This window comes from Pleurodeles waltl, chromosome 3_1 (genome assembly GCF_031143425.1).
Source record: "Pleurodeles waltl isolate 20211129_DDA chromosome 3_1, aPleWal1.hap1.20221129, whole genome shotgun sequence".
In the NCBI taxonomy this organism is placed as follows: domain Eukaryota; kingdom Metazoa; phylum Chordata; class Amphibia; order Caudata; family Salamandridae; genus Pleurodeles; species Pleurodeles waltl.
The window spans coordinates 1,768,351,096-1,768,495,274 of NC_090440.1; positions in this window are offsets into that span (position 1 = coordinate 1,768,351,096).

Sequence of the window (144,179 nt, forward strand, 5' to 3'; positions counted from 1 at the left end):
GTGTTCTGGGAGTGTATGTAGTTAATAAATGGTTTTTATACGGTATATAAGATTGTGCGCCACAAAGTAAAGTGGCAGTCTCCTGAGAACATACCTTGTGTACTTCTTGGACAACTGTACTAGCTGCAGCTAATAAAATCTGATCTTTTACGCCTGACAGAGTGTCCCGTGTCTCTGTTAGTTGAGGCAGGTGAATCCAAGGAGATTTCAGGCGTACCCTGCGCCGCCAGGCCCATAAGGTTCTGGTTCTTCAACTGGCGCCCAACGTGGGGCGGCTTCAGCGGTACCGGTTCTGCCTGAAGGTCGTGAGGAACCCCGCAAGAAAATTCTGGAGGAATCGCGAGCCACGTCAAGCGACCCCTGTATGTCGAAGTGGTCCGAAGGTCTTTTTCAGCGCGGTTACTCCTTCCTGACGGCTACTGACGACTGCTGCCCTGACTGCCGCCCTGCCTTGGCCCTTTCTTTGATGATGTATGGTAAAGCGAGACGATAGACGGGCCTCTATTGGTGTAAGAAGACATCCTTAGTTAAGTATTTGGTGGGTCGCGCCCACAAATTTTGGTCTTTGTTTTGTCCTTAGGTCCTTAGATTTGGCCATTGCAGTGGCCAAAGCCGAGGGGTAAGTGCATTTGTGCTGTGTAAACTGAAAGTTTTACCCCCTTGATGTTTGTGAACAGCCAGTAAAAATCGTGAGATGTCTGGTCTGACTAAGTTTGGAAAACTTTGTTGCTTTGGTTGTAATAGGGACTCCCAGCTTGAGGACTCCTGTCCGATTCCTTCGGTTGGAACTCCCACATATGAGCTCTATTCTAAACATGGTGTTGGTCCTATTGCCTTTAATAAGACATGGACCCGATATACAAAGAAAGATGGTGTTTTAAAATGGCCAGAAAATGGTAGTTTCGAAACTGATGTGCTAGATAATTTAGAAGCAACGTTATTTAAAAGAAAAGCCCGGCCGGCAATGTTTGACTCTTTTCGCCTTTGGCGTAAGGAAGCCAAACAGAGAGAAATTAAACAAGCGAAACGAGATAGGAAAACACAGGGAATGACGATTATACAGGCTGCTCAGCAATTCAAAGATGATGAAATAGATAATGCAATGGAAATTTCAGACAGACAGCATCGAATGGCAATAGATAAATGCTATCCGACGTTGCCTATCTCTTCCCTTGATAAGAGAAAAGATTTTGAGGAAGATTCCTTAATGTCCCACTTATTGAAATTGCCTCCGCCCTATGTACAAGGTGCTAATGCACCCCCGATGTTACAGCCTGTTCAGCCGCCAGTTGTGCTTCCGCCTGCTCCAGCTTTTCCACATTTGCCTCCTCAAGTATTGCCTATGCCAGCTTTGCCTTTAACTCCTTTGCCTTCTGCTCCTTTGGCAATTCCTAATGCTCCTTTAGTTAATTCACCTAATACCTTGTCCCCTATCCTTATGTCAAATTCTCCATCTATGCGTAAGCGATTTGCAGATACTGTCTCTGGTCTCTTATCACCTTTCTTTGAAGCTTTAAATGTGTCTCCAGCTTTTTCTCGAAGACAGTCTCGTAGTCAATTCCCAGACTCCGAAGAGCGAGAAAAATTGGACTCACTTGCTTGTAGATGGATCAAGAAGGGTCCCCAATATAGTACGTCTGATATTATGTCCACCTTTCTGCAATGGAATGCACCTACGCAGAGATATGTTTTTAAAGTTATGTGCGATACTCTCGCTAAAGAATGGGAGGATATGAATTTGGGTTCGGTCCCACAGGATCTGTTAGATGTTCAGGCTGACTTTGACAAAGGACTTATTGTGGGTCCTAAGGTTGAAAACGCTGTCAGAACACTTATTTCTTTCAGATCCCTATTGTTCTCACAGACTTTTCCTGATTCTGATCCTTCAGATAGGACAGCACTGAAAAACTATCCCATGAGAGAGGTTTCTCCAATATGGAAGGAAGAAGTTGCAGCAGCAGGTGCTAATCCAGCTATTCCTGCGCATTTTCAGCGCATATGGATACATGTCCCCTGGAAAAGGTCTGAAGTTTTAGCACTTAAACAGTCACTACCAGATCCACGCAAAAATCCTGCTGGTTACTATAAAGAGTTGTCGCAAACAGTTGATGCATGTACTATGAATCTAGCAGATATTGACATGTTGATGGGAAATGTAGTTCCACAGACAATATGGGCTAAAATTCGTAGAGAGGATCACGCTCAAGAATTAGGCGGCGATTGGAACGCTATTATTGCCGCAGATAGAGGTCAAGTAGGTGGTGCAAAGCCCGACGCTTTGATCTCAGAACTCCCTGGTAGGATTATTACATTAATGAAAACAATGATGCCTGCTTTGAGAGTTAATTGGGATAAGCTAGCAGTATGTAAACAAAAGAAAGATGAAAGTGTTTCCGATTTCTTTACCCGATTCGAGGAGACATTCATTGATCACAGTGGTCAAGATATGGCTACAGAAGGGGGACAGCGATTATTTGTGGATAAGTTCGTATATAACTTGCTTCCTGAACTATCACACAAGCTAAAAGACTCCGAGAGTTCATGGGCAGTTTCTTCTTCCGCCCAGATATTGGCTACTGCACAATATTATGAGAATAGAGACAAAGAAGAAAGGGAAAAACAAGAGAAAAAGACGAAAGAATTAAAAACTAAAGTTCTCTTGCAACAGGCTTATCCTCCTCGTTATGTTCAGCCTCAGTTTCAACAGCCTCCGCAGTTTCAGAGGTTGTATCAAAAGCCTGAACCATTCATTCCAAGACCTTTGCTAGGTCCCAATCAATGTGCTTATTGTAGGGAGGAAGGTCATTTTAAGAACAATTGTCCGGCATTGTTGCAGGTCGTGGTGGTCTTCAGTCAGCAAATAGAGGTAGAGGTAGAGGTAATAGAGGTAGAGGTCGAGGTGTGTTAACCCAAGGGCAGCGTTCTTTTGTTCCTCCAAATTCCGGAAATTACTTTGACCAGCAAAATGTTAGGTCTACACAGTATTACAGTGAGGATCAGTATATTGAAGGAGGGAATGAAAGTCTTCATTTTGAATAGGACATCCATGGACAAAGTAAGGGGGTTACGTCAATTCCAGTGGATCAGAATGGACCTTATGTTAATGTCACTACAATGGGTGTTTCAGAGCCATTTCTTTTAGATACTGGTGCCATGAGAAGCTCTATCATTCATTCTAAACTCCCTGGCGCACCTTTGTCTGGCTTAACGAATGTATCTGTAGGATTTTCTGGCGCCCCTGTTCGCAATCCAGTTTCTTGCCCTTTGCCTGTTTCAATAGGCCCTTATGATTTAGAAGCTCCGCTTCTTCTGACGAATGGTTGTGGTGAAAATCTGTTGGGTTTAGATCTATTAAAAAGAATGCATGCTACGATATATTGTTCACCTTCTGGTGTATACCTCACTCTAGGACAGAAAATGACTAGTCCAATGTACTTATCAAAAGATCAATTCCCACCTGAATTGCTTTCTCTTCCCGAAACGCTTTGGGCTACGGGTCCGAATGACGTTGGTTGTCTTGAGATCCCACCTTATGTTGTTACTCTTAAGCCCAATGCTGAAATGCCACGTATTCCGCAATACAGAATCTCTACTGAAGGTGAGAAAGCACTTCTGGAAATTATCCATGATTTGATTCAGAAGGGTGTGGTTGAGGAAACGAGAGGAAATACATGTAACAGTCCTGTTCTTCCTGTTCTTAAACGCACTGATCCTTCTCAGCCTCCTGTTTATCGTTTTGTAATTGATCTTCGGGAGGTAAACAAGATTGTCGTACCGCAGTTTCCTGTAGTCCCAGATATCACTGCTCTGTTGACGATGATACCTTCTACAGCGACTTGGTTTTCAGTTATTGATCTAAAGAATGCTTTCTTTAGTATTCCCATCGCCGAAGAGAGTAGAGATATTTTTGTTTTTTCCCTCGGAGGCCGAAGCTTCCGGTTTAAACGCGCACCTCAAGGTTATTGTGAAAGTCCCTCTATTTACAGTCAAGCTCTAAAATGTCATCTTGATGCCTTTTCCTTACCGTCTGGTGCCGCTCTCATTCAGTACATGGATGACTTATTAGTTGCAGCTGATTCAGAGGAGATTTGCAAAAACGTGACCGTTGCACTGTTGCGTCATTTGTTTGATCTAAATCACAAGGTTTCTCCTTCTAAATTACAATATGTCTGTCGCGAGGTGACTTATTTGGGTCATCTCTTGTCAAAGGAGGGACGACGATTGACCCCCGAACGAATTCAGGCAATTGCACAAATGTCAGTGCCATCCACACAAAGAGAGGTACGTGCCTTTTTGGGCATTACTTCTTATTGTAGACAGTGGATTCCGAGTTTCTCTTTATTGGCTAAACCGCTGTTGGCGCTAACTTTAAAAGATACGCCTCAGCCTCTTCCGTGGACTGACGAGTGTCAGAAGAGTTTTACTGATTTGCGTATTGCTTTGTGTTCTGCTCCTGTATTGGGTACTCCTGATTACAGTAAGCCCTTTACGCTCTATGTCCACGAAAGAGAGGGTTGTGCATTGTCAGTCTTAACGCAGCGTTTTGGAGATCAACAGCGACCATGCGCATATTTCTCAGCTACGTTAGATCCAGTAGCTAAAGCATTGCCTAGTTGTCTTAAGGCGACAGCGGCAGCAGCAATTTCTATTTGACAGTCTGCTGGAGTAGTGCTAGATAATACTCTCATTGTTATGGTGCCACATGCAGTGGATACTTTACTAAATAGGACAAAAACGCAGCATCTTACGAGTGCTCGGTTGTCCAGATATGAGCTGACGCTTTTGGCTAGTCACATACACATCAAACGATGTAATACCCTGAATCCAGCTACTTTGTTGCCTCTTCCAGAAGAGAGAGATGTCTCTGAACAGCATGATTGTTTTCTCCGTACTGAAGAAGAGACTAAGGGTAGAATTGACCTAAAAGACACGCCATTAGTGAATCCAGATGGAACACTATGGGTAGATGGTTCTTGTTTCAAGCTCCCGAATGGAGATACAGTTTCAGCCTACGCTATTACTACTTTGCATACGATTGTGGAGACAGCACGCATTAGACATAATTCAGCTCAGGCAGCTGAATTGATAGCCTTAACTAGAGCGTGTGTGTTATCCAAAGGAAAAAGAGTAAACGTGTACACTGATAGCCAATACGCTTTTGGTGTAGCGTTTAACTTTGGGCGCTTATGGAAGGAAAGAGGATTCTTTACTTCCCATGGTGCTAAGATACAACATGGTCCATTAGTGACTGAACTTCTTGAGTCACTTACAATGCCTACTCAGATAGCGATCGTGAAGTGTAGTGCACACAAAAAGATTGTGGACGATGTTGGTCGAGGAAATGCATTTGCAGATGAGGTAGCGAAAAAGACAGCCAGAGACAACACAAGTCGAATGTATGTTGCAGGTCCCGCAAACTGCGTAAGAGAAAAGGGAATGTGTGAAGATACAGTAGAGAGTGTGAAATCAATTCAAGGAGAGGCTACGGAGAATGAGTTGAGAAAGTGGAAGGAAAGTACAGGAATGTTAGATGAGATGGGATGTTGGGTTGAATTATCAGAACATCAACGTTGGCTGTTACCAGATGCTTATGTACTACCTGTAGTTACTATGGCACATGGTCCAGCTCACCTAAGTGCAAAAGGAATATGTAAACTTCTGGCTCCAGTGTGGCAAAATGAGGGGATCCCAAAGTGTGCAAATAATGTAGTAAAACATTGTATTGTTTGCTTGATGTACAATCCGGGAAAGGGAACCCCAACTCCAGCAGGTCATTTTGCTCCTCCAACATATCCATTTGAGGTGTTGCAGATCGATTATATTCACATGGAACGATGCAACAACCTCAAATATGTTCTGGTGGTAGTATGTGCTTTTTCTAGATGGGTAGAAGCCTACCCTCTGAAGGACAATACTGCTTTATCAACTGCCAAAATACTTTTGAAAGAATTCTTCCCTAGGTTTGGTTTGCCGCGCATTGTCTGGAGTGACAATGGGAGCGAATTTGTGGGTCAAGTCATGCAAAAAGTTTGTGCAGGTCTTGGCATAAAACAGAAGTTCCACGCGGCGAATCACCCACAGTCGGCTGGTTTAGTAGAATGCTACAATGGAACCTTGAAGCTTAAAATTGCTAAGGTGCAAGCTAGCACAGGACTTAATTGGCCTGATGCTTTACCATTGGCTCTTCTGTCCACCAGAACAGCAGTACACTCTCGTTTGGGGCTTAGCCCTTACGAAGTGATATTTGGTCGCCCAGCTAATGTATGGGGAGTTCCTCGCCCTAAGAAATACTCAGACTTGCCATACCCGATGTTGATTGACTACTTGCATGACCTTACAACTAAATTGCGTGTTCTTCATCAACAGGTTCAGAGTGCTCTACCAGAGGCTTCCACAGACCCAGGTCATTCCATCCGACCAGGTGACTGGGTCTGCACGAAAAATTTCCAACGACAGAGAAATTTGGAGCCCAGATGGAGAGAGCCACGCCTGGTTCTTTTGACCACAAGAACAGCAGTTAAAGTCGAAGGAAAGAAAAACTGGGTGCATGCCGTGCACTGCAAGAAAGTGCCTTTGCCCTTGCCTTTCGATCAGTGGGTCCGTAGAGGCATCAGTGACTCTGAAAGTGAGAAAGTTCCGCAATTTGTACCATTCAGTGATGCGCGTCTAATTGGAACACTTTCTGAGAAAGAGGACGACGACATCCTTCAAGAAGCAATACCATCGCATCGTCGCTTGAACACGACAAATCCAGGAACATTGTTTCAAAACCAGACTGCCTCTGGACAGGAACGCTATAATTTGAGACCAAGACCAAAGAACTTGTAAATTTCTCTCCTATGTAGTACTCTATCCCGGTTGCAGGGTCACGGTAGGAGTCTTAGTTACGACCTGAGTAAGTGGCAATAGGCCTGCAGGACCTCACAGTGTCATAGGACGGTAGATAATCGTGACTACAGGGATTGAGGAAGATTGCCGTGAGCATCCACTTAGAAAGATGGAGGCTACATTAGATAAAAGAGAAAGTAAAAATGTAAAGAATAATTGTAAAGAAATATGTAGTCGTTGTAGTATTGCTCTATGCGTCATTATATTGTCGTGTATTCTTTTGGCATCTGTAAACTGGATCATTATTACTCTGCAGCAAAAAGTTGTCTCTTCTCCTACCTCTACATCTTCTTCTACTATCTCTCCGCACCTATTTCACACTCTTCCCCAGCATGAACTCATCAGAAGAACTGAATACTTTAACAATTCCTTCGTCCAGTTGTTACATCAACATCAGTTAGTGATCAATACAACTGACTGTTGGGTGTGTGGACTCATACCACATACGGTAGAAAAAGGAATGCCATATTTAGTTCTTCCATTCTCCTATGAAGGTTCCGCTTGGGCTTATTTTGTCATTTTCAATAATGCATATCAAAGTAAAATTAAACAACCTGTCAGTTCACATAGTGTTGGTTCAGATTTCAGTCATAGTTTATTGATAAAGGGAATGGTAGCTATGGCTAAAATCATGGAAAAAAGTGAAGCTTCCATAGATGAAAGAAAAGCATATACCAATTGGAACATAACTAATTACATTTCCAGCCTCAATGATAAGATTGAGCAAGGAAAATCTCCTCCGATACGGGTCATACCCCAACAAGGAAATTTCTGTCTGCAAATAAATGGTAGAACTCCAAACACCGGACAAAGAGAAAGTTTATGTTCCCATACATATGTTTATTCAGCCCTGAATTCACCGCCGTTAGTACCATCTCAAGGTACATACTTCGTTTGCCACGATAGGGCTTATACATGGTTGCCAGCTGATTTCTCTGGTACTTGTTATATAGCCTTTCTTCTTCCCCCTACATACACCGCTCCTGCGAACCATCATAAAAATAGATATGGCAGAGGGATTGTGGATTCGAAAGACACAGCAGGACAAGAGGGAGGAGATTTCCTCAAAGGATTTCTTCCCTTCTGGGGTCCAATGGCCAACAGCAGAAATATAAGGCAATTGGTTCGTGTCGTAGAAACCACCATAGACATCACTGTAGGAGCTTTAAGTAACCTTACAGCTGAACTACAGGCTGATCGTCTTATGACCTTGCAGAACCGTGTTGCCTTAGACTTTGTTCTTGCGGACCGTGGTGGAGTATGCAAATTGATCGGATCAAGTTGCTGTATTTTCATACCTAATGACGCTCCGACAGTATACCAAGCTATCTCTAAGTTACACATAATCTCCGAATCGATTCATCAGGACGAAGGAGATTGGTCCTTTTCAGAGTGGTTTTGGGGATTACTGTCCAAATGGGGTTGGAAGGTATTGACATTCTTTGGAGTAATTTTAGCTTTTATATTCTCTTGTTGTCTTTGTATGCACTGCGGTCCTGCCATCTGCAACCTATGTGCTACTGCATGTATTCCCAAACCCAAGTCACAAAGAGCAGAGAATATCAAAATGATGGTACAGCAACAGCTTGATGACCTCATGGCCATAGACATCGACTCAGATTAACATGAGTTTGTGTATCTTGCCTGAGTTCTGGCAAAAGGAGGGTCTGAGGAAATTCGATTTTTAATACGATCGTATCGACCCGCCATTTTGTGGCCCGCCGCCATTTTATGTTGCCTTCACTCAGGCAGCACAGCGAACGAAGTCCATTCTGCCTTTTCTGCTTATTCTGCAACATGATGTTCAAAACAGCCTTCTGCCTCTATCTTTACAAGGCTGGTATTAAGGTCTGACCGAGTACACTAATCCCTGTCTGGTTTTCTAATCCGTGTTTCAACTATCTGTAGGCTCACACTATTCTCCGCCGATCTTATCTTATCGTCTGGCCTTCGCTGTCCTTTGCTAGTATTCTCTCATTTCACAACTGTCCTCCAAACGCACACAAACTTATCACACCACATGCAACTTCGTTGTGGATCGGTTAATGAATTAGTTCAAGGGAGGGGTGACAAACACAGCTGGAGGGGAGGCAACCTTAAGTCACTTGATACTTTGTTTTCCAATTCCTTCTATTGGTGCTGTCTTGTTTTCCGACATTTCTATTGGCTCTGTTCTATCTTTACATTATTCTTACTGGCTCCTTTCTATGTGTTCTGGGAGTGTATGTAGTTAATAAATGGTTTTTATACGGTATATAAGATTGTGCGCCACAAAGTAAAGTGGCAGTCTCCTGAGAACATACCTTGTGTACTTCTTGGACAACTGTACTAGCTGCAGCTAATAAAATCTGATCTTTTACGCCTGACAGAGTGTCCCGTGTCTCTGTTAGTTGAGGCAGGTGAATCCAAGGAGATTTCAGGCGTACCCTGCGCCGCCAGGCCCATAAGGTTCTGGTTCTTCACATTCTGCTATGGTGGCAGCAGGGTACCGAATGTCACCTCTTGGTTAATGGCGAGGCGGCCAACGTTCCAGCTGATGGTGCGCAGGGCCTCTCACTGTCCCACTACTGCTACGAACTCCTGCCAGGCCCGGCAGTCTCTCCTAGGGCCACCCTTGTCATCTGGCACAGCCCCCGGGGGTCTACGGCCCTATACCTCTGGTACTTCGTGCACTGGCTTCACCGCCACTCTCTCGCTGTCCGCCTTCTACCTCACTCCTCCTTCCTGAGGCCTTCGTCGTCCCCTGCAGCCTGGCCTCTCAGCCATGCCCAACTGCTTCTCCACAGATGTAAGCAGTCCAGTGGGCATCTGTTGTGGCGATCTCTCCCCTGTCCACGTTGCACTAATGAGGGGGGACGTGCAGCATCTGCTCTTTCACATTTTTGTGACCTAGTCACTGTGCGCCGCCATCTTGCAGCCTTTGAGCTGGGTGCTCACAGCCACCGCCTTGCTGCAATTTTTCCCAATAAAATATCATGTTGCTGCAGATCTTAGGGGTGATATGTCACAGCACATTCATCTGCATCTTGCTCGCTCCTTTGCATGGTTGGATGACTACCTGTAGTCAGCATTTTGGTCAGATAGTGGGTCCCAGCTAGCAGAGCAGCACTAAAGTGCGGCCAATTTGCCTCAGGCTCTCTGGTGCCCCCCGGTAAATCCGATGTTAACTAGTTTGGAAACGTCTCAACATACACATGATTTCCATTAAGGGAGTATTCATTCCAAATCATTAACTTGCATCCATTTTGATCATCTTTGTTGTTAAAACATAATGTTAGCCCGTCACGAGACAGGCCCAATAGTTTTTGACTACCCAGCAACAGCGCGACTGTACTGGCTGATAGGCCCACACCCCCCTACTGTTTTCCTGAGGTGAAGAGTATCTGTCAGGCTGAACAAAAGTAATTATTTGGAGTTTTGCAATTTCTGATCAAGGTATCCAAATGGGTCTGAACAAATTAAGCATAACGAAATTGAGAGTTTCTGTTGTCTGGCAAGTTCTATAGACAGATTGTCAACAAATTTTCACACATGAAAAAAAACCTTAACTGCATTAACAAAGAAGGTTTACCAGTTAAGTTGTGGTACTGAATAAGAAGAGGCCTTTTAGATTTTGAAGGAAGCCTATACAATGTTACAAGCTACAGCATCCAGATTGTACCTGAGTATTTTTTGTAGAAACCGGAGCCTTCATGGCAATCAATGCCATTTTACCACTGAAACACCCTGAAACAGAAGCAGAGCTGTTTATTTCTTCTTATCTTCCTCACCCCCATTTTACCCGGAAGAGATAAACTGCTTCAGAGTACATTCAAAGGTCTTGGGTGAATGGCTGTCTTGTATGGGGGACTGGAGATTGGCATTGGTATCCTACTCCTTGTCCCCACAACTACTTTGGAGTCTTAACACTCTCAGGATAAAAAGACACATACCAGAGTTTAATGGGCTGATATCTTGGTACAGCTTGATAGATTTGCATTTGGTTACTTTTTTCTGATTCATTACTGCGTGATCTAGGTGCTCTCTTACTTTCTTATACCGGAGGATGGCAGCAAGGAGGTCTTGAGGTTCCAAGCAGAGGGTAGAAACTCAAACTGTTTTACCTGCGGTGCTGGCATGGTCCAGGTCAAAGTAGGTTCACCAATCATGATGCATGGGGCAGCTCTTCCTCTGGACCCTGGGTTAGGCAGACAGGTATTGTAAGCTTGTCCTCCTGCACAGCAGCTGGTGGAGACAGTTGTTTTTTTTTGTCTTCTTATTACAGACAGGATCTCTTCTGTGGGGCAAATTCCAGGATCTTCTTTCACAGGCAACAGATCAAAATCACTTCCAGCAGGATTATTAGCTGATACTTCACCCTAATATAAAAGGGGGGCTGCAGTCAGACAGACTATGGGGGTCATTCTGACTCCCGCCGGGCGCGGTCACTGCGCGCCCGGCGGGAGCCGCCAAAATACCGTACCGCGGTCGGAAGACCGTGGTGGGTATTTTGAGGTTTCCCCTGGGCTGGCGGGCGGCCTCCAAAAGGCCGCCCGCCAGCCCAGGGGAAACCGTCCTTCCCACGATGAAGCCGGCTCGTAATCGAGCCGGCGGAGTGGGAAGGTGCGACGGGTGCTATTGCACCCGTCGCGTATTTCACTGTCTGCCAAGCAGACAGTGAAATACTCGTAGGGGCCCTCTTACGGGGGCCCCTGCAGTGCCCATGCCAGTGGCATGGGCACTGCAGGGGCCCCCAGGGGCCCCGCGACCCCCCCTACCGCCATCCGGTTCCCGGCGGGCGGACCGCCGGGAACTGGATGGTGGTAGGGGGGGTCGGAATCCCCTCGGCGGCGCAGCTAGCTGCGCCGCCTTGGAGGATTCAAACGGGCGGCGGTACACTGGCGGGAGACCGCCAGTGTTGCCGGTCTGACCGCGGCTTTACCGCCGCGGTCAGAATGCCCTGCGGGGCACCGCCGGCCTGTCGGCGGTGCTCCCGCCGACCCTGGCCCCGGCGGTCTAAGACCGCCGGGGTCAGAATGACCCCCTACATCCCTGGAACTCCGTTTTCCCCAGCTCTATTGAAGCTTAGCTCTGTTCTTGGGTTTGAAGGATTCAAGAGTAATGTGATGGCAAGTATTTATGATCATGGCAAAGGTGTTAGCTGACATAGTTTATATTCCGTGTGGATCCTCCAATCAAACATTACATGCATTGGGGGAAGGGACAGGGGCAAGCAACACCTCTTTTAGGCAGGTTCCAACTGGTTCAGATACAGATATTTATTAGGGTCAGGCAGCAGGTCACATCTCACTAAAAATGGAGACCAGGCAAGAAGAGAGGCAGAAGGTGGGAATTTTATGACAGAGGCGTGGTGGGAAGCATGGCACCCCCACCTACAGGAACAATGTAAACCACTATCACCTAATCCAGGAGTCAAAGAAATGCACAAAGAGCAAACTCCCAAGTTACACAAAGCATCCATCATTTCATTTGACTTCCTTCAGGTGAAATACAAAACTGTGCTTGCCATGCACACTTACCAACTCACACACAGTTCTCATACTCAACTCGGGTCACATATGATGTGTACAGGCTTGCTATCTACACATATACACACATGCAAGTAAAATATCTGGTTATGGGAGACTGGAAGAAAATTCCTACACAGGAAGGCCTTTGGGCAGCTCACCAGGAAAGGCATTGAGATATTGTAAGTATTCCGGTACCTTCACAGGTCTCTTCTACCATTCCTAATAACCCAAGAGGGCAATGGCCTCTCACTAGACCTCAGCAAGCTCAGATGATTGTCCAGCTCAATGGGCGAAATAACAAAAAGCAAAGGACACATGCAGGAACTTTCCATCCCAAAAGCTACCCCTCACATAACAGACTGGTTACACTCTTTGTGGAGAGTCCTGATTTGGTAAACGGATGGGAAGACCACTTAAGTTCCTATGCAGCCATTTTGATTTATGCTTTTCAGCAAAGTCCTATCATTCAAAGGAAATGGACCACCAGGGAAACTTTGGGGTTTTACCTTTCATTGCTGTTAGCCAAGTGAGGGGTTTCTGATCTCTCTTTAACACAAATGCCACCCCAAACAAGTAAAGTCTCAATCTCTGAAAGCCCAAAGAATCATGAAGTATTATTTTTCAATGGCAGACTATTACTGCTCCATAGGTAGTAGTCTGAAGCTAATAAAAGCCACTGGATGCCCCATCCCTTTCTCATTGAGCTGGATGAGAACTGCTCCAACTTTGTGGTCAGACACTCAATGTTGCTTTCCCCACCCTCTCTAATGAAGGGCAGGGGACTCAAAAAGGACTGTAAAGGGGCTAAACTCCCTACCTTCTTTAGATGACCCATATTGGCCAGTGGAAGGTGTTAGAAATGGGGTCTTTGGTTGACAGTCAGGTTACCCCCTATCCAAGCAAGGACCCTCACTCTAGTCAGGGTAAAAGAGAATCACCCTCAGCTAACCCCTGCTTACCCCCTTGGTAGCTTGGCAGAGCAGTGGGCTTAACTTCAGAGTGCTAGGTGTAAAGTATTTGTATCAACACACACAGTAACTTAATGAAAACACTACAAAATGCCACCTATGAAGCCCTGTAAACATGTCTCAGACCTGCCACTGCAGTGTCTGTGTGTGCAGTTTTGAACTGCCAGTTTGATCTGTCAAATGCACCCACTTGTCAGGTCCAAACCTTCCCTTTCACAACATGTAAGTCACCCCTAAGGTAAGCCTAAAGCAGTCCCCTGGGCGGGATGTAGTATATTTAAAAGGAGGACATGTACTGGTGTGGTTTACATGTCCTGGTAGTGAACTATTGCAAAATTGTTTTTCACTATTGCAAGGACTATCAACCCAATAAGGTAACATGTGGAATGCCTTGAAATATCTTTTAAATGTAATTTCCCATTGGGATCACATAGAGGAATGGAGGTTGGGGTTGCTAAACTCACAATTTAAAAATACATGTTTTGGTGAAGTTGTTTTTTAAATTGTAAGTTTCAAAATACCACTTTTAGAAAGTGGGCTTTTTCTTGCTTAACCATTCTGTGCCTCTGCCTGGCTGTGGAATACACGTCTGGGTCAGGATGACAGTTGGGCTGTTTGTGAATTCACTCCAGATAGTCACACAAAGGGAGCTGAGGTATGCCCTCCATATCTTGATGGGTCTTCCTGGGCTAGAGTGTGGGAGGAGCTGACACATGCATCTGAATAGGGCTTTCCCTCTCCTTACACAAAGCAGTCTCCAAACCCCTGGAGTGTGTCTGTGACCAGGGCAGGAAAGGCAGGGTCTTGTGCACTACAAAGACTTTTCTTTGAAGCTTACCTTCTTCAAAGGCAGAAATGTGTATACATACTGGACCTCAGACCCCACAAAGTTAGAACACTTCTGGCCTGAGAACATTCTGCCAGGAAGAAGAGCTGGATGCCATAGTAGGGACTGCCACTCTGCCTGTTACTTCATATTCTGGACTGTTGTTGTTTCTGTCCTGGAAGGGAATGGACTGGACTTTGCTTTTCACATCCTACTTTCCAAGGTTCTCCAAAGGTTTGAACTGAGCTTGCCTCCTGTTAGAAGTCTCAGGGACATCAAAGACTTCATCTACCAGCACCAGGATTCTCTTGCTGAGAGCCCTGACTTGCCAATGGTGCCAAATCCAGTTCCTGGGCCCTTCAGAGTGAGCTCTGGTGTAATTAAGAAGAAACAAGCACATTGACTCGAGAGTTATTTCGGAACCAATGCCACTGTCTGGCTCAGCGCTGGTGTCTGCACCAGGAGCCGTGGTCCCCACTGAGTACAACACCACAGGCCCAATGCTGTCGCAGTGCCCCCAAAGTCCCAACAGAGTGTGGGTCCCGAGTGCCTTGTCACCGACATCGGAGACACCTGACTCTGCCACAGCAGCTGTGGCCAAGTGGTGTGATTGCAACACCCCAAAGTTGATGTCTAGCATCTTGACCTGCTGGATTCACCAATCCCGCCAGATCATGAGGAGCCAACGCCTCGCCACCGACACCGCATTACCCCCTCTGAAACTGGAAGAAACCAACGCCTCACCTCCCATGCCTAGCAGTGAGGAACCGACGCCTCACCTTTCTGGTAGCAGTAAGGAACTTATACTTTGCTGGCTCCAGCGACACCTCCTCTCCCCAACTCTGTGCAACATCTTTGTTTCCTTGATTACCAAGGCACTGTACCTGGGGTCCGTGCGATTCCGTGACCAGCCCGCCCTTCCTTGCGTCAGATGTTGGTAATGACTCCGTCAAGATGTCATAATAGCCCCAGTTGGAGCTATTGTGTTTCTAAGCGCTATACTCAGATCTAGGCCTTCATTTCACGTCTAGCAGTCCTTAGATCGCCAGACTCACGGTGGCAGCCTTACTGCAGCCGGGCTGGCGGTAAAGATTGCCATATTACAACTTTGGCAGTTTGGCTGAAGCCAAACCTCCAAAACGCAGCCCATACCGCCAGGGTGGTCGGACCGCCGGGCCAGAGGTGGGCACATCCGGCCCGGCGGTAGCCGTCATGCCGCCATCTGTATTACAACTCTGCAAACTGCCAGCATTTACGTGGCGGTTGCACCACTACAAAAATTCTGCCGGCCATGCACCCAGCAACAGGAATCTCCATTACTGTCGCTAGCAGACAAACCCCACATGACCAAACACCTACATTCATGCACCCCCACTCACCCACGCATTCGCTAACATACACCCCCACACACTTGCACCCAAACATGCACTCAGATACACCTATTCACTCTCACACACACACAAACAAACCCTTTCACATGCACACACGAACACACCCATTCACTCGCGCGCACACACACGAACACCCCCATTTACGCTCACACACGCAATCAAACTGCCACATACACTCGCATGCACTCATTCAAACAGAGCCATACACTCACATGCATGCACTGAAACAGACACATACATTCGTATGCATGCACACAAACTGGCACCCACTTCCCCCTCTGCATTCACACAAACATACACACACTCACACACACAACACCCCACTCCCCCCTTCGGCATACACGCACTCTCAAACGCACACACACGATCCACACATTCGTATACACACGCAGATACCACACACATTCACAAAACACCCTCCCCCCACTTTTTGGACAATCAACTTACCTGCTTCGGCGAGGTGGCTGTCCAGGAGGGGATGAGTCCAGGCGCATTCCTCCACCGGCATGGCACTGCCGTGCCATATTACGGATCATAATTTGGCGGGTGGTGTCCTGTTGGCGTGGCAGTGCCGGTGGTGGAAATCGCCTCTATTACGACATCAGTCAGGCTGACAGTGTCGGATTGGCATGACGTTGTAATATGGCGGTCTTCATACCGTCAGCACTGGCAGTCTTTTGGCACCCGGGGCTTTGACGGTCTTTCGCAAAGACCACCGAAGTCAAAATGAGCACCTTAATCTTTGAAAATTTGTATCTTTGCTTGTGTATGTTGGGTTTTTGTCATTTTGGTCTTGTTGTACTCAGCTAAATATTGGCTATGTTTCAAAACTGGTACTTTACACATTGCTTCTGAGATAAGTCTGACTTCTCATAGCAAGCTACCAAGGGGGTGAGAAGGAGTTATCTTAGCTGTCTGACTTCCTTACCCTGACTAAAGTAAGGGTCCCTCCTTGGACAGGGTGCAAACCGCTGCCAACTAGAGACCCCATTTCTAACAAGATTTTGTCTTGGACTACCTTTTTGAGGATCCAAAAGTAGAGTTTATTCCCTGTGCCTTGCAAAATTCCAAAGGTAACACTGCCTATGCCATTAGTAGGGACTCCTACTCCAACACACAGTCCACAGTGCTTGTCCTCCTCTCCCTCTGGAGAGTGACTCTTTCTCTGAGTCTCCCCATTGACTTTCACTTTAGCTTCCTCTTCTTCAGTTTCTCCTTCTCTAGAGGAATATGTGCTCAAAAAGAGTAGGTGTGCACCTTGTGCCATAGTAAGGTACAGCTGACATTATGCAGAATATACATGCCTTAAGCCTCCTGGGACTGGATTAGATAAGTTTAAGGCAATAGCAAACACCTTGCTCATCTCACACCCCAACATTGACTTTAACTCTTCTCATTTACCTGAGTTATACTATAGCAAGTAGGAAGTCCATGGTTATGACAGGCCAGTGAAGAACAGTCCTTGGACTCAGTGAAATATAATTACTTTCTTTGAGATGAGCTCAATTGACCATAGTTTTGTGGATAGCAGAACCTCTCAGGTCAGGGATGTACTTCCCATTGAAAGCCAGCTCCTGTACACAACCAAATTCCAGTGAATGTAGTTAAGATCATCTGGATCTTACTCCTCAGTCTATAATGCCAATATTGAGCTCCAAGGAAACCTTAGTGATGCTCATCCCTGTAAAAAGTACATTAGTTGTGAGTGGAGCAAGTGGCATCAGATCCTTGTCCAGGATGTGCCTCTCGAGTGGCACCAGAAGCATTTCACTGCACGTGGAGGGGCAGAAGAACAATTTCCTCTACTCTCTCAGTTGTGCTGACCAGAGGACCCATTACCCTTTGACTGTGACCCCACTGGGAACCATAGGAATCATGTCATAATTTTTTCATCAGTTTTCGGGCCATTTTGATTATAATTCTCCTTTGGCTTAGATCTTAGCTCATCTGGCCCCTCGCTTCTCCTCATAACATAATTCTCAAAATGATCTGTTGCTTGGGATAAGTCTTTGCTCGGACAAAGTTGTTCTTGAGACTCCTTCTCCTCATTCAAGGATTGAGCACTTTTCACAATCATTCCTTTCTCCCATTCATTTCATGTCCTCTGAATTCATGTATCAGATCTCATATGAGACCAGCCGTGGCCACCGCAAATCTCAAGGGGAGGTGCGGGGGGCACAGGAGGGGAAGGGGATGGAAATGGAGAAGGTAAAATAAATGTAAAAAACCCAACTTACCACCGTCTCCGTCTTCTACTGCCTCGCTATCCTTCCATGTGGTGTCTCAGCATTCACTGGGACAACAGCACAGGCTTATCAGCAATCCTGGTGCTGCTTACATGCTTAACATAGCATGTAAGCAGTGGCAGGATTGGTCTGAGTGGCAGTCACTGCCGCTCAGACACAAGCCTGGGATCTGTGCTGTTTCTCCAGCCCGGCTGTGTATACAGCCAGGTTGGAGAAACCTAAATGCGCATGTGTGTTTGGCCAGCCTCAGACAGCCAGCCAAACACACATGTGCACTTAGTGCACTCTCCCCTCATCCCCCCTCCTTTGGCCCAGCCTCACCCTTGCACTGCTGGCTGAGACGGCAGATGAATAAGTAAACAATAGAAAACTATTGTTTCATTTTTCATCTTCTGGCTCTTGGCCAGTGGGGTGATGCTCCTTTGCCATAGGGAAGGAGCCGCCCCTGTACAAGACCCCGTCAATCTTCCTAGCATCATTGAAATTTGCTCAGTATTGTGCAGGAGACAACACAAACTTTCTAATTAAAGCTTGTTTTGTCCCCTCCGAATTCTACTTTTTAACTCTAGAGAGGTAAACCTTGTTTGCGATTTTGGCACTCTGGCCACTTTCTTAGCTTTGTATAATAGCTTAGAAATAACCAACCAAGCTAGGACACATAAATGTACTTGGGGATGAGTTAGTAACTTTTTCAGAACCCTTAGCAGTGGAAGACTCTCTGGGCTTCTGGAAAGCAGAATTTATTTCTTCTGTGTCCAGAGCTGCTTTCTTCAGTTCATTTTCTGCCTTCAATTTATCTACTGCTAAGTTCTTTGCCTGATGGCTCAATTCTTCTCTTTGTCTTGCTGTCAAACGTCTACTACTTGTCCTTGCAGACGCATTCCTGTGCTCTATCCCTTTATTTGTCTGCCTCTTTCTGGTGCTCCCGCTTAAGCTTCACCTATTCAGAAACTCAAAGCTGTAGTCTATGAACATTGTTATTAAAGATACAACTTTCACAGTGATTGTGTCCGCAGTCTATGTATACAGCCTAAAGTCTCAACAGTCTGAAACACAAACATGAGCTTAGCCTTTTGCTTGTTAAAACAAAGATGCCACCAGGGCTGGCTTTAGGACACTGGGTGCTGACCTGGATTGGGGGGCGCTGACCTCAGGGGGGTGCTAGACCTCAGGGGGGCCCTGAGTTTACCAAAGACTTACTAAACTTGCAATTTAAAAGCACCTGCTGAAAAGTTCCTTGTGCGTCCAACATTCAGGAACCAATTAAAATGTCAAGATACCACTTAATTAATGCTCTAGCTAGGGAGAGAGATGGGAGTTTTGTCTAGCGGCAGCTTTGACTTGCCATAAAGGGTTAATATGCCTGCTTCAAATAACAGAGCTATATTTTATGTGGATAGCTGAGTGGACTATTAAAGCCAGCCCTTACATGTGCTTTAAAACATATGAATGTATGTGAAAGGTGGGCTATGGATAGAAGAAGGGCGCATTTGCTGGGTGGTAGTGAGTGAATCCAAGGAGGTAATCATGGGGTGGGGGAGCCAAAAAAGACTGTCGCACAGGGCACCACCAGTGCTAAAGCCAGCCCTGGATGCCACGAGCTCATTTTACTATACTTCCAAGGCACTAGCTATCTTTTTGCCTGTACAGACTGTAGTGAGTGCTACTCTTGGAATCTTTAAGAGTTTTACAAGGTTTCACTAGATTTCCTATGAAACCTCTCCAGACCCACAAAATGTCATTCAGACCTCTGCCTTCCAATCGCTCAGGTTATATTCAATGCTCAAGTAACCTCTTCACTGCTGTATTTCTTTCGCAAACTCTTACTCTAATAGCGTATCTCAGACGTTGCCAGTTTTTGAACCAATTCAATAGCTTTTAACAGGAAACAATTAAAAATGTGTTGGTGTTATAAGTACTCTCTGGTCAGGGCAAAATACAAGCTAAAAAAGATGGTCTTTAATGCTTGTGCCTAACTAATGACTAACCAACCTTTTGTGCTAAGGACTGTGATAAGGAAGAGGAGACTATGCAATGAAAAATATCAGTAATTAATCAAAAAATGCACGGAAATTAGATGATATACTGTTCAATTACCCCAAAAGGACCATGGAAAATGTGTTCAAATATTATAAATTAAGGCTAAGTATTGCTGTAGAAACTGGCTATTGGTCATAACTGACTGACCAGAAGTGACTAGGAGGAAGCAGCACATTGTGAACTGACATAAGCCAACAGGGTCCCCACAGTGGGAAGAATGGTGGCAGCAGTGTGCCTTCCTGTGTAAGCTGCCATTGTGACAATAGCTGGCGCTGCAAGCCTGTGAGCAGGGTTAGGAAGGCTCTTCTCTGACTAGTCTTCCATTTACTCAGCTGGAACAAACCCTGTTTACAGTGAAAGTGCAGAAAATAGGATAATGGAAAAATAAAGTAGGGGCTTAGGTGTGAGCTACAGAAAGGCAGCTTGATATGAGTGAGGATATAAATGGAAGACTGGAATGTTAGCAAGTTGAATGGTGGGTGTTCCATTCCAGGATTTGCCTGCATTACTCTTCTCCTCTTGTATAGCCTCATTATTGCATTATTCCGTATCTGACACACGGTTCATACAACCTCCCATGAGAGAAACTTTGGGCCAGATTTACAAGGCCCTTGTGCCACACTAGCGTTATTTTTTTTTACACTATTGTGGCATTAAGGAGGCCATTTCCCTGCATCATATTTAGAAAGTGGAACAATGCTTGCATTGCGCCACATTGTAACCCCTTCTGCCACATTATGCCTGCGACAGGCATGATGTGTGCAAAGGGACGTTCCCACACAGGTAAGCGGCAAAAAATGGTGCAGTAAAATCTACAAGATTTCACTGTGCCATTTTTCTGTCATTTTTAACACCTACTCGGGGCAGGCCTTAAAGTTGTGGGCCCATAGTAACCTTTGGGCCTCCCTAGTGCTTTTCTGCACTAGCGCCATTATTTATGGTGCTAACCCAGCAAAGCACCACAATAGTATCATGAATTATGATGCTATTGTGGAAACGACCGCCATGGTGACGTTAGGTGGGGCAGGAGCGACGTAAGAAAAGTGGCGCATTGTGACCGATGTGCCACTTTCTTGTAAATCTGGCCCTTTGAGCGCTTGACTGAAATATGCAGAGCAGTGAAGGAGCTCGAAATTCCAAATTTCTACTGAAATTTGCATAGAATCAAAAACAAATTCTCAGCAATTTCTGGCAGTGGCTCGGGGACAGCGTCAGGTGGCGGCGGCAGTGAGACCAGGGTTGCGGTGCGACATGGGGCACAGCACCATGTGGCATCGTCAGGTCACGGTGCAGTCAGCAGCGTCCTTGACAGCATCACAGTGGTTTTTCTTCTATTGCAGCATAAAACACACAGTTCCCGGTGAGGTAGGCAGATGAAGCTGAACTCTTTGATGTCCCTGAGACTTCCAACAGGAGGCAAGCTCTTCGATATCCCTGGGACTTCCAAGCCCTGGGAGAAACTTCACAAGCAGGATACACAGCAAAGTCCAGTCTTTCCCCTCTTTAAGGCAGAAGCAGCAACTGGAGACCAGCCCATCAAAGCGCACACAGCAAAGGGGCACTACTACTCCTCTAGCTCTCCAGCTCTTCTCCTTGGCAGAGGTTCCTCGTGATCCAGAAATGTTCAAAAAGTCTGGGATTTTGGGACCACTACTTATACCCCTTTCTGCCTGTGAAGTAGGAAAAAGTCAAAGGAAAGTCTCTGTTGTTGACAAGATCCAGACTTGCCCAAGTCTGGCCCCAGACACACAAGGGGGTCGGAGACTACATTGTGTGAGGACAGGGTCAGCCCTTTCAGGTGTAAGTGACTACTCCTCCCTCCACTCTTGCCCTGATGGCCCATCCGGATATGCAGGCTACACCCCAGCTCCTTTTGTGTCACTGTCTAGTAGGGATTCACAAACAGCCCAACTGTCAGTCTGACCCAGACGTGGAATACACAGGTAGGCAGAGGCACAGAATGGTTTAACAAGAAAATGCCTACTTTCTAAAAGTGGCATTTTCAAACTGACAATCTAAAAAACAACTTTACCAAAAGATTTATTTTTAAATTGTTAGTTCAGAGACCCCAAACTCCAGACCTCTATTTGCTCCTAATGGGAAACTACACTTACAATATATCTAGAGGCAGTCCCCATTTTAACCTATTAGAGGGATTGGCCTTGCAACAGTGAAAACTGAATTTGGCAGTATTTTACTGTCAGGACATGTAAAGCACATCTGTTCATGTCCCACCTTTAAAATACACTGCGCCGTGCTGATGGGGCTACCTAGGGCCTACCGTAGGGGTGCCTTACATGTACAAAAAGGGAAGGTTTGGGCCTGGCAAGTGGGTACACTTGCCAGGTCAAATTGGCAGTTTAAAACTGCACACACAGACACAGCAGTGGCAGGTTGGACACATCTTCACAGGGCTACTCATGAGGGTGGCACAATCAGCTCTGCAGGCCCGCTAGTAGCATTTGATTTACAGGCCCTGGGCACAGATAGTGCACTTTACTGGGAACTTATGAGTAAATCAAATATGCCAATCATGGATAAGCCAATCACCAATGCAATTTACATAGGCAGCACTTGCACTTTAGCACTGATCTGCAGTGGTAAAGTGCGCAGAGCAATAAACCAGCAAAAACAAATAAGAAAAAATTGGAGGAAGAAAGCTAAATGTTTGGGGATTACCCTGCAAAAAGGGCCATTCCCAACACGTATTAACATTTAAAAGCATGGTTTCATGTCTGTCAAAAATTTTTATTTTGACAGTTGTAAGAGGAGGCTTTTAGGCTGCTGAAGTAAGGCTACATATGGTTAGTCTGAAACCATATTTTCCAGGCCCACTCTGCAAATGCCACAGCTGGTGCTTCCAGGCCCTGGGTGCATTTCCTACACCATATACTAGGGACTAACAGGCAAGGTCAATGCGTCAATCAGGAATGTGCCAATGTATTCATATCTAAAGGGACATATACACACTTTACTCCTGTTTAGCAGGAGTAATATTGCAGAGATTATAAGTTTAGTAAAAATAAGGTCCAGAAAAAGGTGACAATTTGAAGTTACCATGCAGAGGAGGTGGATTTCCTACATACTTCAAATAAAAATGAAGAAAATTATTCTTACTTTCAGTGGGAGATAGGTATATGCACAAGATGGTCCTTGTTGAACATGGACCCAAACCTAGCAATGGAAACCTATAAGATATCCTGAGAGAGAACTCTGATGCTAGCCGTTGACACTGTCATCCATATCTAAGGCTGGATATATAATGGTTTTAGGCCATAAACCCTAGGTCATTTTGAGGGTGAATGGTGAAGGTGGATGTCAAAAACAGCCTTTCTATCCTTCTAAAGAAGGTCCTCAAAGGTTTCATCAATCCTTCTCTTCCTCCACCATGTCTGCCATTTCCCCCACTTTGAGCATTAACCATTTCAAATATTTTTGACTAGTAAAGTTTATGCCTCTGTCTTGAGAGCTTGGAAAAGAAAAGTGTTTACAGCACTTTCAGTTAGCTTTACTAAGATATGGGAAGCAACATATACAGCCAATGTGCCCCTCATCTAAAATGAGATCCACCCACACTGAAATGGAGTGAGGATCAGTGCGCCTTACACACACACTCTTGTACAAAGTGGTGGAGTGGGCATTCTGCTGTAGTGTACATTAGTTTTAGTGCCCGGTAAAGAACAGAGTGACATAGTCCTAGTGCAGCGAGACTGTACTTTATGTTCTGGGAACACTGCTAAAGATGAAATGGATAAATAGGACTCATACTCTTGAATTTTCGTCAAGGGAAATGTTTTCTTAATTTTGTCTTCTCCTTCAAAATACTAAGCTTAGCCTGCATAGGGCTGAATTTGCACATTTGTGCAGTCAGGTAACTGGACAAAGGCTAACATTTCCTACCCAGAGACAAAGTCTGCAATAAGCAGATGATTTAGCTGGAGAAGCAACTGATTGCACCCATCCAAAGTGTTTCAGACCTTGACTGCGATGACCAAGAGAGACAAGTGTTCTAGATGTTTGGCTCTCTTATACATGAAGTCCTCTTGTAACAACTCCATAGAAGGAAGCTTAATTCATCATCGAACCAGCGTGTTGTTTGGAAACTTGCAATTGGTCCTTGCCTCCTAGACTGGCTTTAATAGTTGCCTTTTCTTTTCTCATATAAAACAGGTGGCTCATGCACCTCTGCAGGAACATTATCAAATGAACTCAACTCACAACCGTACATTCCTTATCAGACAGTTTCATAAAGGACTTATAAATGCTTAGAAGTTATACAATAACATATGTCTGACTTATGGAGGTAATTCGTCAGACTTAGCGTCTAGTTTAACCGTTAATATGTCACAGCTCTCTTGCAGGATAGGAGGCCAAATACCTTTCTGTTGCAACATGATCGTTGCACTGTCAGGTCGAGTCATGCATCTATACTTGGAGAACTTCCTGCTTCCAAGTTGTCAACCCATCAATATCTTATGTTTAACCAGAATCAATGCTAAATCTCTACATTTCCAGATCTGTTTATTCTCCCCAGTTCTAAGAAATGTACCCAGTTCAGGAGTCACAGAAAGCCCCTTACCTACCAGTTAATTAAGTAGTGAGGGGACCTGTGACCAAAACTACACTTTTACCTCACAGTCTCAAACCATGTGGTAAAAGCAGCTTGACGGCTCCTCAACATGGACAAAGATCATTAGCCCCTGGGTATATCCTAGCAATTCTGGCCAGAGCTAAATAAGTTTGATGTGAATAATTAACTTGTGTGTATTTGAGTCTGTGGTTCCTACTAACTGTCTTCACATACTGTAACATATGTGCCCTAGCCAAGGTTGCTATTTCTTTAAGGCAATGCTTTACCCAGAAAGAATATTTTTGCAATGCTAATTCGCTCTGTGCACCCAGAAGGAGGGAGAAGGTCCTATCAATGTCATAGCTTACCACCATATTGTAATCCCCCCAATACCTCTGAAGTCACAAAATCAAACCAATAATGGTGTCAGAGGTTCCAAGAACTGGCCCTATGTCACGTTACAGGCATATCCACTGACAATGTTCAATGGTACCACCTCTGGACTTCCATGCAATGTATATTGACCCTCTGGGTCTATTTGTACGTGTATATTGTTGAATGGGACCCTTGGACTCACCCACAAAAAATATTTTGTGGCCAATGGGGAGTAGCTAGTACCAGCTACCTGCAACACCCCCATCTGCAGCGTCGCACCTTTAAATCAACACCCTGAAGGTGGAGATACACTACGTGTTCTCCCCATCTCTTCAAGCAGGAATATATCTTATGTCTTTTCAATGGTGCAGCCATGTTCCTCACATTCCAGATCACACATCTATACGTAGGATATATGTCAATGAGGTGGGGCACGTATATCATTCTGGCTAGATTTCCATCCCCCATCCCCCCATAGGATGATATTCTCCAGCGGGGGCAACACAGCTTCTCTTGTATGCAAGCTTTCCAACAGAGACCAACTCTCTCCCGTACTCAGACACAAACGTACACATAACATAGTACACTATCACCATAAAACACAACATAACAACACATGCTTGCAATTCCCAGATGGACTAAAACCAAATTTACTTGACTAAGAGTGGAGGGCTTCAGGCATCACTGATCCATTTCAGAATCTCAGACACATCCAGGACGCCTCAAAATCCTCCTTCCCAGCCCCTCCAAACCATCCCCCTCCCTTGCATCAATCTTTAACAACAAATCTAAGGCCTCTGGATCCAGAAAGTTTGCACCAGTCATACCATACTGTGGGCAGACATAGGTATGATATCAGGCCCTCACACAAAATGCTTAGAGTTTTGTCGGCTTCGGAGTCTGTTTGCTCCTGCCGGCACAGGACTCGTGAATGATCTAAACCCTTGGGACTGTCTATACTTCCACCACTCTAGCACAGTCCTCTATACCTGGTTGCTTGGTTGGCCTGCCTAAGGCTCTGCTTCTCTTCCGTGTCCCTGATTATTGCCATTCTTCCCTGTCTGTTGGAGATACTCCACTGAGCTCTGACCAGCTTCCCACATCTGTAATAGTCTCATAAAATGAGCCAAGGTTTCTTACATCACTTTGAGTCTCGATGGAAACAGCAAAGATTAGCTGATTTCGGTCTGCCTCAGCTTAGCCTTGACTTTCAGAAAGGAGGTCATCAGCTATATTATCCAGAAACAAATACAGTTTACCTCCTTCTACCGTCCAAGTAACATGCTGACAGGCCACCAGTAAGATAAGATCGATGTCCCTATAATTTATCAGTCTATTCACTAGTAGCCATGGAGGTGCTCCAGGGACAGAGAGAAGCCTTGGAACTCGATTTCTACCACAAAAAGGCAGAGATACCACCTCAATTGCTTCTTCACAGAGCTATATTTTCACAAATTGCTCAACATTTTGCCTCTGAACTGTGGTGCGGACAGTATTCTTGTGGGGCCCACTCTCTGGGTACTCAGCCCTGCTTTGTTGGGGAGAGACCAACGTCATTAGTGACTTCAACTGTGATTGCAGCTCATGGACTGAAGGTCCCAGGGAAGACAGCATTAGCTCATTTTCCGTCATTATAAATGCCAATTTCTTGTGATGTGCACAAAGAGGGCACTTGTGAATCTTTACTTAATCTGTTTTCACTTCTAGTGTTCCCTTCAGGTAAGAAATGACTACAAGATTTTTTCAAATTGTTCTGTACGCCCTTGCAGCAATGACACCTTTTCAGAGAGTAAGGCCCTCATCACCGTGACTCAGTTGCAGAGCCTCCAGAGAGAATGCAGCATACATAGAAGAAGGAAAAACGAGGAGAAATAAAGGTATTTCTTCTCATTGTGCCTTCCTTACACCTCGACTGAGGAGGCGTAGGCTTTTGACGCAGTCCCAGCTTTACGAAATCTCATAAATCTGGGAATGTGTCAAATGCCATGGGTGTTATGTGTGAACATCCACCGTAACGTCCATGGCACACTTCCCTGTTGGAGGGTAAGGCAATGCAGCCACTTGCCCTGCATCACCTCAGTCCATATTTACAAGGCCATGAAAAGCCACACAGGGTGGCTTTATGTGGCCTGTAAATATGGCCCTGCAGTGTGCGCTGCTGGACTGTCACTAAAAGTGCCGTTTCGGCAGCAAAGAGGGTCTTGTAAATAAGCCCCCTAATCTTTATTTGGACTTACAAAATCATCTTTTTTAAATACAAAAGTATATTGTTAAAACATAAACATATATTCACTCATGTGGTGACTAAAGCAATGAGTAAATATACATTATGAAATTTCTGAAATTCCTACACTATGTATATCAACACAAAAAAGCATTGGCAAAGCCAAAAGGTCTCATCAATGTGAGCTATGGTCTTTGTCAACATTTTTAAGCATATTGTACAGCAGCAGCAGTTTAGCTGCTGTGCAGCATGGCTGAAAGTTAATAAAAAATGCTATGACCTATGACGCAGCCATAGAATGGGAGGGGGCAAGCCGCAACACAGAGAGGGAAAGTGGGGAGAAGAGGGCAAGCCACAACCCAGAGTGGGAGAGCAGGAGGACAAGCCACAACACAGAGAGGTAGAGTGGGAGGGGAAGCCACAACACAAAGAGGGAGAGTGGGAGGGGAAGCCACAACACAGAGAGAGAGAACTGTGGGCAGGTCACAACACAGAGAGGGAGAGCTGGGTCAAGCCATAACACAGAAAGGGACAGAGGGGACAAGCAACAACTTGGAGAGGGGTGGGAAGGGGAAAGCAGCAACGCGGGGCAGGCGTAAGCAGTATTACTGAGAGGGAAAGCAACATGGAGAGAGATAGGATAGCAATAACGTGGAGCAGGGTAGAAGGAGGCAAGCAACATCTCAGAGATGAAAACGAAGCATAATGGAGTGGGGTGGGAGGTGGCAAGCAACACAGAGGACAAACAACAGCATGGAAAGAGGTGGAAGGGCAAACAACAACATAGAAAAGGACAGGGTAGACGCACACAAGGGAGACTGCCTGCAAACACATCACTCCTATGGAGTGCTTTAACTAAAAGAAAAAAAAGGTGCCCCGAAAACACGAGCAGTGGAAGGGCACAAGGACTTGGGGCATGCTGCAGGGGAGAAACAAACAGAGGAATACAAACTGAAACCAGCACCCATTAACCAAACAAAAGCAAAGAAAAGAGTGATAATGAAGTTAACCAATGGTAGGGAATGGGTAGGCTCTAAGCCCACTGTAAGCTAACAAAATGTCCTGCAAGCGACAGCACATGCTCTGTCTCAGGCAAGGCCTAAAAATGGAATTTGTTTTTATAATTTTGCAATATCCTTAACAGCAAAAAAGTCAAATATATGGAAGTATTGGATGTATGGAAACATCTGGAGTTAAGACCCTTAATAGACAGTGCAAATGGGCAAGCACTAACAGAAGGAAATGCTTTGGAGAAACAATAATGATACAAGTGGAAAAAAGTTTACAAAAATAAATTACAAATACATACATTTGGAAGAAGAAGGAACGTTTTGATTGCCCACATATACAACCAAATAAATGTCATACTGGCTTCTTAATGCAAGTTTTGAACTGGCAGCCAGCATCTGTTTTTCGAAGGTCATAAACTTACAAAGGAAGCAGCTAACTAATGTTTAACACCACAAACCTACAATAGATGTGGAGCCAATAGGATACTTTTCAAATTCCATGTGCCAGCCCCCCACCCAAACATCTGTGTGAAAATCACAAGTTGCAGCGTCAAATAATAGGTTGTCACTTAAATCAAACCATCAGCCAAAGCACTCCCCTCACACAAGCTTATTCAGAAGGTGAACTAAAACTTGGCTGGTACCTCTGGAAATCACCCAGTGATCTTGGCTTGAGGCAACAAAAATAAGTTACATTTAATAAGCAGCAACGCTGCACAAGCTTTCTGGTTGGTTGGTTATTCCTACTTCCTTTTCTGCCTGACTTCAGTAACAGCTAAGAAGCAAAAAGGGAACATTGTGTATTTTTCGATCAGACTGCTAACTGGGAGTAACTCTAAACACCCCTCTGGCAAGACATGATAAGGCTTCTGATGGGCCACTATTGAAACAAAATGTGAGCAGGCAATCATCATAAAAATCCAATATTAACTGGATGAGAATGGGAGAATGACAATATTATTAGGATAGTTGACTAACCTAATCAAGTAATGCAGATCACCAAATCTGTTTTTCCCATAACAAATACATTTGGGACCCATCAGAGCACGCTACCTGCATCTCCAATTTGCAAAGACTACAAAGAACTACCCAAAGTGGCATTCTTCGAGAGAGCTATGAAGATGCACCAAGTCAAGATGACATTCAACACACAAAGCTGACAATCGAAGGAGCACAACTCTTCTCCCCTAAACTTTGATATGACCTCACCTAACACTAGTTGTTAGAAGATTGAATGCCAAAAGCTTATTTGTTGATCACCTGAATTACGACTTTCCTGACTTAACTTCTGACAAAGAGCCCCTACCAAAAGAGTAAGAAGTGCCTTAAAGTGGTCAAACGGAGAATAAATTGTGAATTAAGCAAAAACTAAGTATATTCTTGACAGTGATTTCATACCCCAAAGGGTTCCACCATTCTAGGTCTCTTGATGACTGGCATTATTTAAGTCACAGCTACTGGCTGGTACATACACAAAAGCAGCTGCATGTGTCCTGTATGTAGAAGAGATTAAGAGGTTGCCCTTCAAGTAGTTTCTTTTTACTATTGCATGCATGTACATAAACTTCTGGGTCATACCACAATGCCCCTCCCTATCTGAAATGAGGCTCAGACAATGGAAACCATTGAAACATTAGTTTGTAGAAGAGGGTGCAGTCTCTTCTTGGACCTTGGGGTGCAGGGCGAGAGCTAAGGGTAAAGAAAGACCTGTACAAGTAATGAATGGGGAGATTATGAGATTCTTGCATCGCCATGGCAGTCGGTACAGCTCTATTCCAAGGTAGAACGCACATTTGTGAACAGGGTCTCAAATCTTCATACAAAAAGTGTAACAAGCATTTAGCAAAGGTTGAGTAAAATCGCACCACAGGATATTAGGGGCCAGATGTATCATTCTTCACAATAGCGATTACCTAATTGCGTTTTTTAGTGAATCGCAATTAAGTAGTCGCTATTGGAATGTATGAAACTCCAGGACAGGGCAACAGGAATGTATTTTTTGTGTACATATTTCTTTTTTCTCCAGGTTCTACTCCCTAACTCTGTTTAAAACAGCAGTTTTTTGACCAATTATTTATGTCTTGGTCCCCAAACCTTACAGAAGCCTTAAAAGCTTACCAAAAAAACTTTCTTTAGCACTACCACTCAATTGTACTGTTCAGGTGCAGTGAACACTGAGAACCTAAATAATTGAATGTCTATGGAACTCAATTCATTGAATATCAGTAATTTTACAACCTATTTGAACCATATTACCAAGACAAAAAGGTCTACCGGAACCTGTCTCTCCCTTTAAGTACTTGTACCGAATAAAGGCGTTGTCATGTAATCCAGAAACCTAAAGAAGCCCCCCAAACACAACAGTCAACAAAACTTCCCATACCATCAAAGCCACAACACAGTTGCAAAACCATACAGTTGGCAAAGTATTGCTCCTCAAGAGTGCATTAGTCAAATCTGAACAATCCTTTACGAAAACAACAGAACAAATTACAATACTTCAGTCACACAGGAAATATAGCACCAAATCCATATGATTGGCAAAAGAAAGCTATGCAGAACAACCTCCTTCATTAGCACACCTACTATGCTCACTGATGATCATGGCACACAATATACTATAAGTTTCACTTTACTTCCACAGCACAGATCTGCACCCATTTGCAAGCTCGCTTCACAAAATACAACACATACCTCAGACAATCCAGTGCTTGCAGTTAGAACAGCACACCGGGCAGCCATCCCACACAACATAGCAGAGAAGTCATTAGAACAGCACACCGGGCAGCCCTCCCACACAACATAGCAGAGAAGTCATTAGAACAGCACACCGGGCAGCCCTCCCACACAACGTAGCAGAGAAGACATTTGGATGAGGCACCTTGTAACACATCCCAGCACAACTCACTGGGCAACAACTGTTCACATTTGTTAAAAAATAGAACTAACAATATCCTACTTTCTAATCACTTACACTCATACAGTAGAGCCGAACAGTAAATCAAATGGAACTACCATCAAACACTACACAGATTATTCAAAGTGCAGACACTAAGATATTCGATTAACTCGATTTTGATCAACTTGAAAGCTGAAAAAACTATGAAAAAGTAACCTCTGGCTGACTCAGAATGTTACAAGACCACATTAGTGTCAGACATTTGTAATAAAAATGCTAACAATAACATCAAAGTCATTGGGGACAATTCACAAAAGAGCAGTAAATCTATACTGAGATTTGATATCTACGCCTCAGTGTAGCTTGACTACTTTTTAGAATGAAAAAGAATCCAGAAATCTGCATGGAAAGCTGCTCTAGGTTTCCGTTTCCATGTGGAGTCCTGGAAAGTTATGTGCGTATTCAATTGGGATCCCATTCCATCTGGTCAGATATCCTTGCAGGGGACAATTCCACACATGGGGGGATTGGATGTCCCCTGCACAAATACACGTGTTTTTTTTTATCACAGGGAAATATTTGTATCTGTGGAGGAACCTCTTCCCGCATACCCCCTTCAAATCTGAGGGTGCCTCATTCCCCTTCCCACCCTGGAAAGAGTAAAAATATGACCTTTTCTAGGGTAGAAGGGGAAATGATAGAAGTTTGTAAATGCCCATAGGCATGAGTCTGGGACTTCACAACCTTCCAAGACTGACCATACCTCGGAATGCCCAGGAATGGACAAATTCCCACCCCTTGAATGGGTGCGAGACTTTCACATTCGTAATTTGACTTACCCGTGGCAGGAACCCCTTTATGAACTCAAGGTAAGCAAAGTAAATTCAATAATATATGTAACTTTACAAAAACATTCACCTTTGTGAATAGGCCCCATTGTTCCTACTCAAAAAGTGAAATGTAGAATTGATCTCTAGCATTGGACATTTGTGAGTGCGCTTTTAAAAGGCATTGCCGCATCATAAGGGATTAATAGAAATAGTACCCAGACTGCATTTTTGAGGGCCACAGAGGGGATTTACCCTTTGCATGAGGAGTGCGAGTCAAGACTGATTTCGAACAAAACGACATTGGCATTCTAGCACAAAGATTTAATCTACCTCATTTCAAAAGAGTCACGGAAATTGATTAGTCAGCGTTCTATTTTTTATTATTAAATGTCCTAATCAAATGTAACTTGAGATCCCACTTACTGAATCAATGGCTACATTTAGAAGACTGTTCTGATTTCCAGCTGCATTGACAGGCCACTCGTGTCTTGTTTATATGAAGTCTGTAGTAGACAGGCAGAGAGGGGGGCGCTAGGATTTAGTAGTCCTGTGCAGTTAGTTTAAAATAAAATCTTGGGGAAGGAGGGCTTGGCCTTGCAAAATTATATCCCAGCTATTATTTTTCAAATGTTTTTTTTCACTGACCCGGGGTGGTCTCTGTTACTTACTATAATAAATGGGTTTTGAAATCTATACGGTAAATGTTTGTCTTTAGTGGGAGCACGCAAGGGAAATGGCTGTGGTATTGAGAATTGTCGTTATGGAGGGCTGGGGTCAGAGGTTAATGTAACAGGAGTTGGTCTAGCCAGCAAGGTCGTGGAAAGGTTGGGCCTCTAAGCAAAGACCCCCTTGATGACTTTACTTTTCTTGCCAAGAAAAACACAGTGCGCCGCTGCATTAAAGAGGAGAGGCGCAAAGGTCATTGTAGCCAGGGAAATGTCCTTTAACATACCTCTGACAAATATGGTTTAAGGCTGTATTTTTGGGTATATCTTAGTTTCATAGTCGGTCATTTCAATTTCGTCTTTTTCTCTAATAGAAAGATGCTTCCATGAAGGGTCATCCTGACATGCTAGAAGAATCACTGTATTGTAAGCCTAAGACTGTTTATGTATTTGAAATGGTCCATTTCACAGTACTTACAAATGTAATCCAAATTCGCCTTCTAGCGTCATCAGTCCCGTTAATAATTAATTTTCTTATGATCCATACTTCACTTTACCGGCATTCTATTTTTGATGACTGTTCCAACTAAGACATCAAATTCAACTTTTGAAACAAATGCATGCTGTAGAAGACACAGTTGTATTATTTTAAACCCAGTGCCTTTCATGCCGCATTGGGTACTTCATCAGGAGAAAACCCCTATCCATTTAATTTAATATTACCCTCCCAACAATTCAAATCTCCCCCACATCAACCATGTGGCCCAAAGTCTGTTTTGAATGTTTATTGAAGTTCATTCAGGTAAAATAGGCTAATTCCAACCTTCCTTTAAGCCCCTTTGGCTGTAGCAAATCCAGATGGGCAATGTACTACATGTCACATTGCAGGAACTTATTTACTCTATTAACTTCTTGCTGTCTCCTTGATAGCCCAGAGTTGCCTCACATTGTGATTTACATCTTGAAATTGGCATGCCACATGTGTTTTCTTTACTGGACACTCATAGTTTACTTTTACATTCATTTTCTTTTTGAGTGAGCTTAAAACCTGCTCACATCATACTTTTAGTTGCTTTTTTTTCACTCTTATTTGCAATGTTTCGATTGGTTAGCTCCTGTAGGCTTCCCTTCCTTTCTTGTGTTAGCTCCTCCCTGGAGCATGGACCAAGCACATGTGTTCTTCCTTGTCTTTTTGCAACACGCTATTTTTGTTCCAGAAGCTTTTCAATATAATTCCTGGAGGTGCAATGTGCCGCCCTACATCTTTTAGTATACAGACAGAGAGCATCATATTTATGTTGCTTTCATCCTATGTGCCATCTCTATTTATGCTTTTTCTACTTACACCCAAAACTGTACTACTGTATGTCGTTCAACACTACTCCACTCTACACTACTCTAATTCACTCCACTCTGCATCCCTGCTCTCTACGCCACACAACTCTATGCCACACCCTCACCACTATACCCCACAACACTCTATGCCACTGTACTTCATGCCACTCTATGCCACTTTACTCCACACCACTCTACTCCACTCCAATCTACTGTACCCCACTCCACTCTACACCACTCTATGCCACTCCACTCTACTTTGCTCTAATGTATGGTACTCCACTCTATTCTATGGTGCTCCACTCTACAACACTCCACTACACACAATGCCACTCTACAGCACTCTACACCCCTCTACTCTAGGCCACTCCACTCTAATCTCCAGTATTCTACTCTATGCCACTCCACTATACTCATAGCCACTCCACGCCACTTCAGTCTACATTCTCCACTCCATCACGCTCCATTCCACTCCACTCTACTCCACGGCACTCTACTCTACTCCACTTTTCTCTATGCCACTCCACTCTACAGCAATCCACTCTGCTCCATGCCACTCCACTGTATACCACTCTACTCTATGTTACTCTATGTTACTCTATGCCACTCTACTCTTAGTCTCTGTACTCTATGCCACTCTACTGTATGGCACTCTATGCCACTCTACACCACTCTACTCCACTCCATGCCACTCTATTGTATGCCACTCTACTCTTCACCACTCTACTCCACTCTCCTCTAGGTGACTCCACTCTACACCACTCCACTCTATGCCACTCTACTCTAACCACTCTACTCTATGCCACTCTAAGCAACTCCCCTCTACACCACTCTTCACCCCACCACTCTACTCTATGCCACTTTACTCTATGTCACTCTACTCTACATCACTCTACTCAACACCACTCCATTCCACTCTCTGCCACCGTACTCTATGTCAGTCTGCTATATGTCACTCCACTCCACACCACTCTACTTCACACAATGCCACTATATGGCACTGTATGCCACTCCACTTTATGCCATGCTACTCTATGCCATTCTACTCTGAGCCATTCTTCTCTATATCACTCTGTGCCATTCTACTCTATGCCACTCCAATCCACTCTATGACAATATACACTACTCCACCCTACACCACTCCATAACTCCCTATGTCACTCTAATCTATGCCACTCTATGACAATCAGCTCAACTCTATGCCACTCTATGCCACTTCACTCTACTCTATGCTACTCTACTGTACACCAATCCACTCTACTCTACACAACTCATCTCTAAGTCACTCCACTGTGTGCCACCTCACTCTACTGTATGCCATGCCACTCTATGCCACTCTATGCCACTCAACTCTCTGTCACTCTAATCTTCGCCACGCTACTCCATGCCAGTTTATTCCACTCCATTCCATGATACTCTCCACCACAACATGCCACTCCACCCCACACATGCCACACTACAACTCTTTCTGCTACTTTACCCTATGCCACTCTACTCCACCCCACTCTACACTAATTCACACCAAATGTAGGTGTGTTTGTTTCTAACTTATTTTGATCTCGGCTGGACAAAATTGCAGCCCCTTAATCAACTTGTGAGACTGTGTGCAAGGAAAGCTGTGGAGCACAGGAAATACCTAACAGTGAGTGGTTAGAACTTAAATGGAGTCCCTATAGGCTGCCTAAACTTTGAGAAGGAGAAGCTACAGCCCACACATCTAAAGGAAGTTAAAATAAATCTACAGTAAATGGTTGTTTTGCAATTTAATGCATGTTTGCTGTCTTGTGGCCTCATAGCTCTCTTGTGGTGTCAGCAGTATTTAAATATCCCATGTAGAAGTAAAAACCCTACTGAAACTACTAAGAATACAGATTCAGGCTGTTTTTGGTGCTCTTGTGCCCCTCTTTCCAATCTTGCTGTACTGAAGTCCTGATGCTCCCGTGGGAACAAAACACCATACCCCAAAATTAAAACACCCCAAAATGTCCCTGAGTCAGATCTCCCAAAATAAATTGGATTGGAGATGGTGTTAAACCACAGTTTCATGAGGCAATGTGTCCTGGCATTAAGGTACCTCCCACGCATCAGAATCAATAAAATACAATATCATTGAATAATTCCAACTGAAGAATAATTTGGGCCCACTCAATAACTGAGTTTCATACCAATGGAAAGTTGAAAGGTTTCATTACAATTCAAAATAAGTTGTTCAGAGTCAATACCAGAAGGCTTTCAAATGCAGAGTTAAAAGAGTATGTAAAAATCAGGAAATATTCTAGGTCCCAATGGCAGCCATGTCAGAAAAGTAATGGGCAGCATCTCCCAAAATCAAAGAGTTTTTATAAACACTCTTTGCATATAAAATGCAAATGTTTGCAGAATCATAGTCATGTGAAGAAATGTATAATTTCTTGAGCATATGGCAAAATAAATGCCATTACCTTAACACTTACGGTCTATCCCATTTGGTAACTAATAATTCAGCACCCTCCATGCTAATGTCACTCGAAGATGTTTGAACAAACAAGTTAGATTTATAGTGTCACACTATTTGAATTAATATATTTCATTGAAGCAGTGGAAGATGTAGTTACAAGTTGCCAGTTCTAACCATGTTAGAGAAATTCACCATGAGCAGAGCAATAACAACAATGAAAAATGTTGTAGTACTTTGCAACTTGACTGTGTTCAGTGGAGCTTGTGGGAAGAAAGTGTGTGCAGGGGAAAGCACTAAATGAGTGACTAAGCCAGCTTCTATCTTAGTTAAAAAGGTGATTGCATAGAAATGTGGCCTAAATAAAATACATCAGAAAGTACAGTTCTAGACATTACGAGAAATGTGTTTCAAATGTAAATCTACTAAATCAATTTATATGGATGTGAAATTGTGTATGTTAATGCATACTATACATTGTTAATGATGCACAGTAATATAAATCCGTTAAAATATTTGGAAATCCACCCCCTAAATGATTATTCTACACTCACAAAAAAATTTATGAAAAATTATAGACCAGGAAACTATAAGACAGTCTGCATCACTTTCTGCTTTTTTCTGGTATTATCCTCCATCATTTTCATGGTTGTAAACATGATCTTTAACATTCTCCATCTTAAATTCTTCCTCATGTGTCCTTTTTCTCTTTGATGATCTTTTTTTCCCTTACCCCCACAATTTTTAAACAGACACCCAGAACACTTTAATACATGTAAGAGGACATCTGCACAAGTCATTATAATAATTACAGGGTTTAAGATTCGTTTTAAAGTCCCCCTTCCTGGACTATCAATCCTTTCACCAACCTTGCTAAAATCCTTCCCTATTTCATTAACTCGGCAACCTACAATCTCCCACAAGCCATGCTCTTCTAAAGGTTGAAGTTCACAAGACGTTAGTTTCATTATTTACATAAGCGTTAATATCCCCACTATTATCAGGTATGAAAGTGCAGTATCTTTCAACCTTCAGTACCTTGAAAACACCGCCTACCCTTGCAAGAAGGATATCTAGCACTAAACGGTTTTCCATCATGTAAGAAATTGGGTTACTGGTCGAGGGGGTGAAACGGACTCAAGCAGGAACAACATCCTTGTCTGGGAGAAGTCACAAGCATTCCCTAAATTAACTTGTACTCAGCCCTCAAGTATCTTGGCATGGAGTAGTCAAGCTTCACTCAGAGGCAATGTGTAGAGTATTTGTGCAACACTTCAAATAGTAACATAGTGAAAACACACCACAAAAGGATTCCACACCAATTAGAAATATAGAGTGTTTTTTTGTAAATAAAACAAGAACAAACCTACAAAAATCCAATCAGCAGAACTGGGGATGTACAAGTTTACTTTGGGGTTCCGTGGTTCAGCAGATCCAGGTGCAATCCTTTCCATCCAAGCAAGAGAGCAGCAGGTCAGCAGAGCAGGGTAGAATTCCTTCAGAGCAGCAGTTCAGCAGAGTGGCAGTCCTTTCAGCAGCACAGCAGTCCTTCTTCCTGGCAGAGTTTCCCCAGGACCGGAAGTGGTGGAGGGGAGGGTCCCAAAGAGACACCCTGTGGCCCAATTTTTTTTTATCAGTGCCATGGATGCTCGGAGGATGCACAGGTCTGCTGTGCTGATAAAAAAAAATAGGCCTCCATTTTAAAAATAAGCCTATATAAGGATATTGCAGTTGCTTTTTTGTTAGGGAAGGTGGAGTGCAGCGGAGAATTTGTAAAGGCCCCAAAGACTCCACCGCCTGAGCCGAATAAATAATTATGGGGAAGGAGCATACACTCTCATCCCTGAGCCTTTTTGGCCCCATTCCCCAGGCGCTAAAGTATTTTTTACAATGGGGAGGGGGAATTCAGGTCCCTCCTACCCATGTCATGAAAAGTTGATGTGTACCCCATCCTCGAGGCCAGTTTTTGAATTTAGGGTAGGGCGCATGTGAGCCCCTTCTAAAAGCCTCACATGGCCCATAAGGGCCTCATCCCCCCGGGCCTTTTTTGTGGGTGTTGCCCACCCCCTCTGAGCAATAGACCGGCTCCGGGGACCTCATGTCCTGGAGTCCAGTCCAAGCAATGTCCCAAGACCCGATCCCCTGGGACATTGCTGTTTCCTGCCTTTGGAGAAGTGAGGCATTACCCAGCCTGCAATTTCAGAGGCATAAAGGCCCCAGGCAGGGAATACAATTTTGTTCTCACTCTGAAAAGAGCACAGAAAGAGCTACTCCTGCTTGGATGGAAGCAAAGAAATGGAGATGACTCCCACCGGCACCCAGGATGGGTGCTGACTGTGGAGCCTGCAGAAGCCACCACGGCCTTTGGGCCTGCCCACAGTCCCCAACAATGGGGGTTTTCTGAGTTCACTGGGTAGGAACTGGGGCACCCACAGTAAAGTAATAGCTGACTCTTGCCAGCACCCATAATGGGTACCGACTGTGAAGCCGACTAGAGCTGCAGCGCCTAAGACTTCCCCCAACTACTCATAATGAACAAAACCACTGAATTCACCAGTTATAATTATCTCAAGTACCTATAACTCATGACCTAAAGCAGCTATGTCTCACACTCTCACCTTATACTGTTAAATGCCTCAGATATTACATCACTCATGACGTGTTTTATGACACAACTGATAACAGCAATGGAATATTTGGAATGCATCATTAATAGTTACTTTAGGGCATGACTTATAGTTATTTGTGATTACTATTACTAGTGAACTTCAGTGGTTTTGTTCATTTAAAACTGTATTTTTAAACTGACATTTTCTAACTAATACCATCCCTTTGACCCTTGTGTTTTTTTATTGGATTTCTAAAGTGTTTTTTAATGTAAATTAAGGTATTATTAGAATTGAATTCCTATATTAATAAGTTTAACATCACTTTAACATTTGCTTTTCAGTGAATGTGTGTGTTTGATGTGTGTGTGTGTTTGATGTGTGTGTGTGTTTGATGTGTGTGTGTGTAGATGTGTGGGTGTGTTTGTGTGTGTGTATATTAATTTAGGGTATGTAGTTGTTAGACTAAAGATACAACTATGCTACATATGCTTAAGTAGCAACATCTGGTTGCTGAGGAAAAAGGACAAGGCAGCAGGCTGCAATGCGCAATTGCGCACCCCAGCACAGGTTTGATTAGAAGTAAATATATCTGTGTAGGCTTCTTTACAATAAATCAGGGACTTCTGTGCTTCAAGCTGACATGAGTATGGGCATCTACCAGTGCAACAGAATTTTTCTCATACAATGGACCAATGAGGCTTCCCTTGTAAAATTTGTGGTGTGAGGAAGATTCATAAGTGTCTGTGCTGTTAACTTACTGGCCCAAACAGACCCTGAAGATGAAGAACATCTGCCAGACCTGCTAGCTTGCAGGTTATTGAGTATATCAGGAGTACAGATAAAACTATCACTTCCATTAGTGTTGGTACTATTTTATAAGGGTAGAAAATAACCTTTCGCGAACTTGCATATACTTGTTTTTGTAGACCATACAAGGAATCCTGAGGCAATGGCTCTTATGACTAGGTGGAACCGATGTAATGATCACTTAAAAGAAAGACAAGGTGGGATGATCTGCTAGTACTTCATCTCTTACCAGGCCCAAATTAAGGGATTTCTTAGCTAATTTAATAAACTAAAACACTGGCGGGGAGGGAGAGACCGCTGTTGAAGGAGTGTGACATTATCATCCCATTATTATTTCTACAGAGAGAATTCCCCGCCCCTTCAAACCCCTTTTGACTTACTGGTTTTAGCCTATTTTGCCTTACTGATGGAGTAGCAGGAAGGAAAAAACTAAATGATGATGACACTTGTGATGCAGTCAACTATAGGCAAGGCCTCAGGAAGGGAAAAGTCCAATTCATGTAACAATCTCCCTGCAAGTAACTGACCAAGAAATGCTGTATTCAGAAGATCACATCTAACAAGTCCCACCATGGCCAGGAGTTGCTGATCATGGACTCAACCAAGCTGCGAGTAATGGAAGGCAAATGGAGGAACTGAAAGACAGTCTGGAAACAAACTAGTACAAGCAATTACTTAAATGACAAAGAGGGTCCCAATCAATCTCATTTTTAGCCTCTTTATGAGTTACTCCAAATTAATCCTGTTAAATGTTCCCATCCAGTTACTGATAGGAAAGGTATGAGTAACTTCTGGAAGGGGACCTAAGGCAGCGGGCACTATAAGCTGAATCAAAGGGTTCAGCTAAGAAAAGAGAAATTACTTTTGGAATGTGCAGTTCTGTGTCTCGCTCACCAAATTATTCCTTATTCTCTCCTTTGATATGTCTTTTCAATCTGAGATTTCAACTGCGTTCAGCAGACCCTTGGGTGAAATCCACCTAGACTATGGATTTACAGCAGACCTTGTAACACTGATGGTGCTGAAGCAGCATCACAGTCAAGGTCTGACAAAAAGAACATACTATCCCCATCCACACCTCAGTGTGGCAATCAAACTATTTAATGTATCTCAGGTGATGGACATGGCCAAGGAGGAGCCTCCCATGGCTTCACCACTAGTAAAGCTAATGTCCTGAGTTAACTCTGTCGTACTAGGCGGCATATGAACCAACCAGTGTAGATTGACTGGTCTACCTCCTCGTCTTGGTGAGTTAGCTATATGAACGACCACAATAAAAAAGCTAGTGAATTTTTATTGAAGCATCAGTATGCCACATGTTGTGGTAACATTATGTGAGGGAGCCCGAAAATATGGGCACCGAGATAACCAATTCTAGTTCCACATTCCAAGTGCCTACAATTGATGGCAGACATTCACCCAGCAATTTTGCCATTGGTAGATTCTCCCCGGGGTTTATTTTTCCCAGGGAGATGTTTCTTGTGGGGTATGGAAACTGTCTGTTGCCCTTGAGAAACCTTAAATATAGCAGATTGCCGACTTCTCTGTTTGCAGGGCAGTAATTAGGTAAGATCGGTGGATAGAAATGCTCTAAATAAACTGTATGCCAGGAAAATAAATAAGACAGAGAAGGATTGTGGGGTTGTCCATTCAGCTAGTTTTCTAACTTTGTTAAAACTGTCTAAAATCAGTGCTTTGATTACTTCAATCATAGTGATTAGAGAGTAGGTAGGGGGTCACAGTAAATTAGATGTATTCTGTAGCTGTGAGGATATAGCAACTTAGAACAAGTCTAGTGCTATGCCTAGGCTTCAAAGAGCTAAGTATCAGGAGATGCCGAATCCTTTAGGACAAACAGAAATAGTTGAATCCTTTCGGACAAACAGAAATAGTTCACTAAGGGCCAGATGTAAGAAGGCATTTTCTGATTGCAAACGCTGTGATTCAGCAAATCATAGGGTTTGCAACAAGAGAATGTGTTTTTCCAATGTACTAAAGTCATTTAGCAAGTTGGTGATGTTACTGTACTGTTGTCCCATTAGGAGACAACACCATGGGATGACCCCAGGCAGGCCAGGCGAAGTCTTTCCCCCTTAGTCACACATCATTTGGTACATCTGGCGTTCACAGAAGATAGGTTAAAAATATCAATCCAGGGAACCAGCAGGGTCCTTGGCCCGTAATAAAAGATCTGCATCACACACACTTTGTGTCTGTCTATTCTCTGGCCTACTGTACACTAGTGATGAGGAAACCATGCACCCTGCCCTGCATGGCTCCGATCACCTCAACTGTGAGTCCCTGCAGCATCCTGCAATCCATGCACAGCTGCTTGCTTCAGGCTGTCACGCCTGACTGCAGCCTTTCCTGTCTGACACAAGGCTGTCTGTCTTGTATGTATGACATGAGGTGGCCCCCAGCCTACCACCAGTGACTCTGCTTAGGCCCTTGAAGTCTGCCCTTCATTAGTGCATGGGTTGCCACCTGCATCTTGCTGCCAGCAGTGCCCACAAGTCCCGACGCAGCCAAACTTGTCAGCAGCATAGCTGCACTGTCCCAATTAGCTTTGGCGGCCTACCACGTCTGCTCCTGTCTACTCCTAAACACGCATGACCTCCCACGTTCTCTTCAGGCTGCCACACGCCGCTCTCACCGGCAATGCCTACCTGCCTCTTGCTGCCTCCTGGTGTTCGGAAGCCTTTGCCATCTTGCCACTCAGTTACAGCCTCAACTCATCCCCAGAGAGGCCTTCTTCTGCTAGCCCTGATGCCCAGTTGATGCCCTGCCCCTGCCAGAAAACCAGCTTTTATCCTGGGGCTCTGGCCTACCGAGTGTTCATCGGAACAGGAGTTGCCCACCTGGCCTAACAACTGTCTACGTGCTCAGCCCACAGCCAACAAGGTAGGCCTTTCCCAAACCTACATTGGATCCCCAGGCCTGCTACTGTCGCTACACCCCGCTAAGACTATACTGATGGACTATTGGCATCACCCTTGAACTCTGCAGATGTCTCATAAAGCCTGCCATCCCTACTCTTGAACCCTTCATAGTCAAAGGGGCCCACCCTCTCAAACTGCCGACAGGATTGCATGGGTCAAGCGCCTAGAGACCTACTTCGAAGCATTGACACCAGATAATGAGAAGAAACACCCTTTACTTTTACATCTGGTAGGAGTCAACATCCACAACATTTCTAAGATAATCATCGAGGTGGGTCCTCCACATAGATATACTAGGCTATAAAATGCCATCACTGCACTCTTTAAGCTGTACACCAACCCAGATTATGAACCCTTTTTGCTGTCACATGTGCGTCAGAAGCCCAATGAATCAGTTGAGGTCTTTTATAGCCACCTGAAGGAACTTCCCAGTACCTCCATGCTCCTGAACGAAGAAGATAAAATACGGGTGCAGTTCATACAGGGGTGCGCATCCTACAAACTCCATAAACGCATCCTTCAGGAACTAAACATGGCCATGAGGGACATTCTTTCCCTCAGGTGATCCAAAGGCCTGTCCAAAGTGTGAAGTGCATGCATTGACCTGGCACAACCTTCCTCTGTCACTGCCATTCGCAGAGAGGCCACCAAATCCAAGACTGAACGCCCACACCGAAAACAGGAAAGAAGCCATGCAGGTGGCACGTGCCACCCTTCCCCATGCAGGTGACTGCCCACCAAAAGACTTCCAGCACGCACAGCAAATTTAACCATTTCTCTAATGTGTGTCAATCCAAACCAAGACCATTGTTGGCGAACTCCAAAAAGTCAGTCAAAGATGTTATCGCCCTCCCAACAATGTCAATGGACAGTGACATGGATGATGATGACCAAGAGGTAGTCCATGTAGTCAGAACAATCAACCCACATGGCAACACTCACTGCAGGCTCCCCACATGACAAGTGACAGTGCAAAGACAAATCTGTCTCATCCCTAATAGACACTAGAGCCTCCATTAACCTCATACCCACTGAGGTCTATCACAACCTGGGAAGCCCACCGACCCTCGGAGAGACCTGAGTCCAAGTCTACACCTTCGACAACCATCTGCCCTTACAGCTGGTAGGTTGTTTACAGCAGACATTACCCTGACTCCTCAAGCCTAACTTCCAAAGTATACATCTTTCAAGAAGGGTCTGGTTTCCTCCTCAGCTGCCAAACCACCCAAAACCTCAACCTGGTACAATTTGCGTTTAGCATTCATGCCTCTGATCTCAATGAGCTAGTACACAAATTTGCACCTCTCTTTGAAGGCATAGTGTGTCTATAAGGCCTACCTATTCGCCTACACATTGATGATTATGTCACCTCTCTGGCACTCTGACACCAACGAATCTCCTTCCACCTAAGCCCCAAAGTTGAATGCTAACTGCAACTCCTTGAACAGTCTAGCATCACTGAGAAGGCAACTGGCCCTACCCCCTCGGGTTCCCCATTGTGCTCGCAAATAAGTAAAAACAACCAGATAGTGTGCGCATCTGTGTGAACATCAGGCTACCAAACATGGCCCTTAAGCGAGAGCAGCATTCAACGCCAACAGCAGATGACATCATAGGCGAACTTTCAGGCTCAAAGTGTTTCTCGAAGATGTGTCTCCCCTATTGTGGTCGCAAAGAAGCCAAAACAACCAGATGATGTGTGCATCTGTGTAAATATCAGGCTACCAATCCTGGCCCTAAAGCGAGATCTGCATTTAACTCCAACAATAGTTGACATCAAAGACGAACTTTCTGGCTCTAAGTGGTTCTCGAAGACAGACCTCTGATCTGGCTATCACCACCCCCCGGCTTCTGGAGGAACGCTCAGCTGAACATTGGCATCTCCAGTGCCACTCCCTTTCCAAGTCTCCCTATCTGGAAATTGGCAACCATTCCAGTGCCCAACACCGCTGAAACCAAGTCAACGTTGCAATCATTCCACTGCATTTGCCATGGGCTGTCACAGAAGAACGCTGTCTCATGCGGGCCCATGCCTACTCCTCCCTGACAGCCTAAGACAAAGAGCAGTCCTCCAAGCACAGAGTGCCCACTAAGTCGAGGTAAATTCTAAGAACCGGCTCAGGAACAAACTGTGGTTCCCAGGTCTCGTTGAAGTAAGTGGAGGGAGTCATCCAGATCTGCTTTGCTTGTATAGTTAGTGAGCAGCCAGATCTGACAGTGCCAGTCATCACTCCATGGGCTCCTGGTAATGGGCCAGTGCTGATTTCCCAAGTCTTCCTGATGGCTCCCATAAGCAGATCTTTGTCAACAATGTCTCCCAATACCCAGAAGTGGAGATTACCCCGACCAACTCAGCTTCAGAAGTCATCCTGAAAGCGGAAAAAATGATGGCAACCCATGGCCTATTTGGGGAAATACACACAGACAATAGAACCCCTTTAACAGCCATGAATGGGCCGAATACCTTAGTTTTCAGAACATAATACATCGCTGCATCTGACGTATACATCAGATAGGATACAAACATCAAGCCAGGGAACCAGGAGGGGTTTCAGCCAATGGAGAGGTTAAGCATTTCGTGATAGCTCTAACAAAGGTAATCTACATCGCAGAAGCACCCAGTGTAGAAAGGAAGTTTCAGCTACCTTTTGAAGCCAACCTATGGACAGCCGTCGCCGTGAAAGACACTATGGTGACCACAGAATGAGGGGCAGAGACTGTCACCAGGAATGTGTCCTAATTCAAAAGAGGGCCCATCCTGCAATCTGTCTACCCGACAACAGAAGATCTGGTAGATGATAACGTTTGTAACCGTCCTCAAGGTGGCAAAACCTCACAAGGTCACACCGCGCCAGACACCCCAGAACCTGCAGCAGAGTATCTCCTCAACTTTAGAGTCTTGCCACTCCACTCTACACCTGTGTCTGAAGAATCAAGTGCAACAACTAAAGAATCATCAGGTATGAACAGATTCACAGCGGAACCCTCAGTGAGAAGCGAACCAGGGCGGTAACACCTCAGATTTAACTCCAGCCCATCCAAGCGTTATGCTAACTTCCTGATTGACTAAACGAGGGCTACCCAAGGAAGGTGCTAGCTACGCAGCCCTCTCAAGACTTGACTCACACAGTTAGCATGGTATTTTCACCAAAGCTGGCTGCTCTTAGGTTGGCTGTCATTGTTCTTGTTATGTTTTGCTTTTTCAACTGTAGGGTAAAGGAGGAATGTAGTATTGTCCCGTAAGGGGAGGATAGCATGGGAGGGGGCAAATTGTTTCCCCTTTAGTCACACACCATTTGGTACATCTGATGTATGCGTCAGATAGGATACAAATATCAAGGCGGGAAACCGGAAGGGGACTTTAGCCAGAAATAAAAGTTCTGCATCACAAAAGTTTTGTGTCTGCCTGCTCTCTGGCCTACCCTCCAGTTCCACCTTTTTGCTAATCCTGCCTCAGTACAGCTTGCCCTAAATAAAATACGTTCTTAAAAGCTTTTCGAGGAATCACTGATCTTGGAAATATTGCACTACTGTGACCCGAATTTCTAAAGCATTGAGTCGCTCTACAGTACAAATACACTCCTCCTTCGCCATTAAGGAAGGGGCTCCATTGAAGCCGCCTTCCATACCGCCTGCCCTCGCGCACTCATATTTCAATGCATCGATTAATGCGTAAACAGCGCTTTTCAGAAACGTTTCTACCTGTGCATAATCAAGCCATTGCGGCGCCAGTAATTGCAAATGTCACGGATTTCAATGGTCTCTTTGGGACTTTTACTCTGTTTGCTTTTTACAAACGAGGTGATTTTATTTTTGCATTAAGGAAGCATTAGCGTCATTAAACGGTCGCCCGCTTTACGATAACGGCAAATGTCACATTGATCTCCGGCAAGATAAGAAGGGGTGCTCATCCTTGGGAACAATGTCCAAGAACGGAGAGGGGTGCTCCCTCCCCTCCCCCCGCACTCTTTCCATTAAAGAAACAAACGATACCATCTGCTCTTGTCCTTCACTCTGCTGTGTTAAGATATTTTTTATGGAATGGTTATGTTTATTATTTTGAATATGGGCCATGGGTTTACAAGAAAAAAATAAGTTTATTAGACTGTAATAAAACTTCTAGGCACATGGTTTATTTTACTCCCAGTATTCAACGACGCAATTAAATGAAAGTGTCCGCTGTCGGCTGAACAGCTCCCCCTTCCTCAGCAGGTTTATGGGTAGGCTCCAAGCTAGGGCCAACAAGGGGTGGCGGAACAGCTATGTAACTGACATACTTTAGAGGGGGAATATTGAGGGGGCGGGTAAGAGGGAGGAGAAACGAATATCCGAGATCACTCAGTCGCAGGTAAGTACCGGGCCCAGCCTCCACTCCTACGGTCATGTAGAGGCCAGGTGACGGCTTCTAATGTTTACCCCAAGATTGTAATTTCCCTCTAATTCTGATTTTTTAGAAACTTCAAAGGAACCAGCTACAACGGATGGATGGATGTGCGTAAACACCGAACTGTGCAGAAGGTCTTTTGGTCAAATCTGCCATATTGTCCTTGTTAGGGCAGTTTGGTGATATTTTTCACCCCTTTCTTCCTGCGTAAAAAAGCAAACACACTGTGTCACGTGATAGTGATTGAATGTGTGGATCTCGAGGAATTTGTACAGTTGGAACCTGTTTTGGGAAAATTAACCCTCCTCAAGGCCAGAGGGCAAGGTTATTACGTTTCACAATAGTTTGCAGAGTGGATGGGAGAGGGTCGCTGAGCTCAGTATAGGGAAGCTGGGCTTTTAAAGCGAATGACATGTCTTCATTATGCAAGTGGGATTGCTGAACTTTTCAAGACAACGAATATTATCAAATGATAGTAATTAGGTTTACCTTCTAGGAATACGTATTCAGTGCAAGTATAGAGAAAATGCATGAGCAATGTTTTTACAGGAATTAAAAGCAGGTCATATTTGCAGTGTATTATGTCAGTATATTGAGGACTACAATGCTCAATTATAAAAATCACACCTTTTGCAATTTCGCCCACCACTATATAGTCAAGTTAAGATCCTATAAATAGGCAGGGACACTGCAATTATGCGATTTTACGACAGCAGCGTTTTCTGCATAATCCTGATTTTTCCACATATGCCACATAATTCATTCATTATCTGCTGCATAATCTGCGGAACTAGATATATATATACATATATATATATATATATTTGTATCTCAAATGGACCAGAGATACTAAATACACAGTGAAACAGTGATACGCAGTGATACGTTTTGCCGTTCAGAGTGGAAGACCCTTCTCAAAGGCTGCCTGGTCATCGTTCTACTGTTTTTTCTGTATTTGTGTGTCATGAGGTGAAACCTTTCCCACTTAGTGCTAAAATCTTTAAAAAATCCAAAATAGTGAGGTAATACTATCACTAAACGTGCCGTATTACACTGCATAATTTGCATTTTCTAGCTTCGTAATTTAGTCAATTCTGCAATATGATTTGGTCTTCCCTGCCGCATAATTCCAGCGGCCCTTAGCTCCATATCTGTTTAACTTGCCATTAAAGAAGTAGTTGATATACTAGATGTGATAGTTTTTCCTGCAATATATCACATGAGATACACATCCAATGGTTGCTGTTGAACAGTCATTCTTGAAAAGTTCCCTGACTCTTGTATTAATTTAACTAAAAATTAAAATAAAAAACTGTAGGACTTGTGTTAAAAATGCACCTTTTCATCTGAATGGGACTCAACTGACTAGTCTCCAGAGAGGGCAAAACTTCCTTGTAAACACGCAATTGGAGCACAAGTAAAAGACTATGCACTGTCTGAGACTGATGCATCCCTCTTCTTGTCCGAATCCTAGATAATTCTCAGACTCCAGATACCACAAAGCCAAAATGATGACCCAAAATGAACATGCAGGCTATAAACCCATCAATATAATGGCAATTTATGGCACTAACTCTGTCAACTCCTCCTTGACCCCAAAAAGCAGGCAACGCAACTTGAGGGTTAACTCAAGATCAACATGTAGCCTGCTCAAGCGTCAATCTTCTCTTCCTGAAAGCCATGGAAGTTGCACAGTGTTTAGTTTCTAAAAGAACATACTTGTAAACATACAGATTAACTTTAGAGCTAGAAAGCATTTCCTTAAATCAAGAAGATAATGTCCAGTGCAACGCAACTCTGCGCTTTGACTGTTCTTGTTGATTTCACGTTAACAGCTGGTTGTTATTGCAGTCCGCACATTGTCCAGAAGATGCAGCATGTGAGCAATGTACACACATGATGTGATCACGCAAGTAAACACCCTTATGAAAGATCATCTTTATCAACAATAGTCTCCTCAGTCTACACCGCGTGGAAAAGTAAGAGTACAGCCCAACAAAGGCACAACCCACTCTCCATGTGATGTCCAAATCTGTATGCATTGTAGCCCAACCCGTCAGTTTTAGGCAGGTTTAAGCTTACTTGCTCCAACCAGGGTTGGACTAGGACATAAAAGAGACAAGGGCACGAAAATATAAGCGGCCCCCATCTGTGAATGAAATAGCTAAAAACGTGGCTCATGTTTGCGATTAGGGACAGTACGAGTTTTGAACTTGTAAAGCCATGATGTATAACTGATTTGCCAGAAGTCTGCATGGATTTGTGCTTGTTGCAGGTAATGTTTGTTTTAATACCGGCGACATTAACAGTAAACACAGTCCCATCAAACCATAAAAGAGGCCCACAAACAGTCAAAACACTGGCCCATACACAGTGGTGTAACAAAGGCTCCCGCAGCCCCAGTGGTGCGGGGGGCTCCAGCGGTCAGCCTCAGGATAGTGCCCTGACCTGAGAGCTACTGAGTGACTTCAGAGGGGGTGGGGGTGGAGGGGCAGGTGGTTTGCAAGCCCCCCCCTCAAGTTTAATTCCGCCACTGCCCACACACTGACCAGTCAGAGCAGCCCTTCAGTCACTGTCTCATTTCCCTGTAAGCAAGTCTGAACTTGGCTCCAATCCCATTTTCACAGTTACTACAGCGTGAAAAGCTTACCTTGTCTCTGCAAGAGATTGCGACATTCGTAATACGATGTAAATAGTGCTGGATTTTGAGCACTCAAGCGCAGATGTGTTGGGAAAGGCAGACACACAGGTGCTGAAGGTCAGCCAGAAGTACACGTATTGCTCTGGCTTTCCTGTTGACTTTGACAGCAGCCCTTCGCTTTGGACACTCTTACCAGGGCGCAACATAGGCCACCTAAACCCCTGCAGGTCAGGGTGGGGGGGCGAGCTTAAGGGGCCGCCTCAGCACACTGATCTGTCCTGAGAACTCCGGAGTGAGTCGGAAAGGGGGCTCCGCCATGTACTTTGCGGGGGAGGGGGTGTGGGTTGGGGTGAGGGGGGCATCACATTTTGTTACCCCACTGACTCTTTATTACTTATGCAATGCAATTTTTTAAAGAATGATTAATCACACAGTGAAATGATCGCTGCTGTGAAAAATAGAGATTATTGATTCCTCTGTTCGTGGCTCTTCATGTATGCCAGATAATACCTACCTGGTGATTCTGAGACAATACAAAGAGGTCTGTATCATGATGTCCTATTTTTTTAAAATCCATAACTGCACACATATATGAAACTTCCATTTAAAAGCCAAAGGCTATATTTGTTTGTTGTGCAAATGTATTCATTTTAATCGGTGTGTAGTACAGATCAATTATTTTCAAAGTAGTATTTTTTGTCATGTTCAGTTTCTAATATAATTGTTAATCAAACCAGTAGATTTGTATCTTTCTTGTTCATCAGTTGCTTGCTGTAGCTGAAGTCCAATTTCTCCAACCTGTATTGGTGCATAGCCTTCGTCCTGTTTCACATTATGTTGAATTAAGTTCTATTACAAGTCACAATATATATTGCACAATATGTCATTCATTATTTCAAGGTACAGCTACCTAGCACTGGTGAGATTATTCAGACTTGAAATGCCAACTCTTATGCGTGGCATTCCTCAAATTTTTCACCTTCACTACCTTATTTTTCCTGAACCTGTTTTTGTTGTCATTAGTACTCTGCACACTTTACTCCTGCTAGCCAATGGTGAAGCTCTTGTGCTCTCCCTTCCAAACATGGGAAAATTGGTATGCACCTAATTGGCACATTTAATTTACTTTTAAATCCCTAGTGAATGGCACTACATGTATCCAGGCTCTATAACAGTACTCGTGCCATCCACTAAAGAGGCTCTGAAAACATGTCTCAGGCCTACGACTGCAGTCTGTAGAGCTTTTTTAAAACTGCTATTTGAACCTAGCAAAATACACTTTTCGCCAGGCCCACCTCTTCCTTTTTAGTACTTATAAATCACCCCACATACAGGTAGTCTTAAAGGCTTATAGAGCAAGGTGCATAGTATTTATAAAGTAGAGTATTAAGTTTTAAATGTCTTGGCCATGAATACCCCCCACCCGCCAAAATCATTTTTCACCAAAGCAAGGCTAGCTCTCCCATAGACTAACTCTGGGTTGCCTTATTACACTTAATAAGTGATAACTTCAGTTTGGTAACTGCTAGAGCCATACTTCTTCTCCTACTCTGAATTATAATTTAAAATCTCCTTTAATGGTAAAGTTGGATTTTAAATTACTATTCTGAAAATGCCAGTTTTAGAAAGTTAGCATTTGTCTGCCTAAACCAAGTGTTCCTTTCTGCCAATGTTCCAGGTCACATGGTTGTTAATGACTCTGATGTGGTGGGATGTGTATTCCTTCCAGAAAGGGGATAAATGGCCTCTGTGTAAGGAATTATATTCCTCTCATGAGCAGAATGGCTTGGGAGGTTGTTCCTATCCCTTCCTAAGTCTTAAAGGGTAGCCTGAGGGCTGCACCCAACCCATTCCTAAATTCAGAAGATTCCTGCCTTGTTCTGTCACTGGCGAATGCAGCCCACACCTGGCCTTGCCTGTTTGTTGTTTTACTAAACTGACAGGAGTTAAACCCTAAGGAAGGGGAAGAACTGACCACAACCAGTGGTCAAGGCCAAGGGTGCGTCCCCTACACGCAGGCTGGCACTGTTTATAATAGTGGCACTATCAGAACCTCTCATCAGAACACTCCTGGACCTGTGAAAACTCAGAAGAAGGACTGCCTTAAAGAAGCCTGGACCAGCTTGCCTTGAATCCAGGACTCCAGAAATGAGTGCTATGATCAGTTGTCTGGCCTAATGTATGAGCTACAGGGGCACCCAACTTTTCCAGAGGCCTTCCCTATATCTGCTCGGTTGACCAGTACCAACTGGACCTGCCTGAACCTTGTTTCTGGCCTCTGTTGGAGTGAGCCCTAACTCCTAAGAGGTAGACTCAAGGTCCTGGACCCTTGCCTGATGTTAGAGTGTACTCCTCCAACCCTAAGACTGCAAGAACTGGACTCGAAGTGAAAAATCAAAGGTTCTGAACTGTTTGCACTGAATGAACCATCCCTTATCCCCTTGCAAATAGAAGCCGACTTCACAGAGGTCAAAGTGGGACCTGAACCCAACTGCCAACAACACCTTCCCAGATACAGACTCTGGATTCAGGCTGTTCACTTTGCCAACAACTGCCTGCTATTTCTGCCAACACAAAGATCCAATCATGCCAACGACTACTTCACCGCTAACATGATGTTCTGATTGAGGCCTGGGACTTTTAGGAGCCCAGCGTCAATGAGTCCCCCTAGATGGCTTTGTTGACAAGTGGTTCATGCATGAAACTAGATTAAGTTAGAAGGTAAACCTTCTATCGGGACAAACCTGGTCCCTGTATCTGGCTCACTTTCTATTGTGGTCAGCCTTAACTTTTGACTTTGACCTATTCCAGCACTACCAGATAACTATAATTGGAGATTTGTGCTTTCTGGCACTATTTCTACTGAAAACATTAAAAATTCATATCTCCAGTTCTACCTATTGGATTTTTGTCCGTTTGGTATCTGTTTATTCATAAAAATATATTTTTATCAAATTGGCTTGGGGATTTTATTGTGTTGTGATTCCACTTTATCACAGTTTGAGTGCTGCATAAATACTTTACATATTGCCTATAAGTTAAGCCTGACTGTTTGTGCCAAGCTACCATAGGGTTAAGCAAGCATTAATTTAGTAACTTTTGTGGTTCACCCTGACAAGGATGTACCCCTCACAACTCATAACCCAATTTCCAACACTTTGGGCCTCATTACAACCCTGGCGGTCAAAGACCGCCAGGGCTGTTTCGGCGATTGTACCGCCAACAGGCTGGCGATACAATTTTGACGATTACGACAGCGGCTGAAGCGCCGTGGTCGCACTACCGGGACCGGTGGTTTCCCGACACGGTCCTCCCGGTGGTTTTAATCCGCCAGGGCAGCGCTGCCCAGGGGATTATGAGTCCCCTTCCCGCCAGCCTGTTCATTGTGGTAGGAACTGCCATGGAAAGGCTGGCGGGAAGGGGAGTCGCGGGGCCCCTGGGCAGCGCTGCCGTGGCGGATTAAAACCAGGGCATGGGCATTGCAGGGGCCCTCAGGCACAGCCCCACACTAGCGACGGATTCAACTGCACCCGTCGCACGGCCGCAAAACCGCCGGCTCCATTAGGAGCCGGCTCCCATGTTGCGGCCCAGCAGGGATGTCAAAATGGGCACAGAGGGAGTGCGGCCGCATTGGCGGCCGTACGGCGGTTACACCTTGGCGGGCAGCAACTTGTAATGAGGCCCATTGTCTTCAGTGAAGAATGAGGATAACAAATTTGTCCCCATGGAGTCAAAGGGTTCAATGCAGCAAATGTAACACTGAGCAAACAAATACCAACTGACACCGGAAAAGAAGAGAGAGAGAGAGAGAGAGAGAGAGAGTTCACACAGACAATACCTCGTTCCTGACCTATGCTGCCTAAGTCTCTATGAGTTCATGACTGGTGTGTGAGTTGTGGCTTAGAGGTCTAGTAAATAATGGTTTCCATTACAAAATGATATGACCATACGTATAAATTCCTATGGGAATTTCTGTGAAGCTTCCCCACATGAAAACACTGGACATAAACCAACATGGGAAAGACAAACAACAAACAAGCTATTCAGGGCAGTGTTTTACATCCCTGTACTTTAGACTTATTTCCTCTGACCAAATTCAGTTACAGATATCTGTGGGTTTTACGCTTGGCAGCACAAACAAAAACATTCAGTTTTAGAACAGCCTTCCACTGGTCTTGAAGCCACTGTTCAAAAAACATGGAAAGGTCCCAAAAGTACAGTTATTAATGCACATTTACCTTGGTTCATCTATGTCACACAGCAGAAACAGACACAAACAGCAAGCAAGCAGTGAATAACTGGCTATTTAGTCTCTCTTTCTACTCTTGGTGGTAAGGGCTGTTTCAGTGGTTATTCAGTGTCATCATTCTACCAGACAGATGTACTGCGTTGTCTCCATCACCTTGCACTCTATCATCAACATGATCTCATTGTAAAATATATTTTTTTAATTGTGTTTTTTGGCATTTTATAAATAGAACATAAAACACAGACCACCAGGAACATAGCATACTCAACCCAGATCACCATCCAAAAGGATACAGTTTGCATCTGTACAGATCCACTTGACAGAATCCCATCTCTATACACTCAGGCAAGCATGATGCTGAGGGTGGGGGGGTGACTATAGTTTTCACAAGCATCTCTTCCCAAACAGCTAGATCTTCCATAACGCTCTCATCCCTTCGGGTTAATTTCTGTGTAGTTCATCTACAATCACCCCATTCCAGCAAGTCTTCTTTCAATACCATGACCTTTCGGAGCCCAGGATGTCATCTAATGTATGGCTATCTGGTGCTATGCAAGCACCATTTCCAGTGCCACCATACAGGTTTGTATATTTTTGAAGCATTTGCTTTATCAGCATACCAAATAAGCATAGTTTCACAAACCCTTCTAGTTTAAGGCTGAGATGCTCAACAGTGTCTACACTGCCTCCTCCTAGAAACCTGCTGTCTGTGGACAAGCTCAAGTCATGTGTAGGAATTCAGCTGAAGGCAGCCTGCATCTCCCACACACTATTGGCTTAACCAAGTAAATCATTATCAACCTATGAGGTATGTTCCATGTAGAAAATGAACCAACTTGAACTTTGCACTGGGGGACATCTGTTTGACTTGTTTGTATGTCTCACCTATTCCACTGTTGTCAATATATCTGGGCAAGCTGCATTGCAGTGGGCCGTTATTCTGTCTGTCTTGCCTCCCTTATCTATCACTAAGGCCACATGGAAGTGAGTTATTGAACAAATTTAACAATTGCTGCATGACCTCATGTTTTTGCGGTCTCTCAGGGAATGTGTTTGAGAGTGAGCAGGCATTATGCACCAGTCTCACATATTGCAGAAACTGTCCTGTTCTCTCCTCAAATTGATCCTGGACTTCCCAAAATGTTATTGTTAGAAATGGGGTCTTTGGCTGGCAGTCAGGTTACCCCCTGTCCAAGCAAGGACCCTCACTCTAGTCAGGATAAAAGATAATCACCCTCTGCTAACCCCTGCTTACCCCCTTGGTACCTTGGCACAAGCAGTACGCTTAACTTCAGAGTGCTAGGTGTAAAGTATTTGTACCAACAGACACAGTAACTTAATGAAAACACTACAAAATGACACAACACAGGTTTAGAAAAATAGTGAATATTTATCTAAACAAAACAAGACCAAAGCAACAAAAATCTACAATACACAAGTAAAGTTATAAAAAAAAATGCAAAAAGAGTCTTCATGTAATTTTAAATACACACTAACACTGTTAGCATGAAAATGTACCTTGGATGCGTCAAAAATAACCTGCACGGGCGAGTAAGAGTCAAAAAGGGTTGCGATGCGTCAACATCATTCACGAGTGAGGCCTTGCGTCGTTTCTCCTTTAGTCGGGTTGGCGTGCGTTGCTTCTTCTCTACGCAGGAGAGCGATGCGTCAATCCGGTCAGCACTCTCGGGTCCGGGCAGGCGTGGTGTTATTTTTACACACTCAGCGGTGTTTGCATCAGAAATCCAGCCACACGATGATCTGAAAACCACGCAGCGCAGCTTACGATCTCACCAGCCTCCATCAGCGATACTGTGCGTCGTTTCTCCAGCCCTTGGCATTGATCTTCGGGTTGCGTTACAGGCGAGCATTGCTCTTCAGCCGCGAAGCCGGCGGCGTGTCGATTTTTCAGCCACAGATTGGAGTCACGTCGATCTTTTCCCCGCAGCCTTCTGTGCGTGGATTTCTCACTCTTGGGCTGCCAGCTTCTCCTTTCAGGGCCCCAGGAACTGGATGGGACCACTTGGCAGAGTAGGAGTCTCTCCTGAGACTCCAGGTGCTGGCAGAGAGAAGTCTTTGCTGTTCCTGAGACTTCAAATAATAGGAGGCAAGCTCTAAATCAAGCCCTTGGAGATCTTCACAAAAAGGAAGGCAACACAAAGTCCAGTCTTTGTCCTCTTCCCCTGGCAGAAGCAGCAAAACAAAGTGCAGTCACAGGCTGGGCAGCTCTTCTTCCTCAGCTCTTCAGCTCTTCTCCAGGCAGACGTTCCTCTTGGTTTCCAGAAGTGTTCTAAAGTCTGTGGTTTTGGGTGCCCTTCTTATACCCACTTTGCCCTTTGAAGTAGGCCAACTTCAAAGGAAAGTCTCTCTTGATTGTGAAATCCTACCTTGCCCAGGCCAGGCCCCAGACACTCTCCATGGGGTTGGAGACTGCATTGTGTGAGGGAAAGCATAGCCCTTTTAGGTGTGAGTGACCACTCCTTCCCTCCCTCCTAGCACAGATGGTTCATCAGGGAATGCAGACTACACCTCAGCTCCCTTTTAACACTGTCTAGTGTGAGGTGCAACCAGCCCAACTGTCAAATTGACCCAGACAGGGAATCCACAAACAGGCAGAGTCACAGAAATGGTATAAGCAATAAAATGCTCACTTTCTAAAAGTGGCATTTTAAAATGGAGTCTACACTTTAATCATACTTAAAGGTAGACCCCATGTTAACCTATAAGAGAGACAGGCCTTGCAACAGTGAAAAACGAATTTAGCAGTATTTCACTGTCAGGACATATAAAACACATTACTGTATGTCCTACCTTAACCATACACTGCACCCTGCCCTTGGGACTACCTAGGGCCTAACTTAGGGGTGCCTTACTTGTAAGAAAAGGGAAGGTTTAGGCCTGGAAAGAGGGTACACTTGCCAAGTCGAATTTACAGTTTAAAACTCACACACAGACTCTGCAGTGGCAGGTCTGAGACATGATTACAGGGATACTAATGTGGGTGGCACAACCAGTGCTGCAGGCCCACTAGTAGCATTTGATTTACAGGCCCTGGCACCTCTAGTACACCTTACTAGGGACTTACTAGTAAATAAAATATGGTAATCACGGATAAACCACTCAACAGTACAATTAACACAGAATGCATATGCACTTTACTACTGGTTAGCAGTGGTAAAGTGCTCAGAGTTCAAAAGACAACAGCAACAGGTCAGAACAAATAGGAGGCAGGAGGCAAAAAGATTGGGGATGAACCTGCAATAGGTCAAAAGTCCAACAGTTATGAACCTTTTATTGTAGTATAAGTCTCCTATGTGTTTGCTTCAAACCAGATGGTGAAGGACATGTCCTTTTGCACGGCTAAAAACTGCTGCAAAACCCAAAGTGGACTGTCCTCTGTAGAGGGTAATCTCAGTAGTCTGCTAATCACATTGTGCCACACGCAGTCTACTCAAATATGCAGAGACTGGTGGACTCCCTTGCCATAACGAGCTCTTGGAGGAAGAAGGATTCCTTCACTTCCACCAGCAGGAAATCTTCCCAGTTAAGGCCCTCTTCATACCAGCTGACAACATGGTGCAGTTGCATTGCCACACAACAGGGGAAGAAGTCTGGTCATTCCAACCCCCGCTCCAACAAGGGGAGCTTTAGGGTGTCTAGTGTAACTGGCCAACTAGTTTAGTAATCTATCAAGCGGAAGTAATGTTGGTATTGGATACTTCACATTCTGCAAGACATATAGGTACCAGGAGAGAAATATCTTCTTACCTACCAATAAGTTTCTCATTATGGAAAGTGGCAATGTTTTCCAAAAATCAACTGAGCGGTTCAAGCCCTCCCATAGTTCATTCACATTGAGGTCATACTATGCTGACAAACGAGTCACCCAAATCCCTAAATGATAGAATCTGTCCCTTTCTCACCTATCTCATGGGGGACACGACCTCCAGCATGGTCCAACCTGCCCAGAGGGAATTACTGGGTCTTAGTTTTGTTGGTATGAAGCCCTGACATATGGGGTTTTTACGTAAGTCTCATTCACAAGGTAAATAAACATATTGTGGCTAATACCATGTGCTTAATTTGTAGAATAATGAGAACTGATGAACAAACCTTTCTCCAAAGCCCACGGCCAATGCTGATGAATGTTAGAGTTACTGAATACCAGGGCTATCTATTTTCAATTTCCCCTCATGCCTCTTTCAACCACTATAATACACTCCCTACCACACTACCTCACTCTTACAGGTTCTTCTTGATCATGCTTTCTCACTTTGCACTGTTTTCTGTCTTTCTTTTCATCTTTCTTCCCCCTATTCTGGCTTTTTCTCTTTTGCTTTGGGTCAAAAGTCTAATATTAAAAAATAAGTTCCAGTCCCCAAAAAAGAATGCCAGTGGGCCTCACCATCAACTATCATCTCAAAATATGCACTGACAATACTGTAAAGGCAGCAATGTTCAGTTCTGGGAAGGTGGCTTGGCATGGGCAGTGCAGCAAACAGGGTCCATTTATGAACCCATTTTCAGATTTAATGCAACACACCACATTAGCTGATTCTCCATAGTAGACATCATGTATAAGTAATACCCTATGCTCAGTGAACATTCATACCATTGCTATTTGAAATCAAACAAAAGAGAAGAATAATGAAAGATGAACACAAGTTTTAGCTTTTCTCAGAAAACGTAAAGCAGCTTGGTGGGTGTTGACTAGGACAAGTGTAGCTTTACTCACTTATTCATTATTGGCCTAGTTATGGTGTGCTGACTATGGTTCAATGGCACAATATCAATGCACAAAATTTCTTTATACAAAAATATTAGAAATAAAATATCGTTGACAAACATATTGCACTCCTATACTCAACTAATAAAACCACGAATATTGACAACACAAAACTCGTTCTTAAAAATATAATTTTTACTTATATCAAAAACAAAAATGTCGGAACCAAAATTATATTACCACCTTTATTTATTTAAGCATATAGATAGTCAAAAATATTGCCTATCACAATATCAACTACAATAATATCACCAAAACAACAATGTTATCATTAATAAACCTAAAAATAACTATTTTTTACTTTAAACAAAAAATATTAAATTACCAAAATAATTATAAATCACCCTAAATAAAAATATAACTAGATACATAACAACACTCTTTAAAAAATGTTTACATAAATTACAACCATTTATGCAACAATCTATAAATATGTATATGATAAATAAGGGTACAATATGCATATACATATATATATATATTCACATTAAAAAACAAAGGTGACAGGGTTGTTATAGTTAGGCTCACATTTTAAACGTACCAAACCATAGAAATTCACCTGTTATACTTAGAGTTTCTCAAGTAACTATAACTTGTGCCCTACTGTAACTATAACTTGCACCACCGCCATGCACAGTTTTTTCATCAAAAATGTTACTGCAAATATTACATTGATGTTATCAATGATGTTAACAAAGATGCCATGAGTGCCGTTATTTGTGGGAAATTAGCAGTGCATGCAGAGGGCGTGAGTTATAGTTATCAAGGGCATGAGTGATAGTTACTTGAGATAACTGTAACTATAACAGGTGAATTTGTATGGTTTGGTATGTTTAAAATGTGAACCTAACTATAATAACCCTTTAACCTTTGGTTTTTAAGTGAATTTCTATGTTTTAAAAAAATTATTTTCCCTACTATAATGTCGCTGTCACATTTGGCTTTTTCAGTGAATTTCTATTTTTTTTTAATGTAAAGAAATTTGAATTACTATACGCTAATCCAACCACCGCCGTGCACAGCCTTTGGCACATCGGTAGTTGCCCGCAGGGCCCGGCCTGTAGCCAGGCCCTGCAGCTAACCTCTATAACATCACGGTCACATGGGCCATCTTCCAGTGGCGATCTTGGTTCCAGGGACCCCATCCCCTAGGGCCTGGCCTTCTAAAGGTTTTTTTTGCCTTGAGTGCCGTTATTTGTGGGGTAATTAGCAGTGCATGCAGAGGGCTTGAGTTATAGTTATCAAGGGCTTGAGTCATAGTTACTTGAGATAACTGTAACTATAACAGGTTAATTTGTATGGTTTGGTATGTTTAAAATGTGAACCTAACTATAACAACCCTTTAACCTTTGGTTTTTAAGTGAATTTCTATGTTTTTTAAAAATTATTTTCCCTACCATAATGTCGCTGTCACATTTGGCTTTTTCAGTGAATTTCAATTTTTTTTTAATGTAAAGAAATTTGAATTACTATACGCTAATTCAACCACCGGCGTGCACAGCCTTTGGCACATCGGTAGTTGCCTGCAGGGCCCGGCCTGTAGCCAGGCCCTGCAGCTAACCTCTATAACATCACGGTCACATGGGCCATCTACCAGTGGCGATCTCAGCCCCGGGGACCCCATCCCCCACGGCCAGTGTTAATTTTTTTTCTTCTGTGGGGCACGTGGCCACCATCCCTTGGCCTGTCATGGCCCTGGGGACCCCATTCCCTTGAGCCTGGCCTAAACATTTAATTTAATGTTTGGGAAAGGGGGCCGCACAGCCCCCCTTCCCAGGCAAACCTCAGCTTCGGGGACCCCATCCAGTGGGGCCCACCCATCTCACTGGGGTTCCCCAAAGACACCCAGCCACAATGTTTGAGGCCACGGGGGGAGGCTGAAGGCTCTCATGGTCCCAGCTGGCTCCCCACCTCATATGGGAGTCAGCATTGCTGTCACAGACAGGGAGCTGCTAAACATGCAGCTCACTCTCTGTGAGAGCAAGTGTTTCCTCTATTTCTCTGCCTACGTCTTTGCAGGCAGGGAAACAGAGGAAACCTCCACTTGCCGTCAAAGCTCCCGCCAAGTCACAGAAAACAGCTATGTCCCAGGGGCCAGCATCCTGGGATATAGCAGGAGCCGTCCCTGGGGGTGGCGGTCCCCATGGCCATTATTGGCCCCCGCATTTCATTTACATATCAGCTGCAGGGAGATGGCTGTCCCCAGGGCTGTGGGGGTGGAGGCTGGGCACCCCTCAAATTCCTTTAAACATTCAGACTAGGGGAGGTGGCGGTCCCCGGGACTGCGAGGGGGCCCAGTGGACCCCCTGCCTTTCATTCAACTATCTGCTCCAGGGAGGTGGCAGTCCCCAGGGCTGTGGTGGGGCTGGGCAGCCCCCTGCATTTCATAAAACATTAGCCCTAGAGAGGTAGCAGTCTCCCTGGCTGTGGGGGAGCCAGGTCCCCTCCCCCATTTCATGAAACATGACCCCGCGAAGTTGGCAGTCCCCGGGACTGTGGGGGGGCTGGCCAGCACCCCTCAATCAAAATGTAAATGCCCCCGGGACCTGACTCACCCAGGGGCTACATTGAAACAGGCGCAGGAGCCCACACTTGTTTTTTTTTCCCAATTTCTGCAGATCCGCCATCGCTCCTGCCAAAAATTAAAAAAAATATGCTTTTTCACTCTGCAGGGGTCAGCACCAGAGCTAAGGGGTCAGGGTGTCCCTACCCTGGCCCCTTTTTATCTTTACATCTTTTTCTGGAACCCGGCTGAAGCCCAGTCACAAGATGGCTTCTAATACTTCCTTTTTGAAGTGTTGCCAGCCAATCAGATCTCAGAGCGAGATAAGGGGAGTTGGCAAAGCCTTTGCGTCCCTATACATACAAATTATTTTTGTCTTTAATTTCTCAAAAACTACAGAACGGATTTACACCCAATAACAAAAAGGTCACTTTCCGGACCAAGAGCTACCTTTCTGCAAAATTTGGTGTAATTTCGTCCAGTGGTTAGAGCGCTATTCCTGTAAAAAATTCCCATAGAAAAATGCATGGGGAAAAAGTGTTTTGGGACCCCCCTTTTTCTTGGCCCCTGCTTGACGGATCACTCCAAAATGTTCCAGATGGACGCTGAAGTGCGCATCATATTTTCTTGGAAAGTTTTGTGAAGATTCATCAAATGGAGCCAGAGTTATTAGGAAAACACAAAACACTTTTCCTATAGAAACTAGGTCTTAACTGGGTATTGTATATATATATATATATATATATATATATATATATATATATATTAAAAAAATTAAAAAGTATCAAATTATATATTTACATATTACAAATTATAATTAAAACATAAATTAGCATTGACCAAAGACGGACATAATTAAAATTAGAGTCTAACCGAAACAGAACTAACCAATAAAATTAAACCATAACAAAATGTAACCTATAAAATCATGCAAAGAATTAAATCAACAATATAAAAGGCACTCATATTTTATCAGCTTAGTACTCCAAAAATAAGAAAAGCTTCAAGAAGAGGAAACTCTGACAGATTCTCTGACTAGAATATGAAAACATACATTTGTTTATCAACAATGACCTTGCAAAGTGAGCAAAACTTATATTTAAACTAAAATTGACTTTCAATTAAAATTAAAATTGTAAAATAACAGATAATTAAGAAAACCCTGTACAACTTCTATCATTTTACGTGTACTTACTATAAGTAAATACTACAACATCAAGTAAGTGTTAAGGTACCAAAAACAACACGATTACAAACCAGGAAAAAGAAACATTAAAAAGTACATGTAAATTATTATGAAACAGAAACTCACCCTAAAACTGAAAAAATAAAATCTAACAACATTATCCTCTACTAATTACTAACAAATTAATTTAAAAAAAACTGACACTCACTTTTTACTAACAGAGAAAAAGAACCTCTTACACATTACAACATCCCCAATGGAAAAGCTGCAAAAAAGTGTGAGACATCTAAGAACATACACATAAGTATAAGTAAGAAAACTAGTTGCATAATTTTATATGTAAATGGCAAACCCATAAACATTTTAAAATTGTAATTGGTTATACAATCAAACTTTTTTCAGACACAATGACATAAAGTGCAAGATAAATAACATCACAGAAAGTAAAGCAATTATTAAGCCACATGAACTACATGTAAAACCAAGAAAATACATAGATGGAAACTGTGAATTGGAAGTGTACTAAATATTACTTTAATGCATGCTATGGAAGGGCCACTACAAAAGATGAGATTGTAGTTAACGTAGGGAAACACTACCACCTCCAAAAAGTGATTCTGACAAAAATAGAAGTTAGGGAGGTATTGCAGAATATAAGAGAGGCAAGCACTATCCCCTGGAGCCCATACTCCTAAGAGTATACTCCCTAAAGTTCCAGAGCACATCACAGGCCAACTACCACCTTTACTCACTTAAAAATGTTTATTTGCATGTACTTTAAGAAAACAGCCAGTGATACACCTCCAACTAGATATCAAGATATCAAAATGTCTGAACACATAAATATCACACATAATGAGGAACTCTTCCTGTTAAATAACAACCTAAACAGTGATAAACAAATCTTAATACTTTCTACAGCACATAACTCACTAAAACTAAGCCATTGTCAAACCTGGATGATGGATAGGACTTTCAAAATGTGCCCCCAAAATATTCACTCATATATACACCATAAATGTTGAATACCACAACTCAAATATCCTTTTTATATATGCCCTGCTACCAAATAAACAAATTTGCACTAACTACGGACCTTTGAACCACAATACACATAAAACAAATAGCAACTACCCACAAAAAATTATCATAGCCTTTGAACAAGCCATTCTTCAAACAATTCAAAAAGTTTACCCACACACAGCCATACAGGGCTGTTACTACCATTTAATCAAAGCATACTGAGAAATCGCCAACAATCCATACTAAGAGTAGAATATGTTAAACAGGCAATTTGCCATATCTATCAAAAATAAGATAGCACTAGCCTACGCCCATGTCACTGAGGTAGCTAACCACTACAGTTTATTAACAGAAAGCCCTTTCTACCAATAAAACGAACACAAACGAAGGGCCTGATTACGACTTTAGGGGTCGGACCACTGGAATCCAACCTACCCTCTATAAATTAATAATAGCTGTATAAAAAGAACAAAGCTACCAACAACTATGAAAAGAGTAACCCATAACCCAAATTAAACATACATGTTTCAAAAAAAGCCAAAAGAATGAACAGCATGCTACAATTTAAAGTAAAACTCTTCGTAATCAATAACGGAGAGAAGTAATAGCCAAAAGCATATTCTAAAATAAATACTAACCTACAAAAAGCCCCAAAAAGTATACAGTAATCTTAACTAACATTAGAACTTGTTTTATATATTAATAATAAGCATAATATTATATTACATCAGTCAAAACATGAAATAAAACTCCAATTTTAAATAAGATCTAATCAAATAAAACACATATTATTTGTGTAAAAATCTAAACCTCCCAAACCAAAAACCTCAAACAATAAATTCAATTCATTTTGGAAAATAATTACACCACATCAAATACACAATACCAAATAAGAACCACATAACGCTTACATAAATAATAAACATAATATTTTTTATGTTTTTTCTTACCCAAAACAAATAAATGAAACATGCCTTACTGTTCTGTAGCTGCAGATCATCCTCTGTATCCATGTAGCCAAAAAGATTATTCCACTAGACACCAGAAAAATATTTTCCAAAAAAAAACCAAAAATGCAAAAATAAAAGCAATCCAAGGGAGGTCCATCAAAGCAATTCAAAGTATCCAGGAACCATACAAAAACTGAAAAAGTATAACAAAAATGCTAATGTAAAACCCAAAAAAGCAAATCAAAGTAAAAAAATATTGCTTTATTAGAAACCAAAACAGATTTTCTTAAAAAATGCTAGATCCAAATGCCCATAGGACACATCCGGTAAAAAACAGCTACTAAATGAAACAAAAAAAAATTATAACAATGTATAAATTAAATAGCTGTATAAAATATACAAATATTTAAATATACTGAAAAAATATGTGAACTTGATAATAAGAATATGCATATGAAACAACTGAATTAATGTTAAAAATATTAAGCAATAGAAGAAACCGGAAAAATATACAACATACAATACAATTTAAGTATGATTTATATGGTTTATTTAATAATAGCAATGTATAACAATTGTTTTATTCATTAAAATATACACTTGTTTTCCAACTGTCTCTATGTATGTTAAGAAATGTAAAATTATACATTGATTAAACTTTGAAAAATAAAGAAATTGAAAAATGTGTTACATTTATTCTGAAAGTATATAAATAATAATGTTATTTATTGAAAATATACAACCATCTTCTATGTTAATTATCTTTCTAAAAACCAGGAATAGTAATTAGATGACATTAGCTACTTTTACTACATGGAAATACAGCAAAGGCTTTTAACACTACAATTGTTACATTAAAAATGTCTACTCCAACATAAACCATGTTGGACACTAAATGGGTGACATTTACTATTTCCACTCAAATCTAAAACATTTTTGGAAGATTTTGGCCACTGAGGGGGTGACATTTAGTATTCCCACTCCAATCTAAACCAAAGTGGGGAAAGTGTTGGACACTAAAGGGCTGACATTTACTAATCTCACTCCAATCTACACTAATTTGGGGAAGGTGTGGACATTAAAGTGGAGGCATATACTATTCCAACTCAAATTCTAAAACATTTTGGCTAAGGTGTTGTACACTAAAGGAACAACATTTACTATTCCCATTCCAATTAAACCATTGTGGGGATGGTGCTGGTCACCAAAGCAGCAAAACATATAATATCCACTTCAATCTAAATCATTTTTGAGAAGGTGTTAGACAGTAAAGTGGTTACACCTACTACTGCCACTATGGACACTGAAGGGGTGACAGTTACTATTCCCGCTCACATCTATTTGTATTTTGGACAAGATGTTGTACACTAAACAGAGACAACATTTACTATTGCAACTCCAATCAAAATCATTTTGGGGAAGGTGCTGGACATTAAAGGTATAACATTTACTATCCCCACTCAAATCTAAACCATTTTGGACAAGATGTTGGACACTGAATATCAAACAATTACTATTCCAACCCCAATCAAAACTATTTTGGGGAAGGTGTTAGAAAATAGAAGAGTGACATTTACTATTCCTACTCCGATCTAAAACAGTTTGGGGGAAGTGTTGTACAGTGAAGGGATGACATTTACTATTCCTACACCAATTTAAACAATTTTGGGGAAGATGTTGGACACTAAAGGTGTGCTACTTACTATTCCCACTCCAATCTAGACCATTTTAGGGAAGGCGTAGGACACTCAAAAGTTTATATACCCAATCAACACTACATACTCACACATTATTTCTTTTGTATAAGATAAAATAAAACCTATTTAGGAGATGCAGTAATCCAAGCTAAAAAACAATATATTTGAAACTAAACATTGACATATAAAAAAAATATGCTAATCATGATTTAATCAAAATATATTGTAATTGTAATAGCTTTTATATAGTGTATGCTACACCTGACTAGACATCGAAGCACTTTTCTGCGAGTACACACTACTCTGGAACCCAAAAAGGGTTAGTGTTGGACTAGTATAGGGAAATATGAGTTCATTTGAGCTGTGGCATGCAAGTCTGTTATTTCGATTGAATAGGATAACAGAGGAATATAAGAGGGGAGAGTCTAAAAAGTGATGTTTGGGAGAAAATAGAAGTAAGATGAGGTTTGGAATAAATAAAAGGAGAGATAAAGGAGGGAAGAGTCTCTAGAAATGGTTTATGGAGATCTTAGCAGTAAAAGTAGGTTTGAGATGCATCAAAGGAGGGATACATGAAGGGAGAATTTAGAAAGGGTTTTTTGGGAGATCATGGCAGTAAAATGAGGTTTGTGGCGACCCAAGGAGGCATAGAGAAGGAAATAGTCTAGAAAGGTTTTTTGTGGAGACCACAGCAGTAGGATGAGGTTTGGCATGAGTCAGAGAGTGGAGGTATACGGTATATTGAGAGAGATAAAGGGTGAGATAGAGTAGTGCAATGGAGAGAATCAAATGCTTTTTTACTTCTACAGTAGGAATAAAGTAATAAATATACAGATACATAGCTACGAAGAAAGGGTATACATGTAAAAAGAAGATAATATATTGAGATTTAAAGTTTGTATTGTACAAACTCAGACATTCAAGTATTGGTGTACTTGAAGCTAATTTATTTGTGTATTTTTATAACTATTTTTGCATTTTATTTTAGTTTTATATTTTCCTCAATATTTCAGTAGTGGAACACTCGCAAATAAAATAAAATAATAATATTAACATATTGTGATAGATTAATAAAACAGAGACCCCCTAAGCATCAAATCAATTTACTCATATGGAAATTATACAGTGACTCTATACATGTTAAGCATAAAATAATATATATTGATCTATAACCAAAAATAATATATACATTTGTTAAGCAGACCGAAGGGATATCTAAATATTTAAAAAAACATAGTTATTATATATATTTGGACAAAGACATATATATTATCTAGATACATATATATTATTAAATGATAAATGTTTACATACATGGGGTATGCTGTACATTAGTGTTTTAGTATGGTAGTTATGTAGGAAAGAGCCAACTCTGGTGTAGTCATCTGAAGGTAGGATAGTTATTCATGGGTCTTATGTTTGGGGCCAGTGAATTCCACAGTTTGGCTGCATGAACCTATGTTTTTTGTCTTTTATGGTGCGGTTTTCATGGAAGATGCCAATCTGTAGCAGAGAATCCTTTGTAGATTATATGCAGTGATTTTCTTCCTGAAGAAAAGCAGTCCTGTTTTATGCATTGCTTTGTGGGTGATACAAAATCAGCTTGAAGGTGGATCTTCTGGCAATCGGTTACCAATGTATGGCCCCAAGGTAGGGCATATGTGGGCATCTGAATTTACATGTAGAAGTAGTCTGGCAGAAGAGTTCTGAATCCATTGTAGTCTTTTCGTAGTTGATCAAGATGATCCATGGTAGAGCCCATTGGTGTGGTCAAGCTTAGATAGTCGATTAGAGATAATAGCCTGGATCATGTGTAGAAATCCCAGGTCGAGGAAAATGTGTTGGAGAGTTTTCAGAGTAATGAAGGTTGATCTTATTAATTTGTCCACTTGGGTATTCATTGATAACTTGGAGTCCATTCCAATTACAAGGTTTCTAAGTTCCTTGGATAATTAAGGAGGTGGCCCCAGATGGTCAGACCAGACTGAGAGTGGGTCATAATTTTTCCAGCTGCCACATGTGAGTATTTCAATTTTGGAAGCATTCAGTGTGAGATGGCTCAATGTCATCCACTGATCAATGTCTCTGAGCCAACTGAAGATTTCTGAGTTTCCAAAGTGTTTGAGGCATTCCAGGTGAAGGTGTATTTGTGTGTCATCTGCATAGTTATAGCATGTGAATTGAAAATCATTGATCATTGCTGGTAATGACTTCATGTATCTGTTTAAACGCATGGGTGAGATGATAGAGCCTTGAGTGACACCTGCTTTTGTGAAGTAGGGTTTAGACGAGAAAGGGGGATTATGGATGACATGTATTTTACTTTTATTTCTAAGTACTTTATTGAACATTTTTGAGAAAGGGTAAAAAAAACAAAAATATGGGTGGATACAATAGTACAGAATGCACATTTGAGGTAAGGTAAAAGATTCTTGATTTGCTGTACAATCACGTATAATATAATTACTAATAGAAGGAAAGAAATAGAGAAAGGAAGAAAAATAACAAAAGGAGAATTAAAACATTGGTAAATAACAGAAGCATATGGTCTATGCATATTGAGAGTTTCGGTGGATTGCTAGTGTTGTGAGGAAGTCAAAGTGTTATAACTGTGTTAAAGACAGTCTCATATCTGACAGGAGGGTAGCGTTCTACCTGGTGTGGAGGCAAAATACACCTCGAGTCAGGGGGAGAAAAGGGCATGAGTGGAAGTTAGGCCATTTGCTTGCCTGGTACAAGGATTTAAGGTGGTTTGCTAGTGGCAAAATAATTGTCTAAGGTTTTCCAGATCGAACTGGTATGTGGTCTCCACGGGGATTTCTGAAGGTATATGTTGTCAACGCCACATAGGAAGGAAATCCAATTCAGACATGTCTTGAAGGAGGTGACCTTTGTGTTTTTCCCGTTGTTAAGAATACATTTGCAGACTGCTGTTAGTAAGATGTCTAAAAGAAGTCTGTCATTTTGTGCTTTAATCTGTGGATCTAGGAATCTGTATATAAATGTAAAAATACCTATCTTTAAGTGAATTCTAAATAGTGTATGAATAAATTCAAAAATACGATTGCAGAAATGGGATACACATTTACAGTAGAAAAGTAGATGCAGGAGATCACCTGAGTCTATGTTGCTTGTTATTGGATTACATTATGGATGACATTTATTCTGTTTTTAAAGTAGGATGTGATCCAATCAAGAGCAGCCCCTCCTTGCCGACTTCTTAGAGACTTTGGGACATATTTATTTGGGGCTTGGGTGCAAGGGTGCCTGTGTTGTGGGCAGGATTGTTTTTATGAAGGAAGAGACATCTTCCTGCACAAAAACCATCCAGAGAGGCATTTTTCTCTTTCTATACGTGCTACAGAATGACGAGGAGAAATTAAGATATTTCTTCTCGTTGAGCCTTCCCTGGCAAGACCTAAAGTTATATATATAACAATAGATATATATAGAGATACATAGGTATTTTGTTTTGTTTATTTATTTTTCTTATGATCGCCGGCATTCACGGATCCACCCACGGATTTACACCGAGGGCCATGCTGAGCCCTGCGGGTGGATCTTGAACAATCCCAAGAAAACTGTTTGTATGCATTTCAACCGCATTATTTACTGCTGTATCACATTTATAGCACCACTATGAGGTCAAGGAAGCTCTACCCGGACCCCATCATGGACATTGCCCCCCACATTTCAGTCCCCCGACTGTTTCCCAATGAACCAAAATGGCGGCCACAACTTTTCTATCAGGTTGCAGCCAGTCAATCAGATTCTTGCTTTGGGGCGTGGAGTGTGGATCGACCCGTGGTGGATCGCAGAAGATCTGCATCCCTATATATCTATATTTTTTGTCCTTTAATATATCTAAAACCACTGAACAGATTTACATCAAATCTGACAAAGCATGCTTTCTGGACCAAGAGCTAGCTTTCTGCCAAATTTGGTGTAATTCTGTCTAGCAGTTTGGGCTGTAATCGTATTCAAAAACCCTATAGGAAAATTAATGGGGAAAATGCATTTTGGGATCCCCATTTTTCTCTGCCCCTCCTTGATGGATCACCCAAAAACGTTCAAGACAGCAGCTGAACAAACCGTTACATTAGTTTTGAAAATTTCAGGAAGATTTTTCAAGCTGTGCCAAAGTTATTGGCATAACAAATGCTCATTTGCAATGCAATGGGTCTCGCATTTGCTCGAGTTAGAGCTACTAGCGCTATAAATTCCTAACTGGACTTTTCTTGCCACTCAAATAAAAAATAAAACAATTGACGCAAGCAAGCTGATTCAAAGATTCCAACCCTAACTAGGAGGCTCCTAAGGAGCCCAATCACCTTAATTTACTTGTCGTGTGAAGCTGCAGTAAAATGACAACAATGGCATAATACAAAACACAGAATAAATAGACAACCAAATCTTCATCAGCGATGGACTGGGTTGCATATCTACATATTGTTTAAGCTGCATAAAGAAAGCATGCTTAACCTAAGTTTTATAAAAAATGTGGCACAGCTGGATCAACATTCTAAAAGGATATAGCTGAACAGCTTTCAACCTTTGTGTGGTGTTGAATCATTTAAGCATTACAACCCCTGCGGCGAAGATCTCAGAAGAGCATACAAAGCATTCACATTAAGTTGTATTGTAGAAACTGCCTATAAGTTCCACCAATACACACCAGAACTACTCAGGGAGACATCCTTAAAATATGGGCAAACCTTTGCACTTGGCATGGTACGTTTTTCATATTCAGGGTCTGTGGTGTACAGAACAAAGAGTGCAGTCTCCTTCAGAATTACACCTCTGCCTAGCAAGCACTTGAGTCAGCACAGGTGGGGAGGTTAAGCTAGCTCTTGCACAGAGCAAGTTGCAGATGCAGGTTGTTAGAAATGGGGTCTTTGGTTGACAGTCAGGTTACCCCCTGTTCAAGCAAGGACCCTCACTCTTCTCAGGGTAAAAGAGATTCACCCTCAGCTAACCCCTGCTTACCCCCTTGGTAGCTTGGCAGAGCAGTATGCTTAACTTCAGAGTGCTAGGTGTAAAGTATTTGTACCAACACACACAGTAACTTAATGAAAACACTACAAAATGACACAACACCAGTTTAGAAAAATAGGAAATATTTATCTAAACAAAACAAGACCAAAGTGAAAAAAATCCGAGATACACAAGTCAAGTTAGGAATTTTTAAAGATTAAACTCAAAAATAGCACTTAAAAACACAAAATGCTTCAATGAGATGTTAACACGGTGTCGTGACGGAGTCGTTCCCAACAAGCCGACACCAGTGGTGCCAGACACGGAGTCTGGTAGACCCCCAAGTACAGTACCTTTGGTGAAGAGTGAAAACGAGTCGATGCGCGAAGCCGGGAATCGCAGCGTCGGTGCGAAACATTGATTCCGCGCACTTTGAGCGGCGTCGGTCACGATGTGGTGCAGCGACTTCCACGGAGTTGCGGACTTCAGCGGGGCTGCAGCGACATTGGGCTTGCGAAGGTCGTCACGTTCCAGCAAAGATCACGGAGTCGGTTGCAGGCAGCGTCACCGGATTCAGTAGCGGCATCGGTCCAAAGTCGTCCGAAGTCAATTTCTACCAGCTTTCCTTTCAAGGGCCCAGGGACTGGACAGGGCACCACTTGTCAGAGTAGGAGTCTCTCCAGAGACTCCAGGTGCTGGCAGAGAGAAGTCTTTGCTGTCCCTGAGACTTCAAACAACAGGAGGCAAGCTCTCAATCAAGCCCTTGGAGATTTCTTCACAAGATGGAAGGCACACAAAGTCCAGTCTTTGCCCTCTTACTCTGGCAGAAGCAGCAACTGCAGGATAGCTCCACAAAGCACAGTCACAGGCAGGGCAGTACTTCTCCTCAGCTCTTCAGCTCTTCTCCAGGCAGAGGTTCCTCTTGTTTCCAGAAGTGTTCTAAAGTCTGTGGTTTTCGGTGCCCTTCTTATACCCAATTTCTCCTTTGAAGTAGGCCTACTTCAAAGTAAAGTCTCTTTTGAACGTGAAATCCTGCCTTGCCCAGGCCAGGCCCCAGACACTCACCAGGGGGTCGGAGACTGCATTGTGTGAAGACAGGCACAGCCCTTTCAGGTGTAAGTGACCACTCCTCCCCTCTCTCCTAGCACAGATGGCTCATCAGGAAATGCAGACTACACCTCAGCTCCTTTTGTGTCACTGTCTAGTGTGAGGCGCAACGAGCCCAACTGTCAAACTGACCCAGATAGGGAATCCACAAATAGGCAGAGTCACAGAAATGGTATAAGCAAGAAAAATGCTCACTTTCTAAAAGTGGCATTTTCAAACCACAATCTTAAAATCCACTTTACTAAAATATGTATTTTTAAATGGTGAGCTCAGAGACCCCAAACTCCACATGTCCATCCGCTCCTAAAGGGAATCTACACTTTAATCAGATTTAAAGGTAGCCCCCATGTTAACCTATGAGAGGGACAGGCCATGCAACAGTGAAAAACGAATTTAGCAATATTTCACTGTCAGGACATATAAAACACATTACTAAGAGGGTTATTCTAACTTTGGAGGAGGTGTTAATCCGTCCCAAAAGTGACGGAAAAGTGACGGATTTACCACCAGCCGTATTACGAGTCCATTATATCCTATGGAACTCGTAATACGGCTGGTGGTATATCCGTCACTTTACCGTCACTTTTGGTACGGATTAACACTCCTCCAAAGTTAGAATAACCCCCTATATGTTCTACCTTAACCATACACTGCACCCTGCCTTTGGGGCTACCTAGGGCCTTAATGGTGCCTTACATGCAAGAAAAGGGAAGGTTTAGCCTTGGCAAGTGGGTACACTTGCCAACTCGAATTTACAGTAAAAACCTGCACACACAGACACTGCAATGGCAGGTCTGAGACATGATTACAGAGCTACTTATGTGGGTGGCACAACCAGTGCTGCAGGCCCACAGTAGCATTTGATTTACAGGCCGTGGCACCTCTAGTGCACTTTACTAGGGACTTACTAGTAAACTAAATATGCCCATCATGGATAAGCCAATTACATACACATTTTGTAAAGGAGCACTTGCACTTTAGAACTGGTTAGCAGCGGTAAAGTGCCCAGAGTAACAAAAACAGAAAAAACAGAGTCCAGCACACATCAACAACCTGGGGAACAGAGGCAAAAAGTTAAGGGAGACCACGCCAAGGATGAAAAGTCTAACAGTCTAACACAGGTCAAGAAGCATAGGCTTCATGCCACATGACAATAAGATGGAAAATTGTCTTTCCAAAAGGGTACTCCACTCCATAAGTCAAATACTTATATAATGAAATTAGAGAAGAGGAGGAGAGGAACAAGTTCCAGTCACACATAGAAGTGATGTCAGATGCAGTTCCAGGAGGGTCAGATCTGTGCCAGATCCTCAGGCTATCTATACTAGATAACTTTAATTACAATGAACCCAATTGGAACTTGTTTGCATAGTTTGTGATTGCTCTGGAAAGCTTGCATGGATTCGGCCCTGTGGGACCTACACTAGTCACCACTACTCCACAGGGTGCGGAGGGGTGGAGAGAGTGAGGACGGAATTCAGGACGCAGTCACCAGAGCAGGATAAATTAAATCTATATTTAAGTGATATGAAGCAGACAGATATAGGTGCATATACAATTATATTGATGTTATTGCACACACTTGCAGACAAAAATGACTACAAGTATAAGGTTTACAACAAAGTGGCAGCTTTGTGGAGGTTACTGTCCCAAGCGGCTGGTACCAAGAAAACAAATATGCGAGTGGTTGTGGACACAATGCATACCTTGTAGAACCGGACCCAGTGGTGGGCTGGCCTAGGAGTTCAAGCACTCGTCGACCCATCATGATCGCAACACACTTCTATAAACAAGACGTGCTATTTAAAACCCAGTACAGCTGGCATCCTCTGCACACTACAGGAAACATTAGAGAAAGGCTGGCGGATAGAGTTACTGGGCAGCCTTGGGATAGAAACATCACAGCTAACCCTGGCAGGTCTCGCTGGCTCTATCCTGTAATACAGACATTTTTATACATTATCTCCTTCGATTCTAGATTTTCCATTCCAATGGGGGAGCTGGAAAATAATTTTACAATTACCAAGCGTAAATGGCAATTTAGCATGAATTTCCAAAGACCCGTAAACAGGAGTGGCTCTCAACTGCAGATGAAAACGAGTTAGAGCTATTAGCGTTGTAAATTCCTAACTGGACTTTTCTTACCACAAACATCGAAAAAGAAAAGTAATACAGATGACATAAGCAAGCCGATTCAAAGTGCCAGGCCCGCCATGAGCGTGCGCACAAAGGAGACACACAAAAGGAAAAATAAGTTAGCTTGCACTCAAACATTTTGGCAAACCTGCAATTATCCGTGTAACAGGGGTAACAAAACTGCCCCCAGGAGGGACAAACACCAGGCATTTGCCAATGATAACAAATAATTTTTGAAAGGCAAGCCCACAAACAACTGAAAGTGATGGGTGTGAGGTGGGCATGGTTAAAAGCCCACATAGATACCAAGATGTCGGAAAAGCAGCGTTTGCGCACTGTTATGCTCAACCTAAAATGCTCTTCCTATGGAAACTAGGTCCTAACTATAACTACCTACTGGTGACCACCAGTAGGTACTACATATGTATACTGGCAGTCTGTGTATTTTCCTGCACTTGAAGCGGATTTGCCAGTCAGTGCCTGTCTTCCTTTGAAGAGTAGAGTGAACGTGTGGATATAATTTTTATAGCAATAAACATTTCAAACATTTCAAAATAATAAATTGTCTTACAAAAACAAGTGAGTGAACACATACAATCAAACACAATACAATAAAATACATGTACAATAACGTGAACTATGTTATATCTAATGAAATTGTGTGATATTATATATTTTACAAAACCAGCACTTAAAATGATATTCTTCCATTTGATACTCCTAACAGTGATATTTTAGACATCCTGATATTCTTGACATAATATTTTTGTTTTACAATATTTTTTATTTCTATATTTTGTCCAAACACCCTGATATTCCTGCCTCTTCTTCACCAACAGACTTGCATACTTTTTTCTCACAAGTGTTAGATGGTACTGGTAACTCCTCAGCATTTATACATCAGTGGATACCTTGATTACCTTTTCTCTCAAGTACTCTGAAACTGTGTTGCAAGGGTAACTGGCAAGCAGTTTGCATGCACGTGTATACCTTGCTTAGCATTTTGTGCAAACAGCTCAACACAAATTTCATTCAGTACAAAATACTTGTGTAAACCTTTTCTATCTTACATGAGCCCAACGTTCATGGAATTTTACAAACTGTGAATATTTTTCATAGTTTTGCAAGAAATACCTAAAGTTTGTAAAATAAAAACTTTGCACCTTTGCTCCATTGGGAGCAGATAGAGATTTGGAGTTTAGGGTCTCTAAACTCGAAATTTAAAAATACACCTTTTGGTAAAGTTGTTTTTTAGATTGTTAGTTTGAAAATGCCACTTTTAGAAAGCGGTCATTTTCTGGTTTAGCCATTCTGTGCCTCTGCCTGCGTGTGTATTCCAGGTCTGTGGAAAAAGAAAAAGAGTCCCCGAAGGAAATAACAACCAATCGATACACCCTTACACACTAATGACTATTCTCAAATGCACCACACACAGTATTACTCGCTCAATCACTCCAATTATGAATCTCAAATAAATTAATCGGTAACCAATTCTAATTTGATTAAATTAAATAATTCCCCTAAAATGTTTGTCATGGTTGAACTTAGGTGACACTCATTTGAGGTGTACAGCCCATGTAAGCAATTCTACAGTGGATTTTTTGGATGTCTCTATAAAGGAATGTGAGTGGGTTTTGGGGGTTGAGTTACTTGTAAGACCAATAGATAAAACCCCTCTCCTTCATTACTCCAGCTTTCATCTTAAAACACAAAGGGAATGTATTCTTTTTGGACAATTTTTGAGACTCAGGAGAAACTGTACTACCCTTGATGATTTTTATAAACATTCCACGATTCTGAAACAGAAATTAAAGAATAGAGGGTGCCCACATAAACTGATTAGTCATTCGTTTAAGAGAGCTCGCTTTTATAATAGGGAGAGCATGTTTGATAATGGACGCAGGAATAAACAATTGGATAGGATTGTATTTGTTAGTCATTTTAATGATATGAGTAATAAGATAAAAAATATCATAAACAGGAGCTGGCATGTATTAAATATAGAGGTAGAAACCCCATTAAACAAACCTCTTTATGCATTTAGGCGCAATGGGAATTTGAGGAGTAGGTTGGTTCACACACATAGAGAGAAACATCATGTCAAACAGCTTAATCTGATGGGTGTTGAAGTAAAAGGGAACTATAGATGCGGCAATTGTAGTTTTTGTGAGGTATGTATTGAAGAAAAATTCATTGAGTACTGGGACTTCAAAGTAACTCTTGGAAACATGAATAACTGCAGCACTAAAACATTGTGGGCCATATTTATACTTTTCGACGCACAACTGCGCCAACGCAGTTGTGCGTCAAAAAATCTAACTCCGGCTAACGCCATTCTGAAGCGCCATGCGGGCGCCGTATTTATTCAACGACGTTAGCCGGCGTTAGCCGGCGGAGCTGCCTGGTGTGCGTCAAAAAAAATGACATACACCAGGGAGCGCCGGCGTAGGGGAATATGGAGCTTGGGCGCCAAAAAATGGGGCAAGTCAGGCTGAGGCAAAAGTTTCGCCTCAACCCGATTTGCGCCATTTTTTTTTACTCCCAACCCCCATTAGCAAAGACAGGAGTCATGTCCCCTTGCCCAATGGCCATGCCCAGGGGACTTCTGTCCCCTGGGCATGGTCATTGGGCATAGTGGCATGTAGGGGGGCACAAATCAGGCCCCCCTATGCCACAAAAAAAAAAAATACTTACCTGAACTTACCTTATGTTCCCTGGGATGGGTCCCTCCATCCTTAGGCGTCCTCCTGGGGTGGGCAAGGGTGACAGGGGGGGTCCCTGGGGGCATGGGAGGGCACCTCAGGGCTCCTTCCGAGCCCACAGGTCCCTTAACGGCTGCCCTGACCAGGCGCTAAAAAACGACGCAAAAGCGGCTGGACGTCATTTTTTTTTGACCCGCCCACTCCCGGGCGTCATTTTTGCCCGGGAGTGTAAATACAGCGCACATGCCTCGGAGTCAATTTTTTAGACGGGAACGCCTACCTTGCATATCATTAACGCAAAGTAGGTGTCCACGCTAAAAAATGACGCAAACTCCATGGACTTTGGCGCTAGACGCGTCTAACGCCAGAGTATAAATATGGAGTTAGTTTTGCGTCGAATTTGCGTAAAAAAAAACGACGCAAATCCGGCGCAAACAGAGTATAAATATGGCCCTGTATATCTAATCCTATGCCCGTGTGGGTTGGGTTATGTGGGTGAAACAGGGAGAGAACTGAGTACCCGTTTATGTGAACATAGATCAGCAATCAGAACAGGCAAAATGAATGCTGCATTAGTGGAACATTTGTTAAAGAAGGGACACACAGAGAAGGATTGACGGTGGTTCATTTTAGAGAGAATTTGCCCTAAGAAAAGAGGTGGTGATTGTGAAATATGGAGAAGAGGCGAGAATTATGGTATATCATTAGGATGGAGACAGTTAGGACAGGGTTGAATAGTAAGGAAGATTGGGATAAGGGAGTCCATTTTTATTCTTAATTATATATTTTTTCATATAGATGAGGGATTATTTTTATAATCTTTATACATATATTTTTTTAACTAGACTGTGATGAGTAATAAACCGTATTTTGCTTTGTTGTTATATTAGGACGGAATTAGACTTCCTTTTAACATATAGGAGCAATTTGGGGTTTGTAGTGCTGATTTTATTGTGTAGTCGTAGGGCTGGTATTGGATATAATAGATGTTATTCTCGAATTTGGAGATCATGAAAAATGGTTATCATGAAAAAATAGTTTCTGGATCTCTACATGTTATTTTCTCATTATGCTACTAAAAGGTTCGGGATCGGGGGAATCCAAAATGGAGGGCAGTGTTACTGTGTAATTGTGGTTAGCGGTATAGCATTAGTGTATACCGGAAGTGAATCAGGGAAGAGAGGAAGTGAGCTTGAGGCATGGAGATGTCCTTGTATTGGTATATATGGGGGTTAGAACACTCCCCTTTCGGCAATAAAGGAAGTGTGAACAGTTAGGCGTTCTCACTGTTGAAAACAGAACGAACGAGCACGCTGCCCTGCGACTCGGGTGAGTCGCAGGGCAGTAAGGTTATAGATAATGAAATATGTGTACAGATGTCCACCATTTTTGAAGTAGATAGTATTGTTTTGCCCCACATATATTATGCTGACATGTGATCGGTCAACGTATATCGCACTTGATATTATGCCATTTCTAAAACACAGAAATCGTGTGGTCATTTTTAGAATGACCCATTTGGTCGTTTTTGGCAATACTTAATGAGACATGGGAAGGTCTGGGTTCCTATTTTAGATAATGAAGACCTAACTGGAAGGGAGTATATAGGTGCTGTATGGGCATAATTACATTAAGTGAGAGGATACCTATAATGATTGATGTTGTCATTTGTAATAAAAAACAATCTTGGCTATATTTTATAGGGCCTATGCCCCAACTAACTTAAGAAAAAGTAGGGACTGGAAAAAAGGGGGCTCATTTGAGCCCGGTTAGTGGATTAAGAAATATAGGAATGGGGCGGTTAGTATTTCTACCCCCCTATAGGTATAATGGGCAATAGTGGATGGATAATTGAAGTTTAATAAGTTGCTAATTTATACCTTCTGTATGTAGATTAAGGACAAATTTCTAATTGGACAATGTTGGATTCTTCATATCATTAAAAAGGTTTAAGAAAACAAGGAGACTCCATGGTAAGTCCTATTGACAATATTGGCACAAACATCGGAGGAGTTCTATTTTTAGTATAAAAAGTTTTTTTATTTTGGATCCCTAGAAAGATTAATTAACAGTGATTTATAATAAGCTATGCATGTGAAGTTTAATCCATATTGTCACATTTTGTATATCTTTATACACATGATTTAAGGGTGTAATACATGGGGTAATGCATGTCGTGGAGATGTGACAGAGGACAGCATGACAGAATGTCTCTGATATGTTGTTTCTGTGCCTGGCATGTTTGTGGATCATTGCATGGCTCCTGATATCTATGAATTTCTGCTCTCTTTTCATCACACTTATCTACCCATCACTCTTATGTCATGTCTCTATCAAACTATCCTCCATTCTCACTCGGACTCATCCCAAATCCCTTCGACCACTTTCATCTCCTAAAATATCTCTGCCTAAGCTCTTCCCCTCCACCTCCACATCTAACTCACCAAACCTCACTCTACCTCTGTGACCTCCCACACAACCCTACTAAATTCTCCTGCATTCTTCTCACCCTACTTCTATGCTCTCCCTAACCCATCCACATCCTCTTTCCCCTCCGCTCCCCTATTATTCATCTCAAGCCTTTGGATTGAGTAAATGAAGGATAAACTCCCAATTAACACTTCTGGATTTCTTTCCTCCTCCACCCCTCCATTACTCCAGTCAATCTAACTAACAAACTCTCATATCTGCAACTCAAATTAACTCATAATAATACTAAAACTGTACTCCTTATTAAATTATACTAATCCATCACTAATTCTTGTTGGGTACCGGAGTAGCGTGCTACTCATCGAAAAGCGCTTCGACGCCTCGTCAGGGGTAGTAAGCGCTATATAAATATGATTACAATTACAATTACAATATTATGAGTGAATTGAAATTATTATGAAACAGAACCTTAATAACCAATTGTCTGACTGTGTTCTTGTTTGTATAGAAAAAAATATTTTACTGTTCTGAATATTAGGGAGCGTAAGGCAAGATTTGAGTAAGAATATGGACTTGTGATGGTTTGTGAGCAGTGATCTGTCTGATTTATGTTGGATGCAGGTTAGTGGGTAGGTATGATTATGAGTATAGTTGCTTTTAAAAGTCTTACCTAGATGGGGGATTATTTGCAGTGATTAATTGTATGAGATTCTCATTATAAAGGAATTGGGTCCTTTTAATAGTCTGAGGTGGAAGGGACTGACATTTTAATGGGGTTATTTGTGATTAGATGGGTCTTAGGAACAAACATGGGGTTGCAAAATATATGGGAAATTTATGTACATGTTTTGTTTACCCCTGTGTAGATTTGAACGGTAGACATTGGGTGTATATTTATTTGTCCTGAAGAAGGTGGTGGAAGAATTGTCACATGACCACTGAAACGCGTCGACGCTAATTGGGCTGCTGGACCCACTGGAATGGGCCTAGATTCAATTAGGGACTGTGTGCAGAAATTGATTGGCCTGCATATACCAAAATTAGGACAGCTTGTAGACAATAGATGAAAACGGATGACTTTTTTTGTCTCCCTTATGTGTATGGTGTCTTTTTAATGTGTGTTTTATTAATAATTTTCATGTTTTTATTGGTTATGGGTAGCATGTTGTAACTTTATGGCAATGTAAAAACATTTTTTGGGGGAATTATTTAATTAAATTAAATTCAAATTTTTTACGGATTCCTTCATTTGAGATTCATCATTGGAGTGATTGAGCGGGTAATACTGTGTGTGGTGCATTTGAGAATAGCCATTGGAGTGTAAGGATGTATCGATTTTTTGTTATTTCCTTCGGGGACTCTTTTTCTTTTTCCTGAGTCACGGTGCCCTGTCCCCTTGGGGTGATATAATTAGAAGGGCCCTCTCTCAATTAATTCTGGTATAATAGTACAACCTGTTGGTTGGAGAGATTGGTTGTCCATCGGACTTCATTATGGATGCTTTTAAAACATTTGGTTTCAGTGAAGATCAATTTAATAAAAACATTGGAACTAATGAAAGAATTGGTGGGAAAGCTATGTTAGTCTCCTCTGACAATTAAAAAAAGGAATACAATCTTAAATTTAAAGAAGAAAATGATTAGAACAGAATTACATGCAGACTTTCTTATTGAATATATAAAGGCTGGGGTTATCCCAGTTGGATTACAGGTTAAGGATGAACCAGGTTTATTTGTTAAAAATAGGACATTTTTGGAGACCTAGACATTGATTGCTAACCGGTGTAGCCGTGACTGGATGCTATTAATTAAAAAGACAGCTCAAGGATTGGTAATTATTGAAAAACAAGAGATTGAAGAATTAGAGAAAGGTTTAAAGGAAGGAATGGCCTTAGAAAATGCAAAAAAATATCTGGAAGAATTAAACCAGGAGGTAAATGGATATAGAGACTACCTTATGAATAAGAAGTCTGTAAAACAAAGGAGGGACATTAGTAGGTTTAATTATGAATTGATGTACCCTTATCTTCAGAAAGATTATTATCGGGGAAGAAATGAAGAAGGTGGAGATATTACCCAAAAAGAGAGATGGATGGCCCCAAAGATTAGTAGCAAGAAATATGTTACATTCTCTAAATCCTCTGGGTCAGGGAGTGAGGATGAGGAATTTGTACATGATAATTTAAAATCTGGGGAACAGAGTAATAATGTTTTTTTAGAATCACGCTCAAGAATCAACCAGAGAGGTGGAGGAACAAGGGGGAGAGGCTCACAACAGAGGAACCAACCACCGCAGGAATATATGAGAACAAGAAATCAAAGATATTGGAGGTAGAAAAAGCCCCAGTGGTAAATCTATCACAAATGATTTTGATGAGTAGTGAAATAGAAGTGTTAGAAAAGGGTTTGAGTTTTGTCCCGACAGCTAAGGTGGATAGATTAGAACCTCAGAAGGATGTGAGGGCTTTTTTTAGAAAAGTGAGGTTGCACAAGTGCTTTGAGGGATGAGAATTTGTGAGAGAGAGGGAAAATATCTTGCGGTTGAAACCTAAATCTAGGTTTACTCATTCCCTTGCGCAGGTAGGAAAAGAAGTAGAGTTATTTGAAACTCTTGTGGAAATGGACATTCAGAGAATTTTACATAATCCTTTTAAATCTAGGGACAACTCGAGTGAACAACGAAATGCTCTGCTCTGCCTACAAGAGGACATTAATATCACTGTAAAACCTGTGGATAAAGGGGGCGGTGTCGTGATTTTTGACACCCAGGACTGTGAAAGAAGAGCAGAGGAGCTTCTGTCAGTGAAAAAAACATTATCAACAAGTTTCCATGAGTCAGGTAGATATATTAAAAAAGGAAATTGGAAAGGTTTATAATGAGGGATTATTGGAGCGTTGGATTTGTGAAGAGGAGGGAAGATTTTTTAGGAATGAAAACCCTATTATTCCAGCCTTTTATGGACTACCTAAAATCCACAAGAATTTGCTGAATCCACCATTGAGACCCATAATATCATGCATTGGGTCCTTATTGGAACCTTTTAGTAAATATGTAGATAGTTTTTTAAAACCTTTGGTCTCACAACAAAGATCATATATTAGAGATTCAGCTCATATGATATCTACTGTGGAAGGTAGGGAATTCAATAAACATAGGCAGTTCCTTGTTACTTTAGATATAGAGGCACTTTATACAAATATCCCACAGGATGATACGATTGAAGTAATTGGGAATTGTCACAAAGCTATAGATTTGAGAGGAGCTAATAAGGAATTTATTATGAAGTATGTGACCTGGTACTTAAAAATAATTTCTTTTTATTTAAGGATGATTTCTACCTACAACTTAAAGGGACTAGCATGGGAGCTACCTGTGCTCCTAGTTTGGCCTGTTTGTATGTTGGTGAATTTGAGAACAAACATATATAATGAGGCAGCTCCCTTTTTTAAAAACATCTTGACATGGCATTGGTTCATAGATAACACCTTTTTTATATGGGAAGGCTCCCGCCTAGAATTAGACGAATCGTTGTCATGGTTAAACTTAGGTGACACTAATTTGAGGTTTAAAGCCCATGTAAGCAATTCTACAGTGGATTTTTTGGGTTTGTCTATAAAAGAAAGTGAAGGGGTTTGGGGGGTTGAGTTATTTGTAAAACCGACAGATAAAAACACTCTCCTTCATTACTCCAGCTTTCATCCTAAAACACAAAGGGAATGTATTCTGTTTGGACAATGTTTGAGACTCAGGAGAAACTGTACTACCCTGGATGATTTTTATAAACATTCCACGATTCAGAAACAGAAATTAAAGAATAGAGGGTACCCACATAAACTGATTAGTCATTCATTTAAGAGAGTTCGTTTTTATAATAGGGAGAGCATGTTTGATAATGAAAGCAGGAATAAACAATTGGATAGGATTGTATTTGTTAGTCATTTTAATGAGATGAGTAATAAGATAAAAAATATCATAAACAGGAGCTGGCATGTATTAAACATAGAGGTAGAAACCCCATTAAACAAACCTATTTATGCTTTTAGACGCAATAGGAATTTGAGGAGTAGGTTGGTTCACATATATAGAGAGAAACATCATGTCAAACAGCTTAATCTGATGGGTGTTGAAGTAAAAGGGAACTATAGATGCAGCAATTGTAGTTGTTGTGAGTTATGTATTGAAGAAAAATTTATTGAGTACCGGGGCTTCAAAGTAACTCCTGGAAACATGAATAACTGCTGCACTAAAAACATTGTATATCTAATCATATGCCCGTGTGGGTTGGGTTATATGGGTGAAACAGGGAGAGAACTGAGTACCCGTTTATGTGAATATAGATCAGCAATCCGAACAGACAAAATTAATGCTCCATTAGTGGAACATTTGTTAAAGAAGGGACACACAGAGAGGGATTTACGGTGGTTCATTCTAGAGAGAATTTGCCCGAAGAAAGGAGGTGGTGATTGTGAAATATGGAGAAAGAGGTGAGAATTATGGTATATCACTAGGTTGGAGACAGTTAGGACAGCGTTGAATAGTGAGGAATATTGGGATAAGGGAGTCAATTTTTATTCTTAATTGTATATTTTTTCATCTAGATGAGGGATTATTTTTTAAATCTTTATACATATATTTTTTTAATTAGACTGTGATGAGTAATAAACCGGATTTTGCTTTGTTGTTATATTAGGACGGAATTAGACTTCCTTTTAACATATAGGAGCAATTTGGGGTTTGTAGTACTGATTTTATTGTGTAGTCGTAGGGCTGGTATTGGATATAATAGATGTTATTCTCGAATTTGGAGATCATGAAAAATGTTTATCATGAAAAAATAGTTTCTGGATCTCTACATGTTATTTGCTCATTATGCTACTGAAAGGTTCGGGATCGGGGGAATCCAAGATGGAGGGTAGTGTTAGGGTGTAATTGTGGTTAGCGGTATAGCGTTAGTGTATACCAGAAGTGAATCACAGAAGAGAGTAAGTGAGCTTGAGGCATGGAGAAGTCCTCGTATTGGTATACATGGGGGTTAGAGCACTCCCCTTTCAGCAATAAAGGAAGTGTGAACAGTTAGGTGTTCTCACGGTCGAAAACAGAATGGACGAGCACGCTGCCCTGCGACTCGGGTGAGTATTTGGGCATTAGTAAGGTTATAGATAATAAAATACGGATACAGATGTCCGCCATTATTGAAGTAGATAGTATTGTTTTCCCCCGCATATATTATGCTGACATGTGATCGGTCAACGTATATTGTACTTGATATTATGCCATTTCTAAAGCGCAGACATCGTGCGGTCATTTTTAGAATGACACATTTGGTTGTTTTTGGCAATACTTAATGAGACATGGGAAGGTCTGGGTTCCGATTTTAGATAGTGAAGACCTAACTGGAAGGGAGTATATAGGTGCCGTATGGGCATAATTATATTAAGTGAGCGGATACATATAATGATTGATGTTGTCATTTGGAATAAAAAACGATCTTGGCTATATTTTATACGGCCTACGCCCTAACTAACTTAAGAATAAGTAGGGACTGGAAAAAAAGGGGGCTCATTTGAGCCCGGTTAGTGGATTAAGATATATAGGAATGGGGCGGTTAGTATTTCTACCCCCCTATTGGAATAATGGGCAATAGTGGATGGATAATTGAAGTTTAATAAGTTGTTAAATTATACCTTCTGTATATAGATTAAGGATGAATTTCTAATTGGAAAATGTTGGATTCTTCATATCATTAAAAAGGTTTAAGAAAACAAGGAGACTCCATGGTAAGTCCTATTGACAATATTGGCACAAACATCGGAGGAGTTCTATTTTTAGTATAACAAGTTTTTTTATTTTGGATCCCTAGAAAGATTAATTAACAGTGATTTATAATAAGCTATGCATGTGGAGTTTAATCCATATTGTCACATTTTGATATCTTTATACACACGATGTAGGTATGATTAGGAGTATATTTGCTTTTAAAAGTCTTACCCAGATGGGGGATTATTTGCAGTGATTAATTTGATGAGATTCTCATTATAAAGGAATTGGGTCCTCTTAATAATCTGAGGTGGAAGGGACAAAAAATTTAATGGTGGTATTTGTGATTAGATGGGTCTTAGGAATAAACATGGGGTTGTAAAATATGTGGGAAATGGATGTACTTGTTTTGTTTACCCCTGTGTAGATTTGAACGGTAGACGTTGGGAGTATATTTATTTGTCCTGAAGAAGGTGGTGGAAGAATTGTCACATGACCACCGAAATGCGTCGATGCTAATTGAACTGCTGGACCCACTGGAATGGGCCTAGATTCAAATAGGGACTGTGTGCAGAAATTGATTGGCCTGCATATACCAAAATTGGGACAGCTTGTAGACAATAGATGAAAACAGATGTCTTTTTTTGCCTCCCCTATGTGTATGGTGTCTTTTTAATGTGGGTTTTATTAATCATGTTCATGTTTTAATTGGTTATGGGTAGCATGTTGTAACTTTATGTGAATGTAAAAATATTTTTTGGGGAAATTATTTAATTTAATTAAATTATAATTTTTTACCAATTCCTTTATTTGAGATTCATCATTGGAGTGATTGAGCGGGTAATACGGGTGTGGTGCATTTGAGAATAGCCACTGGAGTGTAAGGGTGTATCGATTGGTTGTTATTTCCTTCGGGACTCTTTTTCTTTTTCCTGAGTCACGGTGCCCTGTCCCTTTGGGGTGATATAATTAGCAGGGCCCTCTCTCAATTCCTTCTGGTATTCCAGGTCTGTGTCAGACTGACAGTTGGTATGTTGTGAATTCCCTCTAGACAGTGACACAAAGAGAGCTGGGGTGTATCTTGCATATCCTGATGAGTCTCCTAGGTTAGAGTGGGGAGGAAGGAGCTGACACTTACACCTGAAAGGGCTGTTCCTGCCCTCACACAATGCAGTCTCCAACCCCCTGGTGTGTGTCTGGGGCCAGGCCTGGACAAGGCAGGATCTTGTGAACAAATGAGACTTTCCTTTGAAGTTTACCTACTTCAAAGGCAGAAAGGGGTATAATAGTGGAACCAAAACCCCAGATTTTTAGATTGCTTCTGGACTCAAGAGGAACCTCTGCCAAGGAGAAGTGCTAGAGAGCTGGAGGAGGAGTAGTGCCCCTTTGCCTGTTACTGTGCTTTGCTGGGTTGGCCTGCAGTTGCTGCTTCTGCCTAAAAGAGGTCAAACACTGAACTTTGTGGTATAGTCCTACTTGTGAAGTGTCTCCAGGGGCTTGGACTGAGCTTGCCTCCTGTTTTGAAGTGTCAGGGCCATCAAATACTTTGTCTGCCAGCACCTGGACTCTCTTGCTGAGACTCCTATCCTGCCAAGTGTTGCTACTGCAGTCCCTGGGCCCTTGACAGGTAAAGCTGGTGTAACCAGGACCAAAATTCAAGCACAAGAGCCAAGCGGGGATAAATTTAACACACTACCAGCAACACAGCTATAAAAACAATGCACCACCTGCATCATAGCTGAGAAATTGGCGAATCAACTGCATCGTGGCTGGGAAATCAACACATCACCTCCATCGTGGCTGGAGAAATGATGCAACACCCACTTGCGGCTGTTGAAATCGACGCATCCCCCACTCAGTGTGGTTCCTCCTCACCGTGTGGCCAAATTTTGCATGCATAGTCGCTGGGCATCAAATTAACGGGAACCTGTCCAGGTCCAAGGTGCCCATTTGTAAATCGACACATTGTTATCTTGCGGGAGAGAAAAATAATGCATCACCTACCCGACCTGAGAAGAAACAACGCAAGCCCTCACTTGCGAGTAAGGAATCAATGCATCGCTGACTTTTCCGACGCATGCTCACGGGTGCAGCTTTTGTTTTTTAAATCAAACCAGGTACTTTGTGTAACATCAATGCATCCATTGTTTTCTATAGAGTAAGACTATTTTCATCTTAAAAATTCATAACTTTACTTGTGTATGTTGCATTTTTGTTTTGGTCTTGTTTGATTTAGATAATATTGGCGATTTCTCTAAACTAGTGTGGTGTCCATTTTGTAGTGTTTTCATGTTATTACTGTGTGTTTGGTGCAAATACTTTATACAATGCCTCTGAGATAGGCTTGCCTCTCCCTTACCCCGACTAGAGTGAGGGTCCCTGCCTGGACAGAGTGCAAACTGACTGCCAACCAGGTACTTAAATTCTAACTGACATGAATAATCAAGCATTGAATCTCAAGAAATGAGGAGTCACATGCTGCATGTCTCACGGAGCACCAGTAGGTACCAAGAATTCTAGTCAGGTGAGTCTGGAGCAATTAGCAACTCATTTAAGTCTATGGGCTGGTGGGCTGGGTACTATTTTGTGCCGGTTGGGCAAGATTGTCTGGGCTCAGAACAGGAGATGGTGTGGATCACATGGATTGCTGCTGAGGGTTATCAGTTCTCCCATTTGCCTGAGCAGTCCCTCTTTTTATTTCAAAACACCTGGTCAGCCAGTGGAAACCATGCAACGGTACTGGCCTCGGTTCCTCATGGAGGCGAGGCAAATGTCATCGCACAGAGGGTGCTAGGATACATGCTGTCTGCCTTAACAGACAGTGTGCATGGCATGTCTGACCACAACTCCGACTGCCGCCAACCCGCCAGGAACCATGTTCCTGGTGGTGGTGACGGTCCCCTGGCAGTCTGACCGCTAGAGCCATTATTTGCCGGTCGGACCACCTAGAGTGTGTCAGTCCTATTGCCACTGTGAGTCTGCCGGTCTAAAGACCACTAGACTTGTAATGCAGGCCTTAGACCATTGCCTATATAATAAAATAATTGCTACTGGTGGATTTAATTATAAGAATTAGCATGAATAGTTAGTGCAAGGGTATCACATTTAAAAAGATTATATTTTTGCATTAAGGTCCTGCAAATGGGTTACATTAAAGTGAGTCAAGATTTGAATACGGATTATGCATAGTATTAGGCTTACAGCAAAGGTTCTTTGAGTTCAAAACAAGATAAAAGTATTTTAGATTAAAGTAAGTAAATTTAATGTAATGAAAACTGAAAAAAATATACAAAGTTTATCGTTAGTGGCAAGGTTTCAGCATTAGAGTTAGGGTATGGGTGCCCGATCATCTATAATGTATTTGGATTAATTTCATTTCATTTACATATTTAAAGACATACCACTGTTTAGGATTAACATTAAAGGCAGGGTCCCTGATTATTAAAAATAATTTAACATTTTATTGTTAAGTGGTAGTGTCAGAGTTCATGGCGAGAAAATGTATTCAACATATATTTAATTGAGCTAAATCACTATAACTGAGTATTTAATGATGTTTAGGTTTAAATTTACAATTAGGGTTAATACCAGGGTTTTGGTAAGGTACATTGATTTTGTTTTCTGTTAAAAAAATAATCAATGCTAAATCAACACTATGAAAAAATATTATTGAAATGGGATTGGAATAAGGATTATATAAAAAGTCAAGATTATTCCAAGAGAACATGTTAGAGAATGTGTTAAGGCAATGGTCAAAATAATAGCATTGCTAACGAGAGGCGAAGTAACGATAGATAGCCACTGAACAAATACATTGAGAAACATTTTGGAGGATTGTGGTTATAATTGTACCATACTACAGCTAAAATGTGCACTGAAAAGAGGGACTTTGAAGGTCCATTCAGACCATGATGATTTTATTTTGTTTTCTGCACTCTTTTTTAGGGAGGAGCGCACAAAGCGCTCATTCCCTGTTGTTATCTCTCTACAGGCTTGTAACCATGCCCATCAGATTGGTTGGTTTGTGGGCTTGCCTTTTAAAATTCACTTGATTTGATTAGTGAAAGGCATGCATACGCCATGCCTTTTCCGGTGTTCAACCCTCCTCGAGTGCACCGACCAACTACTGAAAACATACGAGGCTTCATGTTTTCCGTATGGTTTCTGGACTACTTTTTCTCTTTACTTCATAGGCAACATGATCCCGCTGGGCACTAGTCACACGCTTTGCATGACATCGACCTTGTAGGATAGATAATTGCACTTTTGCAGGTTACATGGAAAATTGCACTTTTGCCACTACGTTTCACTGCAAGCTAACTTCTGTTTCCTTTTGTGTGTTTGCTTCACGCTTATATTAGCTGTCGGCTCACTTATGTGAAACTGTTTATCTTTTCATTTTCAGTTAATGTGACAAGAAAAGTCCAGTTAGGAGTTTACAATGCTAAGAGCTCTAACTCAAGCAAACACGAGACCCATTGTATTGCAAATGCTTGTTTAATATTGTGCACAGTGATATTATGGTGTCAGCTTTGGAAGAACCTGAATTTTGCTCTACTGTAAAAAAAAAAAGTCAAATTACTAGTGAAATAATGGTGTTGAACCCCGATTTATCCACTCACAAAGAAGGACACCCTCTGACCACAAGGAAGGTAATCCACAACTTTTGTTTCATGCTTCCGGCTCCCATTGATAAGACTATCTTGAGTCTCAACAACCCAGTTGCTCAAATAAAATTTTGCAGAAAGCAGCCAAACTGCACTGGACCACCTTAGAAGCATATACATCACATTGCCTGGAAAGAAAAAATGAGCAACATCTGGCCACCGATATCACCAGGGAGATAAGTCATGAATAGACTCTACCTCCATAAAAGGCAAAAAAATCACAGGAAAATAAGCACTCAACTTATGTCAGCCGATGTGCTTTCCCTGTTCCTCACTCACTCTCTCCCTAGACCATAATAGGAATGGGAAACTTGTAATTTCATCTGAATCTTACTGCATATCAAGTGATTCATAACTCCCTGTAAAATTCAGCTCCTTGATCCTGAACCTGGCATGCACTTAATCCTACCTTCCCCTAGTAGATTGTGAAACCTACTCTTGCCATGTGTATTGGCCTCTATTATGCGGTAATTTATAGTTCCCCTTCAGGCTATACCTATCAAATAATAACATCCTATGTAAAAAACATAAATGCGTTTATATAAACTTCATTGGTAAACTATTTTCTATGTGCCTCATCTTGCTTTCCTTTTTTAATTTACCTTATGTGTTCTATTACCATTCATGATCACCCATCACAAAATCATGGGATTTCGTGATGTCCTATTTCAGTTTCTTGTAAGGTCCCACCGTCACTAGATAACGTAAAGAACAAACATCAGTTTTGCTAGGCATCCAAGACAATGACAAAACATTCAATCAGAGATCGGTGAAAAAAGCGAAAACGGAAAGCAAATGGAAATCATTCAGGTAGTGAGTGTTGTAGTCCTGCATGCTCTTCATTACCAGCGCATTCAAACGTCTGACCTAAATTCCTGGCAAGGTATTTAAGCAATAGCATGTAATTTGAAATGGGACAAAGACAGAAATAAACACAACTCTTCCTATACCCCTTCTTCCTAATTTCTTCTTCCCATGATTGTATGCTCACGAAAAAGGAAATAAAGAAGCTCATAGCACCTTTTTTACTAAAAGTTGTCTAACTTTTCTGAGAAAATACCAAGAAGGACCATTTGGTCACATCTTCCAGTTAGAGATGCATTAGTAAAATAAAAAGATCATCATAAAATGGGTGGTAACTTCAAGATTCTACCTATGTGCGGATCAATATCTTTGGGCAAAATCGCTGAGGCAAGATGGTCACACACACCCTAATTCAACTGCTCTAGAAAGCTCAGCAATTCATTTTATCCTTTTGGTAGAGTCCTTGCCAACCACTCGGAACCACTAGCAGAATCATGGATATTGGAGAAGTCTAACAGGCGAATCGTTAGAAAATCAACTACTACATCTTGTCAAGCCGGAACAGCTAAAGGTATGGTAACTTAGCTTTACACAAATTAACATACAGCTAACAGCCTGGAACGACTGTTTGTGACCGACACAATACATAAAAACAGACATTTTATTATGGAGCTAGTGCATGCAAAAATGAGTGGAGGTGGCATGGAGGCGGAAATATGAATCTAAGTGGACAAGCAACAATTATAGGCCAGAATCTATTTCCAAGAAGTCTGGCAGGCAAAGCAAATTTTTTTAAACGTTTTAGAGACCTCCCTCTCCCGCCTTCCTGTCCTCCACTAAATGAGCTGATTCTGAATGATACAAAGGTCTGGGCAGTCTCGTCCTAGAGGTGGCCTCCTCACACTCACTAGAATCGGGCAAGCCCTGCACTTTAAAGATACGATTAATACAATCTCTACCTACATCTAGATTTCCTTACTGACTCTTGCAGAAAATCTGGCAACAAACTTGGCCAGAAACCCAAACCAGATGTGGGTAGCATTTAACCACCTTCCACTTTCCTTAATATACATAGAAAACATAAGTAGAATTTGTTCTATGTTACCGCTACCACTGAAGCACCTATTCCATAACTGAAACTCAGATCGAGCTTTGAATGGGGAGCTAAATTATTCCAGTCCGACTCAGTTCCGGTATGCATTAAACAAGCTGTTGCGAAAAGAAGCATCAACCCTTCCCCAAAAAATCCAACTCCTTCCTTTACATCGGCTCAGATGGCTTGCGTTACTTTACTAAAGACCTTTAGAAAAGGTTGTGATTCTGGAACTAAAATAATTTTAGGCAAAAATAATATGGAGAGTGGTAAAACAGATTTTCGCCCAAAACAAACCAAGCAGGGCCTGTTTCTGAGTTTGGAGGTAAACAACTAGATGAAAGAAGTGCCGTGGCCGATGTTACACTAAACAGCATATTTTAACACTATTGAATATCGTATTTTCATCAGTGCATTAGTGATGCCAAAATAAAAGAACACGCTTGTACCTACGTACTATCTATCAGTTTTCCCAAATCATGTTAGTTGTAGGGCACCCATAGCAGTTTCAGAAGGGCTCATCCTATGGCTGGTGTCATCAATGGATTATATCTTTTCAACTCTACAGCATCACACATTTGTACACGCCTATATTGAGAAACCAATTACAACTCTCTTCTTTTCATTTGACAGACATACATACAATTGTTGCTGGTTAGTGATAACAGGAAACGGTGTCATTGTTTAACTTTACCCAGGCTAAATTGCCTTGAAGCCTTTTATTAAAATCTGACCGCAGTACGGTGCCCACTGATTACCAAGGATGTTCTGTTATGTGGGTTAATGAAAAAACATAGGGCCTCATTTACGAGGCCCTAGTAGCACACTGCGCCACCGGAGTGCCGTTTTATTTTACGCTCCGGTGGCGCAGTGTGCTGGCCCATATTTAAATGGCTGTGCAAAGCCAACTTGTGTGGCTTTCCATGGCCTTGTTAAGATGGATCCCTTGGGGTCTTCCATGGGTGTTGTTTTGGATGTTCCCAGCAATGGAACCCGAAAGAATCTGAAACATTCCCTGATCTACAAGTCTGGGAATGTATCACATTCCCACGCCACCTCAGAGGTGGCGTAAGAATGACACAACAGGGAGAAATATCTTTATTAAACCCCCATATTTACTCTTTCAATTTGTTCTGTATTCTGCAGCACACATAGCAAGAGGAAAACCCCTCTTGAGATTGTTTTTGTGCAGGAAGGTGTCCCTGTCTGCAGAAAAATAATCATTCCCGGGACGCAGGCATCCTTGCACCATGGTAGCCAGTGCAGGGGGAGAGGACAGAAATGCACCATATCTTGTGGATATGGCACATTTCTGCCCTTTCCCAGTGGCTCAGGGCAGCACAGCAAGGAACTTGCTGCACCACCTGTGCCAAGAACCTCGCAAATGAGTCCCATAGTGCCTCTACTTCTTAGCACTTTACTGTTCTGAACTCGTTAGGCATGAGCATACAAATCGTAATACATTGTATAGTCTCAGTTCATAGACGTTATCAATAATTACCTAGAATTACACTCCACACCATATGGTTTGAGTATAAACCAGTCTGCTTGTCAAGTATGCACATAGAAACCATTATTTGCATTGAGAGTCTCTTAAATATTATACTTACAAATTTTATCCACAGATGGGTTCTGACAAACATTTACAGAGAGTAAATCTGAACCTTTCTGATTGCCAATTGTGTATGAACATCATGAGGGTTGTTTTTTTATTCCTAATACACAAGGAAACCTAATCCCTCTAAGGAAATCACATTACAGTTCAAGAGATGAGAGTCACTATTTGTACTGTTTTCCTAACATTGTTGTTCTCAAAGTTATACCTCTGTTCAGTCCCACAGACCATATCACCATCTAAACCACATTTTTCGTTGATTGTTTTTCTGGACATTTTCCTACATCATGGCATTTGAAAAAACATAACAACTATCTGTTGGAGAGTCATACTAAGCATAAAACAGCCCTGTCTTTATAGCTGGAAAAGGGAAAAAAGTTTTAGTCAAGCTAATATTAAAATCTGGTGAATGGAGGCCTCGTGCCTCGTCGCAGCTCAAATTCACCCTTCAACGTGGTTCTATGTTTAAGTAATATTCCAAAGGAACACATAGAATGCACTTCACCACTACATATTTAGTCATTCCTATCTGCCGCCTTAGTCTGCCACTGGGAGAAATCACCCTTTAATGTTGCTGTACTGCCACCTTGATTGCATGGTCCACCTCTCACCTCATAGCACCACATTAAAGAGGGTGATTTAACAGATTTATGTTTTAATGTTATTGCCATTTTATAGTTATGCGGGTTAAACAAAAGAAAACGAAAAGCAAACAGTTTAACAGTAATGTACAAGGTCATTTATGGTCTACATCTAAGTGGGTTCCCAGTGGTGATCATTCAGTCTTTCTGAAGGTGGGGCCTGTCCATCTGGTACACGAGTTTCCATGACATCCCTGGACATCCCAGGACAAGTCAAAGACTCCTAACAGTTGGTCGCATGCTCTGACAGCTTTAGACCCCAAGAAGGTTCACCCCACATGACTCTTGGATGTATCATGTGTCTGACCCTCAGCCATACCAACCGCCTCGGCTCTTTACTCAATGGCTAAAATATCCTTCTAGCGCTGTGTGGGTGGTATAATGTTATTGCCACTTGTTATAATATGAAAGGTCTCATAGCCAGTCTTGCATCCTAGGTGCTTGGCTGCCCTCTTATGCAGAGAATCCCTGCCTTTTGGTGAATAGGAGTGCCACTGACATGAAGCATCTAACGGTTCAAGTCTCTCATGTAACCAAACAATACTATTTTTGGGGTCAGCTCTATGGGGGCTTGGGGTGGAGCAGAGGGCTTGCCCGGTCTCCCCCCGGGTTTACCGGCATCTGTGGAATCGTCCCCACCCCGAGTGGGGATTGGGTGAGGGCCCGGATGGGGGGGTGATAGGTGCACAGGGATATAAGACAGGGGCAGGGTGTGGGCGGCCTCTTTGGCCGTCTTCACGCCCAGTAGGCGTTGTTGACTTCGTGGTAGGAGTGTTTAAGGCATGTTAAGTGCAGGTTTTGGAGGCGGTTAAAAGTTTGTGGGAGGAGGTTTTGTTAATTGCTTGTACTGCAATTAATTTTATACGTGGATTATGGAGCCCAACAAAGTTGTACAGGCTCTCAAAGTCTTTCAGGATGATGGGAGGGAGGACCTCATCAAGGAGGGGGTTTTAGAAGAGGCCTGGGTTGGTCTGCGAAGGCCTAAAAGGCTTTCATCTGGAGATGTGATCGCTGCGGTGCTTGCTTGCACGTCTGGGGCTGCGGAGGTGGTCAGGCTTCGGGGCAGCGGCCGTTTCTCCTGACGTTCTGGAGTTTCTTTGGCTCGCCGTGTAGCCACAGGAGGGAGAGGGGCGGGCCTCTTGTGTGAGGTGAGTGGTAGCGGCTGCATGGGGGCGCAGGCCGGCAGGGAGCATTCGCGGCCAGGTTTGCGCGTCGTCCGCATGGGAAAACAAGCTCAACGGCCGTTAGAGAAAGGCGTTGAGCTTGATGAGGGCATTTTAGAGGAATGCTCATTAGGAGGCGCGTCCAAGATGGCGCCGTCCTCCGAGTCTATGAATCAGAGAAAGGGCCTTGCCTTTTAGAGGAAAGAAAGTTGAGTGAGGCAGGCAAGATGGGCGAGCCCGGGTATAACATTGAGGATAAGGTGGTAGTGCTATCTGATAAGGAGGTAGAGGAGCAAGGAAGCCAGAATAGTATTGGAGGTAAGGAAAAAGCTTATTTTGGTAGTGATTACAGGCAACAGGCAGGTAAGGTGGTTCAATGGATACCTAGAGCAGGCAGTGCCATGCTGCATGAGGTGCAGGCTTGGGACGTGGGGAACCAGTCAATGTTTAGGTTGGGGGAGCAGGTTGAGTTTGTAGATAAGAGTGGTTTGGTGCTTAAGGGTACAGTGTGTGGGGAAACTAGTGGGGATGGGTCAATAGGTAGAGCTCAGGTTTTGTTGGATTTTTGGCAGTCAGATCAGGGTGAGGGTATTACTGGGTGTGACACTGCCCGTTTTTTGGGCGGACATGTGGAGGCGACGGTGCATCAGCAGTTTGGGCGGCTCGCTGGTGTTCAGAGTTTGCCGGTGAAGGTCAGGGCACCTTCCAGACACCGGGTTGAAGGGAGAGTAAAATCCGGAGCGGTTTCCCCGACATCGCGGGAGCCTTACGGACTTGGATCTCTGGGTCAAGGTGCGGACTCAGTTTGTGACGTGCAGCCTTCCACTAGTGCCAGAGTCGAGTGTTTGGAGGAAGAATTGCTGGATTATGAAGAGGAAGTGGATGAACAAGTAACACCAGTGTCGAGGGGTGTTGTTAAGGAAATGCCACGAACTATCTCGAAGGTGGTCTGGGGCGATCACTTTGGGAGTCGTCGTCGGGACACGGTGACAGGCAGTTTGCCGAGAGGTGAGGGGGCAATTTCGGGTTTGGTGGGATTTGGTGGGGAGAGGGTGGATTTTGGGGATGGCATGCGGAAGGATGGTGAGAATGTATGTGGGGTGACCAAGGTACTCAGGAAGGATGGGTTGGACGTATCTATTCAGGTAGGTCTGGACACTGGTGCTGGGGCAGGTAAGTCAGAGGTGAATTTGGGGTTGGTTTCTGAGGTTGTACATAAAGCGGATGAGGCAGTTGAGGTGCAGGATAATACCAATAGTGTAGGGGTTGCAGGTTTGGGGGGTACGTCCAAGGCCAAGAAGTTACCTTATATGGGAGTGTCGATGCCTTTGGGGGCGCATCTCACTCCGAGTTTGAAGGAGAAGATATGGAAAGGAGAGTTTGTTGATGTTTTTAAGTTGTTGCATAGGGAGGTCCAGGCGAAGGAAGGGTCGAAAGAGGAAGAATGGGAGTTAGCGAGACGGCCTAGCGTTCCAACTACAATTGAGAATTGGACGTCAGCTTTCTTGATTTATGCTAGTGAGTATTGTGAGCGATATTCAGATTCCTGCGTGGCTCTGTTTAAGTATATGGATATTGTGCGTCGGGCGCAGATGGATTATGGTGGTTTTGGTTGGTTTAGGTACGATGAGGAATTTCGTAGACGGAAGGCTATGGATCCAAGTATGGTTTGGGGCGAAATTGATAATGAACTTTGGATGCAATGGCTAAGGACGGCGAGGAATGCACCTATGATGCATACCGCGAGTGGCTTACCAGTACAGTACAAGCCCTTTTAGGGGCATCCCACCCAATTTGGGGTGGGGTTTGGACATCCTGGACAGCTCCAGAGTAATGGAGCATGTTCGTCATTCAACAGTGGACTTTGTAGCAGGCAGCAATGTAAGTTTCAGCACGACTGTTCCAATTGTGGTGGAAGACACCCGGCATATCAATGTTATGGCAGGCTCCAATGGGGCTGGCATGGGCCACAGTCAAGAGGTGTGGAGAGAGGTAGGGGGCAGATGCAGCACTTTACAGGAAAAGGGCCCTACACCTATTAAGTGGGAGGTGGTTTCTCACTAGTTGCAGCTTTATCCATATGTTGAGGAAGCGAAACTTCTGTTTTATGGTTTAGGTTGTGCTATCAGGGCCCCAGGTTGCGTAGATGGGCCAACAATTTGAAGTCAGAGAAGGATTACCCAGAAGTGGTCAGGGCTAAATTGAAGAAGGAGTTGGAGTTGGGCAGAATTGTGGGCCCCTTTTCAGAGTGGCCTTTGCCGAATTTGACTATTTCACCCCTCGGGGTAGTACCCAAGAAGCAGGCTGGCGAGTTCCGTTTGATTCATCACTTGTCATGGCCGGCTGGTGCTTCGGATAACGATTTTATTGTAGCAGAGGATACAATGGTGCACTACGCCTCAGTGGACGAGGCTATTTTGTCGGTGCGGAGGTGTGGTAAGGGTATGGAAATGGTTAAGTCTGATATTCAGTCGGCTTTTAGACTTTTACCGGTTCACCCGGAGGATTTTTCTTTGTTGGGCATACAATTTGAGGATCCAATATACGTGGATTGGATGTTGCCGATTGGTTGTTCGGTCTCTTGTTCCTTGTTTGAGATGTTTAGTACTTTTTTGCAGTGGTGTTTTCAGTTTCAAAGGGGTTCTAAGTGGTGACACATTATTTGGATTATTTTTTCTTCGTTGGAAGGGCGAATTCAGGCGAGTGCCGTAGGTCCCTGTCTGATTTTGAGCAACTGATGTTCCTTTTTGGTGTTCCATTGGCGAAGAAAAAGACAGAAGGGCCATCAACATGTTTCAACTTTTTGGGAATTGAACTTGATTCTGAAAAAATGGAGGTGAGGTTACCTCAGGACAAAGTGCAGCAGTTGATTTCATTGTTGGAGGAGGCAGTAAAGAAACCCAAGTTGGAATTGCGGCGGGCTCAGTCATTACATGGCCATTTGAACTTTGCTTGTAAGGTGGTGAGAGTGGGCAGGGGGTTCTATAGAAGATTGGGTTTTGCTATGCGTGGTGCGATTTTGCAGCATCACCATATTCGGCTTCGGGCCAGTGTCAAAGAAGATTTGAAGATGTGGATTTGTTTTCTTCAAGAATTCAATGGCGTGACAATGTTGCTGGAGGACTCAGATTGGTATTGGCAAATTCAAATTTTTTCAGATGCATCAGGTGCTAATGGTTTTGGTCTGTTTTGAGACGGGCACTGGGCGGTGGAGGCCTGGCCAGCAAGTTGGAAAACAAGCAAGACATAGTATTTTTTCCATTGGTGGTTGCCTTGGTCATTTGGGGTCCCTTCTTGGCTAACAGGAATGTGGTGTTTAATGTGGACAATCAGACAGTGGTGTACTTGGTCAACTCGCAAAAGGCTAAGGATGAAAGGGTGCTTAGGCTGTTGCGAATTTTCATGTTGAATTGTTTGAAGTTCAATATAATGATCAAGGAGAGTTACATACCGGGCATTAATAATGATATTTCTGATGCGCTATCTCGTTTTCAGTGGCAGAGGTTCTGTGGTTTAGCACTGGGAGCAGCTCTCCAGAAGACTGTCATACCGGGGGAGTTGTGGGAGATAGGAGATTGAGGATGGTGGAGCTGGTACAGCAATCCATAGCTCCGTCAACGAGGAAGACTTATTTTCAGGCCTGGTTGGAGTTTCTGAATTCAGGTGCTGTAAAACGGGTGGGGGGGTGCGACGTTCTTTCAAGGAGGAGGGATGATGCTATTAGTTTTATTATGCAACAGATTGAAGCTGGGTTGTCTGCGGTTACAATAGGGGGTAAGTTATCAGGGGTTTCATTTTATGGTAAGTATTTTTGGGGTTATGATCCGGCTGAAGGTGAAATTTGTAGGAGAATTTTGGCGGGTTGGGCTAGATCATGGGGAGCGAGGTGGGATCGCAGGCGCCTGATTACATCACAGCTGTTAAGGGCCATATTGGAAGTCTTAGAGGAGGTTTGTTTTTCAAATTGGGAAATGCAATTGTTTTCACTTTGCATGTCTTGGCTATTCCATGGGGCATTTCGTGTTTCTGAGCTGCTGGGGGTGAGGGGGAAGGAAGACATATCGCGTGTGGATGTGCAGGTAAGAGGTGGGGACATTGTTATATGGTTGAGTACGTCCAAGGCAGATCAGTTGGGAAGGGGCCAGGAGGTCATTTTAAAGGGTAAGGGTTCTTGTGATTGTCCTGTTGGGCTTCGGAGGGCTTTTGTTAGTTTTTTGCTAGAATCTTCCATGTTGGTATTTGTGCACCAGGATGGTTCCTGTTTATCAGCTTCGCAATTGCTTGCTGTCTTGAAGATGGCTATTAAGAGGTTGGGTTTGGATCCGAATTGCTATGGGATGCATTCTTTTAGGATTGGTGCTGCTACAGAAGCAAGAAGTTTGGGAAAACTGATCAAGCAATTCAGGAATTGGGTAGGTGGAGATCGCAGTGTTTCCTGAGCTATGTTAGGTTGTTTAAATAGGAGTGTGGTATTTTCGTTTATTTTAGCTGTGCGTATTTCTTGCCGTTCATCCCCCTCCCATCCTCCCCGACCCCCCATTTTTCCCCTAATTTTCCATGCTTGCTATACAGTTTTATGTTATGCAAATCACTTAACATATGTTCTCTTGTAGGTTGCATTGGGGGCCCGGACAGAGCCTGTGCTGTATGGATTGTCGGGCATTCATTTGTTCGTTGGGCTGAAAAACAAACTTCTTCGCAGCATTTTGGTCGGCTATTGGGTTTGGATAGGGCAAGGATCAAAGTTAGCTGGGTGGGTAAGAGTGGGATGAGGTGGGGCGAATTGTTATATGTACTTTCTAAGAGGCTGGAACAAGGGGTTTGTCCAGATTTATTGGTGATTCATTTGGGGGAGAATGATTTAGTCCTGCTATCTGGTATTGGCTTATTGAAGGCAATGAAATTGGATTTGGGAAGGATCAAAGAACGTTGGGCAGGTACCCATATTGTGTGGACTATTCTAGTGCCGAGGAGGGTCTGGAGGGGTGCTAATTCTTTTGTGGGAATAGAGAAGCAGCGCAGGAAGGTGAATAGGGAGATGAGGAATTTCTGCAGGTTGCAAGGTTTTTCGGTTTTAACACATGATAACATTATTGGTTGAGCTATTTCAGCAGGATGGGGTGCATTTATTTTTTCTGGGCAATGAACATTATTCGTTGGAGCTGCGTTTGGTGATTGCAGATTTGTTGGGTGAGAAGCTTTGGGATGGGTAGGTTGGGCTGGGTGGGGCAGGAAAACACCTATCGGGTTTTCCTCTGTGGTGGGGGTTTTGTTCACTGAAAGCCTTTCGGGGGGAAGGGGATCGATCAGAAAAGATGAGAGGACAGGGAGTTTTTCACAGGCAAGGGTAACTGCAGAAGGTGGACAGCAGGACAGATGGGTAATGGGTTGGTCGGGTCAAGGTGGGGATGGGACAAGGGGTAGTGCTGAGGGGTAAGTTTAGAGGGAGGGGGAGGGGCTAGGAGGGAACATTTTGTATTAGTGAGGAATTTCATAGTTTTGTGAGGCTTTTATGCCAAGGTTATGGTTATTGCCAGACCTGTTCTATTAAAGCAGCCTTTTTCCCCTTGAAAACGAGTGTGTGGTCTTTTCACTGTTCTGCCCGATAGGGGTTTGGGGGGAGCAGAGGGCTTGCCCGGTCTCCCCCCGGGCTTATCGGGCATCTGTGGAATCGTCCACACCCCGAGTGGGGATTGGTTGAGGGCCCGGATGGGGCGGTGATAGGTGCATGGGGATATAAGGCAGGGGCAGGGTGTGGGCGGCCTCTTTGGCCGTCGTCACACCCAGTAGGCGTTGTTGACTTCGTGCCCTCCCGTCCTCCCGAGATTTATTTATTTTCTTCCTTTATATGGATTTGTCTGGGGGGAGGTTTCTATTTAAGTTGTCCTTGGGGTTATCTGGGGCTTTTGTGAGGTTTTATTGTTTTGAATTGGATAGCTTTAACAGGGCAGGTCTGCTGTTTGGTTTGGTGGGGTTATTTCGCATCTGTTTTGTGTATACGGGGTGGGGGGTTAGTTATGCCGCTGGTAGTCAGGTCTGGCTGGGCGGGGTTTTTGTTCACTGAAAGCATTTCAGGGGGGAAGGGGATCGATCAGAAAATATGAGAGGACAGGGAGTTTTTCACAAGCAAGGGTAACTGCAGAAGGTGGACAGCAGGACAGATGGGTAATGGGTTGGTGGGGTCAAGGTGGGAATAGGACAAGGGGTAGTGCTGAGGGGTAAGTTTAGAGGGAGGAGCTAGGAGGGAAAATTTTGTATTAATGAGGAATTTTGTAGTTGTGTGAGGCTTTTATGCCAAGGTTATGGTTATTGCCAGACCTGTTCTATTAAAGCGGCCTTTTACCCCTTGAAAACGAGTGTGTGGTCTTTTCACTGTTCCACCCGATGTCTATTGTGATCATATCTGAGAGTGCTCTGCCCATATTGTTCCAGTATTCAGCGACTTTGCTGCAAAGCCATGAGAGGTGAATACGTTTTTAGGGGGTGTAGTATGTCCTTTGAATATATTTGAAGTGAATATAGTGCAATGCACCATTCGTGGAAAGATTCCAGAGCACTCCACCGCCATATACCCATCTGATTTTGGAGTTTCTAGATCAGCAGTCAATTGCACCCTAGAGTTTAATAACGGCATTGAGGTCTCTATCTGGATAGAATAGTATCATTTAGTCACCATTTCTCTGATAGTGGAGTTAAACAGGAACATCAATAGTGTGGCATATACCGATGGTTCTTGAGAGGTTGGAAAGCCTTCTCTACACACAGTGCATAGGTGGTAATATGTAAAAATATGTAGTGGGAATGGTGCAGCACCATCCACCTCAGTCAGGCAGTTCATAATTTGGCCCTCGGGAAAGAGGCTGCTTTGCATTGTTATCCACCATTTATTGATCCGCCGGAGTAGTGAACGGTTGCAGGTGAGGGTTATCACTGGAAATTGGGTGAGCAATTGTTTAGGTGAGTAGAGGATCGGGAAGTTTAGCCATTTTTGGATCTTTATTCAGGACAGTTGTGTGTTAGCTACTATGCCTCCAGCTGGGTGGGGTGTACGATGCCATGTTATATCGTAATTTGCACTATGTATGGAATAGAATTGTGTCAGAAGCGTGTAAATTAAGTCTGCGCACACAGGTAATAGAGTTCAAAATCAAGAGCAGGCAGGTCTCCTCTTTTGTATGGTAGTGCCAGAGTTTCCCAACGTGCTCATGGTGTCAGCCCACCCAGGTTAGTGTTGTCAGATGTGATTAGAGGGTGTTGAAGAAGTGCTTGGTTCAAATATAAGGGAACGCTAATGAACAAAGTAGTTTGGCTAGTATGACATATGATTCGATTGAATGTGGGTCATAATTCAGGAACATGTAATATCTCTCATGATCTCTCATGAGAAAGCATAGTTATTCCAAAGATTTGTTCCAAACAACTTTGAAAGGGGTAGTGTTGTACATATCATTATCATTTAAGTTGACAGGTAATGTGGATAAAATGTAGAATGTTGGGGCAGGATAAATAATGATGTGTTGGAATTTTGGGACAGATAGCTCATGAAGACAGGAGAGCAAGAAGCTGAATGAGCCGTGTTGTTGATGGGCCCCATTACTTTTGATCTTATAATAAATAAGTCCTTTATTAATTATTATCTTGGCGTGATCATTTCCATTCTCAACAGGCAGGGACATCAGCTCTCACAGAAGTAAAAGGGAACAATGTCACGAAATATGGCATTATTCGTCTATGGCTACAATTTGCACTCCCTTTAGACAATCTGGTACATAAACTGAAATGGACAGGGAGGGAGAGGAAAAACCTTAATCTTTGTGAAGCACACGCTCTGTCTCTGTTTCAGATCCTCTGATACTGTTGTTAGCCAAAGGTGCAAAGGGCTTTTCTGATGCTTCTTAGATCTCCCAATTATGGTAGCTAGGAAACCAACTGGATGCTTGTGGCTTATTAACAATATTGTTTACATTTAATATAGTCATGCTGGGATGTTTAAGGTTAAATGTACAGTATTTTCACTTATTTCTTCTCATTGGTTGGTCCTGTTCCATGTTCTGGAACAAAGGTTTGTAATGCAGGCGGTCTTGGGGACCGTTAGGTCAGTTGCCCAGAAGCTTCTTGAATTTCAGGTTGTGGTGCAGTCGTGAGCATTTTCTCTTTCAGTAAATACTTATTCAGCCATCCTTAATTAGTGCTGTACCGTCATTCAACAGTGCTCCACCCCTGCAAAAGCAGCAGGGTTAAACTAAGCCAAAAAATAGCTAAATACAGTCATATGAATGAGTGTGCTCCTAGGCAGAGAAGCTTGCGATAACCAGGAGAGGAAGAAAACATAGGTATGGGGATATCTTTGGTGGGCACATCCATCATCCATCCTGCACTTGACATTCTTGCAAATATAATTGGTGGAGAATCACTACAAGTAACTCTAGGAACACATGTACAGCAGATTTTACAAACCATTCATTGTACATACATGTTTTGGTGATCCTATTAATCTAACTTGACAAAGGGCAATGAATCATACCTAAAGTTATATTTCGGAGCTCATCCAGCACATAGCAGATCACCAGAGAGTAAAACAGCCACGTTATCAACATTTTCTTGAATTTCGGGAAATCTGTGGAACAACAAAAATGGAGAGGCTGTTGATTCCAGGTGGTTGGGGCTGTGAAGGAGTAGGCTTTGCCATTGTATCTAGCAGTGCAAACATGCAGGACAATCAGGAGCTCCTTATCACTAAATCTTAAAGTGAGGTGTTAGAAATGGGGTCTCTAGTTGGTAGAGGTAAACAACCCTTGTCCAAGTAGAGACCACAATCCGAGTCAGGGTAAGTCACAAACAATCCAAATTATCCTGTGCTCACCCTCTGGTAGCTTGGCACTGAGCAGGCAGGCTTAACTTAGAATTACAAAGAAAGGGAGCACACTGCCTACACTCCAGCAACAAAGTCCAACCCCAATGGATCATGGTAAATGCAGTCGAATTCATAGTCTTATTGACAGCTCCCTTGAGCCACGGCTGGCGAGCCTTGGGAGGCACCTGTGTACCATGAGTGGTACTTTAACCCGAGAAGACATTTGGCGACATTTCAAGCAAGCCCCTATACCATGCTGCTTCCTGCTGATGACGGGCTAAACCCAGAAACAAGTGTACAGGGATATACAGCACTTGCTGCACCTATGGAGGTGAAAGACTTTATTACTTTTTGAATGGACTATGAATTAGAGTGCATTTATCATTATCTTTGGGGTCATACTTTCTTGCTGGAGTGTAGGCAGTGTGCTCCCTTTCTTTCAGACTGTCTTATTGACGGCTTCCTTGAGCCACGGCTGATGCCCCTTGGGAGGCACCTGTGCACCATGAGTGGTACTTTAACCCAAGAAGACATTTGGCGGCATTTCAAGCAAGCCCGTATACCATGCTGTCTCTGCTGATGACGGGCTAAACCCAGAAACACGTGTACAGGGATATACAGCACTTGCTGCACCTACGGAGGTGAACGACTTTATTACTTTTTGAATGGACTACGAATTTGACTGCATTTATCATAATCTTTGGGGTCATACTTTGTTGCTGGAGTGTAGGCAGTGTGGTCCCTTTCTTTGAAACTGTCTTATTGATGGCTCCCTTGAGTCACGGCTGACGCGCCTTGGGAGGCACATGTGCACCATGAGTGGTACTTAAACCTGAGAAGACATTTGGAGGCATTTCAAGCAAGCCCCTATACCATGCTGCTCCCTGCTGATGACGGCCTAAACCCAGGAACATGTGTACAGGGATATACAGCACTTTCTGCATCTATCGAGGTGAAAGACTTTGGGCCAGATGTATCATCGCGGCCCTTTGCGATTCGGAAATAGAGATTTTTAACAAATCGTTATTTCCGACTCGCAAAGTGCCATGTATCACATTTGCGATTCGGTAATAGCGATTTCTTAAAAATCGCAAATGCTATTATTGAATCGCAAATTGCGATACCGGCCCCATTCGCAGCGATGGGCCTATTGGCCCATATCTGCAAATTTTTTGCATTTCCAAAATTGCGATTTCTGAACCAGAAATCGCAATTTTGGAAATGCAAAACCCCAGGGTGCTGGGGGGCTAAGGCCCCCTCTGCTGCACGCCAAATTGTTTTGGGGGGACATGTAAGGTGCACACATGCCAAAAGGGCATGTGTGCTTTACATGTATAATTTAAAAATGCATTTTAAATGCATTTTTAAATTTTGCACATGGTCACCACCAAGTTCAACTTGGTCGTAATTAGCGATTCCTAAATGCCAAAATCGCATTTAGGAATTGCTTCATACATGTGCTAAGAAATTGCAAATAAGGAATCCTTATTTGCGATTTCTAATTTAGAGAGTCGCAATTTGCGACACTCTAAATAGGGCTGCAATTTTAAGGAATCGCTATTTTAACGATTCCTTAAATTTGCGTTCAGAATGTATTTCATACATTCTGAACTGGCATGTTGCATTCGCAAACGGGCATTCGCACGGTTTGCGAATGCAAAATGCTTTCATACATCTGGCCCTCTATTACTTTTTAAATGGACTATGAATTCAACTGCATTTATCATGATGCTTTGGGGTCATAATTTGTTGCTGGAGTATAGGCAGTGTGCTCTCTTTCTTTGAAACAGGCTTAATGTCGAAGGGAATGTGTAAAGTATTTGTGCAATAAATCATATCGTAGCACTGTGAAAACACCAGAAAAATACACCACACAGGTTTAGAAAAATATATGATATTTATCTGGTTAAAATAACATCAAATCTACAAAGATTCAATAAGCACAAGTTGGGATATCACTTTTGCAAGTTTAAAAAGAGTCTTAAATCTAAAAAATCAACAGTTGTCTCTTGATTACACAAAGTACCTGGTTTGCGTAAAAAATAACAAGCACAGAGACTGCAGAGGAGGAGATGCGTGGAAAAATAATGTGTGTGTTGGATTTTCTGATGCAGTACAGATGTTGCATTGTTTCTTTCCACGCTGCAAGGGACTTGCGTAATTTTCCACATACAACCTTGATTCCTCACTGTGATGCAGGGATCTTTTTGACACCCAGGGTTGATGCGGGCAGATGCTGGGCATGCTGAAGGAAGTCTGAGGCATTGCGTTGGTCCGGTGGCGATGCGTCAAATTTTCTGTTGCACAGCAGGTGATGCGTCGAGTTTCTACTTGAGGAATCGTCTGCATCATGCCAGTTCAGCTCTATGTCGATCTGGTAGGGCTGTGCGTAAAATGTTCTGTTGCAAGGCAGACACTGTGCCAAATTTCCACTCGGGAAGTCGGGCTGCGTTGTTCCGGTTCTGCTGTGTAGCGATTTTCTCGTCACAGAGCAGGCTGTGCGTCGTTTCTGGCAGACTGTGCATCGGTTTTTGGCACACAATGAGTTTCCTGAAGAGATGAAGTCTTTTTGACCCTGAGACTTCAGAAAACAGGAGGCAATCTCAATCCAAGCCTGTGAAGAGCACTTCTCAGCAAAGTCAGAGGGCAGCAGGGCAGCATTCCTTCTCAGCAAAGCAGTACAGATGACTCCTTTGGACAGCCAGGCAGTTCCTCTTAACAGGTTGCCGGTTCAGGTCCAGAAGTGTCACAGTTGGTGGGGTCATGGACCCAGTTTATATACCCAAACATGCCTTTGAAGTGGGGAGATTTCAAAGAGTGGTTTTGAAGTGCACAAGTTCCCCTTTCAGTACAGGCCTGTCTGCCAGGGTCTCAGTAGAGGGGTTGGCAGTCCATTGTGTAAGGGCAGGTCACTAGCCTTTGAAATGTAAGTGTCAGGCCCTCCACCCTTCAAGCCCGGAAAGACCCATTCAATATGCAGATGAGTGCAGGTGTGACTGAGTGTCCTGTGTTTGTGGTTGTCTGGGTGAAATGAACAAGGAAACAGTCAACCAGCCCAGCCCAGATGTTGACTGGAGACAGGCTGTAAGACACAGATGGATTTTAAGTGCAGAGAAATGCTCACTTTCCAATCTCTAATCTTGTATCATAAAATCCAACCACACAAATAAGAAGTATTTTCTTTTACTATACTGGCCATACTAAATATGCCTGGTTACCCCTTTCAGATCAGAATCTACCACTCAAAAAGTATATGAGGGCAGACCTAATGCTGTCCTATCAAAGGATCAGGCCTCACAGGAAAACAAATTTAGGAGTTTTCCACTACCAGGACATTTAAAACACACATGTGCATGTCCTGCCTTTTACTTACATAGAACCCTGCCCTATGGGTTACCTAGGGCGCACCTTAGGGGTGACTTATATATAGAAAAAGGGGAGTTTAAGGCTTGGCAAGTACTTTTAAATGGCAAGTCAAAGTGACAGTGAAACTGCACACACAGGCCCTGCAATGGCAGACCTGAGTCATGGTTAAGGGGCTACTTATGTGGGTGGCACAGTCAGTGATGATGGCCCACTAGTACCATTTAATTTACAGGCCTTGGGCACATATAATGCAATTTACAAGGGACTTACAAGTAAATTAAATATGCTAATTGGGTATGAGCCAAAGTTACCATGTTTTTAGGGAGAGAGCACATGCACTTTAGCACCCGTTAGCAGTGGTAAAGTGTCCAGAGTCCTAAAGCCAGCAAAGATGAGGTCAGAAAAAGAAGAGGAGGAAGACAAAAAGTTTGGGGGTGACTCTGCAGAGAGACCATTTCCGACATGCGGGAAGGCTAGTAGCGCTGCAATTTATCCTTTATGTTGATACGGCCATTGCCCATCAAGGACCTGTGGGTGAGACAACAAGTCTTAAACAAGACAGTCATCACAATATCAGTTGTCACAAGACATTATACTCCTGATGTTTAAAATATCCCAAGTACACAATAAATAATAAACACAATGCTCGACAGGTCTCCTGGGACAGTTCCTGCTTTTTACAGCTATTATTCTACTGCCTTCAGCCATGGGTTGTACAGAGATGGACAAGGACAACTATTCCTTGAGACTGCTGAGGGAGGAGTCTTGTGGATGATCTTGCCCATGAATGTACACCAAAAGGGTGTCACACAAGACAACAAGTATGCACTTAGAGGGCTCCCCAAAGATCAGATGATCCCTAACTGTGACCAAAAACAAAAAGACTAGCAACTTTCTGAGAATATGGAAAAATTGAAGAGAAGGCATAGGTATACATATTGTCACACACTTTTATTGTTAATCCCAGATCTCCATCAGTTCAATGTATTATCTGGATGTCACCACAACAGGTACAAATCAAATGAAAAAGGTCACACTATATATACCAAAGAAGCAACATTTTGGCTAAAACTACTGGGCTTGGAGACAAGAGCTACAGAATGCCACAAGAAAGAAACAGAAACAAATTATATTAAATGATTGTCACCAAGAATGCCAAAATCCAGCCATAGATCACCAACTGACAGTAATACTGGTACAGTTAAACACTACAGAATATATTTTCCCATCTGAAGCTTAATCACAATGTGTAGACCAGCCAATGCTGAGTAGGTATTGCATATTTGAATCCTAAGAGGGCATATTAAGCATTTTTAACTTGTGACGTTGAGAACATGAAAAGTGGTCAGGATATTAATCGTAGCTCCTATTAACATGCACTCATGGACAATTCAACTAGAAAAAGTGAAATCATAATATCTCTCAAACTTTTACTTCTGTTGAAACAATTACTCAATATCCCAATACCCACACTTATTTATGGACAACACCCACATTTATTTATGTTCACTGGAACTTTTCAGGTTATCCTACAGGCAAGGGTCCCAGAGAGGACGATTCAGAAGTCTGGCCCCATTATGCCTCATATTCCTAGCCAGGCCCAGGCAGAGACACTGGTCAGGTGCTTCAGTATTAAAATGGAGGGCTGAGAATTGCCACACAGATCAGTGAATTGACCCTCATTGTGCCTCGCTGCATTGCATACAGTTCTAGTGCCACACTGCCATGTTCCTGCTTTCAGTACTCAACCAAGGCATAGCTTATCAGGCCACAGAGATGGGAGGGTGCAGCAACATCACTAAGGTGATTATGAAGGGCAAATCTTCTAGGCTACACTTGGAGTGTCTTCCTGGTTGGGAGAAAAGGCCTCTTAACTCCATAGAAAGTGCCAGGCGCCAGATATAAACAAGAAGTCCGGCAATGCTCCAGAAAATAATTCAGCAAGAAGGAGAAAAAAACTGGAGACAGAAAAACCCTTCCAGCAGACGGATCCAAGCATTAAAGCGACATGCTAAGGAATAGCAACAAGAACTCATTAGAATACAGAGGCCACTAAATCCAATGAGCGAACAAAGATTCAGAAACTATTGTGATGCAACTGAGCCAACAATGGAGCTCCTTTTATGGTGAAGAGAAGGACATGACAGTGAGGGGTAGAGGAAGCCACAACAGCAGAGCCCACATGCGGTGCCAATGTAAGGAAAAAATCCTTACAGTGGATGCTGTACTTTGCTGTGCTTGCTGCCCTCTGGCTTAGGCCAGTTATCTCCCTGCACCTGGCACATCACAGAATTAGCTATGACAAGGATTGATTAGAATTTGCAGCAAGCACTCAACTGATCGACTTATTCTGCCAGGTTAATTAGCAGCCTACATGAGGAGAACAATGAAAAAGGAGTCATTGAGGGCTGCGGTTTATGCATTTTGAGAATTAATTTTCAATAAAGTTCATATTGTTTTAGAGAAGGGAGGCAACCAAACTGAGTTCTTCCATGCAGGGAAGCAGTCGCCAAATTATTATTTTTGGTGTCAGTTCACACTTGGCGTGGTTAGACCTTTGCTGCTTGTCTCTGCAGGTTGCTGCTGTGAGAGTAGTAAGAGCCACTGAAACCCGAAGCTTACATCACCCAGTCATGCCAGCTAGTCAGCCCTCAAGTTACACCAAATTAATCTGGTGAGTTAACTGAGATGTGAAGTCAAGTGTGATTATAAAAATGTAAGCTTTAATGAGCAGGCAGATCTAGGGTGGTTAAATTAGCTCTAAGGCCTGCACGAAGGAGCTACAAGAAATACAAATGTTGCAGCAGGTAAAGTGGAGCTGGAAGATAAATATAATTGGTGCAGCAGGTAGAATGGTGCTGCTGTCCCCAGCTGCCCACCCCCTGAATACAAGAATTCTCCCACTCCCACTGGAGTCGAGGCAAAGCATCAGAGTACTCCTTTTGTCTAAATACTCCTTTTCTATTGTTGAACATCAATTCACCAAAATGGCAGGGGTAGCGGAAGTGACATCACATGCCATTTGACCTTTACTTTCAATCACACACACACGCTTACATATACAAACATTCACACATGCACATAATGTCGCTCACATAGACACATTCTTACCCGCAAGCACTCAAACAACAAATATGTGAACACATTTTTTACTCACCTCAGTGTTGTAAAGTCACACTCTGTAGACAAAGGCTTGATGTCTGTGAAATTCATTCATAGCAAAGGTCAAGTGTGACATCCCTCCTTGCCAGTTCCTCACAACAGTCAAAGACTGAATTTGCTTACCTTACAACAATAGAATTATGACAACAGATTGTTTACATACAGCATGCTATAGCACACGGGCTATCATGGAAATAAATGACAGATTACAACATGTCTTCTCTCTTTCATTCCAAAAATAAATAATAAACAATTTAAATAAACATATAAACAAGTTAATAATTAATTCAATATTTTATATAATCGCATAAATATATTGGCATTCTCTTGGATCTTTGAGGTCTCAACTCTCTGGACGAAACCCTCCATCTCCAACCCTTTTGCAGGGCACCTGTTCATCACTGCCAAACTGACTCAGCCGATGTGAACCATCACTCAATTGTGAGATAAGTTCATTGCTTTTCTCATTTTGCTCTGATGAAACCCTGACAGGCACACATTTGTCCTCCATGAACACATATCGACTAACTTCATCACTTCTCACAGTACTTCTGCTTTTATGGTCATGATACCCATACTTCACCACCCTCCTGAAGTTCCATCCTTACCATTATTTAAAAGTACATGCCACCTATGAACTTCTTTGATTTGAAATGGTCCTATGAACTTGCTCAAACCTTTTGCAACTCGACTTGCATTCACCTTTACCCAATCACCCAGCCGAAGTTTGACACTGTTTGTTAATTTCTTTTCAGAATTTGAGATAACTCTCTAACCACGGCTTGTAACACCATTAGCCAAGTTTGTAAAAACAAGAGTGTCTCTTTGAGTTCCCCTTCCATAACATAGAGTATGTCCTTCACTAAAATAATTCAAAGAAGTATCATCAACATTAATAAGTTCCCTCAACCCGGACGAAGTTAACTTAGTATTTGGTTTCCTGCCTCTCATCATGAAAAAAAGTGATGTGCCAATCATAGACTCTTAAAGAAAAAGGGGATGTATGAAGAAAGACGTGGCGCACACAGTATTCTGGGAATATATCGCTTCGGTACAATAATCTACAACGGTGCACTACAGTGAGGATTACACCCACAAATCCCCCACACTGACTTGACAATCAATTTATACACACATCAATACTGAGGCACTCGTTGCTATCACAACATAATAAGGAGTATCTAATGTCAGTTACCAAAACTAGTACTCTACTAACAATCAATATCACATTGTATATAAATCCACCATAATTCAACTGAAGAAAGTCGTTGACATGCACATTATTAACTCCAAAAATATCATTAACAAAACTTCTTATTATTGTATCGTTCAACTGTCACACCATCCCCTCACAATACAACATTGTATAAAAGTTAGCACAATAAATCAATCCATGATTTTTATTCTGGACAGATATCACATCCCACTTAGCTGCACACATGAGTCTTGCATCTTTCTATAATCATGATATTTCATTACAAGTCCATTATTCAGTCTTGTTCCCAAGAACTAATCCGTTTTAGCCATCCAATCCGTGATTTCTAATCCATCATTAGCATAAAGAACGCACAGCTGTATTGATCTCTTGGTCATCAATTGTTGCTACATCATTTGCATAGCGACCTCACAGCCATACTGGGCTCCTAGTCTTCAATAATTAGTCCATCAATTCCATCAAGACGTCACAGCCAACACGTGTTTTGTCTAATGACTTCATCAGGACTGAAACATCATATACAATTAATTAGATAATCATTACACACCATTAATTGATGAATATTTAAAATTAACAAACCCCACTCCATACACCAACATCCAGTTACAATCAAAACCTGCTGTTAGTTGGTTGTTAGTATTTAAATTCACCCATTGTGAGCTCATTCTACATGCTTCCATGTGCCACCGAAAATAAAACAACCCAAGTCAAAAATGTAAAACTTTAACTAATACAACTAATTAAATAATGTGATGAGAAGTTTAAAATATTATTAGATTATGGAGCAGACGGCCTCTTTTAATGGCACACAGTGTAATAATCCACCAAAAATCTGAATCATCATAACACCAAGTACCGGTTAATTTGAACAAAAATATCAACATACCTGAAATTTAATCTCTTCGTAAAATGAAAAACCACCTGAACATCAAGTCCATTGCCAATTGATAGAGTTGTTAAAAGAGCAGCTTGTTGGGCGTGGTACTGACAGCTTACTTACGTCTGTTGAAGGAAATGTGAATCGGGAGCGCAGCTGCCAGCTTTTGGAGTAGCCGGGATATCTTGCTTCACTGCTGGCTTTTGGATACGCCGGGACATCATTCCAGGAGGTAACTAAACAAAAAATAAAACCTAAAGGCATCACTAACGTGTATGCTCCACGGAGTTCGGAAGCCTATGTTTTGGGCTTATGTCCGACTCCATGTGCTTGGTAATTAACACCGCTAAAGATTTTCTGTCTTTTTAATGCAACGGTTAACTTTGTTTGAAAGGATTATTACTCCTTCAATTGGCACTGGACTTGATGTTCAGGTGGTTTTTCGTTTTACGATGAGATTACATTTCAGGTATTTTGATATTTTTGTTCAAATTAACCGGTACTTGGTGTTATGATGATTCAGATTTTTGGTGGATTACTACACTGTGTGGCATTAAAAGAGGCCATCTGCTCCATAATCTAATAATATTTTAAACTTCTCATCACATTATTTAATTAGTTGTATTAGTTAAAGTTTGAAATTTTTGACTTGGGTTGTTTTATTTTCGGTGGCACATGGAAGCATGTAGAATGAGCTCACAATGGGTGAATTTAAATACTAACAACCAACTTACAGTAGGTTTTGATTGTTACTGGATGTTGGTGTATGGAGTGGGGTTTGTTAATTTTAAATATTCATCAATTAATGGTGTGTAATGATTATCTAATTCATTGTATATGATGTTTCAGCCCTGATGAAGTCATTAGACAAAACACGTGTTGGCTGTGAGGTCTTGATGGAATTGATGGACTAATTATTAAAGACTAGGAGCCCAGTATGGCTGTGAGGTCGCTATGCAAACGATGTAGCAACAATTGATGACCAAGAGATCAATACAGCTGTGCATTCTTTATGCTAATAATGGATTAGAAATCACGGATTGGATGGCTAAAATGTATTAGTTCTTGGGAACAATACTGAATAATGGACTTGTAATGAAATATTATGATTATGGAAAGATGCAAGACTCATGTGTGCAGCTAAGTGGGATGTGATATCTGTCCAAAATAAAAATCATGGATTGATTTATTGTGTAAAATTTTATACAATGTTGTATTGTGAGGGGGCGTGTGACAGTTGAACGATACAATAATAAGAAGTTTTGTTAATGATATCTTTGGAGTTAATAATGTGCATGTCAACGCCTTTCTTCAGTTGAATTATGGTGGATTTATGTACAATGTGATATTGATTGTTAGTAGAGTACTAGTTTTGGTAACTGATGTTAGATACTCCTTAATATGTTGTGATAGCAATAAGTGCCTCAGTATTGATGGATGTGCCAATCATACTATTTATAATTGTGCGATATCCCCACACCAGATCTGCAATCACATTCTCCACACTCACTCTATTTGTCAATGCTAGCTGTATGGCCCCTTTAACTATCCTGTTAGCTCCTTCTACCAAACCATTCACCTGGGGATTGGAAAGATATGTGCGAGAATGTTTCACCTCACATGATGTGAAAAATTCTGTCATCTCATGCTAGGTAAGTTGTGTACTGTTTCCTGTAATCAAGCAACCAGGAAACCTTTCTTCCTTGAAAATTTCAGAATGTACTCGTACTGCGGATGATGTAGTTATTTCCAACATAAATTTTATTACCAACAACTTTGAATGGACATCAATCAAAACAAATGCAAATCTTAGTTCATGTTTAACACCATGCATGGGACCAATAACGATCCCACATACCGTGTGCCATACCTGTCCTGGATCCACTATATGACCAAACACTGATTGTTTACCAACCTTCAACCTTTTTTCACTCTGCATGCACATGTCATACCTCTCCACCCAGTGTACCACATCCTCATCCATACCCAGCCACAGAAATCCTCTCTGAGTTTCTTCTTAGCCAAAGATTGCCTCAGGTGCTCTTCATGAGCGATATTAAATCATTTCTTCCTTACCCCTAATGGAGATGCCATCTTCTCACCTCGTACCAATATGCTGTCACCCACTGTAGACAATTCATCCAATACCTTACCCTATGTTCTTGAGGCCTGCGGTAATGTGCTTGCTCTCTGCTCTCTACATATTACCAACCTTACCATGTCACTCACCACATCATCCTGACCTATGGCCTCACTCTATTCATCCTTAGTAATTGCTCCCGATGACCACTGCATGACATCTCCAACACTCGCAACAGCATCCTCTCCATCACTTAAATGATTTCTTCTTTGTCTACTGTTTCCCATTTCTGAGACAAACACAAGAGACAGTCAGCTTGTACGTTCCTCCATCCTGGTATATATTCTATACTGGCAACAAGGCTTTCATTAGGGGCTTATGGTCAGTTCGTAACTTGAATTGACTTTCCCAAATATATGTCCTAAACTGTTCCATGCCCCATGCTGCCGCCAATGCCTCTTTTTCTATCACAGAATAATTACGTTCTGTTGACGTAAGAGAGCGTGATGCAAATGCTACTGTTTTCTCACTAGTTCCATGAAGTTGTGATAAAACTGCACTAATCCCAATGGCGCTGGTTTCCACTATAACTACAGATTTCCTTTTCGCATCCAAAGGAACTAAAATACCAGCCTCACATATTTCTTTCTTTATAGATTTGAAGCCTAATTCTTGTGGTGTATCCCAAACAAAGCTTATTCCTTTTCTCAACACATTTTTCAAAACTTCTGTTTTAGATGCAAAGTTCTTAACAAATTTAGAAAAATATTCTACTAAACCTAAGAAAGACCTTAACTAGTCTTTATTGTTACAGCATCCAATAGATTCCTCCTAGGTTTAACTTCATCCTGTGATAAAGTATGACTTAAATATTCCACTTCCCAATTTTAAGATTTTGTCAAAGACTTGCTTCAATGTGAAATTGTGATTCTCCACAGTGTCCCCAAAAACCAAGATATCATCCTGAAAGTAGATGACATTCTGTATCCCTTTAAATAAGTCAGTCATCACTCTCTGGAAGACACTTCCTGCAGAACGTAGCCCAAACGGAATTCTAGTAAATTGAAATATGCCTTCAATGGTTTTAAAAATCATTAATGACATTAAATCGGAATGTAATTGTATTTGATTATAGGCATGTTTCAAATCCAATTTGGAAAATAACTTTCCCCCTTTTAACATCAACACCAGTTCATTGATATTGGGAAGAGGAAGAGTGTCCATTATCCCATTTTGATTAAGGCTTCTCAGGTCAATACAAAATCTAACTTTGTCATCAGTTTTCCTTGTGATCACCACTGCAGATACCCAATTTGACGCTACCAAAGGTTGTAGAACCCCACTGTTCAACATTTCCTCTATCAATTTTTAACTTAATCCCTGACCAAAATTGATACTCTTCTGACTTGTGTTGAACTGAAATCGCACCTTCTTTCAATTTAATCTTATGACAATAACCCTTCAATTGCCCCATGCCATAACGGAGGACCTCACCCGCATACCTGATTATGGCGGTCATTCTGACCGCGGCGGTCGCCGCCCGCCATGCGGTTGCCGCCGAATGACCGCCCCGCAGTCAAAAGACTGCGGCGGTCATTCCAACTTTCCCGCTGGGCCGGCGGGCGACCGCCAAAAGGCCGTCCGCCGGCCCAGCGGGAAAGCCCCTGCAACGAGGAAGCCGGCTCCGAATGGAGCAGGCGGAGTTGCAGGGGTGCGACGGGTGCAGTGGCACCCGTCGCGATTTTCACTGTCTGCTAAGCAGACAGTGAAAATCTGTATGGTGCCCTGTGAGGGGGCCCCTGCACTGCCCATGCCACTGGCATGGGCAGTGCAGGGGCCCCCAGGGGCCCCACGACACCTGTTCCCGCCATCCTGGTTCTGGCGGTGAAGACCGCCAGAAACAGGCTGGCGGGAAGGGGGTCGGAATCCCCGTGGCGGCGCTGCAAGCAGCGCCGCCATGGAGGATTCCCTGGGCCAGGGGAAAACCGGCGGGAAACCGCCGGTTCCCCTTTTCTGACTGCAGCTTTACCGCCGCGGTCAGAATAGCCCAGGAAGCACCGCCAGCCTGTTGGCGGTGCTTCCGCTGCCCTCCGCCCTGGCGGTCATGGACCGCCAGGGTCGGAATGACCCCCTATGTCTTGTAATGTTACCTCTTCAACTACTAAAATTTGATTACGTGCCCAAGGGTTTATAACAATGTGAAGGTCATATTGATGAACCCATCCCAGGAATGGTGGACCAGATTCTGCTACATAAACTTTTCCTTTCGTTCTTCTTCCCGCAAATTCAATTTCTGCAAACATGTACCTAATGATGTCTATTTTTCCTCCTTGGTAATCTCCCAGGTTTATGTCTTTAGGAAGCAATCTCACTTTTGGCCACTCAGACACGAACACACTTCTCTGAACAATTGTATATAAAGACCCAGAATCCACCATTAAATCTATAGGTCTTCCTCACACCACAGACTCACGTTTTGGCCTTTGCCTCCTTTTCTTGATAATTTCTTCATCCTCAATGTTCAAAATCCTGTCTATTCCCTCCTGCGAGTTGTCTTCTCCATTTTCTTCCGACAACATGGCTATCTTCCTTTTACTTGGATTGTGACACATCCTGGTAAAGTGTCCTTTCAATCCACATATTCTACACTCTTCCCCAATAGCAAAACAGTATTTTTCCTCAGGAGTGTGATTGTAACTACCACATCTCACACATTGTTTATTTGTAAACTTGTTAATAGTTTCCCTTGCCACTTTTTTGTTAACGTTCTTTGTCTTTGGTGTGCTAAATGTGTCATAGCATTTGCCCACTGCTACCACCTCTTCTTTTGTCTCTTTTTTGTCTATCTCCTTCATACAATATTCTGACTCTTCCACAACCTTTGCTATCTCAATATCATCTTTTAATGTGGGGTTCTTTGCTGTGCATAGCCTCTCTTACATTTTCTTACTCCTGCATTGAACAATTAGTTGATCTCTTATCATGTCATCAGCCATTTGTCCAAACTGACACTTCACTGATAATTCTCTCAATCTTATAAAAAAAGTTGTCAACTGATTGTCCCTCTCATTGAGGTTGTGTGTAAAACCTATGTCGCTTCAGGATTACATTTTGAGTTTTAGTAAACTTTAATTCTAATTTGTTACGTCCATCAAGATACACATCAGTGTCTACTTCTTCCGCTTTAACTGGTAAGTCTGGCAAGTATTTGTAAATATGTTGTCCCTCTTTTCCTATAGTGTTTAATAAAATAGCTTTATTCCTACTGTGACAGAATCTTTGACCATCTAAAGCCTCCAGATAATTAAAAAAAATGTCCAGCCACTCCTCCCATTCAGTGGGTGGATCTCCTGGTTGTGATAAAAATGGTGGAGGTACTGTGATTGACAGAACATCCCTATTTGTTGAGAAGCCAAAAGTAAAGCAATTGAATCTCATTTTTTTTTTTTTACAATTATGTAATAACAGATGAATATAATAGAAATTGTTTTGTTGTTGAATAAAATAAAGGTTTACACCTAAAACAGTCCTTCTTTGACTTTGGTTTATAGTCTTTCTTCTAATACCAGAAATTGTAGACTTTTTTCCATTTTCATGCCAGCTGGTGGGTTTGTACGCTGAAGATGTTGTACATTCCTCACACAGCAGCCACAGCAGTCTCCCGTCTATAGGCAGATGACCACACAGCAGCCAAAAATGCCAAAAGTGCCAGTTAGACTGCTGTACAGCAGTATAATGTAAAATGACAGCTGTAAGGCTGCCTAAAACTTTCCTTGACGTCGTACTCAGTTGAGCATTCGATGTAACAGAGTACATGAAATTGCGCTCTGGATATCTCACGCTCACTTGAGTGTTCAATGTAACAGAGTACATGAAGGTGTGCTCTGGGTGTCTTGCGCTCACTGACTACTGCCGAGCACGCGCTAGGTGTCTGACACTCAGTTACATGTGCATTGTAAAGGTCTTTCCTCCTTGCTTTTGCACCTGTGGTAAAATGGCCAGTTTTAAGTATAGCGATGTGCCTATCGCGCTTACCTTCAATATCCAAAATGAGTGCAGTGAATCTCCAAGAGCACTCACCCAAAACAATAGTCTCTGCAAAATGTGCTGTTGTACAGGAGGAACCAGCAGCTCATCTATAAAAATATGCTGTAAAGTCACACTCTGTAGACAAAGGTTCGATGTCTGTGACATTTATTCATAGTGAAGGTCAAGCATGAGTTCCCTCCTTGCTAGTTCCTCACAACTGTCAAAGTCGGAATTCGCTCACCTGCCATTAATAGAATTATTGACAACAGAATGTTTACATAAAGCATGCTATAGTGCACACACTATCATGGAAATAAATGAGAGATCACAACACTCAGCGGCTAGGGAAGGTCATATTCCAGCTAATTGTACTCTACTCTTAGCACGAGCTGCCTATGTGTTTCTGGCACAATTCTGCCACCTCTGAGGCCAGGGCTCACAAAGACAGTGACAGGGTTCTCAAGGGACAAACAAGGGGTTGCAGCTGTGCTACCATTGGAGACCCCTAGATGTCCATGCCTCTATTCCTTTAGTCCCACCACTTGATGTGCCACTTTACTCCTCCATAATATCTGTACAAAGACTTCCTTCTTTCATTCTCCTCCCAACAGCTCCCTAGTCCACTATGCCCCACATTAGTCACTATAACCTCTCTCATTAAAACTCTCCTTCTTCATTCTCCTTGTACTTCAGGTGGCCCACATTGCTATTTTCCATTACCTCTACCCATCTCATCCACCTATTCTTTTGATTTGGACTCCTTACTCAATTTTCCTTCTCTTTTTCTCTTCTTCACTTCCACCTAACTTAAATTTTGATTCATCGAGTCCTCACCACTCGAGGATAGATTATTGGATGAGCAGATGCCCAGAAAAACAATCTCCCTTACCTATTGTAAGTCGATCAACAATTCACCAGATGCCGTCAGCCAGCTGAGGGAACAATGTGATTGAGGCCTTGAAGGCCTTGAGGACGATGAGTGCCTTGAGGCCTCGGCATCCCTGAGAGGTGGCTATCAGGTCCAGATTTCACCTTGTACAGTTAAAAATTTAAATAGGTGCTATTATGCATGCGCTACCTTGGTAAAGATGTGTAGGACAGCAACTCCACTCTGTCTGTGAAACTGCGGCCAAGCGGGAATGTTTTTCCATGTGATATGGAGCTGCCCCCACAATCAGCTCTCCTGGGAATTAGTGGTCACTTGTCTAAACAATGTATGTGGAAGCAACACAGAAGCCACCGCAAAGTGGTGCATCCAAAATATCAGGGAAGCAACTAACATCACAAGAATGGATCAGATCTGGATGTCTTGGGTGTTAATGATTGCCAAGCACACAATTGCGTAAATGTGGAGGGCTGAACTGGTGCCACAATTGAGTGACTGGAAGAGTCATACAGATGGTCCATGCTGGCAGAAAGGGTGTTTTATAAGGAAGGGATTGTGCTAAGAAATAGACCAAAATATGGGGGAAATGGTATGACTACCAGGGTGAACTGTGTGCCTTTCGTGGGTGCCGGATTTAATGCTTTGGGTTTAGAGCAGTGGACCACTGGAACTGCCCTGTGATTGTGTGGTGTGCATGGTGGGGCAGGGAATTTCATGAAACTAATGGGACCTCTCAGCTATTTGTGCTGTGTCATGGTGCTATTGTGCATGATGCTTATTGTCACTGTTTGTTTGTTTCACTTGCAATAAAAACAATACTTTCATGTCCCCTCGTCATCACCATTCTTCTCATACTCTTTCATTCTCCCTCTCACTTTTCATTTCTTCTCCTCTAGTTTCACCACTTTTCTCCTATCCCTCATTTTCTACACCTCTTAATCAATTATTTTTTCTTTCTCTTGTTCTGTTCTCTCCATTCTCATATGAACATTTCTCACCTTGTCCTGTCTCCTCTTCCCAGTCTACACTCTCATTCAGTTGCCTTCCCTTCTGATTTTCATATTGTACATAGGTGATCACTGCATTCCCCCTCTACTCATTCACACTGATTCAGGGTATTATCTGCAATTCCTCTTATCCCACTGTACTGTGGTCATCCTTAAAATTCCTGGGCTAATGGGTAGAAGAAATTTAACTTCACAATTTCTCTGAAATTCAAACCTAGTTTATACCCCTCCTGTAAGTAGTTGTTGTCAAGGAGCTGGGTAACTGAATCTATGAGGGTCGCACAGTAGATCCATGATCAGCACAGTGGTCCGAAATCAAAAAGAATAAATCAAATTTTGAGCACCTAGAAATATGACAATCCCAGCTTTCCCCACCCCTTCTAACAGCACAATGGTCACAGACTCCACAGTTTTCATTCCTCACAGACTCATCATCTCCTCAAGTCATCTTGAGCATAGTATCATTGGGATCCTGTCTGGAAGACTTTGCATGGTCCTGTTTTGACAGCACATGGTCACAGACTTCACAGTTGTCATTCCTCACAGACTCATCATCTCCTCAACTCTCTGGATGAAAAGTCATCTTGAGCGTAGTATCATTGGGATCCTGTCTGGAAGACTTAGCATGGTCCTGTTCGTCAATGAGGAGTAGCATGCTCTTCTAGGAGCTGTACAGGAACCACTCAACTCCACTCCACTGTACTTCACTCTACTTCTATTATGTATTTTGCATTTCTTTATCTTGAGTGACTCAGGTGGAGACGGACCATTAATGTTCTGAATGATTAATTTTCTATAGCTTTGTAAATAACAAGAGTAATTGTTACCAAACTCAATGGCACTCTCATTACAGCTCCCAAGTGATGATAGGCTAAGGCAACATTGCAAGGATTGACTTTTAAATCCTGTTGTTCTAGCCTTGCTTGGGTAACTACAGCAGTGAGCTGCTGCCTGATGGCCACCCAGTCCACCTCAGCCCTTGAAGATCATTCTCTGCCGGTCTAGCCTGCCCCATTGCAGAGCGAGACATCAGTGATGTGGCTCCTCTGCTGCTTCAGGAGTTTGGCATAGAAGCTGGTTTGTGGCGCAGCTAGCAATACATGCATGACTAAATGCTGGGCAGCCATAAACGTCTTGTACCACTTCTCCTTGTATGCCCTTTTTGACAACCTTGTGCACCATCCACTGTGCCCACCTCTTTCTCTGTATACTATGATGTCAATGCCTGCAACATATGAAGCACTTCAATCTAGACTTTGTTCACTGTCTTAGGGAGAAGAAAGCTGAAGACCAAGGACGATATCGTAAGTTATGGGAGAAGATGGTAGAGAGATTTTGTTAATTGAAGGAGTTCATGGCAAGACAAGGGGTACTTAGAGGTACTTTGTTGGTAGTGGTAAGTGTTGTTTGTTGTAGTTAGGGACCTGAATTACTACAATGTCTGAGCGATGTCCATGTAATCAATGGCCTTTGATAGAAGTGAGCGGCGCCAATGTTAAAGGAAGGTGTAACCAGTTTAAGAAGTCATCTGTGCCAATAGTGTAAATGGGCCGCAGACGCTTAAAAAACTGGGCAATGTTACTTATGTATTATCTCACATTAAGCACTATGTCAAATGGCTCAAAGGTACGTGGGAGACCGTCACTGTATATTTTTGGATTAGATTTATCTCATTTCCTAACAGACGTATGTGATAAAACATCCTAGCATGCAATGTATTTTTAGCTTAAAATCGTTTTCTTTCAATGGGGTTACCTACACATTAATGAGAAGCAAGTAAACACAGCCTATCAACTTAAACTGAACTGGATTTTTGCTCTTTTAATGCACGATCAGCTTTGAAATTGAGATTCGGTGTTTTGTAATAGAAAAATGAAAATCCCTTGCCGACACGAACCACAAAAGAAAAACTGTTTCACAAAAGGCGTGGAAAGTTGTTCTTTTTATCAAGGTTTAATTATAAGCACATCGTTTCCAAGAACTGCAAACGTTTATTATATAGCAACCTTGAAGAAAAATAGTGTTTGTGTGAGATGATTGCTGTTTCAATTGCGACCGCCTCTTATTACTTGCACAAAGACATATATTTATCCAGATACCATGAACTCCAAAATTGCTAGAATTTGCAGGCGCTGTGCTGCATTTATTTCTTTATTTTCATTCTATATAAAATACTAAATAAGAGGAAAGTCGCTGGACTCTGAGAAAAGTAAATGCACAGCCTAGGTTTGACTGTAAAGCATAAATTGCAGAGATGATGACTAATTACTTGTAAAAATAAAATAAAAAAATGCAAAACCTTGAAAATGGGTGTGCATGCTGCTGTATGAGAAATTTCCTAGCTATGGAGAAGGAAAGTTTTAATTCTATTAAGGACGGAGGCGAGGATTATGCTAATCTTTCTTCACTCTTTATTATGACAGCAAGTTCAAAGTTCATAAAGCAAGAACAGAGAAACTACATTTCCCATGGGACAACGTTCCCATGGCAACCATAGTGCAATCAACGCTGGTTCCGACTCTAGTATAAGCGTCCCCTGCCGCCTCCTGACTTCCTCGACTTCACTGCTGAGGGAATTTAGCATTCTCAGGTTGTTGTCGCCTCTAATCCTACCAGAGTAACATCACATATTCAACAAAGGAAGAATCGAATCCAGAAAAACTGAACAATTGAAAAAAATCAAAGTTTGAAGATATAACAGAGAACTCCAATTCATGTGAAGATACAAAGCATAGCACAGAAGCAAACCAATTATCAAGAGTTCCAATATCACAATTGTAAACAGATGTATCACCAGAAATCTGAGTCGTCTTCCACAGTTCCCGGGTGGGAGACACATTCCATGTGTTGGGTTGGATAATCCTCACCTCTGTGTCCTTAATAGAATTGAAACTTTCCTTCTCGACAGCTAGGAAATTTCTCATTCTATGACAGAACCGGAGCTGAGGATTATGCATGTTCAAAGCTTGCTTACCACCAATGAGGTTGCTTCATGAATAGGTTTAAAATAATAATTCTTAAAAGTCGATTCAGATGACCAGTCCGCGGCATTCATGATATCCTCTAACCTGCCGCCTACCTGGATAGCCTTTGAGTCCATAGCACCCCTAGTAGAGTGTGCCCCAAATACGTGTACATTGATACCTGCCTCCGCCAATATCCATCTGACCCATCTAGCTATGGAAGGGGAGGATACTGCCTTAAAGGGTTTCTTTATTGAAATCAACAATTGGCGTTCTCCAGGAGGCCGAAATTCGGCCATCACTTCCTCATAAGTGTTGAGGCATCTTGCTACGCAAAGTTTTGGTGCATGAGGAAAAGCTGGATGGATTACTGACCTGATATTACACTTGGTCCTCCTTGAAACTGTGAAGGTGACTCCTTCCGGGGAAAAAACCCTTGCTGAGACATCTAATGCCCTGACATCAGACACCCTCTTGCAGGAAATGAGGCACAGTAAAATAGCTAATTTAGCTGACAGTTCCTTCCTAGAGAGGTACTGGTTATTATGCCACGAAGATAATATGTGCAGGACCTGACTGACATCCCATAATTCCGAGTACCTAGGTTCTGGAGGCCTGGAAATTCTAATACCCTTAAGCAATATGCACACCCAAGGGTGTTCCCCCACTGGACGATTGTGGAGAGGGGGATTACCTGCTGAAATTGCTGATCTAAAGGAGTTTATGGAGTAATAAGACAAACCTGTTTCCGCAAACTCAGCAAGGAAATTTATGATATCTGTAACTTGGGCCCCCATGGGATCGATTTGTTTTCCCAAACACCAACGAGCCCATCAATGCCACTCAGACTTGTATCGTTTGCAAGTTCCCGGAGCCCAGGCCTGTCTGATGAATCTCTCAGCTTCCTGTGAAAGTAGGCCGTCCTCCCAATGAGCCCGGAAATTTTCCAAGCTACTAGTGCGAGGTGACCCTGAAGGGCCAGGGGATGGAAACCTCCCGTACGATCCCTCAGAATCGACAGAGAGCTCGGGAGGGGGATGGGGAAATAGCAAGAGAGCTGAAGCAGGGAAGGAAACCACACCTGGGATCTCCAAAATGGGGTTATCAGAACCACCGTAGCTCCCTGACGACGTACCTGGGCCGACACCCTTGGAATGAGAAGGAACGGGGGAAACACATACCCCAAGTGGGTCCCCAAGTCCTGCAGGAAAGCACCCACTGCCTTTGCCCCCGGATCCGGAGACCAACTGAAGTATATCGGTAACTGGGCGTTCCACCTGGACACGAAGAGGTCCACAGAACATGGACCCCAATGCTCCATGAGCGCCCGAAAAACTACATCTCCACATCTGGCTCCCCAGCCCTGCCGGCTGGCATCCGATTCTATGACAAGGTCTGGGGAGGCACCGCAAATGGCCCTGCCGTTCCACACCTCCATGTGTTCCAGCCACCAATGGAGTTCCGTTCTCATCTCCTGCATAAGGGAGATGAGTTTGGAGTAGGTGAGGCCACGTCGGAGATGATGCGCCTTCATACGTGAAGCGCTCAGTAGTGAAGAGGGCCTGGAAAAATGCCCTGGATCGAGGATGAGAGCAGACCCACTACTTGGGCTAGCTGTCTGAGAGAAATTCTGTCGCTTTTCAAAACCTTTGTCAGTTCCTTCTTGATCTTGGAGATCTTCGAACCCGGGAGACTGAGGGCAGCTGACTGGGAGTCTATGAGAAAACCCAGAAAGATCATCCATTGCGATGGCAGAAGTTCTGATTTCTGCTGGTTTATCACAAACCCCAGATCCTGAAGGAGCACAATAGTCGTGTTCGTGTTGGATAAGAGTTGCGACCGAGATTGATCCATAAGAAGGATATCGTCCAGGTAAATTATTGGAGAAATCTCCTGTAACTGAAGGTATTCCACCACTGGTTTGAGCAGTTTGGTGAAACACCACAGTCCGAAGAGAGAGCGAAAGGGAGGGACGTAGACTCGAGTACCTGACCCAGTACAAGAATTGCAGAAATCTGCGATGAAGGGAAAAAATTGGGACCGTCAGATAAGCATCCTTGAGGTCTAGATGGATCATCCAGTCCCCTTGAAGGAGAAGGTCTCTGAGCATATTGTTGCCCTCCATCTTAAAATGTCTGTAGACCACCCATTCGTTGAAGTCCCTGAGATTGATAACCGGGAGAAACCCTTTGTCCTTCTTCTGGACAAGAAAGAAATTGCTCAGAAAACCCCTGGGGTGAAGGACAGACGGACGGATGGCCCCCTTCCGAAGGAGGTCGTGCACTTCTAAATCTATGAGAGCTGACTCTGCCACCGAGAAAGTCAAGGTTCTCGGTGGCTGTTCCTGAACTGGTGTTCCCCAGAACTCTGTGTGGAACCCTGAAACAGTCTGCAATACCCAAGAATCCGAAGTAATATGTGCCCAAATGTGCCTGAATAGCCGAAGTCTCCCTCCTATACACTGAGGGGAAGAAAGGATAATCCTTAGCAGAAGGGACTCCTGGGGCTTTCGCCCCTCTGCGGGCGTTCCTGCTGGTTCTACCTTTCCCTCTACCCCGAATGGGGAAGAAGGTGCCTTGGCGACCATCCCGCCAGCCGTTGTTTCTGTAGCCATAGGAGATGGGGCCTTGCTGGGAGAGGCCGCCAGAGGAGCGACCCCTACCTACTCCGGCCCCTCCAAAAACCTTGCCCGGGAAAATCTTTTTGATAGATGAGATTGCACCTTATCTAGCGCCGAAAAGGTGGTGATGAATTTACCCAATTCCTTAACAAACGGGTCTCCAAATAAGTTGTCCTTCGCGATCGCCCCTGCCTCTGAATCGGACAACTACCCCAACTTGGGGTCGATTTTTATGAGTAAGGAGCGGCGTCTCTCTGCCGAGATGGCGCAATTCGCGTTGCCTAAAAGACAAACCGCCCTCTGGGCCCACCCAGCCACGACATGTCGATGCCCTTCTTAGGGTCCTTGGTGTATTTGGCAAAAAAGGTAAACATTTTCGGAGCTAAGTTCCCGGCTGGCTGCCACCTTATCCGGTAAGGTAGGACGCAGGCATTCAGCTTTAAGACGGGCCCTAACCTCATTGTCCAGAGGGTGCCTGATCTTACTGACTACATATTCAGCCACCTTCTGCTCCAGTTGCCAGTCCGAGGACCTTGGGTAGTAAATGCCCTTGGGTTCCAACATATCCGAGCCTGAGTATTCGGTCTCCTGTGGATCTGGTGCGTTGGCATCGGTGTGCCAGGTGCGACCGGAGTCCTGGTCCTCCGCAGAGGAAAAATCCCCCTTTGAGTCATCCTCCACCCATTTAGGAGACCCCCTCTCAGGATCCAATAAGTGGTGCCCCATGTCACCTGGCAGTCCGGGTAGCAAACCCTCCCGGTAGGGTAGGCGCTTAGGTGCACCCGCTCTCTTGGAACAAACTTCTGCGAGGTGCTGAAGGCTGTCCAGTTGCCTCGCGTCGCGCTTGCACGATGTCTTGGGAGTTGCAACTGCCTTGGACGAAGGTCGAGCTCCCGTCTCCCCACTCATGCCAGTCCCCTTAGAAACTTTCTCAGCAAGTTGTGCCACACTCTCTTTAATAGGGGCCAGGGCCTGGGCAATAGCTTGAGAGAGCAAAATATCTACCCCAGGGGGTAGAGTGTGCTGTGAAGCGCCCTCCCCAGGGGACATGGTGGGAAAAAAATCATTATCCTGAGTGGACTGCATAGTCTGAACAAGAGGACTCGGGTGCGACAGACAAAATGCCCTGCAGCTATAAAGGGCAGCCCCCCCACGTATCTGTCACAAAACAGGTCCAAGAGGAGACCAAACAGTCTTCTGACGCGCTCCCTAGGTTGCGCGTAATTAACTCTGGCAAAATACCCTTACCGCAAAGCGGTATCTGTCTTGCCACGAAGGCGTATGGTGGGGGTTGGAGGGGTTAAAATAAGCCTAGGCTTATGAAAAACCCCTGTTGCGCACTTTTTCGAAGTTCGAGGGCGCTAGAAACGTTGAAAAATGCGCTGCAAACCAGAGTAGCGAGAAAGAGCGCCCTCTGGAGAGCCGATGCGTCACCACAAGGTGAATCTGCGCTTGGGCTGGAACAGCCTGCTGCGCTTGAAAACGCGTCCTAACAACGGCTCTGGGGAGAAGATAAACAGAAGCGCGGAGCCGACAACTCCAATAAACACAAATACAGTTGAACAATTCTAGAGGTAGAGAAAAAGACAACTTAGCTTTCTACTGGAGCAGTGAAGAAAGACGAACTCAGAAGGCGGCAGGGGACACTTATACTTGAGTCGGAACCAACGTTGATTGGACTATGGTTGTCAAGGGGAACATTGTCCCTTGGGAAATGTAGTTTCTCCGTTCTTGCTTTATGAACTTTGAACTTGCTGTCATAATGACGAGTGAAGAAAGATGAGCATAATCCTCGCCTCCGGTCCTGTCATAGAATTGATTTGGTGGGTGAAAAAGTCAGGAAATTAGGAAAGTACTCGGAAAACTGGTTCAGAAGGTAAATTACACTTGGTTTATTGTTATGATTCAGAATGTGGAATAAATAGGGCCACAGGACATTTCCCAATCATATGCAGAGGTATTTCATTACACACCCTTTCCAACTAGAACTTCATAAACAGGTTTAAGCGCCTTTTACAGAAATATCTTGGTAGAGGTGGGCAAAATTCCTGTGCAGTACACAGGACGTTCACTAGTGTTTATTTCCACCTGCGAAAAGGAATAGGAGTTGATCCACTGATCTGAGTGGAAGAAATAAAAAAGCAGTTAAACACATTTGCTTTTTGAAGTACAGTAGGGGCTGGGCTCTGTATTTACATTAATAGTAACTGCATTAAGGTAAATACATTGCCCTGCCCGTTACAATGCACTTCAAAGCAACTTCCCTAGCAGGGAAGTGTATTTGCATCACCTGCCTGCAGGATCCACCTGGCAGGCAGGTGCAACACTCAGGTTCCCCTACTGGGAAAGTTTCTTTGAAGAGCAAGGTCGGGCCAACCATTGTGATTAACTTACCATTCAGAGAACTACAATGACCCGTCCTTAACAGAGCTGGGACGCCTAGGAATTCCTCGTTCTTCACATTCCTCAGTGGCTGGAACAAGGAATTCTTATTTTGAAGAGTATTTCTTCTGCATTTCTCATTTGTTTATATCAGTACACATAGATGCAAAAATTGTGAAATTGTCTGAAGTTTTGTATCTGTAGATACCTGCGTCGGTTCCTTGGTTTAGTTGGAGGAATGTCATACACACACCCCAATGCCAGCAGAGGTAAAACTTGAAAAATAAAATGATGATAAAACAGGTTAATTATCATTTTATTTTTCTTCGCCGGCTGAGTCTTGGAGGCGGGGTCATCATCCTGATGATAGCCATGGAGGAGGAGTGGTGGCACTGATGCAAGTGACCATGTGGGTTTGGCTGGCCGTCTTAGGACTGCCAAACCAGCATGCGCATTGAGATGTCTCCAGCCCTCTGTGTTGCTGGGTTGGAGTCAGCAGGCACAAGCTCCCAATCCCTGTGGGAGCGCAAATCCATCCTGCTCAGGCTAGTCTCACCGCTTCTCACATGCTGCCAGCAGCATGAGAGCAGCATCTGGATTGGCCGTAGGGGTGTCTGGGAGCCTTTGCTGCTCTGAAGCCAGAGGAACAGAAGGGTGGTGTAGCATCGGGAGACAGTTGAGTCCTTTTTTTTTGGTATTGTTATTGTCACCCCCTCCACTGCCACAACCCCCACCCCACCAATTTTCCCTGACATCAACCCCTACTGGTGGATACAAAAAAGGAAAATTTCCTTAGGCTTACTCCAACGGAACTAACATCCTACCACAACCAACTCCTTGAGCTGGATAGTGAAAATACTTAGAAATAAGGTGCAAGGAGACTATTGTTTGTATAGTGGGTGGCAATTAAGCAGCACAGATCCAGCAACCCTACAGACAAAGCTGCTCTCTGCTGATGAAGGGCTTACCCAGAAACACGTGTCCAGAGATTTACAATACTTGCTGCACCTACTAAGGTGAAAAACTTTAGTTTACTTTATGGATAAAAAACAAACTTGTACTGCATTTACCATGATGCACTGGGGCTGACTGCATGCTGGAGTGTGAGGCAAGGTGCTCCCTTAGTGGTTTTTCTGTTTAAGAAGGCTCCCTTGAGCCAACAAGGTGACGAGCTCTGGTGGAAGCACCTGCGTGCCAGTGAGTGGTACACAAACCTGAGAGGACTTTTGGCAGCATTTCCAGCAACCCCACAGACAAAGCTGCTCTCTGCAGATGAAGGGCTTACCCAGAAACACGTGTCCAGAGTTTTACAGCACCTGCTGCACCTACTAAGGTGAAAAACTTTAGTTTACTTTATGGATAAAAAGCTAACTTGTACTGCATTTACCATGATGCACTGGGGCTGACTGCATGCTGGAGTGTGAGGCAGGGTGCTCTCTTCCTGGTTTTTCCATATCCTAATAAGGCGGATGAAGCTAAATTGATGCATGTTTTGATTCCATTTATTGGCTGCACAACTATAATTTGTATGAGAACAGTGGTTAAGCACTTTAGATGGCATATTAAACAGTGAGTGTGTGGCCCCAGTTTGGTGCTCATATTGTCGGTTATGCCTGGCACCCACTGGAGGGTTTGTTCCATTATAAATAAAAGATGATATTTAACAGATATGCACTAACTCAAAGACTGCATGGACCACCTTACAACCTTACACATGACACAAGTGACAACAGGGATGAGATAAATGGTGAATAATAATTTAATTGTTCTGTGTTTAGAGAATAAAGGCTGTTGTGATTACATATTATCCGTGTTTTTACAGTGACTACTGACACAGCTAGTTGGGTACTTAGTAAGTAAATTACATTACTGTCCTTGACCTTCTAGTTTAACACATCTGTTACTTTAACTGTGATCTCATTTTTTGAGTGACACTTCCATTTCCCTTAGTGTACCTGCTTCTGATCTCTTCAGTTTTAGTGTGGTGCTTGTTTTCCCCTGGCTGATCTCTGTCCTTTCCTATATTTTTATCTTAGGTGGTCTTCCAGCTTATTTACTCCTCACCAGCCCGGGAATGGTGCATAAGCGAAAATCCTTTAGAAATTGTTTTCAACATGGACAACGTTCCAAATTCATGGATGAAACCTGTTTACATTTCTACTGAGTCAATTAGCGACATACTCATTTAGTTTCTCCCACATTTGGTTGAACTTGAGTAGTTTTTCACTCATTGTTTGTGGGCTTAGGCCGCATGACATTGCATCAGCTCATCTTCTATATGAAGAGATTAAAGTCTTCAGAAATTTCAGTCACCAGTAATACATAGTTTTCAAGATATTAATTATATTTTTAAGGCTGAAGTGTCCCAAACAACATGCAGATTTCCCTGCAATGCCCACTCACACCGTTCCACTAGACCCTGCAGGCTATAACCTTTCAGCTGAATGGTTTCAGCAATACCAATATTGTTGCCAAACCTAAGCATATGTACAGCTGAAGGCCTTGACCAATGGGGTCGGATGTATGCTGTGAGCTGGACAGTGGGCCTAGCCACTTGCACATGATTGACTGAAGTCCATGGTATAATAGATTGGATCACTGCGGAGGGTCAAGAGCTGGGTCTGACCAAAGGCCATGCACTGTGGCCAAACCCCGCTATGCACAGCAAGACATGCAAAATGGGTTTTGACTGCCTACAGAGGGTTGTGCTCAGGGCACGGCCACAGGATATTTCCTGTTGCCAACCCCCCACTATGTATGGTTGTAGGCCAGAGTTCATGTCTAACAAGAGCTGGCTGCTCATAGTTGGCTGAGTGCAGGGAAATGTTGCATTTGGTACATGATAAAAAAAAATCTAAACTGTTACAGAAAAAAAACTAATAATAAAGTTAAATTATGGTTAGCTTTAGTTATTACACAGTAACAAATTTATTTAAAAAAAAATAAAAATGGTCTTAAAAAGCCACAATTAAAGTGCAGTTATGGTTACGAACTAAAACCTTTAACTGGGAATTTGTATGTAGTTTCTAAGGTTTTTTAAACATATGTTAGGGTGCTAGTGTGGTACAACCAAACTAACCATAACCTCACATTGACCTTTGTCTCTTTTAATGTATGTGAAGGTGTGTGTGTGTGTGTGTGTGTGTGTATTACCTAGAGGCAGTTGCCACTACATAGGTTACGTTAGGTTTGCTTTTACATACGTTTTTTGGTTTGGCCTCCTTTGATGAATATATGCAAAATTCTCCACAAAAAAAAGGATCATCCACTTCAGCTTCTTCCTTGAATGGTTTGGGGGCTGAAAAAAACAGGAGTCCCAAAATATAAAATCCCCTTGCATTTTCCATAGACTTCTTTAGGAAGGGCTACAGCAAAAACTGCTAAACTGAATTACACCAAATTAAGCAGGATTATAGATTTTAATCTGTAGATTGTGATTTTTGTGACTTGACATATACCTGTTCAGTATTTTTTTTTAAATTAAATTTAAAAAAATGATTGCATATTTTGCTACTTGGGTTTGCAAGAGTCCCACGATCCTCCTGTGAGAGCGTAAAATAAAAAAAGGAGTCCTGTGATTGGCCGAGAGGCCTGTTTTTCCCTTGATCCTTTATGGTCTTGCAAGAGGCTCTCACGAGCCCTGAAAGTGCTGATTGGCTGGCTAAAGAATGTTAGAAATGAAATGCCCGCCATTAGTGTTTACGGTGTAAAATTGGAGGTGTTTGGAATAAAAGTAAAAAGATATATAAGGGGGCAGCAGAAAAGCATGAAGTCCCCCTATATTTAGAGAGGAGGTGTCTAAAGGATAACTATTGTGAAGATAAAAGAAGTACATTGTTTTAACTAATTTTCATGATTTTGTGGGACTCTAGCGGGATCGTGAATAATAAAACGAAGTAGATGAGTTTGCAATACACTCTTGGTGGAGCATACAATTTGGCTCTACCTCTGACATCACAACTTCAATTTATAACATTTCATATAATGTGTGTTCAAATGTTATTAAAGACAGTGTTGCACTTGAATTCAGAAATCAAGTGTTTTCACTGTAGAACTAGGGAATCATAAATAATGTGTGTCTTAACATTATTAAATGTAAATGTATTTATTTGAAATTATTTAGAAACCATTCTGATGTTACTGAAATATATTAACTCCCAAAACAAGAATTAATCATGGAAATATGTAAATATGTGCACTAAAATTTTCACCCTTGGATTTCAATTGTAGTTCCTGGCTGCATTTACATACGTGTGTGCAAAAAAGTTAATTGCTTTTACTAATGGATGTATTTTAAAGGTAATTTGAACATATGCACCGGCAGTTTCATTTACTTGAAGTTCAACAAGTGGACTAAACTAGGCCTGAATTTCTCTCAAAATGGGAAACTGTTTTCCGTTTCTGCTTGCATGTATTTTTCTTTGCAGGTGCATTTACATGAAATGTAAATAGATGTACTATTGTGTTAGCAATAGAGAGCCTGCGGAAAAAGGCCTTGATAGAAGAACATGAAGAGACCAAGTGTGAGCTGACAGTCCCTTATTAAGAAACTCTTGCCAGCGATGTCCAGATGACCAACATTGATATCGTTCTCAGAACTGGCCTGGGAGAATACATGAATATTACAGTTTACAACATGACACTGAAGAAGACAATTGAGTTTCTGATGGTGTGATGAGGGATGGTGCTTGACATAATTATGTGGTATTAACTAGTGTTCTCACAGATTGATTTCAGCTATTACCCTTAGACATCAAGAGGTACAGACTTTTGACTTTTCCCCTTGTCAATCAATCAATTATTCAAACAGTTATAGAGCACGACTTATCACCGGGGTCTCAAGGCACTAGACGGTGGGATGCGGGTCAGTCAAAGAGCCAGGTCTTGAGGTCTTTTTTTACGTGAGCCAGCGAAGGTGACTGTCTGAGGTGGAGCGGCATCATGCTCCAGGTCTGCGCTATGAGGTAGGAGAATGATTTTCCTCCAGCCACATTCTTCTGAATGCTGGGGATGATGGCGCGGGCTAGTTCAGCAGAGCTGAGTTGCCTGGGGTGGTTAAGGTAGGCAGGTCCCATGTTGTGAAGGACCTTATAAGGGTGTGTCAGGAGTTTGAAAGTGATGTGCTTGTTGACGGAGAGCCAGTGTAGGTCTCTCAAGTGGGTGGAGATGTACCTGTGGCGGGTATGTCCCAGATCAGTCTGGCCATTGCGTTCTGTATTCTCTAGAGTTTTGTTTGGGTTTTCTTGTTGATTTCGGCATAGAGTGCATTGCTGTAGTCAAGTTTAAGGCTGACGAGTGCCTTTGCAACTGTTCTTCTCTAGTCAGTGGGGATCCACTTGAAGATCTTCTGCAGCAGGTGGAGAGTGTGGCAGCATGAGGATGAAACGTTGTTGACTTGGGAGGCCATAGACAGTGTGGAGTTGAGAATGATGCAGAGGATGTGTATGTGATCAGTAGGAGATTAGGCGTTCTGAGGGAACTGGGCAACCAGGAGTCATCCCAGGCGGTGGTGATGGGGCCCAGGATGAGGATCTCCATCTTGTCCCAGTTGAGCTTGAGGTAGCTGACTCATGCAGTCAGCAACTCCCTTCATTCTGTTGTGAAAGTTTCTTTTGGCTATTGATGGTTCATCAGTGAGAGAAAGAATGAGCTGTGTGTCACCGGCATATGAGACGATGTTGCGTCCGTGGTGTCTGACGATCTCGGAAAGTGGGGTCATGGAGATGTTGAAGAGGGTGGGGCTCACGGAGAAGCCCTCGGGAACTCTGCAACTGGTTTCCATTGGTTTTGAGGTGAAAGGTGGGAGCCTGACTCTTTGGGTTTGGCCTGTGAGGAAGGAGCGAATACACTCCAAGGTTTTGCCGCAGATTTTGATGTTGTGTAGTCTGGTACACAAGGTGGTGTGGGAAAAGGTGTTGAAGGCTCTGTGTCTGTCATGCTCTTGCAGCTTCTCCACTTTCTCTTGAGCCATCTGCATGCACTTCTGGATTCTTGGAGGTCGGGGAGAACCATCTAGGTTTCCTGTGATGTTGATTGCTGGCAGGTTTCCTTATGGGAGCTAGGGTGTTGGCACAGTTGGTGATCCATTGGTGGAGGTTGTGGGCTGAGACATTGGCGTCCGTGGTGTCTGGTGGTGGATGGTGATGGAGAGCGGCGGTGAGCTGGGCTGCGGTGACCTTGGTCCAGTTCGTCAATGGGGGCAGTGATTATATTGCCATTCTACTGTCTTGATGAAGGAAAAGTGGACACAGAGGGGGTCTGTCCAGTGGAATTCGGAGGTGTGTGAGGAGATGTGGTTTCCAACGGAGAAGATAGGATTGAGGATGTGTCCTGCTGAGTGCATGGGGAGGTTGACCAGTTGTTTGAGCAAGGTTTTCCATGAGGGTAGAGGTGTTCTGGTCGCTGTGGTTGTTGAGCTGAATGTTGAGGTCGTGGAGGAGGATGTAGTTCATTGAGGTGAGGGTGTGGGGAGAGACGGGTCGGCCAGGGCTTTGCTGGAGGGCGGGCAGGGTCTGCAGAGTGTATAGATGAGGGTGCTATGAGGGTGGTGTTTGGATTTGTCTGGATCTAAAAGTGCAGGTGTTCTGTTTGAGAGGAAGAGTGTGTTTTTGTGTACAATGACAACACCTCCTCCTGGTCAGCTGACAAAGTCTTTATGTATGATCTTGTAGCTGTTGGAGAAGGCAGTGGCAAAGTCCAATGCTGAGGAGGTGGTAATCCAGGTCTCTGTGAAGAAAGTGATGTCTGGGGCGATGGAGTTGAGTAGGTCCCAAATTTCTATTGCATGCTTGATGAGGGGGCAACTGTTAAGTATTATACATCGGGGGTGTCTAGGTGTTCTAGCAGAGGAGGGGTTTGGAGTGTGAGGATAGGAGAAGATGCAGTTATGGCAGGAGAACGAGCTGTGAGTGTCCTTGGGTGAGGCGTGGTGGCAGGCAGAGGAGCCACCGGTGTTGAGGGCGTGCAGGCTGCTGCCATCGTATTGATGGATGGTGCAGGAACCAGGGTCCAGGCACTGGCCACGATCCGGGCTGACAGGTGCAGATGGGCTTGCCTGTGGTGTACCTTTGGTGCTCTAGGAGCGAGGTAGCTCTGCTCCACTGTTAAGAAGGGGACGGAGGTAGCAGGGGTTACTCAGCTGGTAGGTGGGAGGGCAGGAAACACGGCGCTGGGAGGGGTGCGATCCACAGGGGGAGCAGGCGAAGTGCAGGGATCACCAAAGGAGGAAAAACAAGGCAAAGAGAGGTAAAAACATGGCAAAAAGAGTAAAAGGAGTGAAATAAAGAGAAAAAAAGGCAAAATAGCAAAAAGGCAAAAGGCAGCATAGAGAGAGACAGAAGGCAACCACTGGCCACCAGGAATGAGGTGCAAGCGAGTGCCTGCGGGTGGAGGAGGGCCTGAAACACTAAGAGTCAGGCAAGCTCAGAGGACAAAGGGAAGCAGCATCAACAGGTGGTGCTGACGGAGGGAGCAATGCAAACACTGACCAGAAGTCAGGGAAGACTCAGCAGAGCTTGTCCTCAAGCTTTACTGAGTGTGGTTTTGGCTAACACTTATTTCTTGATTCTAAGAAGGCTTGTGACCAAGCTCCTGAAATGCTGAAAGCATCGTTATATGTATGGTCATAATTTTCTTTTTTTATAGAATTTCTCAAACTTTTTGTGATATTTTTCCCAATTTTAGAAATCCTGATTAAATTATGTCTCAAGTAGGCCTGGGCATAGTTCTCATAGTCCTACTACGTGGAACTCAGTGAAGTGCCGAAAAAACTCCACCATGCTGCGCGGGGTTCCGCGAGCGGCAGAATTTGGGCAGGGCGTGCAGTTCACGATGACTTTCAGTGCAAGAGTTTCTCTCGCGCTGTAAAATCTGCGTGAACAGCATCACGTGGAGCACCAGAGGATGCTTACTTCTTTTAGCCCCTCAAGCTGATTTTCTACTTGAGCAGCAGCGTCCTCAACTTGAGCGGCAGCATTCTCATCACAAGCGGTTGCCAACTTAACGGTTTCTCTTGCTCATGCTTACCAACTTAATAGTTTTTCAGAACTCCACACTCCGTGCAGAGTGCAGAATGGGGAAAACTCTGCAAACTCTGCCGGCGTAGCGGAATTCTTCACTTATGCTTAGTCTCAAGCTATATGACTTTAGATATTACTCATGCTGAGGAGAGAGAAATCTTATTACTAATTTAGTGTATAGCTGTAACTGAACTTCTTGTATGCCTTACGCTGATGCGCCTAAGCATCTTTAGGAGATTTGGCTATCCTGTTGTGATTTTGTATCTTTACAGCATGTTTGTGAGATTGGTTTATATTAACCTGATTTGTAATAAAATCCTTAACCTTATTCCTGATTCATGGTCCTCATTCTTTAGCCCTATTTGTTACTCTGTTAATTGGAAAATGTTGTGATAAATGCTAACTCTCTTCACTCTTGGTTCGACAAGAAAGGTCCATCAGAAAATTGAATTATTGGAATGGTGAGAGCCCAAAGGGCCCAGTAATACATATTGTGGTCCTTGTTCTTCAGAAGAAGTGTGTAAGATTTAAGTACTGTAATGAGCAGATGGTTAATTTGTGTTTAAAAAACAATGTTATGATCTTGTGAGACTTTCCTGGGATTGTGAAAAGTAGAAAGGAGTAGGTGATCTTTGAACACACTGTAGTATGCACACTTGCTACTATAGGATGAACTCTTACTGGAGATGGTGTTTATCAGAGTTTACTGGTTATTCCCATCAGTTTGGTAAGGGTTATGTGTAGAGTACAGTCTCTTCTCACACCCTACTGTGCACACCCATTATCAGAGACAGTGGTGTTAGTGGGAAGTACAGTCCCTGGACAGAGCATAAAATGCACACCCATCATCCAATAGAAAGGTCTCAGTGAAAGGCCAGTCCCTTTCCACACACCTTACTATGCACACCCATCATCTGAGAGAGAGGTGTGAAAGGACAGGCTTGTCCTTCTCTACACACTACTATGCACACCTGTCATCTGAGAGAGGAGTCTTACAGGAGACAGCAGTCCCTCCCCACATAATTCTACTCAGACCTGTGATCTGAGAGAGAGGTCTGAAAGGGGAAGTCAGTCCATCCACGCAGCCTACTATGCACATCCATCATCTGAGAGAGAGGTCTGACAGGAGAGGGCAGTCCCTCCCCACACACTACTAACACTCCCACCATCTGAGCGAGAGTTCTGAATACAGAGGCAGTCTATCCGCACACCCTACTATGCACACCTGTCAAATGAGAGAGAGAGTTCTGAAATTAGCCAGTCCCTCCCCACACCATACTATGCACAGCTGTCATCTGAAAGAAAGGTCAACAGGAGAGACCAGTCCCTTCCCACACAGTACTACAGACAGCTCTCATTTGAGACAGAGGTCTGAAAGGAAAAGCTAGTCCATCCACCTACATTATTTAGCACACAACTCATTTGGGAGAAGAGTCTGAAAGGAAAGGCCAGTCCATCCACATGCAGTAGTATGCACTCCTGTTATCTGAAAGAGAGGTCTGGAAGGAGAGGCCTGTCACTCCACATAAACAACCACTCACACCTGTCACACCAGAGAGAGGTTTCAGTGGAAAGACCAGTCTCTCTCCACACACCTTACTATGCACACCTGTCATCTGAGAGTTGTCTGAAAGGAGACCACCAAGCTTACTGCTACCTTCCCGATTTGAGACATATTGGTTAAAGATGTCTACTTTTTCTGTTTTTTACATTTGACTGATTGAGGTCATTTGGATATCATTATTAGCCTTCAAAAAGTCACGGAGGTGACGAAACATGTGTTGGCTGTAGCGCTATATGCCAATAAAAAGGACTTTAGCATCATCTGCTTTTTTACACATCCTTATCTTGAAGGGAATATTGAGTGGAACTGGACTCTATCATATGTGTGCGGAGGGTATTTTGTGTAAAACAATCTACCACACCAAGCAAAGTTCCACCTTCATGCCAAACCTGGCTTCATTCCATTCAGCCTTTGTGTCTTTATTGAAGAGTAGAGAATCCTATGGAGTTAAAATGGGAAATGACACTGTTGAGACTCTCTCACCACGTTTGGCCTCTGTTTGTGGATCTGAACAAATCTTCCCATAGGAAATCCAAAGTGAATTAATTTTTTCATGAAAGCTTCACTAATATTCAGTGACCAGCAGCAAAGTTATTAGCAAAACTAAAAACAACTTTTCATTGGAAACCCTGAGCTAACCATAACTAAACAAGTACTATTGACACACATACATACACACACTTCTTGTTGGATGCTTTTATTGCTGAAAATGCAGTGGTATAAAACCCATGTTTCACGGGGAACTGCTAAATATTTTTAGTATGTCAAGGTTCCCTGTGAAATATTGAATTTATGAACATAATGGCAACCCCAAATCACTCTGCAGAGCTTTACCATTGTTAAAGCTACTCTGGGATTCAGTGGCATATAACCAGGTCTACTGGTATTATGTGGCATGGAGAACAAAATAATACAAATATATACCCTACTCTGCAGTCTATGGGGGTCATTATGACCCCGGCGGTAAGTGCCGCTTACCGCCATGCTGACTGGCGCCAACCTACCGTGACTGTGGCTGTATACCGCTACCCGTATTACGACCCACACATAGAATTCCGTCACTATAGAGAAACACACACAAGTCTGCCAGCCCAAAGGTCGGTGATAAACCGGCGGTACCAAAAGCAACACCATTATGCCAACAGAACTACACCCACAGCATTATGACCCACGATTCACTGCGGCAGACATTCAACCGCTGTAAACCATTGGCGGTACATACCGCTGTGCTCAAAATACACACATTCAAACAAATGTACACCACATTGGACAATTCGAACTACACACATGTGACACACATACACACACCACACCCACACCACTATAAAACACACACACACAATACCCACAACCCTCTACGACTTTCAAATAATTTTAATACTGAGAGAGAAAGACACCAAGAGCACCCACAGAACCAAAGCGACAGAACACCGTCACCCACACACCATCCACACACCTCACAGCACACACCCCAACACATTACCCCACACACCGTCACACACACCACTCACACTACACCCATGGCACCACAACAACACCCAAGTTCTCAGAGGAGGAGATAAGGGTCATGGTGCAGGAAATCATCTGGGTAGAGCCACAGATATTCAGATCACAGGTGCAGCAGACATCCATTGCTAGAAAGATGGAGCTATGGCGGAGAATTGTGGACAGGGTCAATGCCGTGGGACAGCACCCCAGAACAAGGGATGACATCAGGAAGAAGTGGTAACGACCTACGGTGGGAAGGTGCGTTCATTGGCAGCAAGACACCCAGATAGCTGTACAGAGGACTGGCGATGGACCCCCACCTCCTCCCCCACAACTAACAACATGGGAGAAGCAAGTCTTGACAATCATGCATCCTGAGGGCCTGGCAGGAGTAGCATGAGGACTAGACTCTGGCAAGTCAATTCTCTATTACTATCAACCCCCCCTGCATGCCATCACAAACCCCCACCCCTACCCTCACCTCATAACTCCACCACCTCACATGCTCCCCACCATCACACCCAGCTCATCCCAATGCCAAGCCCTGCATGCACCACCAATGCATGTACACCAATCACAGACCTGCATGGACAACCATCACCACTGCATGCACACTAGAGGCAATCACCTAGCCCACCAAACAACAAATCACACTAAGGCTAATCTGTCATGGCAATCTCAACTATAGAGAGCAGCAAACCCATGCAAAAGGTGCCACATGCAGAAACTATAACACTGCATTTACATCCCCACAGGTCCCCCACACAACGTCACCGGAGGAGGTGCCAGCAACATCCAGTCCCCTCCCAGAAGAGGCCCACAGTGATGACAGCAGATATGGATGCCTGGATTAGGATAACCAACCTGACCCATCAGGGACCTCCGGGCAGTCGGTTACCCAGGCACAGTCCCATACCACCACCTACCCTCCCCCCTCAGGAAACACCACCGCAGCACCCACCCAGCTGGCCCATACCACATTCCTCAGGACACCTCAATCATCAGTGTGTCCTCCACTACAGGGACCCCAGGACACCCAACAAACACTGGACAAGCAGGGACCTGGGATCAGTGGCAGTGGGTTCACTGTTCAGGGGACAGAGGCACAGGACAACAGGGAAGCTGGGTGGACTGCTGTGCGACAGGGGGAGGACAGGCCCAGGGAACCGACTCTCCATTAGGCACTTGCAGGGATCCTGGGAGCATACCACCATTTCCAGGAGACGATGGGCCAGATACTGGACAAGTTGCAGGAGACCCAGTGGCTGCAGGAGGGACAGTACCTGGGGATCAGGGAGGACTTGAAGGACATAAACACCACCCTTGTCACCATTGCAGGGGAGCTGGCTGACATGGCCAACAGCATGAGGGAGGCAGTGGCACACCAACGGGCCCCTGACACTAGCCACACTGATGAACAGCCCTCCACCTCTGCCGATGCTAGTGGACAGGAGGCCCCGCCACAGGACCAACAGGCCACCAGCACCCCATCCCCTGCAGAAGGAGAACCACCCCGCAAACGGTCCCTGCAAACCAGGCAGAAGCCAGAGAACATTGCCAAGACCCCCACCAGGAAATCAGACTCTCCTGATTGTCACTCTTGTGTCCCACTCTGTCACCCTGTCCACCTTGAACTGCTGCTGCTCCACTTCCTATGCCCCCTTGGACAATGCACCTGTGATACCAATGGACCGGACTCTATCCTGGACTTTCCCCCACCATCACCCCAGCCCATTGCTCATCCCCATTTACTTCTCATCACCTAAATAAACTCCCTTTGAAAAAATACAACTATGGAGTATTTCAAATTATTTAAGGATGTATTCGTTTAACAATCTGTAGACATTGCAATTAAACTGTACAGCTATGTATACATAGGTATGACCTGTAATGTGCTGTAGTCAATTCACCAGGAGCCAGAGTAGGGCACAAATAACTGTGAATAGACATGTCAAAGGGTACAGTAAGTGGCCATAGTAGTGGGAACAGCAGCCTGCCAGAGAAAAATCACTACACAAAACAGCAATGGAAGGTGAAGTTACAGTGTCTTACCTGTGTGTCACTGGAAGTACTGTTGAATGATAGTTGTTCTGTTGTCCACATCCTCATCCTCTGCCTCCTCTTCGTCACTGTCCACAGGCTCCACCGCTGACACACGCCAATCATCAGCCCCATCCTCCTGCAGAAAAGGCACCTGGCGTCTCAAGGCAAGGTTGTGCAACATTCAACATGCCACGATGACCTGGCACACCTTCTTTGGTGAGTAGCACAGGGATCCACCTGTCAGAAGGAGGCACCTGAACCTGGCCTTCAGGAGGACAAAGGTGCGCTCAATAATTCTTCTTGTTCACCCATGTGCCTCATTGTAACGTTCCCCTTCCCTTGTCCTAGCATTCCTCACTGGGGTCAGTAGCCATGAGAGGTTGGGATAACCAGAGTCACCTGCAAATATCGAGTAAAACCTGTTAGCCACACACTCACCCATATACCAACATACACTGGGTGGGGACCATGGGCTCACCTATTAGCCACACCCGGTTCCTCTGGAGTTGAGCCATCACATATGGGATGCTGCTATTCCTAAGGATAAAGGCATCATGCACCAACTCTGGATATTTTGTATTGACATGGGAGATGTACTGGTCCTCCAGGCACACTATCTGCACATTCCTCGAGTGAAAGCTCTTTCAATTTCTGAACACCTGTTCATTTCTCCTATGGGGGACAAAGGCAATATGTGTACCATCAATTGCTCCAATGATGTTAGGAATATGTCCCATTGCATAGAAGTCAGCTTTCATTGTGGCCAAATCCTCCACCTGGGGGAAAACGATGTAACTGTGCATGTGTTTAATCAGGGCCGACAACACTCTGGTCAACACTATTGAGAACATTGGCTGTGACATCCCTGCCACCAGGGCCACTGTCACTTGGAAGGAGCCAAATACCAAGAAATGTAGCACTGATAGCACTTGCACAAGAGGGGGATCCCAGTGGGCTGACAGATAGCTGAGATCAGGTCTGGCTCCAGTTGGGCACACAGCTCTTGGATTGTGGACCTATCAAGTCTGTAGGTGAGGATAGTGTGCTTGTCCTCCATTGTTGCCAAGTCCAACAAGGGCCTGTACATGTGGGATGTCTCCATCTCCTAATCATCCTCAGCGGTTGTAATCTAGGAGGCAAAACGGTGAGCAGCAGATAATTTTCATAAATATCCTCAGAGTAAAATGCATTGCATGTTGTGACAGAAACAGTATGTTTACGTGTAGTCCCTAAGTGTGCTTATGTCTGCTGTGACGCAGTTATGTGCCATGGCCTGCCCCCCCCTGAAATGGCAGACACCTGTCCTGTGTGGATGGACAGGTGGAAATGAGATAATTCCGCTGACGTTGTGCGCCGCTGCGGGAGGCTGTCGAGGTCCGCCATGCAACTCCTCATTAGTTATTATTGGGCCCTATGGGGTACAGTAGCCAATGGTGATGTACGTCGGCGGTGATGGTACACACCGCCGTGGACGTGACCGCCATTTTCTATCTGTTCACTCACTTGCTACCTGACCTTCAACAGGAGAGGACCTACACTGCAAGTGCTGCTGTGACTGGTGTCTGGAACGACCAAGGCTCGAGTCGCTGGGGAAAGGGCACTTGCCTTCACCACTGCGGAGTTGGAGAGACTGGTGGATGGGGTCCTACCCCAGTACCGATTGCTTTATGGGCCTCGAGACCAACAGGTGTGTACACTGTGTGCATGACACATGGAGCATGAATGCATGGAGTGTTGTGTGTGAAGGCCCTGTGAAAGGGGGGGTGGTTGAGGGGTCCTGGGCAGAGTGCTGCATGTATGGTGGTCAATGTATATGCGTAAGGGGATGGAAGGGATATGCTGGGCCATGGGTGTGACAGGCCGGACGGTAGGACTGATCCCTTCTTATATGTTCTTTTTTCTGCAGGTCAGTGCCCATCAGAAAAGGGGTATATGGCATGCCATCTCCAAGTATGTGCTGACCCTGGGGGTCTATGGCAGGCGGAGCACCGACTGTCGCAAAGGTAGGAGGACCTGAGACGCTTGGCAAGGAAGACAGCAGAGGCCCATCTGGGGATGGCCTCCCAACGAGGAAGGGGTGCCCATCGAACCCTGACCCCCCCTTATGTTTTGCATACTGGTGGTGGTCTATCCGGAGTTGGATGGGCACTTGAGGGCATCACAGCAGCCAAAAGGGGGTGAGTACATTTACCAATTCTGCAAATTGCACGTGGTGGGGTGTTCTCTGGGTGGGGGATGTGGGCCTGTGGGTGCAGCTAGGCCAGTTCGGCCATTGCAGGGTAGTTCCATGTTGGGCAGGGTCTGTTGCACTCCACCCCCAAACATGCTAGTGGGCATCTACTATTGGTCAGGGATCTGTGGGTCTCAGGTATGCTGCTATTGGCGTTAGGCATTAGTCTCCATGGCCTGGTGACTAGCATTGTGACTGGTAGTGCATTGCCTAGTGCATAGGGCTGTTCCCTGTGTGTTGTGTATGCCAACGGTGGTGTTGTTGCTGGCTTTGACCAAGTGTATCCTCTGTCTCTTTCCCCCCTTTTTGTTTTGTCACTA